This window comes from Procambarus clarkii, chromosome 14 (assembly GCF_040958095.1).
Source record: "Procambarus clarkii isolate CNS0578487 chromosome 14, FALCON_Pclarkii_2.0, whole genome shotgun sequence".
NCBI lineage: Eukaryota > Metazoa > Arthropoda > Malacostraca > Decapoda > Cambaridae > Procambarus > Procambarus clarkii.
This window is the reverse complement of record NC_091163.1, coordinates 5,452,180-5,557,839: the sequence shown is the minus strand read 5'-3', so window position 1 is coordinate 5,557,839 and position 105,660 is coordinate 5,452,180. Positions and strand designations below refer to the sequence as shown.

The window sequence follows — 105,660 nt, the reverse complement described above, 5'->3', positions numbered from 1 at the left end:
TATAAAAATTCGTAATTTGAAAATTGATATAAGTGCAGAGAGTCAGAATTCGGCTAAAAAATCACGGTCAGGAGTCAAATTTCCGACATTTCACATATTTTGAAAACTGCAGGGGGGTTTGGGCAAAATGTGACCCATCGCCGTTTTCAGTAATTGGCATATTTTCGGTGTAAAAAGTAGCAATTTGAAAATGAAAATAGGTGCAGAGAGTCAGAATTCGGCTCAAAAATCACGCTCAGGAGTCAATTTTCCGACATTTCAGATATTTTGAGAACTGCAGGGGGGTTTGGGCAAAATATGACCCATCGCCTTTTTTAGTAATTGGCATATTTTCTGTATAAAAAGTCGTAATTTGAAAATGAAAATAGGTGCAGAGAGTCAGAATTCGGCTCAAAAATCACGCTCCAGAGTCAAATTTCGGACATTTCAGATATTTTGAAAACTGTAGGGGGCGTTTGGGCAAAATATGATCCATCGCCGTTTTCAGTAATTGGCATATTTTCGGCGTAAAAAGTCGTAATATGAAAATGAAAATAGATGCAGAGAGTCAGAATTCGGCTAAAAAATCACGCTCAGGAGTCAAATTTCCGACATTTCAGATATTTTGAGAACTGCAGGGGGGTTTGGGCAAAATATGACCCATCGCCGTTTTCAGTAATTGGCATATTTTCGGTGTAAAAATTCGTAATTTGAAAATGAAAATAGGTGCAAAGATTCAGAATTTGGCTCAAAAATCATGCTCAGGAGTCAAATTTCCGACATTTCAGATATTTTGAAAACTGCAGGGGGGTTTGGGCAAAATATGACCCATCGCCGTTTTCAGTAATTGGCATCTAGCCCAAGTGGTTAGGCCTGAGAAAGGATGTATTTTATATCCAAAAAATTATTTTTTAATACCCTTAAACATAAATTGGGTCTTTCCTTCACCTTCATATATTTACATTGATATTATATATAAAATATTGATTTTAAAAGTTATAATAATAGTAACAATAAAAAATAATAATAATAAATAATAATAATAATAATAGTAACAATAATAAAAATAATAATAATAATAATAAAAATAATAATAATAATAATAATAATAATAATAATAGTAATAATAACACTAATAATAATAATAATAATAATAATAATAATAATAATAATAATAATAATAACAACAATAATAATAACAATAATAATAATAATAATAATAATAATAATAATAATAATAATAATAACAATAATAATATTTTATAATCAGGGTCCCTCTGCAGTAGTCACCTCCGTCCAAACGTTTTCAGAAATAACTCCGCTCCACCAATCACAACGCTGCTTTTTCTCAAGCTTCCCTTCTCATTGGCCGGAGCCAGCATGCGGCGTGTGGAGTCGTCGGCGGAGTCTCAGTGTTTGTGTTGTGGCGTGATGGTGAGCCAGTGGGCGACGGGACTTGAACCCTGTGAACACCTGACGATGAACAGGGCTCGGCGGGGGTTTGAGGCGCCCTCGGGAGCTGAGTGGAGTATCTGAGTGTCACCCTTGGGAGGCCAGTGTCACCCTTGGGAGGCCAGTGTCACCCTGGGAGCCGGGTGTCACCCTCTCCACACACACACACACACTTGTCACGCTGCCCCCTCGCCTCTATCACTAACTATACGAACTCGACGTAAGAGCCGAGTGTCACCTGGGATTTAGATGTCGCCTGGGAGCCGAGTGTCACCTGGGAACTAAGTGTCTCCTGGGGAGGCTAAGTGTCGGGTGCTGCGGTAGCCGTCGTCAGCGCTACACAAGCTGACTCTTGAAGGTGTTGGGTACCACCTCCTCCCTGCTGACCTCGCGATGCTGACCTCGCGATGCTGACCTCGCGATGCTGACCTCGCGATGCTGACCCTCTCCTAACACTTGCCCAACCCATATCGGTAAGTTATTTTGGCTTGGTAAAGTCGCCATTATCTGGCAACCGGCGCCAGTGCAGGCCGATGGCAATGGCTCCTGTCCGGGACCTCGAATATGGTTTCTTCTGTTATTTAAGGAAGAGGAAGCCTCTTTAAAGCTTATGAACACCCTTCCCCCTCAGGCTAATGCCTGACCTTCTCCAGGATGTAACCCACAACAGTTTCCTAATTGTTGTGAACAGAATCTTCAGGGCAAAAGGAAGCATGTTAAAACGTTTCTGTCCTGCTACAGGACTCTTAACCGAGGAGCTTTTGGTCGTGAACTGATTGTACTGATCGCTGTGCTACACGACTGGTTGATACCTGGTTGATGGGGTTCTGGGAGGTCTTCTACTCCCCAAGTCTGGCCCGAGGCCAGGCTTGACTTGTGAGAGTTTGGTCCACTAGGCTGTTGCTTGGAGCGGCCCGCAGGCCCACATACCCACCACAGCCTGGTTGATCCGGCACTCCTTGAAGGAAACTGGTTGTTCCTGTAATATTTCTGATGCTCGCTGGGAGGACGTTGAACAACCGTGGACCTCCGATGTTCATACAGTGTTCTCTGATTGTGCCTATGGCACCTCTGCTCTTTACTGGTTCAGTCTTGCATTTTCTTCCATGTCGTTCACTCCAGTACGTTGTTATTTTACTGTGCAGATTTAGGACCTGTTCCTCCAGTATTTTCCAGACTCTTAAATTAATACTGGTATCGTGGTAAGCGTTATTGATATCTAAAGTAAAACTTATTAAAGAAATATATCATTTGTGTATTTTAGCTCTGTGCAAAGGGAGCCGGTGGCTGAGCGAACGGAATACTGTCCGCGCGATCCTGTGGTCCTGGGTTTGATCCCAGGCGCCGGCGAGAAACGATGGACAGTTTCTTTCACCCTGATGCCCCTGTTACCTAGCAGTAAATAGGTACCTGGGTGTTAGTCAGCTGTCACGGGCTGCTTCCTGAGGGTGGAGGCCTGGTCGAGGACCGGGCCGCGGGAACGCGAAAGCCCCGAAATCATCTCGAGATAACCTCAAGATGCTTCTTAAAAAAGAATTGTTTTTTTTTTATCAGTTTAATGGTTATATTCATTTTAATTTTATTTGTATTTTATTTTCACACAAATGCATAGTCCTTAAGTTGTGAGAGTATTCTGGTCGATGCCTAGAACGGTGCTTTGCGTTATGGATATTAAGTAATATGTTCAGTACAGTATATGTAGCCAGAGTAGCCAGATTACAGCACCACTGTTCATCAGTTTTGATTGGTTGCTAAGTGACATGTCTCTAAATCAATTTAAGATGTCACCAATGTATGCCAACCTTGCCTTGCTATGTTGCATATTCTCAGACCTTAACAGTTTCAAATGCATGGGGGTAGGAAGTTTGTTAATCAAATGTTATGAAAATACCACCCAAGAGTACTGACTCTCTTCTACCATGTCAAGGAATATCAGATCTTGATGTTCAGTGGTATCTAATAAATGAGCAACCAATCACTGGGGTACTTGGTGTATTCAGCAGTCGGGTAGATTATTATAGAAGTGTTGCGCGATCAATACTGACTTGTTGAGGCGACTAGGAAAATGCCTGCCTTTTGACGCTGTCAAGGGCAGGCATTGTGTATTTTCAAATGGTAATTTTTTAATGATCAAATTTTCTTTTTCCCCCTTGCCACTTCCTGGTCAGTAGGTCCCAGGAAAATACGTGTGTTTAATCCCCATTATTTTTGTGCTTACCCACCCAGCTACATGGTAGTGTTTAACTTGATTGAACAGGTGTTGTTAATGGATTAGGGGCAGCCACAGCACAGGGCTGTATGGTCTCCATCATTCCTGTGTTGGGAAAGAACTTGAAGCCTCAAGGTTGGTAGTCACTAGCTGGTGGAAAAACTACTGTACCTTACTGCAAATAAAAAGTGAATAAAATGCTTGATCATCTCATCTTGGCTTGGTCTCATCACATGAGACCAGGAGGCATGGCAGGATGTGCAGAATACCCCCGTTGAAAAGCAAAGGTGTAATAGGTACTCTGAGAGTACCTATTGTAATTATGACTTTCCTAAGTTTACTTAAATATTTTTCTCTTATCAACATCAGAGGCCCGAGACTGTTCAACATGCTTCCATTACACATAAGGGGCATAACTGGTCGACCCCCTCACAGTGTTAAAGAGAGAACTTGATAAACACCTCCAAAGGATACCTGATCAACCGGGCTATGATTCATACGTCAAGCTGTTAGCAGTTGTGTCCAACAGCCTGGTTGACCAGTCCAGCAACCAGGAGGCCTGATTGGAAATTGGACTGCGGGGATGTTGTGCCCCGAAATCATCGCAAGGTAGCTGCAAGGTGAACCATTGCATTTCCCAAAAGCCAGACCCTAGGCAGATATGTGAATGAAAATGGTTTGGTCTCAGAAGGATTTACATGGGTCAGAAACCTAGGCTTACTGCAGTGTTGTTATGTTTTAAGCTTTTCTCTGTCTATTGTCGTCTTGTGTAACTAAGCTATTATCTTGTGTGTTACTCGAGTCGTGTATTACTTTTATTTCTGTAGTAATTATGACTTATCTAAGTTAAATTGAATATTGTTTTCTTTCAGTAAAGGATTAAGTGGCTAACGATGTCTGCCTTTGAGAATTTTGGTGGAGAAAAGAACCCTGAAGATATTCAAAGGGAAGGAATTGCCTCTGATAATCAAGATTGCAACAACTGTAAAATACTCAATAAGGTTAGACTGTGTGCTGTTGATCTGTATAAAATATTTGATTATGGTATCTGTTTTTTTGGGGGAGCCCCTTATAGCTCCTTAAAGCCATCTCGCCGAGATGGCTCCCAATTACTAGGTCACATCAGCCACGGAGTTCCGTTTGGTCTACCGGGGACCAGAACCAAAACTGTGCCTCCCATCATTAAGGCACAGAGCTGCTGACATTCCGCCACCCCTCCGGAAATGCATCCAGTAAGTCTGCAAATCAATACAGGCTACTGCTGGGTTCAAAGAAGCTGAAGACTCGAAACTGGCAAATGAATTTTCCCCAAACAATGTAAACAAATGATTGAATATCTTGAAACTAGAGTGAGCTCTTTAGCACTAACCCATCCTTCTGCCGGTTGGGGGGTGCCCTAGAGCTGTAGATCTTCCCTGGCCTCCCATGCCGGTTCTGTCACAGAAGTGAACACAATTTGTAGTCTATTGTAGGGCTCCAGGGTCCTCTACAGGCTAGGTGGGTCCTGCTGCGTTTAAACTAAGTGCCAGCCATCCTTAGATCCAGCCATCCTGCTAGGGACCATTTACTTTATATATTTTAGTTAAAATCATGTGCATGTTTTATGTGCGGCTTGTGTTGTGTGTACTTGGTTCATAGAGCACTTGGAGCTGCATGTGCTCAGGGCAACCTTCTGTGTTCTCCCTAGTGCTGCCCCTGCACTGACAGTTTCCTTCTCTGGTGTGTTTAGGGGTTCACTCTTTGGAAAATTTAGAGGCCAGACCCCCTGGGTAGGGGCTTTACCTTGGGTGTGCCAGGGATCTTTTGCCCCTTTGTTGAATGTTTTGGCTGGTTGGGGTGCACTGTAGGTTCGTGCGCTTGGGTTACATACCACAAGATGATCAGCCTTTCACAGCCACATTGATTAGGCTGTGTCGGCATACTACTCTTTGGGCCTATACAGAGGCTGAACTTTGCGTGTGTGGTTTTCCTGCTAAGCAATTTGTGGCTTCAGGGGCTGTTCTGGTTTCTCTGGATCTATCCCATACGCCATTGCTGTAACCCTTGGGTTTGGGCCCCTGATAGTCTTTTGTCGACTGCTACCTTGCCGGGTTCCTCCTTGGGCTTTTTGGGGTTTGGTTCCTTTACTGTTGTTTGATGTTGTCATGCCAACTTTGGGCACCCCCTAACAGGTTCTTGGCTGACCAGTATTTAGTTAATGTCCCCAGCCCCATGATGCCTGTAATGCCTTGGATTATCTCTTGACTAGTCAACTTTTATTTGTCTTGAATGCCTATCATATTTCCTCCTCCCTGGTGAGTCCTCTTTTTCTTTTTCTGTGGGTAGTTAGCTTCAAGGAGCCACAAGAGGCTCCTCCAGAAAACCAGTGTTCAATGTTTTTTAGCCCCAGTAGCTCCCCGATTCCCTCCCCCTCCCTTCCTTCCAGGATTGTTGGTGGGTGTCTCTTCACATCTGCTCCAGAACTGGCTTGAATGGCTGGGTGGAGACCTAAAGCTTTAGGCTTCCCCCCCCCCCCCCCCATCCCAATTGGTTGGGCAGGGGAGCGGTAGTCCTAAGGAGCTTGTGTTAGTTTTGAGAGAGTTGATCGATTGTTTACATTGGGAGAGTTCATTTGTTAGGTTCAAGACTTTGGTCTATTTGAATCTACCAAGGGTCTGTATTGGTTTGCTGACTTTCTGGATGCTTTCCTGTTGAGGCAATAGAATGTCACCTGCTCTGTTACTCTGTGAGGGGACCAGGAACTGGCTTTGATCCCCATTGGGTTAAACAGAACTCTGCAGCTAATGAAACTTAGTAGTTTGGGAGTCATCTAAGTGAGACTACTTCAGGGAGCCAATGAGGTTCATCCAGAAAGGGGTACAGGTATTTCATTACATTCAATGCTGCTGTTTTTTTTTTTTTTTTTTTTTTTTTAATTGTTATAGCTTAATATTTGTTAATGAAAACATTATATTTAATAATAATTTTTAGCCCTCGTATGTTGAGGAATTGGAAACTGCACAGAAACATCTCTACAGATTTTAACAAAACTTGAAAGGTGATTTATTTACGTGTGTGTAAACTACTTTGTGTGTGTGTACTGTATTGTATAATAATGAATTTTCATTGGCTTGCAGAAGCTCAGTGCGAGCCGGGATTGGAACAAGTTCTATCAGCAAAAACTTGAAAATACAGAGTAAGTATCATCTTGATAAATCGAATTGTATACAAGGGGAATTGCTAACAGGGCTAAACTATTGTTTGGAAAATATTTATTTTATAAAATATCTGGCAATCCATTAAAATTGTGTAGATAGAGTACAAAAAATAATACATTGTGGAAGGGTACTTGCCCAGGGTCAAGATTTGGCTGTACATGTGATTAAGAAGAATGATGTTAAGGTGAGTATGACAGAATTAAATTGGGAAGAGGTATTTTAGGGACATTATGACTTGAGCAGACAAGTTGAGATGAGATGCTGAGGCATCTAGGGATGCTTGGAAGAGAAACACAAGAGTGTTCAATGCTAGGTCTGTTGGCAACCCTTTGCAAAAACACGCCTTGAATATAATGGTTTCATGCTTGTTGTGGCTCGCAAGAAAAGGACATTTCATTACATTTAATGTTTGATTTTTGGTCAAAATTTGCTTAATATTGTTGGGCAAATACAGTAAAGAATGAATATGTCTAGGAAGGATGTGGATCGAAAATATTGGTAAACTGCAAGATTATGAAGTGTGCAGTTAGATGGGTTGGTCATATTAACTCTTGGACGGTGGCTGTGGAAAATGGTCATATCCTTCTATGTGCAAAAAAAAAAAAAATCATTCGATATAAAAATAATTTGTAAGCAAAATATATGAAAAATATTAAAATAAGTCAATATTTGGGGAAAGGTGCTTTGAAAAGTTGCATGGTGGCTGTGTCTGGCACCTGTCAATGCCACATGCTTGACTTGGCTGACACTTCCTGTGTTATCTTCTCAGGTTTCACTGATTGTTTATCACTTGTTTCTCTTTATTTACAAGAGTGTGTGTTGAATAACTTGATAAATCGCATAACTCGCATAACACATGTTTCAGTTGATGATTGGTTTACCTGGTAATCTCCTTTACAACCAGTATAAGAGTAGTGAATATTATGAACATAATATTCAATGGTGTTGAGCTCTGCACAATGACATAAGGCCTAATTGGCACCATATGGGCGAGAGTATAGATTGAAACATAGGTGTACCAATTTGGCACCCACAGATGATAGTCATATGACAATAATTGCATTCACCTAGTACATCAACATTAGACCTATTTTATCCTTATTTACATCATGCATGTAAAATCCAGACAATAATTTAGATTGTCATATGACGATAACTGCATTAACCTGGGAATCAACATATGACGGTGCCCACTGTCTAAAGGTTAAATAAATGTATATCTGGTGAAGTGTGTGTGAGTAAGTGAATTTAAGGATAAAAAGGAGTAAATCAGGCCCCAAAAAAATGGGTAGATGTTTTGTGTAGGTAAGGATGGAGTGCAGGTGTATAACATATAGGATGTGGTAAAAGAATAAGGCCAGGTGACAGCAGTTTTGATGGGAATAAGCACATTATTTTTTTTGTTTATATACTGTGTAAGAAATTTAGATCAATTAGTGCACCTAATCTCGTGAAGCGATTGGGTGCTAGCATGGGTGATTTGTTGGAATGATGGTGCTTGTTCGCTGATAGGCAGTGTGTGGAATATGGGTAAGTAACTTGTTAATTGTAATATATAAACCTGCTTTTCTTGTATTGCTGCTCTTTTTTCATTGTCTGGTCTTTCTATACTATGAAAGTAGGAAGTGGGTTAGGCTGATCATCAGAAAGTTCTAATATTAAATGTAGTTAAAGTATAACTTTCTAGTATGATTAGTATATTTTTAGTTTTTTCTGTGGGAAGCCCCTGTTGGCTCCCTGAAGCCACCACACTGATTAACTGCCATACTACTAGGTGTCATCAGTCGCAGAGTTCTATTGGCCTACTGAGGAGGCCAGAATCTGGCCTCCTCAGAGAGACACAGGGAGCGATGGCCTATGAATACTTCAAATGTAAAGTTTATCATCTTAGCCACCATCCAAGGAAAGTCACCCAGTAAGATTGACAACTCAAAACAGATTACTGCATGGTTAAAATGAAACTGCAGTGTCATAATTACCAAAAGCACTCCCACACAATGAAAACAAAATTTTGTGACTAGTTTGCCCCCACCTCCTTCCCCACGCCAGGGGAGGAGGGAGCCAGCCTGGGTCAGCCGGGCTGTTCACAGTTCAGTTTTATAATGTCATTTATCTGTTTCCCCTGGTCCGGCTGTTACTCGGTGCTAGCGGGGCTCGAGTCTTGCAAGGGAAGAGCGATTCTTCTGGCTCCTTGGTGGCCAGCCCAGCTTTGATTTCAGGCCCTGCTTTGTCGGGCGTCTTTCCGCAGCTCCGCCTCTTTCAAGAGGTTGGGCGGGTGATGTACCATACTTGTTTGACCTTCTCTTTTGCTTTGTGCATCTGCACTTTTTTTATGCGTGTTTATTGCCATTTGTATGATGATCAGGTGGGTGGTTTGGTGGTGTCCCGCCTACGGTCTTCTTGGCGACAGTATGAAGTTTCTTGGTCTTTTGACAATTTTCTTTCCTTTGTCATTGTTCTTCCATCTCGAACCGGGTTGTTTTATCCTTTCTTTCCTGCCTGTTCCTCGATCAGCGTCTTGTGCTAAATACTGTAGTGTCGCTTCTTATCATGTGCCGTTGGTGGAGCTGCTTTAGCTTGTGTTCAGAGTTGACATTTCTTCCGCCTCGATTTGTAAGCTTTCTTGTGCTTTTTCACCTCCAGCCTGTTTGTGCCACCTGAGCCTGCCTGGTCTTTGGCCCAGGTTCTTTATTTTCTCTCCAGCTCGTTTTACGGTGGCCCCATCGGTCCAGGATTGTTATTTGGAAGGCAGTATTTTTGCTTGCCTTGGCCTCAGGTTATCAGGTGGGCGAGCTTCATGCTGTCCTCTGGTGCCTGGGTGTTTTGTTCTTATGGTGGTCATTTTGTTAGGTTGCAGCTGGCTCATTTTTTTTTCTGGCTAAGAATGTGTCGGCAGGCTTCAGGAGGGGTCCTTTAGTTGTGGATTCTCAGTTGGTTTGGCTGCGGGTGCAACATGTGCTTTGTCCAGTAGCAACTTAACATCGCTAACTTCGGCCACCGGATCTGTTTCGGTGAACTCGTTGTGGGTTGATCCAGTTTCCTCTTTCAGGGCTTGTATTTCTCAGGTTGTCCGCAGTGTTATTAAAGCTAGCCAGCCTGCAGTCTACCCTTGTGCTCATGATGTCTGTAAGTATGCTGCTCTGTCGGCCGTGTAATGTTTTGGCCCAAAATTCGGGCGTGCAGGTTTTGGAGGTCTGTTTTGGCTGCCAGGTATCTTGTTAATATCACTGGTCCTCTGCGGCCATGTGTTGCATTGGTTCGTGTGTTGCAGAGATCGGTCACTTCTTTGCCTCGATACCTATGGTGCTGCCATCTCCCTGGTGAATGACCCTTTTTGTTCTTCTCTGTAGGTAGTTAGCTTCAGGGAGCTGATGGGCCCCATAGAAAATCAGTGTTGATTGTAATGAAATTACAGTTACTGGGTGAGCCCCGAAGGCTCCCTGATGCCCTCCCTTCCCCCAGATCATCAGCCGATTTTATCATTATAGAACTGGACTGTGAGCGGCCCGGATGACCCAGGCCGGCTTCCTCCTCCTGCAATTTTGAGGCTGGGGTTTCATTTTAATCATGCAGTAGTCAGTTTTGATGCTCCTATATCCGACCTTGAAAAAATGGTGGCGAGGATGATAAACTTTAAATGTAATTTGGAGGTCTAACAGTTTATAGGCCATCGCTGCGTGTACTTCTGAGGGTGGGGGGGTGGGGGCCCAGGTTCTGGCTCATGGTCCCCAGTAGGCCAATAGAACTCTACAACTGATGACGCCTAGTAGTATGGTACTGTGTGATAGCTTCAGAGAACCTCTGGGGTTCATCCAGAAAGTGGCGTTTCATTATTCAACTTTTTTTTTTTTTTTTTATATATACCATACTGTACATGTTTTGCCTATATATGACTCATTGCTCTAATGTTAACCACACATTATTTCACCAATATATATATATATATATATATATATCCTCATGTAAATTGTAAGCTTGATGTTATTCAATTTATGCCCAAAAAATGTATGATTTTTGACTGGTGTACACCTGTTTAGTCCACCCACTAGTTGAGTGACTGGACTCAAGACTCTAGAAATGAAGTTTCTTGTTTGATTTCAAATAATAAGGTTACATGACGAGAGAGAGAGTTCTAGTTAACGATGATTTTTTGTTACCAGCAAATTTCTACATATTGTTGCTGACTATGAAAGAGAAAGGCAGCATAATGTGGAACTACAGCTGGCATATGATCAGCGGAGTCGGGAGACTTCCTACCTTCGAGATTCGATGGCTAACTTGCTACTTGAAGTGGAGCCACTTAGGTAAGCTATCTACCAGTTACTGTGTCCGCTACGGGTCTCCTAAGTTCACAGTGATGTTAGTTTGATAAACTATAACGATACTGTTGATTTATTTATGTTATGTAACTAGGTTACCAGTGCTGTAAATTGCCTAGCTAAACAAATATTATGCCTCTATAACCTTTTCTACTACTGCTCACAGGAGGGGGTATAGGGTGCATAATAAAGTATACTAAACTGCTACTAGAGCAAGTATATAGCAGACCATAGTATAAGAACACTGCAGTAGGCTTACAGGGGCAGCTCATACTCAACACATTGGGATAAAAAGTTTCTGCACCCTCCAACCCTGTCTCGGTGATCCTTGCACTGTACTCTGTTCTGCTTCCAGTGTTGTCACACATTAATCACAGACCTTCAAGTGGCCACTGTTGCTGATGGTGGCGTAGTGGTGATACACTTGTCACATGTACCTCACAAGTGATTTGGTCTGGGTTCAAATCCTGACCTGGGAATATTGACTTGGCACCAATCTGTATCTGTTAGCTTCTGCTCACCCAGCTGTAATTGGGTACTGGGTTTGTAACCGATTGGTGGGTCGTGTTCCAGAGAAAATTAGGAGGGCAAGGCTTACTGTGGGAAGAGGAAAGCTCTCTGCCTGCTTCCAGGGGTCAGAAGTCGTGTGCTGCTGTAACGGACCTGTGTATTCTTCACTATGTCAAATACCTCCTATGTTGCTATTGCATTCTGTTACATTGTTACTCAAAACAACTAGTGACTCTTGGTCACTTTACAAACTCAATTACTTAAAGAGCAATAGTAAGGGCTGTTTATGTCGAGACTAATTCCAATCCCACTGCTCTTTTTACTTGCAGTGGATGACAGGCAACAACACACACATGGTGTTTGTCATTATATTTGTTTTATTTAGTAATAAGATTGAGCCTGAAGAACATTGAACAAGATCATTGCCATAATATAGATTTTAGTTAGTCTAATTGGTCCCAAGGTCATTAGCAAATTATTGCTAATGGTTTGCAATTTTTTCCTGAAGGACTTTTCATATAAACTTTACCAAGAGTCAAGTTATTAAAATGCAGGATTTTACCATAGATATGTCCTGTAATATAGTTTTTCTTATCTTGAACACTACTTTTCTTGGGGGAGCCCCAGTGGCTTCCTGAAGCTTTGACGGCTCCCAACTACTAGGTCACATCATCCCTGGAGTTCTGTTTGGCCTACCGAGAACCATTGCCAGAATCTGGCCTCCTCCCCTCAGAGGCGCAGAGAGCAAGTGACACTTTGCTACCACACTTGGAAAGCTATAGAAAGTCGGTGAATCAATACAGATCAGTGTTGGGTTCCAAAAGACCGAAGTCTCTCGACTGCCAAATGAACCCCCCAACAATGTAAACAAACGATTAAATTTCTCTAAAGAAGTGCATGCTCGGTAGGACTACCCCCATACTGCATGGGGGAAAGGGGGCTAGAGCCACCAGTGCCCACTGGACTACGAGGTCAGTTCTGTTGCTGATGCAAATAGTAGTAGACATCGCTGTAGGGTTCCTGGGTCATCAGCAAGCTGTGGCGGGTCCTACTGCTTCTCCGGTTAAGTGCTAACCATCCTTAGACTTAGACCTGCAGGGGACTATTTGCTTCATATTGTTTTAATTTTAGTTTTGCTTCTCGAGCATGTTTTTATCTGGTTTTGTGTTACATGGATGTGACTTATTGTGTGCTTGAGGCTGCATGTGCACAGGGTTCCATTCTGTGTTCTTTCTAATGCTGCCCCTGCATTGACTGTTTTCTGTTGTGTTCGCTCGCTCTTTTACTGGTCTCTCCAGTAGGGTAGGGCCTTGTCTTGAGTGAGTCAAGGGTCTTATTGCCCCCTCTGTCTATGCCCTGGGTTGGCAGCAAGCATTGACAGGATGCGGTGCACTGATGGTTTGTGCATGTGCCCACACAGCATGCCAAGGTCATCCTTCGCTGCTGCGTAGCCCAGGCTGTGTCGACTATATTTTATACTGGGTAAGTGTCCCTAGTGCCAGGATACTGTGCTTGGTTTGTCCTTCAGGCCCTCAGAATCTCATACAGGTACATTGTGGCCTATGGATATCCCCTTCGAACCAGGTCTTGTATGAATTTGAGGGCTATTCATTGTCCATGCCAAGAAATGATTATTGGGTCTGTGACTCCTATGACTCTGACCCTTGTGGAGTTTACTCTCCTCATGTGCTCTTCTATCAGACCCATCTGATTAATTATAAGCTTATCAGGCAGCTTCCACTTTATTTCCATTTATTGGAGGCAGGGTTCTGGATGATTTTCCAGGACCTCCAGGATGATTATTGGTATGTCCCTATCTATTCAGGGTTCACGGTTCTTTTTTTGGTCTTTTTTTTGACTGGCATCTTGTGCTGATTACTGATGCCTCTTATCATTTGGTGCTGGTGGAGCTGGTGCTGCTTGCATTCAGCATAAATACTTCCTTAGTGCTGTTTTGGAAGCAATTGTTTCACCTTTGGCCTGTTTATGCATGGCCTAAACCTGCTTAGTCCTTGGACTAAGCAGGTTTAGGCCACGCAGGACTAAGGGTGTTCTACCCTTCTCAGTTCTTCTCAGTTTATGGTGTCAGAGCCGGTTGGCTGAGCGGACAGCACACTGGACTTGTGATCCTGTGGTCCCGGGTTTGATTCCAGGCGCCGGCGAGAAACAATGGGCAGAGTTTCTTTCACCCTATGCCCCTGTTACCTAGCAGTAAAATAGGTACCTGGGTGTTAGTCAGCTGTCACAGGCGGCTTCCTGGGGGTGGAGGCCTGGTCAAGGACCGGGCCGCGGGGTCACTAAAGCCCCGAAATCATCTCAAGATAACCTCCCCCTTCAAGGGGCCACAAGGGGCTTCCTCCAGAAACCCACCATTGAGTAACGAATTGTTTTTGGGTGGCTCCCTGATTCTCCCTGCCCTTACAGGTTGTCGGTTGGGGTGGTTTTATATGCACATCTGCTCCAGAACTGGCTTCGTATCCCAGTGGGTACATAGATATTCGATCATTTGCTTACATTGTTGGGGAGTTTGTTTGGCAGTTTTGAGGTTTTGGTCTCTTGGAATTCAGCAGTGGTCTGTATTGGTTCCCTGGCTTTCTGAATGCTCTCCCAGTGGGGTGGCATAGTGTCACTTGCTCTCTGCTTCTCTGAGGGGACCAGATTCTGGCTCAGGTTTTAGTCCCCAGTAGATTAAACAAAACTCTGCGACTGATGTGACCTAGTAGTTGGGAGCTACTATCTCTGCTTCAGGAAACCACCAGAGCTCGTCCAGAAAGTTGCATTTCATTACATTTGATGCTGGGTTTTCACAATTATGTTTGGATTAGGATGGCATATAAGAGTACAGTAATTTGATTTCAAGATACCACATCCTGAAAACTAAAGTGGTTAAAAACTCCTTGAGGAAATCACTACAGTTCAGAATATATATTGTGGACATATGGTGACATAACTTAGTTAAGGGTGCCATTTAGCAGTGCAGAACAGAGTTGTAATTATGCCTTGTTTCCAGAGTGAATCTAGGAAACAAAGTGGTCTTTTATTATTAGCACTTGGGATTTTAATAAGGACATTTGCATTTAATATTTAATTAAATGTCAAGTTGAGTATTATGGAAGGCGTAACTACAGTATACAAAATCTTAGGATTAACTCGGTAGTGCTGTTGACTTCCATCCTCGTTGACTGGGTTGACAACTGGAAGGGACAGTTGTGGACCACACCACAGGGGTGGTGGAGCATTGGACATCCTTCTTGGTGAAATTATATGATTTGTCTCGAGGGCTGGCAAGGTGGTGACTTTGCTATTGTCTGTGGTATACAGGGTTGCTATTCTACAAGGTTTTGGAAGATATCTGACCTTTAAATTTACCTAGTGTCTCAACAAGTGTATCATTCAGACTGTTCTTATCCTGTTATCAATAGAGAGAAATTGCGCAAAATGGAGAAACAACTGGTGGATGAGAAGCAAAAAAGGGAGAATGCCGAGAATCACGAACACAATCTATCCTTCACCATTGAGCAGCAGAAGCATCAGATCTCATCCCTGAAGGAGAAGGTTGATACCAATCTCATTGAAATTCTTGAGAAGAAACTGGCTACAGCACGTAGCGAGATTAAGAGGTTGAAAAATTCTGTTGATGACAAGGCATGTAAGTAAGGAGAAAAGTAATTTTATACACATGTACTGTAATCACTAAAGCACATGATCTTCGATTATGCATAATAACTAGTGGAAATTATTAGTTTTGGTTCCAAGTATTTTGTTAGAAGGCAGCATTATCGGGGAGTAAAGTTGCAACGTAGCAAATGTTCTCGGGTTTGTTATTACGGATTCCTAGTAGAGATACCATATGCTTCTCTAAAAGTTTTTTTTTAATATGTATTATCCTTGTGATATCTTGAGAATGCCATCGTATATCGGCTTAGAATTAGAATATGTTCTAATAAGAATTAGAATATGAATTAGAATTAGAATGTTCCAATCTGCAATATTACAAGATTCATTTAGGAGTTAATGTCGTTAAGCACCGGTATGCCAAATTTATAAACACAATTGAGGGATGTTGGAGTAATGTGAGTTGAGAACAGATCAATGTGGACTAGGGCCAACACTGTGCAGTAATTTGAACCACATTCTCGGGAGTATGCTGGGCTTTTATCAGCATTGCATTTTAAAGCCTTTTTGAGTTGAGTATATATCACTGCACATCCCAAGCATTTTGGACTTAATTATGCTCTGAATTTGTGGGTGGTAAGTGGGGCAGCATTAAATATTAATGTTAAAATAACTTTCGAGTAAAGAGTACAGTAGTCTAAACAAACTGTCAGGCTGGACAGGCTGTCAGGCTGGACAGGCTATGGAGGGACCGGGTGGTGTATGGTCAGTGAAATGTATAAAGGGAAAAACTGGAATGAGTGATGCAGATATGAAAACTTTTGAGGCGAGCAGGAGATGAGTTGATGTTATAATGAAAGGGGACTCCCCTTCCAAAAACTACCACCACATCACCTCCCCTCCCTCCTCACCGTCTTTAATACGCCAACAAGAGTCCTCAGTAAAGGTAAAGTGAAGTTAAATGTGCATTTATTTTATTTGTTTATATTTATTCCTGATTGGTTTGTGTAGGGAAATGTATGGGTAATATTCTGTATAAAATGTATTTTAAACTTAATATTTTTGGGGGTGTGGAATGGATCAATTCAATTTACATTACTTTTCATGGGAAAATTTGATTCGGTGTACAAATATTCGGGTTAAGATACATTTTTTGGAACAGATTAGATTCGACACTGAGGTTCCACTGTATATGTTCCATTATTTACAATTAGTAACTAGCCCTCCAGGGTAAAATTAGAAAATATTTGATTAAGCAACACCTGCACCTCCTCTAACTCTGTCTCCTACTCATGACCAATGCGCCCCCGACCCGTCCCAGGCTAGGGTTAACGTGTGCCAGTCCTGTTCATCTCTTGGTTCACCAAGGACCTGTAAGACCTGCCACTTTTCCAACAACACGACTCTCCCACACTCCCTACATGGCTATGCCCACACACTAACGTCAAAATGCAGGCACTCGCATGTCGATACCCACATGACAACACCCACATCCACTCCAGACACCCATGGCATACATTCCTCTCTTTTTTTCTGCCCATCCTTCTCTTCTTGTCCCTTCATAGTGATAGAGGCAGTGAGGGAGAGAGTAAATACTAGAAAAAAGTTAAACCAAGTGGATAGAACACCTGGAGAGTAATGACATAATAAGACTATATTTTTGAACAGGAAGGTCCTGTGTAATAAATCTTCTTAGTTTTTATGATAGCCAGAGATTCTACAGGAAAGAGATGGTTGGATTGACTGTGTCTATCTGGACCTAAAAATGTTTTTGATAGTCCCATATGAGAGGTTGTTTTGGAAACTGGAACATGCTGGAGGGGTGACAGGGAGACTGGTGACAAATTTTCTGACAGAAAGATGAGGTCGGTAAAAAGAGGCAGTGTATCTGACAGGAGTGTTACTAGCAGAGTACCACAGGGTTCAGTTCTTGCACCAGTAATGTTTGTCTAATAAACAATATCAGAAGGAATACTGAACTATATGAACATGTTTGCTAATGATACTAAGCTACTAGGGAAGATAGGAGACACAGATGATTGTAATGCCTTCAAATTGGCCTAGATAAAAGTTCTTGGAGCACATATGGCAAATGGAATTCAATGTGAATAAATGCCATGTTATGGAATAGGTGAAAATAGATCACACACAACTTAGATTATGTGGAAAGGAATTAAAGAACTCTAACAAAGAAAGAGATCTAAGGGTGGTTTTGGATAGTAGACTGTCACCAGAGGAATAGTCGTGGAAGAATTCTAAAGAAACCATTTGTGACTTTTGTGAGATCAAAATTGAAATATTCAGCAGTCGTATGGTGCCTATATCTCGAAAAACACATCTATAAACTAGAAAAGGTGCAAAGGCATTCTACTAAATGGCTTCCAAAACTGAAAAACAAGAGTTACGAAGTGAGGCTAGGGGTGTTAAACATGCCAAAATTAGAAAATAGTAGAAAGAGGTGATATGATCACCACTTACAAAATAACAAGACTTGATCAAATTGACAAAGAGGAATTCCTGAAGCCAGCAACTTCATGAACAAGAGGACACAGATTCAAGCTGAGGAAACAATACATGATAATAACTGCTCTTCAAGGTTTATGAGGAATGCTTTCCCCAGGTCCAGCTGGTCTATAGTGCTGCTGGTATGGGATGTCATATGCAACTCATGGATTGTAAAATAAAGTTCTCCCACTACATGTACTGTAATTATATATATACTGTATATATAAATGTTTGTGTGTGTGCTAATGTATGTACAAATGTGGGGTTTAGCAGAGTAAGGTGAGTTTGTTATATTTTCTTAAATTTTATTAGTGTATTTATTTTGTTAACAGTATTATGGCACCTTTTAGCATATTCCTGTTCTGATAATACAGTATGTGAATGTCAGGGAGTCTGTACCCCATAGCTTAGATACCCCTAATCTATGTATGTTTACTGCGAGGTACCCCTCGGTAGCCTTCTGAACTTACCTCTGGTACCACCAAGCCTTGGCTAATCACACCAGGCTTCTGTGACTCGTCTATCACTGGCTGGCAGCCAGGACCAGAATTTGGCTATCTTATGAGGTAAAGAGCAGCTTGAGTTTTAGATGGACCCAAAACCGAGGAAACCCACACAAGAGCATTGGCACAACAACAAAGTGACTGCATGAAGGATGTTGGGCACTCCTAGGTAAAACAGAGCCAATGATTGATGCTGCAAGGCAAATATCTTAAACGTGGTGTGTCCAATCACAGTCAGATGGAAATGCCAGGTCAGCTGGAGTGTCAGCTAGTCTATCCCCCTCTCACTCCTGCCTGGTGTCACTAGCTCAACATCGGCGTTCCTATCAGTGACTACAGGGGAGTGAAATCTAGGTCTTTATGCCACGTCTCCTAGCCGTTTATACTCGACATGCTTATTACCCCTCTCAACATTGTTTTCATAAATTTTTTTTTTAGTTGTGGATGGAATTAGCTTAAACAACCTCTTCAGTGCATTCCACTTGTTGACCACTCATACAAAGTATGAGAAATTCTTTGTCATCAGCTTCAACTAATGTTCCCCATGTTATACTTCCTATTAATTTAAATAGGCTTCCTTTGTCCACTTTATCTATTCCACTCAGAATTTTATATGTAGTGATTCCTATCACCCATGTTTCTTCTGTTAAGGTTGTGAAGGTGAGTTCCCTTAACTTGCCCTCATTATTGAGCCCTTTTATTTATAGTGCTAATCTAGCTGCAAACCTCTGTACTACATATTGTACTTCACAATGTACGGGTTCCATGCAGGTGCTGCATACTAGAGTACATTAATGGTGTCGCATAGGCAGTGTACATGGACTTCAAATTGAAAGCCTTCTTGTTCAGATTCATAGATGATCTTATGTTTGCTATTTTCCCATCAGCTGATGATGATATCCTATTCACACGTGCTCATTGGTGTTAGTGTTGGGATTATGTCTACTTTTTTTTGCACTTTTGACGACCAAAGGATTTGGCAAGCTGGAGGGGGATGGGGAAAGATGCATGAGGATAAGGTTGAAATCTCTGGAAATAGGATGAGGGCGACATGATGATGGAAGAAAAGTTCAGTGGCCGTTCCACTTTGGATTTGTGAGTCATTGATACTGTAATCTTCATTTCTTCATCTCTGAAGAGGCTGCTTGGTGGTCATAATGGCCTGAAGACTAACTAGCTTCGGGCAAGTAGTGACGGCTTGGTCTTATAGGTGATAACTTGGTGAAGTTTCTTATGTTATCTTCGTACCTTCGAGGTGGATATTGTTATCTTTAGTTGACGTCTTGTAGTGATGCTTCTAAGTGTCTTTGTGGTTGTACAGACAGTAGTAATCTGGATATATGGATCACTCCATAAACGTCTTGAGGTTGTAGTATCTGAGGACTGACTCGGCTGGGATATAAGAAGGAAGGAGATTCGTCTCTATTCAGTGATGGTTGATTTTATTGAAGGTTTGGCATCTCCTGGTTTCTGGTGTTAATGCAAAGTCGAGTTGTATTTCCTCCAGTCAAATCAAGAAAAGGGAGCTTTTTGCCTGCGTCTTCGACTTCGTGGGCAGGCTTGGTGTCGGTGTATCTTTGGTTTGGCAGGCGAGTCGGTGCTGACAAGAGTAATGTCAGAGTTGTTAGAAGAGTAGGAAGTCTCCCGAGTGAGAGGAACTGGAGCCGAAGTAGAGTGGGCCTCCGTAGCCAGTGCCTCAGCTGGAACGGTGACTGTTGAGGCTGGAGTCTTTGTGATTGGCGAGCCTTCTATAGGTGTGGCTGGCACGGCTGCAGGTGACACTCTTGGAATGTTGATGGTGGAAGCTGGAGTCTTCTTCGAAGTAGCAGTGAACACATTGCCAGACCATTTGCAGCTTAGAAAGTGTTGATTGTGAAACAAACGATCAATGATCAGTCCCAGCAATTCGGTCCTCAAGATGTAACTCTGGATTCACGCCGGCACTTGCATCCAGTGAGGTGGATTTCAGAGGTGACAGTGGCAGAGTCCCCTGATTGGGTGGTGCTCCCCGAATGGGATGGCATAGTGGTCAGAGACGCTGCGCTTCCTCTCGTCAGGGCTGGGAAGGCATCTTATTGGCTGGTGGAAAAAGCTGTGGAGGTGCAGGGGCCGGTCGTGGTGGTGGATGTGGAGACTGGTCAGGGGTGCAGACAATTTCTTGACTTCGAGGGCAGAGATGTGAAATTGCAGAGTGGTTGCCATCACAGATGAGACATCGTTGGAAGTCAGCAGTATATTGCTTGTAACTGTGGTCCTGGGTGCAGAGGCTGCATTTAGCTGCTTGCTTGGTATGGGCACTTCCGGGTGATGTAAGAGTACTGGTAGTACAGGAAGCACTGCTGGAGTTTGATATGCATGACGTTTGACGTGAAGAAGGCATGCTGTCTTCATTTGTGAGGAACTGTTATCAAAAGTTTTTTGGCAGTCTAGAAAGATGCAGTCTTCCAATCCTTTTTTTCTTGTCTTATTTTAGTGACCTTGTCATAGAATTCAGTGAAGTCTATTCCATACGATTTACCCCTCTGAAGCTTTGTTGTGCCCCCTCTTATTAAATTTCCTCTCCCCAAATGTTCTTCAATCCTTTTTTTTTTTCCTTTGATGCTTTGTATAGAATCTTGCACATAGTGCATGTTAATGATACTAATCTATAGTTTAGTACTTCATATCTGTTCTTGAATATTGGAACTACATTTGCCTTTTTCCAGGTTTTTGGAATATTCTCAGTTTGGGTTAGTCCCATTCCAGAAGGTGGTATTTGTAAGTGTCGTTCTCGCTCTCGCATTTCCCTGGTCTCTCTTCCTCGCCAGTGTGATTAGGCCCACTTTTATGATGTGCTCGATTATCCTCCTGCCCTGATCTCGCTTCTTGTTCCCCCAATCTTTCTATCATTCTTCCTGTCCCTCTTTCCATTTTCCTTCAATTTTCCTCTTGGCTTTCTGTTTTTCATCCTTACTCGTGTCGTGGTCAACAAACACCTGTTTGTTTCACCGGGCAGTTCATCTCGGTGTCTTGTTTTTTGTTATGATTTGTTTACATTACCTTGCTCTTTGTATCGTCTTGTTCACCTTTCTGGTAGAGTTATGTTGCTGTTAGGGATCTAATATTCTTTGCCCTTCATAGTTCTACGGAGGTGGCCAGGTTTTACCCTCTGGTCCCTGATACGCTTAGTCACTCTCATGAGCCTGGCATCGATTGATTTGGGTGAAGCTATCCAGAGAGCTAGCATAAGGGAGCAACCTTAAAAGCAACCTTAAAAGCAACCTTAGGAGCAACCTTAGGAGCTCCTCCCAGAAAAGGTAATCAAGGACTCTCACTGAGAAAATCCACACATCACACAGGCCTTGTAATGGTGTTCACAGTACTTTTCCAAGGTCTAGGCCTGAGACTTGAGTTCCATAAGGGGCTGCTGCCTTAGGATTGACCATGTCCACTTGCACCAGTTGTCATAGACAAAGAGACCTCTAGGGCTCTTGGTACTGGAGTAACCAGTGCTGCTGTTGATGGGAGCCCAGAAACAAAGCTGTCTTGTAAGAAAGGAATAGCCAGACAATAGTGGTAACCATGCCATGACATGGGGCGAACAAAGCAATCAATAAACACCTCTCGTAGAGACTAAGTCTGAAAGGAGGGCCAGAAAACTCGACTGGAAACTGGACTTGTGTACCAACAGGCAAAATGTGATATTACCCGGCAGTTCCAGAAGTATTGTGTAGCTATTACTGCCGTGTGGTAGTGGTCAGGATGTAACTCAGTAGAGGTAGTTTGCATAGTGATAATTGGCTGTCCATGTGCCTTTTAATTATCATTTGGAGGGAACAAATAATGTATGTTTCTTCTCATTTGTTTAACAGCAAGTGGCTACTTTGGGAATATTTAGAGTTCTCTCTCCCGTCTATCCTCTCCAAATACATTGCCACAATGGTTTGAAAGGATAACATAGTGGGTCAAAGGTCACAGAGGGTCCTTGCACCTGGGTCATCCGGGGATGTTGACATGGAGAGCCACTGAAATGGCTTGTTCAGAAATTATTATGTCCACATAACATATTGTCTGTCACATTGAAACAGTGCATTGTGAATTTTCCTGGTAGCACATCAGTAACTTAATAATGTACAAGAATCACCAAACATTCAATTTGTACATACTGTATTATATACAAAAAAACAAAACAAAATTGTACATATTTATATTAGTATATAATAAGTCACTTGCATTTCAGTAATTTAATGTGATAAATACAAAAATAAATAAGTTTTACAGTTTTAAACAATGTGTATTGCATTTGGAAGTTAAAAGTATTGCTGTCTTTATGTAGACTTGTTTATATTGTCGATCAACAATCCTAGCTGTTCACCGAGGCCAGAAGAGTGGAGACTCGGAAATATGTGCATTGAACGCATATATTTCTGGTTCACCCTTTTTTTTTTTTTTTTTTTTTTTTTTTTTTTTTTTTTTTTTTTTTTTTTTTTTTTTTTTTTTTTTCTTAAAACTCGACATACCCAGGTTGGGGTGGGTTAGGTTTATTTAATCAACACATAAAAAAAAAAGCAAGTTTAAATGTAAATAGAAATAAGTGAGTTGGCCCATATTGAAAGGAAAATATATTTTAAACCCATTCAGGTCTTTTAAATTAAAAAACCCAGCCTGGGCAGGTGAGTGGGGTGGGTACCATGCCAACCCACTTTCGTAATGTTATAATAAATTAAAATATCTGTACACGTTTTTTTTTTTTTAGAATATATTATGTTATTCTGCAAACTATAAATTTGTATTATAATTGTTGTGATGATTGAATAACATGCTAAAATACTGTAAGAGCTCCATAATTCAGATTCTGGTAAATTTGGGTACTGTATTTGACTTTTCAACTAAATAGAAATTCAGGTTACTGAGATTTCTGTAACAAAAACCCAATTAAATTTGAATTTATTTTTTAACTGTCTTGGTAAAAAATTTGGGCAGCTCTTAAGTCTGGGTAACTTGAAATATAGGAGTGGGTCTATATACTGTATTTAGAATTACCGAGCAGTACTAAGAATTTGATAAATTTCATGAGTGTTTTATATATGCAAAATTCTTGTGAACTCTTGAAATTAGCTATCATGTGCAGAGTGGCAATTCATCATTGCAAAATCTTTATTTGGAATTCTGGTATGTATGAGCACATTTTTTAGTTGGTAAATGCATTTTATTTTGAATATCAAGCTTTTACAAATCAATTGTACATGGATATATTTGGCTAATCCAATCCTGTGTGTGTGTGGGGGGGGGGGGCAGGTTTTGAAAATCCGATATGCAATTTGTAATCCGATTTGTAATTCCACCTGTAGAACATGTGACATTAAATTATTTAATCCTTGGTATACGGAAAAAATACGAAAAGCACAGAACTCTGCAACATGATTATGAATCTTGTTTACGTAGTTGATAATGCTTCAATTGTAATATTAGTCTTGTTCATCAAAGTTGCTATCAAAACTGTCAGTATCCTGGTCATCAATTAATGGCATGTGGAGTACCGTCGATGGCCTGATCTCCTTAATCTGATCTTCGACTGTAATGTAATCATCATGGTGGCGTTGAAATAAAAAGCAGTTGACTGCGAGCACAAGGAGCAGGAGGCCTATGGTGACGGATCCTGCTATTGCCAGGTCAAGTGCATAGTTGGACATCCAGACTGTGATGTGCAGGATACGTTCTTGGTTCATAATGTGTTCATTACTGCTTAGACAGCAAGTTAATTCCACCTGTAGAACGACACAATATGTATTATTATATGACTAGCTTTGTATCTTGGAAATAGAAAAATATACTAGTCAATGGGCAGTATAAGAAAGATGTCATGGTGCCAAGACTGTTGACCATGATTACACTCCTAATATTAAAAACCTGTAGTGCATATATATATAGAGAGTACTGTATTTATATTATATAGGTATGTATAGTATTTATCTACCCATTTTGTGATGCCTTGTTTCTTTTGAGGGTTTTTCTTGCCTCAAGTGGAGGCCTCGTGTACTGTGGTGTGCATGTGTTTCATTACAAATTTCTTCAAGAATTTTGAACTTTGGTGAACATTATTGAAATGTGCAGAATTTGACTTTTTTTTTTTTTTTAATATTGGTAATTATGTGAGAGAAGCAGCCATTACTAGTTTATTTAAAGTGGTGTGAGGGAAGACTTGTTTATTTAATGGTCAATATAAGGGAAGCACTATAATGTGATTCGAGTGGTACTTAAGTAGACAGTAATAGGAGTCAAGTAGGACTGCAGTGTGAAGTGGTTTTCCAGTGAGTATAGGCAAAGTCAAGTTCATTACAGTAGGAAAATGGGGGGGGGGCATTTTACTTTTGTTATGGTATGCCTTCCATGTTTTTCCAGTAGCCAAGTGAAGTGTCACATCTCTCTTATGGGTGACGTGTATATTGGCAAAATATGACTTTAGATACGTATCTTTGACCTTGAAATAGGGTGGATCATGTGCTGTGTAAATTAGAATTAGAAAAAAAAATGGTTTTATAATTAATTGTGCAATAGAAATCATTTTACATATGTAGTAGATTTATATTGTGTTTTCTACCTTTACTTTTTGTTTGTATTGCTGACAATATTTTGGGGAAAATTTACTGGTAAATTTTACATTATTTTATATGGGTCAAAACCCAGCGTTGAATGTAATGATGTTCGGTTTGGCCTACCGGGGACCAGAGGCAGAACCTGCTCCCACCCCCTCACACAGGCAGTGGGTGACAATCCATCACCCCACCAGACAAATCCTCCATAAAGTCACCAAAGCATTACAGACAACTGGAGGGGCCACCGAAAACAAAGCCTCGAAACGGGCAAAGAACTCCATAAGTGATTCACACGGGATAAGGGGTTCACTCAAACTAGATCAAAACTCGCTAGTACAGTAATGATTATCCCCACCAGGCGGCCTGGCCCCATTCCGTGGTTGAATCACCACCTCGGTTCTGGAGCTGACTAGCAACCCTTGGCAAATTGACAAACCTGAAGGGGAGAGGAGGAATCGGAGTAACCAGGGCTCCTCCAGAAAGAGGCATTTTATTATACTCAATGCTGGGGTTCTCTAGAGAGGGCCCCCAGTGGCTCTCTTTAGCGAACTAACCACAGAGAACATAAATGGGAATTACTAGGAAGGAGAAAAGGCAGTGGACACTGTGGGAAAAATAAAAATAAATCAGGCTGGGAGACATGGCCTACAGCAACACACAACCAGGAACATTGACTAGCTACTGGGCTGCCAAAACCATGTTAGGAATCAAAAGCTTCCCCGGCTGCCCCCCCACACGGTACCATGTCGTGGCATACTTGTCTAGAGCGTGTGCCTGGGAACACCCAATGCATAGGTTTGAACCCCCATCATGGCTCCTACAGATTTTCTCATTGATACATCATGATAGTGTGATTACTCTGTGTTACACTTTATCTAGTGTGGTTTGCTCTCCAGTGAGGCTCAGAACATAAACATTAATGCTACTGGAGTATTGGGGGGGAGCTCATTCACCACTTTATTTTATTTTTGTTAATATTCCAGCATTTTGTTTTGCTTAATTGGCTTCTACTTTGGTGATTCTACTTCTTAACTTCAATTACTGTACTGTATTGAAGCATAGACTATTTATATGCTGTGTTGTTTCACAGGATAAGCAAGAATTAGATGCAATTGCATATGTTATGTTCGAACTAAGACACACCTGACACATGTATTGTCCCGTATGGTTGGTCTGGAGGTTACTCAGTGTGATGGTTTCTCTGAGGAAGGTATCGTTGCGATCGTCGGTGTTCGTGATAGACTGGAACCCATGACAAGAGGGAATGTACTCTTGCGTAGTGAGAGAACATTGGCCTTGAGGGCTGTTGTATGGGTGGAAGAGCCAGATGAGATTATCTGTGTAGATTGTTGTATTAAGCGGAAGCTCGCACGTCAGTGTCAAGTCTGATCCTTGGCTGAGTACTAAGTTGCCGTTGGAATATAATTTTGTTGCGCTTAGTGCTGCAAGACATGATTCGTGACAAGGAAGTGCTGTAGAAGCTGTCGAGATTGAATCGGGTAATGCCTGGGTGGGTTTTGTCGTGGTTGGTGGCACGGAGGGAATTTTTGTTGTTTGTGTGGTTTCTGTAGTTGTGGTTTTGGTGGTGGTTGGGAAGGAAGTGATGATTTCTGTCAACTCAAGGTTAGCCTCTACACCACGGCCTACTCTTTGGTCTTTGCTATAAACATCGCTGTTCTCTGTTGCTATGCCTGAATTTACTCGAGGCAGATATTCTGGCAAGTTATTAACAATGTTTGGTAAGGAACTTCCTTCTTCTATAATATCATTTCCATTTGCATGTTTATTCTCTGTTTTATTTAAATGTCCTTGAATTAAAGCTTCAGGGATGGGCAGCATGCTTTTGTCTATAGAGATGGTTGTACCATGATGTTCATGGTCGTGCTTAAAGGGTTGTACCAATATGGGACGACTTGTTCTGCCATTTGCTAGCTTGACAAAAACCCTCTTTGGGTGGCTGATTGTACCCCCTACCAGAAGCAGTAAAATGTATGCAGAATACATTTGTTTGATTTTGAAATGATTCTTATCTTCCAATGTTTACTTATGATTTCTAGGCTCCTGCTCCACCAGTGTTTAGTTAAGATTTCCAGCTGAATTTTGCATGCCAGCAGAGTTATAACATGTATGGATTGTGTACTTCAGTGCATCTGTAATCACTTGCCGAGAAATTACTGGAGATTTTCAGAGAAAGATGCTTAATGTCTAGTCTTTCTTTAAAACACGGAGGAATCAGGTCAAGTGTTCACAGTATTTCTTCTGGATTTCACTTAACAAATGATGTTCTCTTGTGATTTGAAAATATCCCATTTAATATCAAGCACCAAAAGTATTGACTACTAGGACCAGGTTTACTAATATGCCGGAGAGCGCACAAGGTGGTGCATGTGCTCCTACTGATAAAGTGGATAACTTGATAAGATTAGGTAATCTTATGTTAGGCTTGAAGACTTTATCCTCCTTGTTCTTTTTTATAGGCTGTATATGACGCTTACATTTTACCTGAAGATTGCCTGTTGAGGATTTCAATAGTTGTATCAAGGAAAGGAAGGCTGGCCTGTGGCCAGCCTTCCTTGATGAGTGTATGGTTTGAGAGTCTGTGTTTGTACTCTGCAGGGTTATATAGCCATCACAGCCAGGCTGATTCTGGTAACTCCAACAAAAACTTGTCAAGTTTTCTCTTAAAAGCTGCTTCTGTTCTAGCTATATTTGTCTTGTTAGCAATAATAAAAGTATGGAACATCTCATTTAGCTACTGAATTGAATTTTGCTAATCATGTTATACATTACATGACTACTTCAAGCACTGTTTATACAAAAATAGTTTCCCCTAATGCACAACGAAATGATAACATGATGTATCAAGAAAATGTTGAGGGAATACAATGGGATTGAACTTGCGTTCTTGGACTCGACAGACAGACAGATAGACAATAATTTTTGGGTGTTTAGAAAAGGAAATTTCATCTAGGATAGAGTAACAGCAGAAGAGGAAAATATAGAGAAAATAGTAGATTTAGAAGAAGCCGTCACGATAAAGGAAGTTGTCAGTGACTGTAGGATTAACAAATAGGAGAAAGACCAGAATCGCCCATTAAGGGGTGACATTTAATGGAGTGAAACAAATGACAGAAGTGCTTAGGAAGGCCAGGAAACTGCATAACGGTGAGGATGGGAAACTTTGGTCATTTAAGAAGCGTCCTCTCGAAGGAAGACAACGATAAAAGTAAACCTCAACGAAGCGAAACGTCTAAATAGAAATAGAAATGGAGATTTTTTTTTTTCTACTAGGTGACAGGAACTGGGAAAACCTGTTAAATGATACATAAAAACAAACCTCTAGTAGGCTTCCTACTAGAGAAGTAGGAAGCCTAGATGATTGTCATGTCCTTCAAATTCACCTAGATAAAATAAGTGCTTGGAGTGTTGTGTCAAATGGAATTCAATGTGAATAAATGCCATGTTATAGAATGTGGAATGGGAGAAAATACTTACACTTTACACTTCCAATCACACTTCCTTGATTGTCTCTCTCTCTTTTTCAACTTGCACACGTCTCTTTAATTTCCTCTTTTTACTTTTCCAATTCTTTATTAACCTCCTCTATGCGAGTTGTCAATGAAGTTTATCCATTCATATCTTTGTCTAGCTCTGTTGGCCTTTAGGGTTTCTTGAAGTTGTTCACCATAGGAGTATTTTGTTAATTTTGTCAAATTCACCACTCTTCACTTTCCATACCTCATTTTCTTTCATTAGTTCCTTGATTTGGACTTCCTGAAACATTACCTTGTCCATTAAGGCAACAATTTTCTTGAACTTGCAGAAGAATACTTTTTTTAAAGTGCAAAAGTCACTCCTGAAAGCTCCATTTTCTTCTAATTCAAATACTTTTTCTTCATATTTCTTTAGCATATCCTCAATTATCTCTAACCTGCCAAGAAAACCTCTTTTCAGTATATCTTGTGGCAAGAATCCTTTGAAACAATCATCTGTTGGTGTGTTAACCTTCCCCCGTGGTGGCGGCCATCTTTGTTATTGACTAACGTTTGTTGTGGAATGTAAACTTTTCCAACACAGAATTTTCACTCGCTTATTTCTTGTATCTTACTTACTTTTAAACTTCTCTATACCTTTATGTAACTTGAGACACCACTTACAGCCCTCAACTTGTTCCCAATACTCTACTTAGGAAATTTGTAGTATGTGTGTGTGTTTGAGGAGTCTGGGGAAGCGAGTTATATCCCATCGTATTGCACCAATATTTTCTCATAGATTACTTTGTTTTAGAATTATTCAAATCCACTAAGAATTTTCAATTACGTGCTTTGACAACTAACACCAAGCAGCACAGTTACTGTAATGTGTTACACCAGCAAGCATCGGTGACAGTCACTTGTAACGTGCTACCACAACTAACACCAGGGACAGTCACTTGTAACGTGCTACCACAACTAACACCAGGGACAGTCACTTGTAACGTGCTACCACAACTAACACCAGAGACAGTCACTTGTAACATGCTACCACAACTAACACCAGGGACAGTCACTTGTAACGTGCTACCACAACTAACACCAGGGACAGTCACTTGTAACATGCTACAGCCACTAACAAGAGGACAGTCACTTGTAACGTGCTACAGCCACTAACACGAGGACAGTCACTTGTTACATACTACAACAACTACAGATTTTTAAGCAAAAAATTCTTGCACTTACTAAATTGAAAGTTACAAGGAAAGGTAATTTTCCATACTGTCTTTTCAATTTAATGATTAATTTCTACCCAAACAATGATGACATGTTCACTGCAGGTGAAATAAGTGAGCTGAAGGAATTCATCAGTGACCGACGGCAGCACTTTGAGCGCAACAGCAAGAAGGTCCTATGGAGTCTGAAGTTGGCAGAAACATATGGACTACTGCTAGATGAAAGAGGTCAGCTTAAAATGTGTTAAAAAAAAACCTACCTTGTCTAAAGCCTCTTATAATTTGTTTCTTAAATTTTTTCAATGTAGAATTATTTACATATTCTGGGCTGTTAATTTTGCATTAAAACTACCTGGTGCTTAGACTGTGGGGCTGTCAGTATTACATATTCAAAGTGCATTTACTGCAGGGAGCACAATATGTAATGCTTTCACATGGTAGCCAGCAAAGCAGCCTGTTATGAAATACTGTACTTACTGTTGGAAAAAAATAAGTCCAATCTCTTTGGATTATTTTAGCTTATGGATTACTATACAGTATTAAATCACACAAATGTCAACTTTGTCAATGTGTAAACTAAACAATGTTAGTGTTTCATAAGTGGTAAGGAAATGTAGTAGTATCTAGTATCATATAAATGTGTAGTATCTACTAATATTTGGGAAACGCCTAGGTTTATAATGCATGTTAATTCCTGTGCATTAGTAGGTATAAATAGTGTAAGTGTACATTCAGTCACACTCTTGGCCACATGTGGATGATGGTGACAATATTGACCTCTTAGCATGACTTTGTGTCTCGTGAACCAGACCAGTACTATGGCAACGAGAATTTTTGTCCTACTGTATTTTTCAGTCTACCTTATAATTTTCTATAATACACGAAGAAAAAATATTTATATTGTTTGGGGTCACTGGTGAATATCTTGCTAAAAATATTGCAGCAGTGCCGGGGTTAACAATTATATAGTACTGTGGTCTTCTTTACAATATATTTTAGAATTAGAAGTGCATAGGCTCTCTCATAGTATAGATGGTTTTGTTCTTGACTCTCACTTGTTTGACTTCCAAGCAGAACAGAAATAGTTGGGCATGTTTTCCCCTCGCATAATGCCTCTGTTCACCCAGCAGTAAATGTGTACCTGGGAGTTAGGCAACTGTTATGGGGTTGCATCCTCTAGAGAGTCAGTAGTTTGACCTTGGAGGGACCTTGATACAAACCTAAAATATAAATAAATATACATTCATACATACACACAAGTTTGTTATCCCTGTGAAAACAATTATAAAATCGACTACAGTATTTATCATTGAAGCAAGAGTCATATGGGTTACTTGAGTGTGTGGTGCAGGTAATATGACGTTAATAGATGTAATGAGGCATGTCTAGCTTGCAGGCTCTTCTCTTGCCCACGCCTACTTGCTAGGTGCTTTGTGAGAGCAGAGGCATCAGGTGCAGGTGAGGAGTCACAATAACATGGCTGAAATATGTTGACCAGACTACACACTAGAAAATGAAGGGACGGCGACATTTCGGTCCGTCCTGGACCATTCTAAAGTCAATTGTCTCTCTCACAATTCTCACAATCGGCTTGAGAATGGTACAGGACGGACCGAAACGTCGTCGTCCCTTCATTTTCTAGTGTGTGGTCTGGTCAACAGAAGCATCAGGTATCAGTACATAGATATATTCTTTACAATCTTCTTGGGCCAAGATTCATCAAACATTTATGCAACCACTTACAGAACTTGTTCATCTTTTCCTCAATCATGGTGACTTTGTTTACATTTATTAAATATTTTGAGAGCTGAAGTAATGTTGTTATTGTTCATAACAATAATATCCTTAGGTTGTGAAGTTTCGAAGTTCATTTCCTGTCTGCTAAATACAGTATAAACAAAACCATCGTGATTGAAAAAAGATGTACGGGTATCATAAGTGGCTGCATAAATGCTCAATGAATTCTGGCCCTGTCCTCTGTCGCACTTACTTGTTCGTGTGACATGCTGTCTTATGTTTGAGGTGTATGTATTATGAATGTTGTGTCTAAAAGTTCTAACTTTCACAACAGATTGGTTACCAGGAGGCACAACATCTGTTGAATGGAATCGACTAACGTCACTTTTGGAAGTGAGTGAAAGTGTTCTCTGCTCTCAATACGAAGAATTTCGCAAGAAGGAAGAGAAAAGGTTAAGGAAAAATCTGGTTGAAATTGCTTCTTTACCTTCCTTAGAAAGTTGGCTAGATGATTTTGATGCTGGCCTAAATGAATTGTATGAAGATTATGACATGAAATCTTTTTCCAAAAGTGTTTTGGCCAAGGAAGCTTTACAGCTTGATAAATTGATACAAGACAATGATGAGGACAAGGAGATTAATAAAGAAATAGGAGACCTGCAGAAAGATCTGGCAAATTCAGAAGGTGTCATCACAAGGAAGATGGCTGCTGTTAAAGGGCCAGAAAAGAAGGTTGCTGTTAAAGCGCCATTGGAGGTTAAAATACCTGCACTTCCAGAAGAGAGAACCAAAGCAAAGCCTCGTGTGCAAATTCAGGGAAAAAACAAAAATGAAGAAATGATAAAGAGATTACCATCAATTATGGATTCTGAGGATGATGACGATGACGACGACATAAGTTATAATAAAGCTGTCGTACAAAAGAGTGGGAATGTATTGAACTCAAAAACTCCTGAAAAGAAGTCTTTTTCAGTCTCATCAAAACGCCATGACACCACTTGCCTTAATAAAACAAAAAATAGCTCATCTAAAATGAACACTTTACATAAAGTTAAAAAAATTAAATCTGATACTGATGACAGCGTGCCTGAGACTAAACAAATTTTGTCAGTCAGTCCAACCCAAAGTTCTCCTCAGGCCCATGGTGTAGAACGAACATTGGAGAACAAGAAGCATAACCACGACGTTTCATGTGTGACTCAAGACGGTGACTACGTAATTAACCAGATTTTAGCCGACATGAAACCACTTGCCAAGTTGGATTGTTTGGAAAGTTCGTTTGTTTTGCAAGACTCGGACAGATCATTGCATTCCGAAGAAAGCAAAAATCAACCGACAGGAAATATAAATAAAAAACATAACACAAAGGTTGATATATTGAATGATGATGATATATTTGGCCCCATTAGTGATTCTGATGACGAGTGTGAGCCACCGCCCAAAAAAATAGTATCGCGGGTATCTGAAGGATTTTCAGTTACTGCCATAACTCGGGAGGGAGCAGACAGTATGCTAGACGATTTGGGAATTTCAGATTCTGACGAATCCAACGAAGAAGAAACATTGGAAATTAATAAGAGCACTCATTTACTTCAAAGATTTCGAGGTTCACAAAGCTTTTCCATTGATAATGAAGATGGTCAAGACTGGCACAGCAGCACTACAGATGATCGTGATGACGGTAAAGACAAGAAATTAGATTTGGTGGAACCTTTGACTAAGAGTCTGAAAAAGTCTTCCAGGGACCCGTTGGTTGTCCCAGCTGGGAAGGATTTTTCAAGTGCTCAGTCTGAGGTCTTTTCTGACAGCAATAAAAAGATTGCTGAATCAGAAAGCACTTGTATGAACACACTCTCCAGTAAGGACCAATGTGCAGCGCACTCTAGTGGTGGTGGTGGTGGTGGTGGTGGTGGTGGTGATGGTGGTGGTGATCTCATATCACACACTAGTAGTGATGATCATCACACAACACAAACTAGTCAAGATCAAAGTATAACACATTCTAGTGACAACCAAAGTTTAGCACTCACTAGTAATTACCTAAGTACAACACATTCTGGCAATGATGAAAGTATATCTCTCAGCGCTAATGACCAAAGTACGTCACACACTACTAATGACACAAGTATGTCGGACAATATTGATGATCAAAGTTCATCTTGCTCTAGTAATACTCAAAGAATAACACACACTAGAAGTAACCAGAGTAGATCGCAGAAGCTCGGTCATTCTGAAAATAGTCACCCGAAAACCAACGAGTGTAATCTTCAAGACTTAGGCCATGTGTACAATGCTGTGAATGACACAAGTGACGTTGTTGATGCAGCCGAAACACCTATTAAGGAAACTAAAGTTATAGTTGAGGAACACGATCAACACTTGAACTCTTTCAATTCTGCCGATGAAGTTTCGACACTAAAAGAGAAATCTGTTGATAATTTAGAGACTGATCAGAAATTAGTGTGTGAAAATGGTGGCAGTTCATACCGTAGCATTGAGGACATTAAATTGGCCTATAAACAACTGCTTGATCAAAATAGACAAGTAATGAGTAAAACAGAAACTCGGGAAGAAATGAGTGACCTGAGAAATAACCTGGGAGGTCGTGATCTAACCGGCAGTAAAAATAATGTAATGAATACATCTGAGGATCAAGTTAGTGTGACCAGTACAGACATTGTTCCATCAAATACACAAGTTGAAAAAATTTATGAAAATGGTATAGCACCTTTATCTAGCACAGGAGACAATGATAGCCGGGAAGGTGTATACACAGGTGATGAAGAACATGGAAGACCTGCTAATAATAAATTTAATACAAAAAACAAAGATTTTGGCAATGGCCAACACACAAGCGAAAAAGTAAGTTGTATTAAGGGTTTGGACACAATTATGGTGAAGCAAGACAAAATTAAATCGGAAGATATTGTGTTAAATACCAATGGCAAAAACAGTAAGCATTCTATTCAAGACACAGATACTGTTAATAAAAATAAGTGGAGCCGTAAGGAAAAAGTGGCATTTGTCAAGAAAAGCCCTATCAATATTCCCGTTCCTTACTCGGATAGTCGTGGTCACCAGGTGAATGGTAAACGTGCAGAGGTGAACAGTCAAGGAGAGGATACAAACAGATTGTGTGTAGATGTAAACAACCAGAATGTAAATATTCTTAAGCAACTGATTTCACCTTTATCACCTGTCTCGCCGTCAAAGCGACCTAAATCTTGGCTTCCGTCACTACCTGCAAAAGCAGGTAAATTGCCTCGTAAATCTTTGTTTTCTGAAGATGCAGTCAATTGTGATGTAAATAGAGTAGATTCCAGCGATCAGGTGAAGATGGATTGTGATGCCAGCAATCTGTTGAAGATGGAGCATGAGGTAAGAGATCAGATGAGGATTAATCATAACAATAGAGATGAAGCCAGGCTGGATCTTCCGACTTTAGTTGAAGACCCATCTATACCCCCAGCCACTCGAGTGGACAGTGTATCCAATACCCAAAAAGATGGAACAAATGTCATACATAGCGGTGGTGTTAGACCTAGTGCAAAGGAAAAACAAAAGTCAGAGCAAAATAAACCCCAAAATGTATCTGGCAATGAAGAAACCTTGGATGTTTTGCATAAAGCTTGCATCTTTGAAGCAGGTATAAGTAGACATGAAAAAGAAGAAAGGGACAGTGTAAATAAAGAAAAGACCACTGAAGACACAAAATTGAATGGCATGAAAACTAGCAACACTATAGTGAAGGACAAAGGTAACCCAGAGGTTAACTGTACTGTCAACCTCTGTAATGATGATAACACAACAGAAAATGACTGCAATAATGAGGCAACAAAAAATGACCACACTAACGAGGCAACAGAAAAGGACTGCACTAACAAGGCAACAGAAAATGATAGCACTAACGAGACAACAGAAAATGATAGCACTAACAAGGCAACAGAAAATGATAGCACTAACGAGACAACAGAAAATGATAGCACTAACAAGACAACAGAAAATGATAGCACTAACAAGGCAACAGAAAATGATAGCACTAACAAGGCAACAGAAAATGATAGCACTAACGAGGCAACAGAAAAGGACTGCACTAACGAGGCAACAGAAAATGACTGCACTAACAAGGCAACAGAAAATGACTGCACTAACAAGGCAACAGAAAATGACTGCACTAACAAGGCAACAGAAGATGACAGCAAAAACAAGGCAACAGAAGATGACTGCGCTAACAAGCCAACAGAAAATGATAGCACTAACAAGCCAACAGAAAATGATAGCACTAACAAGGCAACAGAAAATGACTGCACTAACACGGCAACAGAAGATGACTGCACTAACAAGGCAACAGAAGATGACTGCACTAACACGGCAACAGAAGATGACTGCACTAACAAGGCAACAGAAGATGACTGCACTAACACGGCAACAGAAGATGACTGCACTAACACGGCAACAGAAGATTACTGCACTAACAAGGCAACAGAAGATGACTGCACTAACACGGCAACAGAAGATGACTGCACTAACACGGCAACAGAAGATGACTGCACTAACAAGGCAACAGAAGATGACTGCACTAACAAGGCAACAGAAGATGACTGCACTAACAAGGCAACAGAAGATGACTGCACCAACAAGGCAACAGAAAATGATAGTACTAACAAGGCAACAGAAAATGATAGCACTAACAAGGCAACAGAGAATGATAACACTAACAAGGCAACAGAAGATGACTGCACAAATGCGGCAACAGAAAATGACAGCAAAAACAGGTCAACAAACGAGGTAAACTTACAGAATGGTATACCCGACACAGGGCCTGGAAGTGACAAGAAAAGTTCCATTTGTTTGGCAAGGAAAACGATTAATTATAACTCGAATGATACTGCTAATGGTCATGAGGAGATTAAGGATGGTTCTGCAGCTGAATTGACATGTGTGTCTAGTGACCTAAGTATAGATAAGAAAAGGAAACGTCTAAGATCTAAGTCTTTGAGTCTCGTTTCCGAGAGAAAATATGGTCTCAGAAGTTGTGCTAGTGCTGACAGAGAAAATAAATCTTCCTCTCCCATAAAGAACAAATCTTCCTCTCTCATAAAGCCCAAATCTTCCTCTCCCATAAAGAACAAATCTTCCTCTCCCATAAAGCCCAAATCGTCGACTCCCATAAAGCCCAAATCTTCCTCTCCCATAAAGAACAAGTTAAAACGGGAGCTCTTGGCCAGTGATACAAATGACTGTAGCAACAAGAAAATGCCAAGTAAGTCGACAAATGTGGCAAAGAAATCTAAAACATTTGAGACTGAACATGATGAATCATTTTCTGGGAGTGTTGAAGCCATTACCGAGAATGAGAGTGAAGTGGATGACGCGGCAGAAAGGCGGCGGCGCCAAAGGAGCAGCTGCAGAATTGCAGAATTGGAGAAGAAGAAGTTAATTAATCAAGAAAAGATGAATGAAATATTCCAAACTGGTAAAAGGAAGAGTGGAAAATTCTGTGTAAATCATAATATTGTTGAATCTTCTGCACCAAGTACTGAAAATGGTTATGAAGCCATGTCCCTTTGTGATGAAGATCAGCTTGTTCAAGACAATTCTCAACCTAAGCCGAATAATACTGAAGAAATGTCGCTGGCAATAGACTTGGCCAAGACCGAAGATCAGACACTTGAGGAACCTTCACAGACAACCACTATTCAGTCAAAGAAGGTAACGTTTTGTTGGGGACCAAAATTACAAGCTCCTGCTATAGTTCCTGTAAGGAAAAAAGTTAGATTCTTTTTGAAAAAGAAACTCAGAAATTTTATTCCTGATTTGTATGGCAGCCATACTCTTGCTGTGTTTTCGCTAGAAAATAGAATTTGGAAACAGAAAAGAATAAAGTATTCAGAGGTGGAAAATGAAGAGGCAGAGAAGACAGATGATAAAGTATCAGGGGACTCCTTTGTAGATGATTGCAGTGGCACAAAAACAGAACTCGGTAATTGTAGAAGCATAAAGAGAGAAGTTGATGATAGACTCGTGGAAAGACCGTGTAATAATTTTGAAGCCATGAGTAACGAAGTTGTTGATAGAATAATTAAAGGACTGCATAATAATTCTGAAGCCATTAGTAGAGAAGTTGATGATAGAATCATGAAAAGACCGTGTAATAATTCTGAAGCCATGAGTAGAGAAGTTGATGATAGACTCGTGAAAAGACTGTGTAATAATTCTGAAGCCTTGAGTAGAAAAGTTGATGATAGACTCATGAAAAGACCATGTAATAATTCTGAAGCCATGAGGAGAGAAGATAAAGAAATGAGTTGTTCTGTTACAGATAAAAACAGTCAACCTATGTTAAGCAAAACGTCAGTAAAAAAAATTGTAGACAAAGAGTTGATACTTACTTCCAATGATGAATCACATAAGAGAACTACAAGGAGTAATAAAATTCCAGATTTATTTAAATCAAAAAAAGGGCTCTCGCGAACATCCTTATTTGGAAGTGACAGTAGTTGTGGCTCAAGTTCTAGTAGTTGTCCGGAAGAGTCGTCGCCAGTTGAAAAACGAAAATGCAAGAGAAGAAAAAGAGTAAATGCAACCTCAAGCATGAAAGTGAAAAATAATCAGATGTCAGATGAATCCAGTAAAAGGAAAAATGATAGCCAGTCAGAAATAAGCTCTCTAGAAATGTTTTCCAGTGACTCGGACACCTGCAAAAAAGTAAAGAATTTACAACCCAAAAGTAGTAACCAGTCAGTTGTTAAGAAGTCTAACATTAATAGACGAAAAAGATGTGAAATCGCCAAGAACATTGCTTCTAAGTTGGTTCCAAGTGCTTCTGAAGAGGATACCGATGATGAAAAATTAACACCAGAGGAATGGAAGTATCATTTAGGGATTTCTGATAATGATTCATTCTCATCTTTTGAAGGTTTTAATAAAACACAAGTTAAACATGTGGCAAGTGACTCTGATGATTCAGAAATAGAGTCATCTCGTGTTTTCTCCAAAAGGAGAAAATTGACTGCTTTAAAGAAGACTGAACCCCATAGAATTTCAAATAATATAACGCCTAAAACTGGACAAAGCAAAAACACGGGAATAAAGGTGTGTTCTAAAGAATTAAGTAATGTTCATTCAAAACAAAACAATCACGTAGGGACAATGTCCCTAAGGCGCAAGCGCCCGTCGAGTTCTGGTGATGGTTTAGACACTGCTCCCGAGTCCAATATTTCTGTAGGAAGTGGAGAAGGAAGCAATGGTGACACTACAGAAAAGATTGTAAAGTACCGTAGAACATGTGACAGGAGTTCTGTTCAAATTAACAATAATAGTACTCAGGGTCTTCCTGCTCATTCAAAAGAAAGTGCATTTCAAATTGCATCAAGGTTAAAGGCAGCTCATATGAGGACACAGGTAAAGAAACGTACAACAATCCTTCTAAATGAATTTCCAGAAAGCTCGGAAAAACAACAAAGAAAGAAGAGTTTGACAAATGTGTCAAAACTACCTGAAAAACACAAGTGGGCTCATGATGCTTCTCCTGAGAAACACGAAGAGGAAGTAATGGCAACGTCTGAGGAGCATGAATGGGGTCACAATGCAATTTTGGAGGAACGTGGAAGTCGCGTTTCAATTTCTGAGGAATGTAATGATCAGGTTTCAACTCCCAAGGAACATGGAGATCACATTTCATCTCCTGAGGAACATGAACACACAGCATTACCTGGGAAGCATGAAGTAGATAACGAAACGTCTCGGAAACGGGTGGACCAAGGAGAAGCACTTGAAAGACCTGCTTATTCTTTAGAGAAGAAACACAGGGACAGTGTGTTGCCTAAGCTACTTACTAGTGATAGTGATGACAGTGAAGGGACACTACAGATCGATGACCCCAATGATAAATGTTTTTCTAATAATGAGAGTATGCAACATAAAAATAAGTTGAGGTGGAGTTCCCAGGATAGAAACAAAGTTGTTGAGGAAGGCACTACTCTTATTAAGAAGGAAACAGTAAATGCATCACACCCTGGTATATTGGGTTCTCTTGCGAGACTGGGAACTCTGGATAGACCAAGAGTTGTACCAAAGCCCAAACCAGTACCGACATCTCAACCCCCACCCTCCTGTAAACCCATACCAGCATCTTCTGGGTTTGTTGATGGCCTTTTCTCAAAGAAAAGCGATTGTTTTAAATTGGATGTCTCAAATGATAATATACCCAAAGAAGGTAACAAAAGTGATAATGTTAGGACATCAAACTATCAAAATAAGCCCATACTTAATACTTTTAATTGTTCAACAAGAGCAGTCAGTTATGCAGAAAGAAAAGAATACCCTAGGCAGTCTGATTCCAAAACATTTCAGACCTCGTTAAGTGGACCATCTTGTAGTTGGTATACAAACAGAGCAGGTAGTGTAGATGTTCAGCCACCAAGTTTCTATAGCAGTTCAAATGCTTTGAAAAGTGAACCTTCTAGCACACTTGGCAGTCAAAAATGCTTGCCAAACTGTCAAGTTGAAGAGCAGTCGACACCCTTACCACAGCAAGCATCATTTTCAACTGGCAAGTTTGAAGAAATAGAGAGTGCAGCTGAACAGCAAGAGCAGTGTGCACGCATTGAATCGACCACAGCTGTGCCGGTACCACCGCTGCTTGAAGAACAAGGTTAGCACACAGCAGAGTTGTGTATTTTTGGTAAAGCTTTCAATTTATGAATCTCTCATTATGTTTCCCGGCACATAAAAATAATACGAATTATAAATTAGAGAAGCCTTGGTGTTAAACTTACAAGTTGTGTGATATTGTTGTCCTGTGCATATAGTAATTCTAGTTATTAGTTATAAATATTAGCAGTTTTACAAAACCAGATTTTGTTCTTTTGGTGTTAAAGAAGAGGAGGTAGTAGAGCCTTGTAAAAATTTTAAATAGTTTATATATTCTCATGTTTACATATCAATCAGTTGCATAAATGTAAATTTAATTATGTACATTAGTTCAATACCATGAATGTGCGCACAAGCCTATGCACACAAAGATGGATACATGAGCATATACACATGCTCTAAAAACAAATCTGACTTCTAATTACACATAGCTGCGAGCACACATGGATTGTTACACAATCATGCATATGTAATGATCTGAATAATTTTCCTTTTGCCTTTCAGATGGCAACTATTTGGAAGATCTTAAAGACCTGATTTCTTGCAATATTCATAGTAAACCGTGGCGTACACAAATGAATAATCTTTGTCAATCACTCCAAGCTACTCAACTTGTGGCTTTACTAAGGTAAGTCTAAAATGTCATGACATTTATCACGGTATTGATGTGTGTTGTGATGTAGATGTATGGTTTCCTATTGTCAGGAAGCCAGTGAGATGCACCAAGATGCCCCAGGCAGCAGCAAGTCTCTCAGTCACCATTTGTAGCACAATAGTGAGACCAGACAATAGGCACTTGCACTGTATAGTACTTGGATAGCTCTATAAACAGTAAGTCAGATTATTAGTGATTGAATGATAAATTTACGTGATGGTATGCCATGAGATAACTAGTTCCAGAGCTGCAAGGAATGAGTTATGAGAACAGGTTACCAGAATTAAACTTTACATTGCTGGAAAACAAGTTAAAGGGAGACATGATTAGCACATCAAATTCTCATGGAAATTGATAGGTAAATAAGGACATAATTTAACATGGATGGACTCGTCTAAGAGGACACAGGTGGAAACTTAATACCCAGTGAGCCACAGAGATATTGGAAAGAATTTTTTTCAGTGTCAGAGTAGTTAACAAATGGAATGCATTAGGAAGTGATGTGGTTGAGGCAGACTCCGTACGCAATTTCAAATATATAGATACAGTATGATGAGAGCCCAATAGGCTCAGGAACCTGTACACCAGGTTCATGAGACTGGTGATTTTCCACAGTTTATGTGGAAAATCTTTAAAGACTTCTGATAAAGATCTAGGGGTGGTTATAGACAAAGCTATCATTTGAGGACCACATAAAGAATGTTGTGCAAGGAGCCTATGCCACGCTTTCTAACTTCAGAATTGCTTTTAAGTACATGGATGGCGAAATACTAAAGAAACTGTTCACGACTTTTGTTAGGCCAAAGCTCGAATATGAAACGATTGTATGGTGCCCATATCTTAAGAAGCACATCGACAAACTAGAAAAGTTGCAAAGACATGCCACTAAGTGTCTCCTAGAACTGAAGGGCAAGAGCTACGAAGAGAGGTTAGAGGCATTAAATATGCCAAAACTAGAAGATAGAAGAAAAAGCGGATATATGATCACTACGTACAAAATAATAACAGGAATTGATAAAATTGATAGGGAAGATTTCCTGAGACCTGGAACCTCAAGAACAAGAGGTCATAGATTTAAACTAACTAAACAAAGATGCCGAAGAAATATAAGAAAATTCACTTTTACAAACAGAGTGGTAGACGGTTGGAACAAGTTAGGTGAGAGGGTGGTGGAGGCCAAAACAGTCAGTAGTTTCAAAGCATTATGACAGAGTGCTGGGAAGACGTGACACCACGAACGTAGCTCTCATCCTGTAACTACACTTAGGTAATTGACAGTTGAGAGGGTCAGACCAAAGAGCCAAGACTCAACATCCACAATTGCAATTAGGCGAGTACAATTGGGTGAGTATGCACCGTCATCTAGTGAAATGTAATTATCATGTTATCAATGTTGCCCATACGGTTTCTATAGCTCTATGGCGGCTCCAAGCAGACTTGCGACACCAAAAAATAATTAAAGAGTCAGACGTGCTTCAGCTTCTGGTCTTCCACTACATGATGACATCTACCTAGGTCATCATTTAAGGTCTTTATTCTATAAGATAATTTTGGTATTCTCTTTTTTTCTATTACAAACTGATTCCTTACTTTCAAATATATTTCAAAGTTTAAAATTTGGTCCTGGTTTCCATAACAAAAAGTGATGCCGACCAAATCCAGAATAAATGTTGCCCACTGCCCAGGCCAAAGTTTAATTTTGTTGCAGATTTACCATTTCATTAGAAAAATATAAAATATATGTATATATTTTGGCTCGGGTTTGTAATTTTGATGATGGGAGGGGGTTTAACCCTTAAGCACTTGGGGGGGGGGGGGGGGTTTAAGGAAAATCTGAATAAAATGACTCTAGAGAGTTTAAGTTTTTCAAATATAACCACACTCATATATTTTCAGGAATGTAGTAGAGTGTATCCTTGAAGGTGATCCAGAGGAGTACACTGACAGACCAATGGGCCTTCCCCCAACACTCTTCAAGTTGTTTCAAGTAGTGTGTATTCTGGAACTGCGGCTGGAGCTTCCCCAGTTCTATCTTAGGCAAATGATTAAGAGGATCATTCACAACCTTATTAGTAAACCATCTGTTGATCTCCAGGTAAGTTTGGCTAATGTAGAGCTTTCACCTACATACCAGTATATCTTAAGTGAAATTCAAAATAAATTAAAAAAAAAATGGTAAATTATTAAGATACTTTACAAAATGAAAATAAGTTGAATAGTAGTTAAATCTAGGTTGGATAGTGTTTTAAGTAATTCTTTTAATAAATTTATTCATTATTATGATCCGTTTGAATTCACTTGATCCAGTAAAATTGAACACACATTTCCCCATTTTGCTTTTTATTAACCAATTGAGCTTTTGTAACTGATCAGTAGTATATACTGTATGAATTGTATAGCCGAACTTCAATTATGGGCAGCTGTCGGACAGAGAGGCTTCACGTTATTGTACAGGTATTAAGAAATTTGCGGTAGATCTAATATTCATCTTTGAGGCTGGATATTCGCACTAACATTCGGACAGTAGACTAAGTTATATGTGGTTCAAGGTCTGCATCTGTAGTGTTGTGGTGGCTCTTTACCGAGCCTGGCCTGAGGCAGGGCTCGAGGAGTAGAAGAACTTCCGAAACTCTCTCCAGGTATGCACCATCTTGTTTTCTGGAGGGGCCAAATGGTGGCTTCATGAAACTAGCCTCGCAGGTAGCTTTTTCCCCTTTGAGTCACGTCAGCCTACCCAGGGACCAGAGGCCAAAATGTGACCCTTTCACAGAGGCTCAGGGAGCAGGGGATTCATGATCACCCTCACCAAAAAAAAACCTCCCAGAAAAGAAGTATTTGTACATTGTCTTGTACATTGGAGGTACTGTAGTTCAATATCAAAATGCAATGTATTATTCAAGACGACAGGTTGCTGGTAACTGGTAGGCTTTTATGACCAGCAATGAGCTGGTATGTGTAGAACCATCAAAGTGCCCTCCAGAAAGAGCAGTTTCATATTCCATGATAGCTTTTTAAAATAAATTTTAATTTTTTCATGGTATGCATCACTGTACAGTATATAGAAAGCACTCGCTTTATAAATGCAATAAAATAATGACAATAAATATTTGCAATTCTAATTTATTGCATTTTTAATATTATTTGTCTTTGAAACACTTACATCTGGTACAAAGTTACTTGAAATATATTGGTTTTTGAAATTGTCTCCTATATACAATTATATACAGTACCTCAATAGAGGTACATGGTATCAAGACACCAAAACATTTTCAAGTTATGTAGTAAATAGAATAGGTGGTCAAATGGGATTATTATTATTATTAAATATGCTGCCAAGGTTTGGATGGTAGCTACCTATTAACAATTAAACTAATACTAATTAAATTAACATTTAGCCCTATTAATAATTAAAACAAAAAATCAAACATTTACTAGTATCTTGCTTTGTTTATATGGTGTTTATTCATGCCACATGATTATTTACTCATTTAAATATACATTCATGGAACATTAATCAAAATTAGATGAGCCAATGAGATATGATTATTAAGGCTGCGAACTTTGTTGTATGTACAAAATGAGGTGAAGAGGGATATGAGGCTATGGGTGCACAACAGGTTCCACCATGCATTGAACTTGCTGTTGTGGTATTACAACATGGCGGTTATAATTTGCATTTAAAGGGCACACACTTAGATTTATTTCTTACATTTAAGGGCTCAATATAAAAGTGACACATGAACAAAATGTACAAATTCCAAAGAAGCTTAGAAATCTAGAAATAGCTGAGATGTGCAGCAATGTATCCAAGTTTGTGTCTCGCCCACCCGCGGCCTGGTCGACAACCGGGCCGCGGGGTCGCCGAGCCCCAAAATCACCTCAAGGTAACCCTGTTCTGCGGTGCTAGTCTGTTGGTGGAAAACAGTGTCTGCGATAAACACAGGTGCACTCTTCTTGCGTTATTTTGATTTTGCTGGTACCCCACCAAGTCATGATTTGTAAAAGGTAGCAAAGTTAGGGCAAGCAGTTATTAAATGACATCCGACTAAAATATAAATGTAGGTGTTTTATGAATTGAAGGTAACTCCTTGTTTACATGTTTATACGTTATTAGTACATGTTGGTAAGCATCCTTATTATTCCCTTACCCTATCCCTAGGGTAAGCATCCCTATTGCCCGAAACGCTACGAGTGCTAGTGGCTGTACATGAATGTAAGAACTCTTGTATATACATAAAAAAAATATAGTTCTCCATCTTCCAATATTTTTTTAATGCGATGCTTGTTGTCCCCAACAGCCACGGAGCTTAGCATGTTTGTCTGCGTGGTTTGCAGCAACTGTGACAGTACCAGATAGCAGAGGCGTTCAGCAGTGGGAGTTGGTTCGCACGTTTTTGTTAGATCTGCTCTTCCACCACCCTGGGAAAGTCCATCTTGCTCTTCTGTCAGCAGCTCACATCAGCCGAAAATTGTTTTATTATGGGATCAAGCACAGAGGTAAGACTCATTATGTCATTGTTAAATGATTTGTGAAACAACTAATTAGAGGAATTAAGACCTAATTGAATTATGTATTCTTTTTATTGTAGTCCTCCTGCACGTGATACTACCTGCCAGGCTGCATTTTCCCTCTGACAAACTCTTAAAAATAAATTATTAGTTATATTGTCTGCATAATGGCTAAATTAATTTTTAGTCCCGTTTTCTTTACTGTGCGTGATATTGGCAGGGTAATTAATTCCTCAGTCATGTAATCTCTTAAGCATAACAGCAGCTCTTATACACAAGAATGTGTAGTAATGATGACCAAATCACACACACCATAAGATGAGGAGACGACGACGTTTCGGTCCATCCGGGACCATTATCAAGTAGGTTGTGATAATCAACTTGATAATGGTCCAGGACGGACCAAAATGTCATCGTCTCCTCATCTTTTGGCCGAGTATTTTGTTCATCATGTCTTCAACCATGTTATTGTGACTCATCGTCGGCAACATGTAGTAACGTAAGACTACAGTTTCACCAGGCCTTAGATTCACTACATGCATAATACCCAGTAGGTTCTTGAATTTAATATATACTTCCCATCATATGGCTTCAGTATTTTCCCCAAAATATATCATGCTAATGTGATTTCATAGTACAGGCTATAAATAACCTTGAAGCAATAAATGTTATAATGTAAAATGATGCAAGATGATTGTCAATAGATCATGCCTAAATGTAACCAAATGTTCACTGGTATAATAAACCATGTTAGGGTAGACTAATATGGGTTAATATGTCAGTCTGTCACTTACTACAATGTATCCCTAACTTAAGAGTTACCCTATATGTGTGCAAGTCAATAGGTGAAGGTAATTGTCTAAACACTTACCAGCATATCCTTCTGGGCCAGAGACTTCTGAGGTCTCGGCTCCATCCAAAACCCAGGTTTTTGGGTTATATCTTTACGTACAATGTCAGCCATACTATATATATATCCACTACACACAGTCTTTGGCCCTTCCCCAAATGAACTACAAAGATCTTCACTACATATGACTCTATCTTAAACAAATCTACAAGGGCCGTGACGAGGATTCGAACCTACGTCTGGGAGCATCCCAGACGCTGCCTTAATCGACTGAGCTACGACATTCAATTCAGTCGATTAAGGCAGTGTCTGGAATGCTCCCGGACGTAGGTTCGAATCCTCGTCACGGCCCTTGTGGATTTGTTCATTTGATGCATCACGCCATTGTGATTTCTGTGTGTATTACTGTATCTTTACTGCACATGCTCTTCTCCCAGGTATAGCCCAGGTGAAGATCGACATAGCTATAGAACTTGGTGATACCGTTTATCAAAAACTAATGCAGTATTTAGAATAGAGTATAAAGTATATAGGCTGCTTATTAGTACATTTTTTCCTGTGGCTATCTGGTTTTTCTTTTGTCATACTTCAGATCACAAAGTTAACAGTACTGCATCTGAAAAAACTGGGTATTTGAAAAATTATTTTCTTTACGTTCCATCAGATTATACTGGTATAGAGAAAGTTATCTTGTGGGTGTCCTATCATGGGGAGTGGATTGGTTGCGATAATGTCCGGCGGAAGCTTATCGAATGGTTGGAACAGCACTGTAGTATTCGAAAACATCCGCCGAAACAACCTTCACGTTTGGCTCATGAACTACTGACACAACTAGCAGGTACGTATTTGTTTAACTTTAATTGGTGACTGCCTGGTGATTCTTGCCTGGTGATGTGTATATCAGCCGTGTGTGGTGGTGATCACATGGTGGTTGACCAGACCACACACTAGAAGGTAAAGGGACGACGACGCTTCGGTCCGTCCCGGACCATTCTCAAGTAGATTGTGTGAATGGTCCAGGACGGACCGAAACGTCGTCGTCCCTTCACCTTCTAGTGTGTGGTCTGGTCAACATAATTTAGCCACGTTATTGTGACTCATCGCCTTCACATGGTGGTGTATTAGTTACATGTGTGATTATATTTCTTTGATTTTAAATGGCAGTTGTGTTTGTGTGGTGGTGTTTGTCTGGTGGAGTGTATATCAATACAGTACTGTATATCATTAGGTGGGGATGTTATTACACGACTAGCAGGTACAATATGTGTATGTATGTATATATGTATGTGTGTGTATACACACACATACAGTATTTTACACTTGAATGTGTATCTTTTTGTCATGGCAGCCATATGAGCTTCCTGATGCTCTTTTCATCATGTCTCTTATGTCTATTCCTGTGGTTGTTTATTCTTGTCTTGATTGTTTATAGGTAGGCATTGTATGCCTATTACTGTTGCTTCTTGTCACTTGGTTTTTGTGGAGCCACTTTTGTTATCCTTTGGCATTGGTTTTTCCTTGGTGCCATTTTGCATGTTGTCTTGAACTTTCTTGTGCCTCGGGCTGGCTCGTGTTCCTCCTCGGTTGTTTTGGTCTCTCAGGAGGGTGTTGGTGTCTTGTTCCTTCCTCGCTTTAGTGCTTGCCTTCTGTTGTCAGGCTGGGGATCTTCATGCTCTTCTAGAAGTGTGGGTTCTATTCCTTTGGCCCAGGTGAATGGTTTCTTCATTTGCAGCCTTCTTCTTATCTGGGAGCATTTTCTGCGCATTGAACTAAAGTCGTAATGCCAGCCTTTGTGGTGTTGGTCATGTCTGGAGTTCCTTATGGCAGGGGTTCTTAGCCTAGGGTCCATAGACCCCCCCATGGGGCCCATGCATGAGCTTCCGGGGGGCCTTGAACGTCAAGTGAAACTGTGTGATGTAATCAATTTTGTATAAAATAAAGTATATTCATTGCATGCTAAGTTGTGCCTATGTATTTTCTAGGAAAGGTCTATAGCTTTCACCAGATTTTCAAAGGGGGGCCCATGACTCACAAAAGGGTAAGAACCACTGTCTAGGATTACCAGGACTATCTTCATTTCCCTCTTAAAGACAGGCTTTAGCTCTGCTTGCTTCATTTTTTCGCTTTTCCTTGAGAAGTGTCACTTCTCTGAAGATTGTGAACAGATTTCTTCACTTGTGTGTTACATGCTTGGGGATCAGTATGTGACACCCCTTTTGGCTTTGAGAATTCTCCTTTGGATATTCCTCTGGAAGTGTTATGATCTGGAGGCCTCCAGATCCCAGATCTCTGGTAAACCCTTCCCTACACAGAGGCAGTGTGACGGGGACAATTGGAGAGCACCAACGATTGTATTTGTTTTGCTGTCAAATTTGACCTTGACAGCAAAACTTGATGACTCCTTTTTATTAATTTTATAGATTATTAAAATTATTTCATATGTACCAACTGTTTCCTTTAAAAAAAAAAATGGGTTTAAGTACAAATGACATCATTACTTATTACTGTACTTGCCTGGCTACATGTATAAAACTTGATTACTGTACTTATTGTATTTTAAGAGCAATATGTTAATAGTTTGATGATGACTGCAGACACTAGTGACAAGGCTCTGATGATGAACTCGGTGACCAGCATTGTTGTGCTGGCCAGGTGGCTCGGGAGGGTGGACACACGCAAGTTTGTCCTGACTCCTCTCAAGAAAATTATATCTAACAAAACCCAACATGACAAAAAATCTGTCAATCAAGACGACGACGAATACATGAGGGCAGACACTGAAGATTCTGAAAGTCTAACGCAAGAAATCATCCAAGAAATTGCTCTCTTGTTCAGTAAGTGTTCTTCTTCCTTTTGTTTATAAATATATTTTATGATAAAATATATATTAGAAGTTGGTATATGTATAGGAAGTTGAAATGTACAAAGTTAGAATCATGTACGCAACAGATTCTGTACTTCCATGGCTTTGTGGTGTAAAAAACACCACCACAAAGTGTAGCTCCACAAGGGATAGCTCATTGTTCCCAGTACACACAGAACAACAAAAAGTTTGTATGCTTATCCAGGTCTTCTAAGACCAGCAACAAACCTTACCCAGAATGAAACCACGTGCAGTTGACTAAGTCTCGGCTACCTATTTACTGAATGGATTAGTGTGTTCTCCCTCTCCAAGAGGACCGGATAACCCGTTCAAACCCTTTCGTGATACTGTAGGCTAAAGTAGGCTCCATATTTCATGTGATTTATTCCTGAGGATAATGTTCAAAATGATATTGCATAGATTATTGTTAGGGCTCACATGGATAAAGTAGAATGCATTCTGAATTTAAAATTTAACATTTTAAATGTTGTAGAAAACGTTGTATGGACTGTAAAAATAAAACTTTTATTGATGCAGTAAGGCAAATACGCAGTGAACATAACTGCTTGAACTTGCCTTTAAAATTAAACAAAATTAAAATATTCCTGTAACAAATAAAATGTTTTCTGAGCTGGTTAGTATGTACATGGAGGTGGGAAAATGACTTGAAGGTAGCAAACAAGACTGCAATCGTGACAGTAGTCATCAACTGAATGTGATGCAAATTGGAAAGTTTCTATACCGAATGTGTTAGTTATGAAACGTTGAGTCAGAGTTGGAGAATGTTGATTTATTTTAATGCTTCGGTTGTGACCCCTGGAGTCGGTGGATATACATCAGGTTTTGCACACCAGTGCTTGGCCTTGGGTCTGTATTTGATCCTGTAATCAAACCCTAAGGTTACGCAGTGGTTAAATATTATTCTAAACATAATCTTCTTAAATAACTCATATTTATCAATCATTTATTGAGCCATATCCTTCATATTAATTATAACATTAAACAACCAAATACAGCAAATAATGATAAGTGACAAAATGGGACATGATGTAATTTGTTTAAACAAGATTTTGCCAAGCAGTAAAAGTCTCTTTCTTGGGTGTGAAGTTATCTATTCATGCATTAAATGTGGGTACATGTTTTACAAATAATTTGGAGATCAATATGAAGTTAAGTAAGGTATAACTCTTAAAGACTTGAGTGAAGTATGCTACATTATAACTATTTAAATAAACGTAACCCCCAATCCAACCTAACCTAATGAAAATAGATAAAATGTTTTATTTTGTATATGATGTGCACTAGGTGTACGAGGTCATAATTTTCATGCTGGTACAGGTTTTGGATCCTACTGATGAAGAAAGACTTGACTCGACGACTTAATCGTATACCAAAGTGATTACATATGCAATAATTTTGCACTTATTTCAGGTCATCTGGGTAAGGCTTTGAAGACTGAATGTGAAGTAGAGCCAGGTGCTAAAGGCCAAGACAGTCAACAAGGTTAGTACAGTTTACTTTTATTTGCATTGGTGCGAGATTGCCACTGGCAATGTACTGTAGCCGTGTTCATTGTATTATTATTTGGAATAATATCCCTGAATATTCATTGTATATTCAGGGATATTATTATAGCAATGTACGGTAGCTGTGTTCATTGTATTATTATTTATACCTTGTTGGGATAGATTGTGGTTCATTGTTTTTGAAATTTACATGTTATTTGTTACCTTAAAGAAGGTTCTGCTGGTCCCATGGACAGTGTCATTTAATCAGGGCAGTCACCACTCTGAACTAGGGCAATGAGGATTTTTGTCAAAGTCCTTATTCGTGTATACTTGTGCACGGGATGTAATGTTTTGTGGAATAGTTTATCCAGTCAGGAATAACCTCTAGAAGGCTCTTTCACGTGGTTTTCAAGCCTTTACAAGTTTTGGCATTACAGAGTTTGTAAACCTACTAATTGCTAGTTGGTTTACCCAACTGCTGTCTCCAAGAACTACTAGATTGTACCGGCTACTAGTAAACAACAGTCACCGACTTTCTACCTGTCATTTCTCTGATCACGCACACATGCCATTCAGGCTGGCGGAGGCCATTACATCTGTTAACTCCTTTGGCTGCTCTTGGCAATAATGAAAGATGCAAAGAAATCACTCTTACGACATACTAAGCAATAATTGTCCATTTGCCTAAAAAATCTCTAAATCGTGTAATGTTTCATGTCCTCTGTGACTACTCTGAACAGGCCCCTGAACATGTAGATGCTGCCATCATTTGGCAACAGAAACGCATCCCATCTACCTAGGGTTCAGGGATTGGCTGGAGGTTCATAGAGGGGCAACTCTTACTGTTTGGGCGCTGGGCGCCATTTTGTTTGACCCCTGGCACTAACTAGTATTGTCCTTTTTAAATATTCCTCTTTTGGGGATGATGAGTTGTGGTTTACCTCAACAGCTGGCTGGTTCTAACCCCAGACTTTTGGTTTGTCTGGTGGTCACAGAGCTGGTTTTGCATTTATGTGGACATATGGTCTTAAAACTGTAGAATGACATGGTAGGCACCTAGGAAAGTGCCTGTATGTCTAAATAATGCAATACAATACAATACAATACAATTTTATACAATACAATTTTATTTAGGTAAGGTACATACATACAATAAATATTTACAAGGATTGTTTAACTTATAGGTATAGCTAGTACATACAATGCCTAAAGCCACTATTACGCAAAGCGTTTCGGGCATAATGTTATGCCCAATAATGTTACCAAAATGGTACCAAAATGGGCCTTGTTTCACATCTCCAGGACATCAAACCCCAATACAGTACTGTATCTCTTGAGTCAGTTTTAAAATGCCACCTAGGCATGTCAAACACACACCATGTTACCTTAACGGACCTCAGTGATGATTGGTTCCCTTAGATTCTGTCATGGTTGAGTGGCCTTTATATAACTGCTTTTATTTGGTAATTATTAGCTTCATTTTGTTCATTCTAAATTGCCTTTATAAGCCTCAGTTTTGCACTGCTTTTTTATATTTTGTCAAATATTCATGTAATTTGTGCAACGGTATGAAATGATTTCTTCTCATTATTCATAAATGTTTCTCTTTACTATTTCTGAATATTCATAAAGTGTCAGTTTACTTAACTCTTCCTTATTTTTCTAAAGCTCCTACATTGTGTGTATTGCTGTATATAACACTAAAGACTTGAGGAAAGTGCAGAAGGCCCCTTGGCCCATATGTATGTTCCTTGTTGGTATCATTGTCTTCATTAAAAGATCTAAATATTCATAATTTACCTCAACATTATTTTCCCACTACTGACCTGAATGGATTATCAGGTTTACGGCTTTTCCTTAAGCGACCATACGAGTCATAAATACTTTTCCTCTCGTAGTGCACACCCTGATCACTATCTTCTGGTAATTTATACATTACCACATGGCCTCCATCATCAAATCAACCACCATCTAATTTGTCTAATATTCTCTTTGCACTTATAATATGAGCTTCAACAACCCAAAACAATAGAAGTAAGTTAGGCTCAAGGTGGAGAGATCAGCAACACAGCCATCATCCATTATAGCCGAATACAATAGCTTCCTTCGTCGGAAGAGTATGGGTACAGGACTTCCAGAGTCAGCTAAAGTTACAGTTCTAAAGGACTTGAATAAGCAAGTTAGATGAGAGTTAGCTCTTTAAACTACAGTATTTCACTTGCCCAAATTTCACAATTTGATCATACTTGGGACATTATAACTGCCAAAATAAAACAATAATATTCTCAAGATAACAAAATCAGGAAGTAGATGCACTTGCTGCTATGCAAATGTAATCCAATTTAACTCTCAAACATTTCATCAGTGTACACTCAATTCCAACTCATAATAACAATAACACATTGCTCTATCATCTTTCCTTAAACAGCACTCAGTTTAGCATAAATAAAACCATGTTTCATGGCTGTGTTGTACAATGTGTATATTTGTGAGAGCATTCTCCCAGGACATGGTAGCATGGTAACCTAACCCCCCCACCCCCCCTCCCTCCTTCATTGACAAGAGACTATATCCTCCACTATGGCCCATTATGGGTTAATTACAAATCATTTGATATCCTGCCAACACAACATTGGTATTCGGTTATAACTCCAAGTACCCTACTGCCAGGGTTATGTACCTAGATGGGTTTCTGGGAGTTTTTCTACTCTCCAAGCCTGGCCTGAGGCCAGGCTGGACTTGAGAGCTTGATCCAACAGGTTGTTGCTTCAAGTGGCCTGCAGGCTCACATATCCACCACAGCCCGGTTGGTCTGGCACTCCTTGCAGAAAACTATCTGCCGGTAGTTTTCTCTTGAAGATGTCCACGTTTGTTCCAGCAATATTTCTTATGCTTGCTGGGAGGATGTTGAACAACCGCGGACCTCTGATGTTTATACAGTGTTCTCTGATTGTGCCTATGGCACCCCAGCTCATCATTGGTTCTGTTCTGCATTTTCTTCCATATCATTTTCTCCAGTATGTTGTTATTTTACCGAGTAGATTTTGGACCTGGCCCTCAGGACCTGGGTATTTTCCACGTGTATATTATTTGGTATCTCTCTCCTCTCCTTTCTAGGGAGTACATTTGGGGAACTTTGAGACAATCCCAATAATTTAGGTGCTTGATGTACCTGGGGTGCATCGACATGGTATATGACAGATGACTGTGCTGGGTTTACATATGAGAGCAGCTTGCTCATACACTCACTAAACAAGATTTCCTACACACATACTAACCACCACAGCCTTCTACCACCAACACTGTTGTGGTTACCACCACCACCACCCTCCACTACCAACCTGATGGTGACAGTCCTTTTGATAATGGTCACTTAATTGATTAAAAAACATTAATAAGGATGAGTGAACAGTTTGAATAGATACAGAGGATAACCCATAAGATCTAACTGCAGTCATTCAATATACTGTATATATGTAATGATGTATTGTTGTCCTTTGCCAGGTGACGTTGTTATGGCGTTGAACGAAGGTTTGTTGCAGCTGCTGCGAGTCACCTATAAGCCTTCACCCACTATACCCTAAATGTTTGCTTAAGGGTGCATTTTCTAGTTCATTAAATTAAGAAGAGATTGCCTTCTTTGTAGCAATCATAGTAGATGCCAAATTGTTTCATACAACACTTTTGTGTGTGTGTTATGTATGGTAATACAGTACCTTTTTTATTCTTACAAAAGTTGTGTAAATAGAGTAATGAGAGAGAAGTCCCTAGTGGTTAAAATCCTGCTGTGATACACCACCTTTAACATTTGCAGTAATAGTAATATTTTCCTAGTGGTAAGAAGTGCAATGGAAAAAAACCACATGCTCCATTTTTTTAATACATGTGTGTAAATGAGTGAAAGCCAGTAATACCTCTACTGCCTTCAGGTGGTCATTTTTATCCCATCGTTGCCATTTTTTATATGAAGAAATGCCATAGAGCATGTTCCATGGGCTGCTGGCAAGTCTTGACTCAAGAATTGCCATATGATAGAATGTGCACGTGGTGTGTGTGTGTACACGTCAGTCTAAGTTTACAGTGTATGCTATTCAGAAAAATGCCAAGGATGTACAAATCTGTTAGGTATGACCTCGGGTTCTCCTTGATTTAATCACTTAAATTGCACTTTTTGACTTATCTGTGATATTTTAAACTTAAGAATATTTTACTTATATTTTAATTATAGTACTACAGTACAGTACTGTAATAAAATTCTATGATCAAGTCATTTATACAATGATCAGACTATGTTAATACCTTGTCTTTTATTTAATTTTTTTTTTTTTTTTTAATATTTTAATTAATGTAACTAATAAAACTGTACATTTAGAGATGCCAGGGTCCTTTCTGTGAGTATTGCATGTCTGCCATTTCCATGTCAGTGACAGATGACACATCAATGCCCCATCAGTTCTCAAAATTGTCATTTGTCAGTCGTATGGGGAATTAAAGATAGTGAAGATGTATAGGCCTAAGATGAGGACAAGGATTGCCTTCAACAGGTATGCAGACAATTACCATTTTCAATTTTTTAAAGTAGCTGAAATAAAAAAAAAAAGGCAAATTGAGGTAATTTATACATTTTATTGTAAAAGCTTCACCATTTACCTATTTTATAGTGAACACTAGTTGTGTGTCAGTGCTGACCTTCTGTACTTGATGGTAGAGTGCTGACAGTTCAGCATTGATGGTATTCAGGGAGTACAGTGGGAAATTATAAGTAAAAATTTAGTTTGGAAATTCTTGGAGCAATAGTATTGGAAATTCAGGTAGCAATATGTCGGCACCGGTGTGTTAAGCTAGTGCAAGTTCTACCTCATGGCAAAATGCGAGTTTTGTTGGCGATACGGTGCAAAAAAATTGAATGATTTTGTTGTGGGGAAATTCAAATAGTTTGAATCTATTTGATATGGTGCCCTCTGCTAGCCCCAAATGATTAAGTTTTCCAACTTTTATGCTCTACATAAATGTTCCCCCTTATGTTAGCTTCTCGGAGTATTTTACATTATGGTTTTTCTACATCTCGAAATAAATTCCCACCAAGATGGCCACTTTATGCGCCTAACATTTTGCATAAGTGATTAACTATTTAATTCGCTTTAGTTTTCCCGGACAATTTTTGCTCAAATATGGGTAACAAGGGGGACGAATAACCCATCACTACTGCAACATACTCATACACGTTACAGTTTGGTTAGCGTGGTGCATCTGCATTTGTTTTTGTTTTATAATATCTTCTTTATACATGAATGTTTGCATTTTGGTTGCACACAAGCATTTGTATGCCTGTTAAGTCATTGTTCCTGTTCCAATATCTTGTATAGTATCTTGTCCAGTATAACAGATAAGTGAGGATCCTCATTTTACTGTATGTCCACAATAGTTGAGTTTTATAATTAAATTCCCCTTGGCAGGTAAGACTTGAGAATTTACCCTTTCAGTACAATTAATGGAGCAAGCTTATGTGAAGGAATATTTGTAAATACTGTACCTATATATGTGTATATATTTTTATGAATGTAGGAATGAAGTGTTGATGCTGGTGAGAATGTAATCCTTGTTACCTATGGCCTTAATGGAGTCTACTACTTCTTGCCTTCACTCTATTGAATAGCAAGAAAACTACCAAATAGGATACTGTATGTATTAGATATGTACTAAATTTTATAGTTTTATTCAACAAATTTCAATACAGTATAGGCCCCCAGCTTCAGTTGTCATTACAGTGCTATGTGGTTAATTATTTTTCTCTTTTTGATTTTATAATAAAGATTTGATGTTCTGAAAGGTATTTTGATTTGAAAATTGACCATCTAGTGTTTAAGACAATTAGGAAGGAAGGTATCTATGTTTTTTATTAGAGAAATAAATTATCTTTTTGTATGTCTAATGTTTCTTTAGCATGGGAGCAGATAAGGTAAGTCCCCAGACTTCTATGCAGCTATGTTGACATGTTGGCTCCATCCTGCACACGCTTCGACCAACTCGACAACTTGGGCTGGACGGTAGAGTGATGGTCTCGCTTTATTCAGGTCGGCATTCAATCCCCGTCCTTCCAGGTGGTTGTGAACCTTTCCTGTTTCCCTGTCTCATCCCAAATACTTATCCTGATCTCTTCCATGTGCTATATAGTTTTAATGGCTTAGCATTTTCTCCTGATAGTTCTTTCCCTTACCTTCTAACAATTCTGTCTTGCTCATGGAATTTGGCCCTCCATATGGAAGAAGGCAGATCTTCCAGTACACAACAAGAGCCACTCAGTGGTTGGTAGCTACAAAACAGTGTTACTGCTTTCAATTAACTGGTAACATACTTTAAATAATGATCTCTCGGCAAATGACAATTTTTATATATATATATATATATATATATATATATATATATATATATATATATATATATATATATATATATATATATGCCACCAGCCACTATGGGGTTGTATTACTACCACATTATTAATATAATTATTCGTAGATTTATAACCACATTAATCACAAGGTTAAGTTGAGCTTGATAAAAGGGGTCACACACATGCACACTGGGATTGCAAAATCTTGTATGAACCACAAGTTATGTGAACCATCTTGAGTATATGGTGGTTCATATACTTGTATGAACCATCTTGAGTATACACTGCTCTACTGGATTGCCTGCCCTCCATTATTTATTGGAATTTTGGACATGGTGGAGAACCATATGAGAAAGCTCATCTCTAGTCTTGACAAAGTCTGGTTGGACTGGTCTGAACATCAGAGCCTCTTAACACTGTTGAGATGTTGGGGGACTTACTGTTATGTACAAGGCCAGCATTCTCAAAACTCCGCACCTGGCCCAACTCCATGGACAGCCAATAGTTTGCACCCATAACACAAGGCTCACGGACATCAACACCCTCATGCTGGAAATTCCTCTCTCAAGCATCACTCCATCAGCGATTATTCGTTTGTAGACTGACTCCCATCTTGAACTTTTTCACTCAACAGGAAATAAAGTCCTGGAAGGACTTTAAAGTACCAGTATGTCCTGAAAAGAAAAAATCACATGAAGGCTATGGGCTCATACTGTTCCTTATAAAAGTTACTTAAACATTAAACCTAGTTTATACATAATGGATACAAGTAATAATCTAATGAAATGAGCCTGGGGGCAGGCAGGAGGCTATCCGCACTTGTCCTGTTTCTTGCAAAAGCATTCCTTTTTCCAACTTTTACCTAATCACTCATTCCTCAATCTATGCCCATTGCCAAGGTCACTGGTCTTCTGTTACTCGTAGCAAACTGTGCTCTTTAGGGTAGCGTGTCCCCAGTGTGTAACAGCTCTGGCGAGGTTACTTATTGGCCATACATGTTTAACTCACAGGCACTTAATGGAGCGCCACTCTGCTCCTTAGAGTCTGAACTGCATTCTCTCTCTTACGGTGGTGCATATCCTTGTTGAATGTCCAGATTTTCCAGGACATGGGCGTGTCTTGTTTCTCAACTGTCTCGATAGAATCCTTGGTGAATCGGATACCTTTGATGTCGTTTGCCTTGTGCACTTTTCTTCTCGTATTGACATCCTTAGTGATATTTAACGCCTTTTGAATATCCTACACCTTTGATGGTGCTACATAGTCTCCCAGGCTTGGTGCTTTCTTTCGATAATTACTTACTTGTAGTTTCACTAGGCACCTCGATGACGTACCTAACATATCTTGGTTAAAGCTTCTTACCTAAAAAAGAACCTATGCAAGGCCTGGAGCCAAGAGCAGAGAGCTTGAGCGAGGCTTGAAGGAGGGAGCCGAGCGGACAGCACACTGGACTTGCAATCCTGTGGTCCCGGGTTCTATCCCGAGTGCCGGCGAGAAACAATGGGCAGAGTTTCTTTCACCCTATGCCCCTGTTACCTAGCAGTAAAAATAGGTACCTGGGTGTTAGTCAGCTGTCACGGGCTGCTTCCTGGGGGTGGAGGCCTGGTCGAGGACCGGGCCGCGGGGACACTAAAAGCCCCGAAATCATCTCAAGATAACCTCAAGATAGGGCAAGAGTGGAGAGATTGAACGAGGTCAGGAGTGGAGAGCTCGAATGTGGCTGATAAATACTGTCAGCTCGAGAGCTGACAGTATGTATCATAAGGGCTTATGTTGAAATACTGTATTTGGTATGGTATGAATGCCAAGGACCTTCACTCGGTGAAGATTCAGCACTTGGCAGTGAAAACTGAATTTGCTAAGCACCTGTATAGTAATTTGAGTGTTAGTTGAAATTGATTAAGCTGCTAATTACATGAATATTTCTTGTATCTTCATGTAAATTATACAGAATAGTATTCAAAATCTTTCCGTTCAAATGTATACAGTACTATGTTTACTATGTTTCTGCTTTTATGCTGAAGCAGGAGTTTTATCTCTTCATGATGGTGTGACCAGTATTGTCTTTGGTACATTTTGAAGCTCCATCATTTACATTTACACTCGTGTACATTCATACAAATGTCTGGCCAATATCAATATTTTCGACTTGTATCCCTGTCAGTCTCCGAAATACATTACCTGTCATTTGTGGATTACACAGCAAAAATTTCCAACAACCTTCTCTAATTGTTTTAACATTAAAGTATGTGATGTTTGAGACTGGCCTTCGTGTCATCAGAACTGATAATGGTAATCTTTATTAGCATGCTTGAATATTAGCCATACTGTACTCTGGAAATCTTGAGGTAATCTTGAGATTTCGGGGCTTTTTAGTGTCCCTGCGGCCCGGTCCTCGACCAGGCCTCTACCCCCAGGAAGCAGCCCGTGACAGCTGACTAACACCCAGGTACCTATTTTACTGCTAGGTAACAGGGGCATAGGGTGAAAGAAACTCTGCCCATTGTTTCTCGCTGGCGCCCGGGATCGAACCCGGGATTACAGAATCACAAGTACAGCGTGCTGTCTGCTCGGCCCACCGGCTCCCGACCGGAAAGGAACTCATATTTTCTTATTGCCCAAATTGCCTCGTTAAATGACCAGATGATCATTAATTTTGTTACGCGTCAATCCCCTTAGTTTATACTGTACATCATTACACCCAATCCTAATACAGTATATTTAATCTGGTCTCTCTGATGTATGAATTCCCATTGTCATGGTCAGGAAGCTGTATTTAGGTTTATTGATACCCCCCTAACAGACCTTCCCATAATGGAACTCTCACAATTCATCTAGCTCCCGGGTACCTGTTTACTACTAAGTGACTAGAGGCATCAGGTAAAAGGAAACGTGCCAAACTGTTTCTACCCCTGCCTGGCATCGAACCCAGTATCCCCGATTGTGAATCAAGAAGGCAGAAGTGTAATACAGGACCTTATGGTTATATCTTTCTACTCTGGTGACGGCATCGTGAGTAACAAACACATACCTTGATTTTACCTACAATTTGAATGGTGTTATATAGTCATGCTGGCATCTGATAATTACTTATTAATGCTAAGCCTTCAGTTTGTGCATCAAATTTTGAATGTCAGACTAAAGACTACAAGAATGAGTGGCTTTAATTCCTTGCCACATAAATGTTCAGTGTTCACTTATATCTATCTATATAATGACAGGGAGGAGTCACGTCTAGTTGCCGGAAGTGTGCTGCAAGACCAGCGCTCAAGGTCGAGCCTTCACCCGCTACACGCCCACAAACACCCCACGACTGACAATGTTCACAGTTTTACTGTATTACGCCCAGAAAGCTGTGCGTAATTGTATATAGTGACTTTTTTGTAAGAAACAATTACTTATTATGTAACCACTGTAATTTGTCCAATGTATTCTCTGTTGTATACAACATATTAATAATAGTAATTTAATAATAAAGTAATAAAATTGATTGGAAATAAAGAAGTCATGTGAGTGTAATGCTCAGTAGACCATGAATTGTGACTGTGCACAGTGTTAAGAATTTGTTATAAGATAGTTGATAAAAATTATACCTGACCAGGTGATGCTTGTATAGGTTGGGTGGGTGCCCTGAGGGGTCTCCCTCCCTCCCTCCCTCCCCTTTTCTCTTTTCCCTTTCCTTTCCTTCTTTCCTTGTCTCCCTCATCCACTGCTTCCCTCCCTTCCTGTTCTCCCTACCTTCCTCCCCCTTAGTGCCCTCCAGGAGTCACAGAATCACATTCCTAAGAATGAACTAGTACAGAAAAACAAAACTACCGACACTGGTTTATAAGATTACTAACAACCTCAAATCAACACACACACAATTTGTACTCTAGTTGATTGACAGTTGAGAGGCGGGACCAAAGAACCAAAAGATGAGAAGGAAAGAATAAGCAGCCTTCATGGCAAACCTAGTGTTAAGGTAGGAGATAGAAAGTCTCGGAATCCTACTCGTTACCAGATACTCCCCCCCCCAAGAAGCTGGAAATAAAACATTAGAAGGGAATTCAACAATGGAAGTCACATGCAGAACTGCTAAGAGCCCAGAAGCAATGTCCACAGTGAAGGCAGTTGCCGTGAAAGCAACCACTTCACAGGAAGCAGCAAGATGCGCTAGTCAGCAGTTGGAAAGGGAATGAGCTGCAGTTGTAGCAAAAATTAAGGAACAGAAAGGAAGTTAGGAAAAGTGGAAAGTTAAGGACAAGATCTGCAGTGACAGATCCTGAAGGGAGTCCAGATGGAGGAGGCTGAATGAAGAATAGATATTTTCAGGCTAGGCTGGTACAACAAGGACAGATTGATTCAATATTCACGAATAAATGGAAATTCTAGTAAACGACTATTAAATGTGATGGGTGCAAAAGGATATTCCTTCAGAGGAACAAGAGACATAGCAGACACAAGAGAGGCACAGGGAGAAAGAAGAACTGGGGGAACACGGCCTGCAACCCAACATTTCCAGAGGAGTGTGTCGAACAGTTCAGCAGCCCCAGAGAGGAGTGCAACACACACACATTCCACCCCATAGAGACCTGCCTCACTCCAAGTCCTCCCTGGCTCCCTTTCAATGCCCACCTTGCCACCTTCCCTTGGCCTCCCTCCTCCCTATGTTAGCCTAGGAAAGACCCAAACCTTCCACCCCCACTGCAGTACCCTCCAAACCCCTGTTAACTACCTCGCAGAACAAATAGCCCCATCTACAGAACCACTTCATACACCAGTGAAATGGCTGTCGAGGTGAATGGAGAATGAACAGGAAAGCGAGCTTCTTGGTAATGTACTCGTAGATGGATTACAAATTAACCTAGTGAACTTTGAACTTTGGGGAATCACAAGAAACATCCAGATGAAATAGCACTCGCAGAAACAAAAATTTCTGGCAACATGATACATGTAGTTACCGCAGGACTACCAGACAGTAAGAAGGGAAGGGAAGGAGGAGGGATGACTGTGATAAGGAAGGACTGGAGTTTAGAAGAGATGGTAATCCCAGACTGTGAAGGATTCAGGGACTACATCTACATTACAGACACTATGACAATGAGAGTAGCAAAGGTAACAGTAGTAGTAAGATATATAGCCCTCCACTAAATGACACAAGATTCCTGACAGGCGTATGACAAAAACAACATAGGGGGGGGGCCATTGATATAAGAGAGCAGCTTCTCTCGCCTGCAGAGATTGATCCAAAGACTTCGGCCATGGAAAGATAGACTAGAAGAACAGAGAACCACATGGATGTAGAGATACAGGTAGAACTAAGCTATTGGATATGGCAACGAGAAACTACGTCAACATGTCAAGAGGCCCATTCTGAACAAAGACAATGTAAGTCAATTTAGAAGCACTCCATGGAATTAGTGACCATAGTGTACTGTCATTTGAATATTTGGTGGAAGTAGGAATAACCTACCCAAGGAAGGCACCAGGAAGAAAATGGCTGACATACCGAAGGGGAACTATAATGAGAGGAGAAAATTTCTAAGAGAAATACCATGGGGAAAGAAAACATTCTGTACAAGACATGATAGACTACGTCATCCAGAAGTATAAGTATGCAGTAGACAAGTTCATCTCGGCCCAAAAGGGGGAAAAAATTAAAAGTATAAGAGGAATCTGATTTAATCGGGCACATAAGGAAGGAAAGTAATTAAGTAAAAGGATATAGAGACGCTACAGATATTCAATACCAGAGAGCTGAGGGTGATACTACAGGCCCAGAAATGAGTACATCAGTGTGAGAAGAGAAGCAGAAAGCATAAACATGTAGTTAACAGATGGAATGCATTTGGAAGTGATGTGGTGGAGGCTGACTCCATACACAGTTTCAAGTGTAGATATGATAGAGCCCAGTAGGCTCAGGAACCTGTACACTAGTTGATTGACAGTTGAGAGGCGGGACCAAAGAGCCAGAGCTCGACTCCCGCATGTACGACTAAGTGAGTACACTTCTCAGGAGACTTGAAGGTTACCTCAAGTAGTGATCCAGCGGGCGGTCCAGCGGTGCTGCTCTTGTGTCACAGATTGTTCTCCTGCCTCGCTTCTTCATGTTGTGGAATGTTGGTGGTGTTGCTTGTGGTGTGTGTGTGTGTGTTGTTGCTTGTGGTGTGTGTGTGTTGTTGCTTGTGGTGTGTGTGTGTGTGTGTGTGTGTGTGTGTGTGTTGTTGCTTGTGGTGTGTGTGTGTGTTGTTGCTTGTGGTGTGTGTGTGTGTTGTTGCTTGTGGTGTGTGTGTGTGTGTGTGTGTGTGTGTGTGTGTGTGTGTGTGTGTGTGTGTGTGTGTGTGTGTGTGTGTGTTGTTGCTTGTGGTGTGTGTGTGTTGTTGCTTGTGGTGTGTGTGTGTGTTGTTGCTTGTGGTGTGTGTGTGTGTGTGTGTGTGTGTGTGTGTGTTGTTGCTTGTGGTGTGTGTGTGTTGTTGCTTGTGGTGTGTGTGTGTGTTGTTGCTTGTGGTGTGTGTGTGTGTTGTTGCTTGTGGTGTGTGTGTGTGTGTGTGTGTGTGTGTGTTGTTGCTTGTGGTGTGTGTGTGTGTGTGTGTGTGTGTGTGTGTTGTTGCTTGTGGTGTGTGTGTGTGTGTGTGTGTGTGTGTGTGTGTGTGTGTGTGTGTGTGTGTGTGTGTGTGTGTGTGTGTGTTGTTGCTTGTGGTGTGTGTGTGTGTGTTGTTGCTTGTGGTGTGTGTGTGTGTGTTGTTGCTTGTGGTGTGTGTGTGTTGTTGCTTGTGGTGTGTGTGTGTGTGTTTGTTGCTTGTGGTGTCACAGATGTGGCCGTACAGTTACACAGGTGTAACCAGCATACATACACCACCTGCTGGCCTCTGTGACCAGAGTTAGAGGTCTGTTAGATAACATAAAGTGCAGCTAGTTATTGAGCAGTAACCCGCATGTTGTGGTGATGCTAAAGTTAATGGTGGTGGTGGTGATCCACCACACCTGCGCACACACTACACACATCGACACACAACACCAAAATCAACTGTGCCAGACGTAATATCACCAAGACTACTGAAGAAGGCCTGAGAGGTGGCGTCACCCGCTAACTAATGTTTTCAATAAAACACTTTAAACGTCTCCCAGAGTTCTGGCAGCGGGTAAATATAGTCCCAGTACCCAAGGGATCATCAGACAGGAGGCACTCAGTTATAGACCAGTGTCACTGAGTATTCCGTGCGAAGTGCTGGGGAGAGTAATCGGTCGAGAATTGGGTTTGTCCTGGAGAGGACAAACTTTGTAACAGATGGTCAGCATAATTTTAGAAAAGGGAAATCGTGCCTGATAAAATTCTATGATAACATTACTAAAATACGACAGGAAAAAGTTAGCTGGTAGATTGCACATTCCTGGACTGTCACAAGATATTTGATACTGTTCCTCACGATGATTGGTGTACAAGATAGAGAAGCAAGCTGGGATCCTTGAGAAGACACTAAACTGGGTAAGGGAGTACCTGAAGGACAAGATAGAGAGTCACAGAGACGAAATCTCCAGCTGTTGGAATGTAACAAGTGGGGTTCCCCCAAGGATCAGTCCTAGGACCACTACAGTTCCTAATTTATGTTAATGATCTACTTGAGGGCGTGAGCTCGTACATGTCGATGTTCGCAGACGAGGAATGATAAGGAGTGTAAAAATTGAGGACAGAATGAAACTAGACCTTGACAAACTCCAGCAGTGTAAAAAAAAATGGTTGCTGGAGTTCAATCCTCAAAATTGCAAGGTAATAAATGTGGAGAATGTAGAAAGAAGAACAGGAAGTGATTACACCATAAATGGAAGCAACTAAAGGAATTGGAGAAAGAACGAGATCTTGGAGGAAGAGGGAGTTCCAACACCAGAGACACACACATGGGCAGGTAAACACCGCCCAGCACATGACACACAAGTCCACTACGGGCTCACCATAGCCCGTGCTATTTGCAACTTTTTGTTCCGAGTAGCCGAATCTTGAACAACAACATGACAACCATTAGGACATCGTTTAGAAACCTATACCAGGAGGCTTTCAAGGCGTCACTTTCTCTACACACTTTCTAGGAGACCAGTGCTGGAATATGCAGCTCCGGCCTGGACTCCGCACCTTGTGAACACGAAACTATAATTGAAAAAGTGAAGAGGTTTGCGATTAGATTAGTCTCAGCAAAGAGGGTTAGGCTATGAGGATAAGTTGAAGGAACTGGACTTCACAACAGTGGAGGGTAGAACATAACAGATGAGATATATTCACAAGATACAAAGAGAGAATAGACAACGTGGACAACAACAGCCTCTTTAAATTAAGAAAAAGGCAGGACCAGAGAACACAAGTGGAAACTAGAAACAAATGAGTAAGGAATGTAAGGAAATACTCGCACCCCGTAACGAGCGGTCAACAAGCACTGAGAGAAGTTGTGGAAGCCACCTCCAGCCACAACTTTAAGGTCACATTAGACAAAGAATGTGGGCGTCACAGGAGCTAAGCTGTCACGCAACAGATACAACACAGCTGATATAGGGCGAGGCATAAAGAAATAGACCTCACGCCCCCCCACCCCCCAGGTAGTCACTGATACGTAAGTACATACCAGTACGTCAGACTGGTACTGTCTGAAGTCTGAAGTACATAGGTAAGTACATACCAGTACTTACTGCTTACGATTTTTTTTATTTACTTCATCAAATGAGAATGCAAGCAGTGTTGCCAACAGGGGCGACCACAGGGGAGAGGGCGTGTGAAGGGCGACTTACGGTGTGCGGTCAGCTGAAGGTTTGGCAATACTGGGAACCTTTTGTTTGTTTCTCTCTCTCTTCAGAACCAAGTTGTGTGTACTCACCTATTTGTGCTTGCGGGGGTTGAGTTTCGGCTCTTTGGTTCCGCTTGCAACCGTCTATCAACTGATGTACAGGTTCCGTAGCCTATTGGGGTGTATAATATCTCAGCCCGTCCTCCAAAAATGGGGAGGTAAATGTATCAGCCCCATAAGTGCAATTATGTACTATGTAGGTTAGTCAGGAATTGTACTTATTTTCATTTAGTATTACACCGTACTGTCAAATATATTGTAAATATTTGAGTTTACCTGAAAAGCTGAATAGAAAACCACGACCTAACCTAACCGTCTTAGTTTCTACAGATAAGTATTTTATTGCTTCTTAATTACAATTAGTACTTAACCTATAGCTATATTGATATTACAGTTTTATAAAAGAAATAAAACAAAATTAAAATATTTCAATAAATAGTAAAGTAACTCAGGATATTTTCATATTTTGCATAAAATCTCTATTGTTTAATGAAACCGAAAAAGAAATTCCTAATATTTAAAACTTGAAGCAGTGAAATAGACTTTAACATTTTATCCTAAAATTCTGGGTGTCTTAATAGAAAACGAGGAGAATAAGTGCAATAATTTACTATGTATGGCAGTAAGAAAATGTACTTAGTATTAAACCGTACTGTTAATTCGGAGGATGGGTTCCGGCATCTATATTTGAAACTGTATGGAGTCAGCCTCCACCACATCACTGCCTAATTCATTCCATTTGTTAACTACTTTGACACTGAACAAAGTTCCTTCTAATATCTCTGTGGCTCATTTGAGTACTCAGTTTCCACCTGTGTTCCCTTGTGCGTGTACCCGTGTTCAATAAACTGTCTTTATCTATCCTATCAATTCCTGAGAATCTTGTATGTGGTGATCATGTCTCCCTTAACTCTAGTTTAGTTCCCGTAGTCTCTCCTCGTAGTTCACACCCTTCAGGTCGGGTACTAGTCTGGTGGCAAACCTTTGAACCTTCTCCAATTTTGTCTTGTGCTTAACTTGATGCAGGCTGCATACTCCAGAATTGGTTTGACATATGTGATATACAAGGTTCTGAATGCCTTACACAAGTTTCTACAGGCAGTTCTTATGTTGGCTACCCTAGCATATGCCGCTGATGATATCCTTTTGGTGTGGGCTTCAGGAGACAGGTCAACCTTCAGGTCTTTCTCCCTGTTTCTTGAAAGATTTCATCTGCCAAATGGTAACTTGTATCTGGCCTCCTGTTCCCTACACCTTTATTCATTAAGATTTCATTTGCTTGGGTTAAACTCTAACAACCATTTGTTCGACCATTCCTTCAGTTTGTCCAGGTCTTCTTGAAGCCTCAAGCTGTCCTCCTCTGTCTTAATCCTTCTCAAAATTTTGTCATCGTCAGCAAACATTGAGAGGAATGAGTCTATACCCTCTGGGAGATCATTTACGTATATCAGAAACAAGATAGGACCGTGTACAGAGCCCTGTGGGACTCCACTGGTGACTTCACGCCAGTCTGAGGTCTCACCCCTTACCGTAACTCTCTGCTTCCTATTGCTTAGGTACTCCCTTATCCACTGGAGCACCCTACCAGTTACTCTTGCCTGTTTCTCCAGCTTATGCACCAGCCGTTTATGGGGTACTGTGTCGAAGGCTTTCTGACAGTCCAAGAAAATGCAATCTGCTCACCTTTCTCTTGCTTAATCATTGTCACCTGATCGTAGAATTCTATTATACCTGTGAGGCAAAATTTGTCAACCTGCTGGTGGGGGCTTCACGAACTCCCTTCTCTCGAGATGTGCTACTAGGTTTTTCCATAGTTCTACCAGAATATAGGAGTCCCACTAAGGGGAAAAATACCAGAATTATTTCATAAGAAAGTAGATATCTTTAGGTGCGGGGCCTTCCTACAGTATTCACAGTGCAGGATATCAACAGCTGTATGATGTGCCTTCATTGTCGTCGGGATGTAGGATATCCAGACTAGTGCTCCTGAAGAAAACGTACTTGTATGAATAACTTATTTAAATAAAAATAAATAAATAAATAAATAAATACAGCGGCTCTATATGATACATCACACAGCTAGCCCGTCATTTTTCTGCAAAAATGTACTTTAATTTTTTGCAAACAAATTACCTTATTTTTTTATATATCTAGAAAATAGTCAATGACTAAATCAAGAAATAAAAATGGGATCAAAAGATAAAAACCATCATGGAGCCTCGGGACATGAGGGCCACACAGCTCAGCCCTCAGGGAAGTGAGTAAGTAATTACCAAAAGATGGCGCCAAGCCCAGCCGCCGGGCAAGAATCCCCACCTCGGCGAAATCGTCATTTTTCACAAAACTCAAAATCAAAACCAGCCATAGAATCGTTTTGAAAATATTACCATTAGATTTACCGCAACTATTGTCTTTTCTTTCTGTTAACTCTTTCTTTGCTAATTTGCAATATCAAGGCTTTTACACACATATTTACCGAGATACAGCCAATTCAAATATCAAATATATCATCAGGTTTTCTCAACATATTATTAACAAAAATGAGTTGATGAGCAAGTAATAATAATTATAATGATCCTCTTAATAAATGGATATTAAAAATTTACACATTTCTTTGTTCATTATTTATGTAGATATTTTTTTTAATTCTTCAAGCCTATCACAGCCTCCTATCACTGTGTAGAAAACTTCTCTGTCTGCAATGTTATCAGGATGTTGGATATCCTATGGAGAGAGTCCTGCAAGAATCAGGATGTTGGATATCCACTAGGTAGATTCCTGCCTGAATCAGGATGTTGAATATCCACTCGGGAGAGTCCTGTTTGAATCAGGATGTTGGATATCCACTGCAAAGAGTGCTGCCAGAATCAGGATGTTGGATATCCACTGGAGAGAGTCCTGCCAGAATCAGGATGCTGGATATCCACTGGAGAGGGTCCTGCGCGAATCAGGATGTTGGATATCCACTGGAGAGAGTCCTGCCCGAATCAGGATGTTGGATATCCACTGGGGAGAGTGCTGCCAGAACCAGGATGTTGGATATCCACTGCAAAGAGTGCTGCCAGAATCAGGATGTTGGATATCCACTGGAGAGAGTCCTGCCTGAATCAGGATGCTGGATATCCACTGGAGAGGGTCCTGTGCGAATCAGGATGTTGGATATCCACTGGAGAGAGTCCTGGCCGAATCAGGATGTTGGATATCCATTGGGGAGAGTGCTGCCAGAACCAGGATGTTGGATATCCACTAGAGAGAGTCCTGCTTGAATCAGGATGTTGGATATTCACTGGAGAGAGTCCTGCCTGAATCAGGATGTTGGATATCCACTGGAGAGAGTCCTGCCCGAATCAGGATGTTGGATATCCACTGGGGAGAGTGCTGCCAGAATCAGGATATTGGATGTCCACTAGAAAGAGTCCTGCCAAATCAGGATGTTGGATATCCATTGGGGAGAGTGCTGCCAGAACCAGGATGTTGGATATCCACTAGAGAGAGTCCTGCTTGAATCAGGATGTTGGATATTCACTGGAGAGAGTCCTGCCTGAATCAGGATGTTGGATATCCACTGGAGAGAGTGCTGCCAGAATCCGGATGTTGGATATCCACTGGAGAGAGTCCTGCCTGAATCAGGATGTTGGATATCCACTGGAGAGAGTGCTGCCAGAATCAGGATGTTGGATATCCACTGGAGAGAGTTCTGCCTGAATCAGGATGTTGGATATCCACTGGAGAGAGTCCTGCCAGAATCAGGATGCTAGATATCTACTAGAGAGAGTTCTTCCAGCATCAGGATGTTCGATATCCACTGGAGACAGTCCTTCCTCAATCAGGATGTTGGATATCCACTGGAGAGTGTGCTGCCAGAATCATGATGTTGGATATCAACTGGAGAGAGTTCTGCCTGAATCAGGATGTTGGATATCCACTGGAGAGAGTCCTGCCTGAATCAGGATGTTGGATATCCACTGGAGAGAGTGCTGCCAGAATCAGGATGTTGGATATCCACTGGAGACAGTGCTGCCAGAATCAGGATGTTGGATGTCCACTGAAAAAAGTAGATATCCTTACGTGCGAGACCTTCCTACAGTATTCACAGTGCAGGATATCAACAGCTCTACGATATGCCTCCATTGTCGTCAGGATGTAGGATATCCAGACTAATGATCCTGTAGAAAAAAATAATTGTGTGAATAACTCTTGCTTAAATAAATAAATAAATAAATATAGCGGCTCTATATGATGCATCACACAGCTAGTCCGTCATTTTTGTGCAAAAACGTATTTTAATTTTTTGCAAACAAATTACCTTATTTTTTATAGATATAGAAATTAGTCAATGATTAAATCAAGTAATAAAAATGGGATCAAAAGATAATAACCATCATGGAGCCTCGGGACATGAGGGCCACACAGCTCAGCCCTCAGGGAAGTGAGTAAGTAATTACCAAAAGATGGCGCCAAGCCCAGCCGCTGGGCAAGAATCCCCGCCTCGGCGAAATCGTCATTTTTCACAAAACTCAAAATCAAAACCAGCCATAGAATCGTTTTGAAAATGTTACCATTAGATTTACCGCAACTATTGTCTTTTCTTCCTGTTAACTCTTTCTTTGCTAATTTGCAATATCAAGGCTTTTACACACATATTTACCGAGATACAGCCAATTCAAATATCAAATATATCATCAGGTTTTCTCAACATATTATTAACAAAAATGAGTTGATGAGCAAGTAATAATAATTATAATGATCCTCTTAATAAATGGATATTAAAAATTTACACATTTCTTTGTTCATTATTTATGTAGATATTTTTTTTAATTCTTCAAGCCTATCACAGCCTCCTATCACTGTGTAGAAAACTTCTCTGTCTGCAATGTCATTAGGATGTTGGATATCCTATGGAGAGAGTCCTGCAAGAATCAGGATGTTGGATATCCACTGGAGAGAGTCCTGCCCGAAACAGGATGTTGGATATCCACTGGGGAGAGTGCTGCCAGAATCAGGATATTGGATGTCCACTAGAAAGAGTCCTGCCAAATCAGGATGTTGGATATCCATTGGGGAGAGTGCTGCCAGAACCAGGATGTTGGATATCCACTAGAGAGAGTCCTGCTTGAATCAGGATGTTGGATATTCACTGGAGAGAGTCCTGCCTGAATCAGGATGTTGGATATCCACTGGAGAGAGTGCTGCCAGAATCCGGATGTTGGATATCCACTGGAGAGAGTCCTGCCTGAATCAGGATGTTGGATATCCACTGGAGAGAGTGCTGCCAGAATCAGGATGTTGGATATCCACTAGAGAGAGTCCTGCCAGAATCGGGATGTTGAATATCCATTGGAGAGAGTCCTGCCTGAATCAGGATGTTGGATATCCACTGGAGAGAGTGCTGCCAGAATCCGGATGTTGGATATCCACTGGAGAGAGTCCTGCCTGAATCAGGATGTTGGATATCCACTGGAGAGAGTGCTGCCAGAATCAGGATGTTGGATATCCACTGGAGAGAGTTCTGCCTGAATCAGGATGTTGGATATCCACTGGAGAGAGTCCTGTCAGAATCAGGATGCTAGATATCTACTAGAGAGAGTTCTTCCAGCATCAGGATGTTCGATATCCACTGGAGACAGTCCTTCCTCAATCAGGATGTTGGATATCCACTGGAGAGTGTGCTGCCAGAATCATGATGTTGGATATCCACTGGAGAGAGTTCTGCCTGAATCAGGATGTTGGATATCCACTGGAGAGAGTCCTGCCTGAATCAGGATGTTGGATATCCACTGGACAGAGTGCTGCCAGAATCAGGATGTTGGATATCCGCTGGAGAGAGTGCTGCCAGAATCAGGATGTTGGATGTCCACTGAAAAAAGTAGATATCCTTACGTGCGAGACCTTCCTACAGTATTCACAGTGTAGGATATCAACAGCTCTACGATATGCCTCCATTGTCGTCAGGATGTAGGATATCCAGACTAATGATCCTGAAGAAAAAAATAATTGTGTGAATAACTCTTGTTTAAATAAATAAATAAATACAGCGGCTCTATATGATACATCACACAGCTAGTCCGTCATTTTTCTGCAAAAACGTATTTTAATTTTTTGCAAACAAATTACCTTATTTTTTATAGATATATAAAATAGTCAATGACTAAATCAAGTAATAAAAATGGGATCAAAAGATAAAAACCATCATGGAGCCTCGGGACATGAGGGCCACACAGCTCAGCCCTCAGGGAAGTGAGTTAGTAATTACCAAAAGATGGCGCCAAGCCCAGCCACCAGGCAAGAATCCCCGCCTCGGCGAAATCGTCATTTTTCACAAAACTCAAAATCAAAACCAGCCATAGAATCGTTTTGAAAATATTACCATTAGATTTACCGCAACTATTGTCTTTTCTTTCTGTTAACTCTTTCTTTGCTAATTTGCAATATCAAGGCTTTTACACACATATTTACCGAGATACAGCCAATTCAAATATCAAATATATCATCAGGTTTTCTCAACATATTATTAACAAAAATGAGTTGATGAGCAAGTAATAATAATTATAATGATCCTCTTTATAAATGGATATTAAAAATTTACACATTTCTTTGTTCATTATTTATGTAGATATTTTTTTTAATTCTTCAAGCCTATCACAGCCTCCTATCACTGTGTAGAAAACTTCTCTGTCTGCAATGTTATCAGGATGTTGGATATCCTATGGAGAGAGTCCTGCAAGAATCAGGATGTTGGATATCCACTAGGTAGAGTCCTGCCTGAATCAGGATGTTGAATATCCACTCGGGAGAGTCCTGTTTGAATCAGGATGTTGGATATCCACTGCAAAGAGTGCTGCCAGAATCAGGATGTTGGATATCCACTGGAGAGAGTCCTGCCAGAATCAGGATGCTGGATATCCACTGGAGAGGGTCCTGCGCGAATCAGGATGTTGGATATCCACTGGAGAGAGTCCTGCCCGAATCAGGATGTTGGATATCCACTGGGGAGAGTGCTGCCAGAACCAGGATGTTGGATATCCACTGCAAAGAGTGCTGCCAGAATCAGGATGTTGGATATCCCCTGGAGAGAGTCCTGCCTGAATCAGGATGCTGGATATCCACTGGAGAGGGTCGTGTGCGAATCAGGATGTTGGATATCCACTGGCAGAGAGTCCTGCCCGAATCAGGATGTTGGATATCCATTGGGGAGAGTGCTGCCAGAACCAGGATGTTGGATATCCACTAGAGAGAGTCCTGCTTGAATCAGGATGTTGGATATTCACTGGAGAGAGTCCTGCCTGAATCAGGATGTTGGATATCCACTGGAGAGAGTCCTGCCCGAATCAGGATGTTGGATATCCACTGGGGAGAGTGCTGCCAGAATCAGGATATTGGATGTCCACTAGAAAGAGTCCTGCCAAATCAGGATGTTGGATATTCATTGGGGAGAGTGCTGCCAGAACCAGGATGTTGGATATCCACTAGAGAGAGTCCTGCTTGAATCAGGATGTTGGATATTCACTGGAGAGAGTCCTGCCTGAATCAGGATGTTGGATATCCACTGGAGAGAGTGCTGCCAGAATCCGGATGTTGGATATCCACTGGAGAGAGTCCTGCCTGAATCAGGATGTTGGATATCCACTGGAGAGAGTGCTGCCAGAATCAGGATGTTGGATATCCACTGGAGAGAGTTCTGCCTGAATCAGGATGTTGGATATCCACTGGAGAGAGTCCTGCCAGAATCAGGATGCTAGATATCTACTAGAGAGAGTTCTTCCAGCATCAGGATGTTCGATATCCACTGGAGACAGTCATTCCTCAATCAGGATGTTGGATATCCACTGGAGAGTGTGCTGCCAGAATCATGATGTTGGATATCCACTGGAGAGAGTTCTGCCTGAATCAGGATGTTGGATATCCACTGGAGAGAGTCCTGCCTGAATCAGGATGTTGGATATCCACTGGACAGAGTGCTGCCAGAATCAGGATGTTGGATATCCGCTGGAGAGAGTGCTGCCAGAATCAGGATGTTGGATGTCCACTGAAAAAAGTAGATATCCTTACGTGCGAGACCTTCCTACAGTATTCACAGTGCAGGATATCAACAGCTCTACGATATGCCTCCATTGTCGTCAGGATGTAGGATATCCAGACTAATGATCCTGAAGAAAAAAATAATTGTGTGAATAACTCTTGTTTAAATAAATAAATAAATACAGCGGCTCTATATGATACATCACACAGCTAGTCCGTCATTTTTCTGCAAAAACGTATTTTATTTTTTTGCAAACAAATTACCTTATTTTTTATAGATATATAAAATAGTCAATGACTAAATCAAGTAATAAAAATGGGATCAAAAGATAAAAACCATCATGGAGCCTCGGGACATGAGGGCCACACAGCTCAGCCCTCAGGGAAGTGAGTAAGTAATTACCAAAAGATGGCGCCAAGCCCAGCCGCCAGGCAAGAATCCCCGCCTCGGCGAAATCGTCATTTTTCACAAAACTCAAAATCAAAACCAGCCATAGAATCGTTTTGAAAATATTACCATTAGATTTACCGCAACTATTGTCTTTTCTTTCTGTTAACTCTTTCTTTGCTAATTTGCAATATCAAGGCTTTTACACACATATTTACCGAGATACAGCCAATTCAAATATCAAATATATCATCAGGTTTTCTCAACATATTATTAACAAAAATGAGTTGATGAGCAAGTAATAATAATTATAATGATCCTCTTTATAAATGGATATTAAAAATTTACACATTTCTTTGTTCATTATTTATGTAGATATTTTTTTTAATTCTTCAAGCCTATCACAGCCTCCTATCACTGTGTAGAAAACTTCTCTGTCTGCAATGTCATTAGGATGTTGGATATCCTATGGAGAGAGTCCTGCAAGAATCAGGATGTTGGATATCCACTGGAGAGAGTCCTGCCCGAAACAGGATGTTGGATATCCACTGGGGAGAGTGCTGCCAGAATCAGGATATTGGATGTCCACTAGAAAGAGTCCTGCCAAATCAGGATGTTGGATATCCATTGGGGAGAGTGCTGCCAGAACCAGGATGTTGGATATCCACTAGAGAGAGTCCTGCTTGAATCAGGATGTTGGATATTCACTGGAGAGAGTCCTGCCTGAATCAGGATGTTGGATATCCACTGGAGAGAGTGCTGCCAGAATCCGGATGTTGGATATCCACTGGAGAGAGTCCTGCCTGAATCAGGATGTTGGATATCCACTGGAGAGAGTGCTGCCAGAATCAGGATGTTGGATATCCACTAGAGAGAGTCCTGCCAGAATCAGGATGTTGAATATCCATTGGAGACAGTCCTGCCTGAATCAGGATGTTGGATATCCACTGGAGAGAGTGCTGCCAGAATCCGGATGTTGGATATCCACTGGAGAGAGTCCTGCCTGAATCAGGATGTTGGATATCCACTGGAGAGAGTGCTGCCAGAATCAGGATGTTGGATATCCACTGGAGAGAGTTCTGCCTGAATCAGGATGTTGGATATCCACTGGAGAGAGTCCTGCCAGAATCAGGATGCTAAATATCTACTAGAGAGAGTTCTTCCAGCATCAGGATGTTCGATATCCACTGGAGACAGTCCTTCCTCAATCAGGATGTTGGATATCCACTGGAGAGTGTGCTGCCAGAATCATGATGTTGGATATCCACTGGAGAGAGTTCTGCCTGAATCAGGATGTTGGATATCCACTGGAGAGAGTCCTGCCTGAATCAGGATGTTGGATATCCACTGGACAGAGTGCTGCCAGAATCAGGATGTTGGATATCCGCTGGAGAGAGTGCTGCCAGAATCAGGATGTTGGATGTCCACTGAAAAAAGTAGATATCCTTACGTGCGAGACCTTCCTACAGTATTCACAGTGTAGGATATCAACAGCTCTACGATATGCCTCCATTGTCGTCAGGATGTAGGATATCCAGACTAATGATCCTGAAGAAAAAAATAATTGTGTGAATAACTCTTGTTTAAATAAATAAATAAATACAGCGGCTCTATATGATACATCACACAGCTAGTCCGTCATTTTTCTGCAAAAACGTATTTTAATTTTTTGCAAACAAATTACCTTATTTTTTATAGATATATAAAATAGTCAATGACTAAATCAAGTAATAAAAATGGGATCAAAAGATAAAAACCATCATGGAGCCTCGGGACATGAGGGCCACACAGCTCAGCCCTCAGGGAAGTGAGTTAGTAATTACCAAAAGATGGCGCCAAGCCCAGCCGCCAGGCAAGAATCCCCGCCTCGGCGAAATCGTCATTTTTCACAAAACTCAAAATCAAAACCAGCCATAGAATCGTTTTGAAAATATTACCATTAGATTTACCGCAACTATTGTCTTTTCTTTCTGTTAACTCTTTCTTTGCTAATTTGCAATATCAAGGCTTTTACACACATATTTACCGAGATACAGCCAATTCAAATATCAAATATATCATCAGGTTTTCTCAACATATTATTAACAAAAATGAGTTGATGAGCAAGTAATAATAATTATAATGATCCTCTTTATAAATGGATATTAAAAATTTACACATTTCTTTGTTCATTATTTATGTAGATATTTTTTTTAATTCTTCAAGCCTATCACAGCCTCCTATCACTGTGTAGAAAACTTCTCTGTCTGCAATGTTATCAGGATGTTGGATATCCTATGGAGAGAGTCCTGCAAGAATCAGGATGTTGGATATCCACTAGGTAGAGTCCTGCCTGAATCAGGATGTTGAATATCCACTCGGGAGAGTCCTGTTTGAATCAGGATGTTGGATATCCACTGCAAAGAGTGCTGCCAGAATCAGGATGTTGGATATCCACTGGAGAGAGTCCTGCCAGAATCAGGATGCTGGATATCCACTGGAGAGGGTCCTGCGCGAATCAGGATGTTGGATATCCACTGGAGAGAGTCCTGCCCGAATCAGGATGTTGGATATCCACTGGGGAGAGTGCTGCCAGAACCAGGATGTTGGATATCCACTGCAAAGAGTGCTGCCAGAATCAGGATGTTGGATATCCCCTGGAGAGAGTCCTGCCTGAATCAGGATGCTGGATATCCACTGGAGAGGGTCGTGTGCGAATCAGGATGTTGGATATCCACTGGCAGAGAGTCCTGCCCGAATCAGGATGTTGGATATCCATTGGGGAGAGTGCTGCCAGAACCAGGATGTTGGATATCCACTAGAGAGAGTCCTGCTTGAATCAGGATGTTGGATATTCACTGGAGAGAGTCCTGCCTGAATCAGGATGTTGGATATCCACTGGAGAGAGTCCTGCCCGAATCAGGATGTTGGATATCCACTGGGGAGAGTGCTGCCAGAATCAGGATATTGGATGTCCACTAGAAAGAGTCCTGCCAAATCAGGATGTTGGATATTCATTGGGGAGAGTGCTGCCAGAACCAGGATGTTGGATATCCACTAGAGAGAGTCCTGCTTGAATCAGGATGTTGGATATTCACTGGAGAGAGTCCTGCCTGAATCAGGATGTTGGATATCCACTGGAGAGAGTGCTGCCAGAATCCGGATGTTGGATATCCACTGGAGAGAGTCCTGCCTGAATCAGGATGTTGGATATCCACTGGAGAGAGTGCTGCCAGAATCAGGATGTTGGATATCCACTGGAGAGAGTTCTGCCTGAATCAGGATGTTGGATATCCACTGGAGAGAGTCCTGCCAGAATCAGGATGCTAGATATCTACTAGAGAGAGTTCTTCCAGCATCAGGATGTTCGATATCCACTGGAGACAGTCATTCCTCAATCAGGATGTTGGATATCCACTGGAGAGTGTGCTGCCAGAATCATGATGTTGGATATCCACTGGAGAGAGTTCTGCCTGAATCAGGATGTTGGATATCCACTGGAGAGAGTCCTGCCTGAATCAGGATGTTGGATATCCACTGGACAGAGTGCTGCCAGAATCAGGATGTTGGATATCCGCTGGAGAGAGTGCTGCCAGAATCAGGATGTTGGATGTCCACTGAAAAAAGTAGATATCCTTACGTGCGAGACCTTCCTACAGTATTCACAGTGCAGGATATCAACAGCTCTACGATATGCCTCCATTGTCGTCAGGATGTAGGATATCCAGACTAATGATCCTGAAGAAAAAAATAATTGTGTGAATAACTCTTGTTTAAATAAATAAATAAATACAGCGGCTCTATATGATACATCACACAGCTAGTCCGTCATTTTTCTGCAAAAACGTATTTTATTTTTTTGCAAACAAATTACCTTATTTTTTATAGATATATAAAATAGTCAATGACTAAATCAAGTAATAAAAATGGGATCAAAAGATAAAAACCATCATGGAGCCTCGGGACATGAGGGCCACACAGCTCAGCCCTCAGGGAAGTGAGTAAGTAATTACCAAAAGATGGCGCCAAGCCCAGCCGCCAGGCAAGAATCCCCGCCTCGGCGAAATCGTCATTTTTCACAAAACTCAAAATCAAAACCAGCCATAGAATCGTTTTGAAAATATTACCATTAGATTTACCGCAACTATTGTCTTTTCTTTCTGTTAACTCTTTCTTTGCTAATTTGCAATATCAAGGCTTTTACACACATATTTACCGAGATACAGCCAATTCAAATATCAAATATATCATCAGGTTTTCTCAACATATTATTAACAAAAATGAGTTGATGAGCAAGTAATAATAATTATAATGATCCTCTTTATAAATGGATATTAAAAATTTACACATTTCTTTGTTCATTATTTATGTAGATATTTTTTTTAATTCTTCAAGCCTATCACAGCCTCCTATCACTGTGTAGAAAACTTCTCTGTCTGCAATGTCATTAGGATGTTGGATATCCTATGGAGAGAGTCCTGCAAGAATCAGGATGTTGGATATCCACTGGAGAGAGTCCTGCCCGAAACAGGATGTTGGATATCCACTGGGGAGAGTGCTGCCAGAATCAGGATATTGGATGTCCACTAGAAAGAGTCCTGCCAAATCAGGATGTTGGATATCCATTGGGGAGAGTGCTGCCAGAACCAGGATGTTGGATATCCACTAGAGAGAGTCCTGCTTGAATCAGGATGTTGGATATTCACTGGAGAGAGTCCTGCCTGAATCAGGATGTTGGATATCCACTGGAGAGAGTGCTGCCAGAATCCGGATGTTGGATATCCACTGGAGAGAGTCCTGCCTGAATCAGGATGTTGGATATCCACTGGAGAGAGTGCTGCCAGAATCAGGATGTTGGATATCCACTAGAGAGAGTCCTGCCAGAATCAGGATGTTGAATATCCATTGGAGACAGTCCTGCCTGAATCAGGATGTTGGATATCCACTGGAGAGAGTGCTGCCAGAATCCGGATGTTGGATATCCACTGGAGAGAGTCCTGCCTGAATCAGGATGTTGGATATCCACTGGAGAGAGTGCTGCCAGAATCAGGATGTTGGATATCCACTGGAGAGAGTTCTGCCTGAATCAGGATGTTGGATATCCACTGGAGAGAGTCCTGCCAGAATCAGGATGCTAAATATCTACTAGAGAGAGTTCTTCCAGCATCAGGATGTTCGATATCCACTGGAGACAGTCCTTCCTCAATCAGGATGTTGGATATCCACTGGAGAGTGTGCTGCCAGAATCATGATGTTGGATATCCACTGGAGAGAGTTCTGCCTGAATCAGGATGTTGGATATCCACTGGAGAGAGTCCTGCCTGAATCAGGATGTTGGATATCCACTGGACAGAGTGCTGCCAGAATCAGGATGTTGGATATCCGCTGGAGAGAGTGCTGCCAGAATCAGGATGTTGGATGTCCACTGAAAAAAGTAGATATCCTTACGTGCGAGACCTTCCTACAGTATTCACAGTGCAGGATATCAACAGCTCTACGATATGCCTCCATTGTCGTCAGGATGTAGGATATCCAGACTAATGATCCTGAAGAAAAAAATAATTGTGTGAATAACTCTTGTTTAAATAAATAAATAAATACAGCGGCTCTATATGATACATCACACAGCTAGTCCGTCATTTTTCTGCAAAAACGTATTTTATTTTTTTGCAAACAAATTACCTTATTTTTTATAGATATATAAAATAGTCAATGACTAAATCAAGTAATAAAAATGGGATCAAAAGATAAAAACCATCATGGAGCCTCGGGACATGAGGGCCACACAGCTCAGCCCTCAGGGAAGTGAGTAAGTAATTACCAAAAGATGGCGCCAAGCCCAGCCGCCAGGCAAGAATCCCCGCCTCGGCGAAATCGTCATTTTTCACAAAACTCAAAATCAAAACCAGCCATAGAATCGTTTTGAAAATATTACCATTAGATTTACTGCAACTATTGTCTTTTCTTTCTGTTAACTCTTTCTTTGCTAATTTGCAATATCAAGGCTTTTACACACATATTTACCGAGATACAGCCAGTTCAAATATCAAATATATCATCAGGTTTTCTCAACATATTATTAACAAAAATGAGTTGATGAGCAAGTAATAATAATTATAATGATCCTCTTAATAAATGGATATTAAAAATTTACACATTTCTTTGTTCATTATTTATGTAGATATTTTTTTTAATTCTTCAAGCCTATCACAGCCTCCTATCACTGTGTAGAAAACTTCTCTGTCTGCAATGTTATCAGGATGTTGGATATCCTATGGAGAGAGTCCTGCAAGAATCAGGATGTTGGATATCCACTGGAGAGAGTCCTGCCCGAAACAGGATGTTGGATATCCACTGGGGAGAGTGCTGCCAGAATCAGGATATTGGATGTCCACTAGAAAGAGTCCTGCCAAATCAGGATGTTGGATATCCATTGGGGAGAGTGCTGCCAGAACCAGGATGTTGGATATCCACTTGAGAGAGTCCTGCTTGAATCAGGATGTTGGATATTCACTGGAGAGAGTCCTGCCTGAATCAGGATGTTGGATATCCACTGGAGAGAGTGCTGCCGGAATCCGGATGTTGGATATCCACTGGAGAGAGTCCTGCCTGAATCAGGATGTTGGATATCCACTGGAGAGAGTGCTGCCAGAATCAGGATGTTGGATATCCACTAGAGAGAGTCCTGCCAGAATCAGGATGTTGAATATCCATTGGAGAGAGTCCTGCCTGAATCAGGATGTTGGATATCCACTGGAGAGAGTGCTGCCAGAATCCGGATGTTGGATATCCACTGGAGAGAGTCCTGCCTGAATCAGGATGTTGGATATCCACTGGAGAGAGTGCTGCCAGAATCAGGGTGTTGGATATCCACTGGAGAGAGTTCTGCCTGAATCAGGATGTTGGATATCCACTGGAGAGAGTCCTGCCAGAATCAGGATGCTAGATATCTACTAGAGAGAGTTCTTCCAGCATCAGGATGTTCGATATCCACTGGAGACAGTCCTTCCTCAATCAGGATGTTGGATATCCACTGAAGAGTGTGCTGCCAGAATCATGATGTTGGATATCCACTGGAGAGAGTTCTGCCTGAATCAGGATGTTGGATATCCACTGGAGAGAGTCCTGCCTGAATCAGGATGTTGGATATCCACTGGACAGAGTGCTGCCAGAATCAGGATGTTGGATATCCACTGGAGAGAGTGCTGCCAGAATCAGGATGTTGGATGTCCACTAAAAAAAGTAGATATCCTTACGTGCGAGACCTTCCTACAGTATTCACAGTGCAGGATATCAACAGCTCTACGATATGCCTCCATTGTCGTCAGGATGTAGGATATCCAGACTAATGATCCTGAAGAAAAAAATAATTGTGTGAATAACTCTTCTTTAAATAAATAAATAAACATGGCGGCTCTATATGATACATCACACAGCTAGCCCGTCATTTTTCTGCAAAAACGTATTTTAATTTTTTGCAAACAAATTACCTTATTTTTTATAGATATAGAAAATAGTCAATGACTAAATCAAGTAATAAAAATGGGATCAAAAGATAAAAACCATCATGGAGCCTCGGGACATGAGGGCCACACAGCTCAGCCCTCAGGGAAGTGAGTAAGTAATTACCAAAAGATGGCGCCAAGCCCAGCCGCCAGGCAAGAATCCCCGCCTAGGCGAAATCGTCATTTTTCACAAAACTCAAAATCAAAACCAGCCATAGAATCGTTTTGAAAATATTACCATTGGATTTACCGCAACTATTGTCTTTTCTTTCTATTAACTCTTTCTTTGCTAATTTGCAATATCATGGCTTTTACACACATATTTACCGAGATACAGCCAATTCAAATATCAAATATATCATCAGGTTTTCTCAACATATTATTAACAAAAATGAGTTGATGAGCAAGTAATAATAATTATAATGATCCTCTTAATAAATGGATATTAAAAATTTACACATTTCTTTGTTCTTTATTTATGTAGATAATTTTTTTTATTTCTTCAAGCCTATCACAGCCTCCTATCACTGTGTAGAAAACTTCTCTGTCTGCAATGTTATCAGGATGTTGGATATCCACCGGAGAGAGTCCTGCCTGATTCAGGATGTTGGATATCCAATGGAGAGAGTCCTGCCTGAATCAGGATGTTGGATATCCACTGGAGAGAGTCCTGCCTGATTCAGGATGTTGGATATCCAATGGAGAGAGTCCTGCCTGAATCAGGATGTTGGATATCCAATGGAGAGAGTCCTGCCTGAATCAGGATGTTGGATATCCAATGGAGAGAGTCCTGCCTGAATCAGGATGCTGGATATCCACTGGAGAGGGTCCTGCGCGAATCAGGATGTTGGATATCCACTGGAGAGAGTCCTGCCTGAATCAGGATGTTGGATATTCACTGGAGAGAGACCTGCCAGAGTCAGGATGTTGGATATCCACTAGAGAGAGTCCTGTCTGAATCAGGATATTGGATGTCCACTAGAAAGAGTCCTGCCAAATCAGGATGTTGGATATTCACTAGAGAGAGTCCTGCCTGAATCAGGATGTTGGATGTCCACTAGAGAGAGTCCTGCCTGAATCAGGATGTTAGATATTCACTAGAGAGAGTCCTGCCTGAATCAGGATGTTGGATATCCACTGGAGAGAGTCTTGCCTGAGTCAGGATGTTGGATATCCACTGGAGAGAGTCCTGCCAAATCAGGATGTTGGATATCCACTAGAGAGAGTCCTGCCTGAATCAGGATGTTGGATATTCACTAGAGAGAGTCCTGCCTGAATCAGGATGTTGGATATCCACTAGAGAGAGTCCTGCCTGAATCAGGATGTTAGATATTCACTAGAGAGAGTCCTGCCTGAATCAGGATGTTGGATATCCACTGGAGAGAGTCTTGCCTGAGTCAGGATGTTGGATATCCAGTGGAAAGAGTGCTGCCAGAATCATGATGTTGGATATCCACTGGAGAGAGTCCTGCCTGAATCAGGATATTGGATATCCAATGGAGAGAGTCCTGCCTGAATCAGGATGCTGGATAACCACTGGAGAGGGTCCTGCCTGAATCAGAATGTTGGATATCCACTGGGGAGAGTGCTGCCAGAACCAGGATGTTGGATATCCACTGCAAAGAGTGCTGCCAGAATCAGGATATTGGATGTCCACTGAAAAAAGTAGATATCCTTACGTGCGAGACGAGACCTTCCTACAGTATTCACAGTGCAGGATATCAACAGCTCTACGATATGCCTCCATAGTCGTCAGGATGTAGGATATCCAGACTAGTGCTCTTGAAGAAAAAATAATTGTGTGAATAACTCTTCTTTAAATAAATAAATAAACATGGCGGCTCTATATGATGCATCACACAGCTAACCCGTCATTTTTCTGCAAAAACGTATTTTAATTTTTTGCAAACAAATTACCTTATTTTTTATAGATATAGAAAATAGTCAATGACTAAATCAAGTAATAAAAATGGGATCAAAAGATAAAAACCATCATGGAGCCTCGGGACATGAGGGCCACACAGCTCAGCCCTCAGGGAAGTGAGTAAGTAATTACCAAAAGATGGCGCCAAGCCCAGCCGCCGGGCAAGAATCCCCGCCTCGGCGAAATCGTCATTTTTCACAAAACTCAAAATCAAAACCAGCCATAGAATCGTTTTGAAAATATTACCATTAGATTTACCGCAACTATTGTCTTTTCTTTCTGTTAACTCTTTCTTTGCTAATTTGCAATATCAAGGCTTTTACACACATATTTACCGAGATACAGCCAGTTCAAATATCAAATATATCATCAGGTTTTCTCAACATATTATTAACAAAAATGAGTTGATGAGCAAGTAATAATAATTATAATGATCCTCTTAATAAATGGATATTAAAAATTTACACATTTCTTTGTTCTTTATTTATGTAGATAATTTTTTTTATTTCTTCAAGCCTATCACAGCCTCCTATCACTGTGTAGAAAACTTCTCTGTCTGCAATGTTATCAGGATGTTGGATATCCACTGGGGAGAATGCTGCCAGAATCAGGATGTTGGATATCTAATGGAGGGAATCCTGCTTGAATCAGGATGTTAGATATCCACTGGAGAGTCCGACTTGAATCAGGATGTTGGATATCCACAGGAGAGAGTCCTGCTTGAATCAGAATGTTGGATATTCATTAAAGAGAGTCCTGCCAGAATCAGGATGTTGGATATCCACTGATGAGAAACTTGTCCTCATTATCAGAAACATAATTGATATGTAAGGATGAGGGGCATCCTGCATCCTACCTCATCCTCAGGATGTAGAATACCCGCAGGTTGTAACAGGATATAGAGTTCCACTGAGGGGAATGGTGCTAGAACCATCAGACTATGGTGCTAGAACCATCTATGGAATCACTTATGGTGCTAGAACCATCTATGGAATCTCTAATGGTGCTAGAACCATCTATGGAATCACTTATAGTGCTAGAACCATCAGACTATGGAATCTCTTATGGTGCTAGAACCATCTATGGAATCTCTTATGGTGCTAGAACCATCTATGGAATCTCTTATGGTGCTAGAACCATCTATGGAATCCCTTATAGTGCTAGAACCATCAGACTATGGAATCTCTTATGGTGCTAGAACCATCTATGGATTCTCTTATGGTGCTAGAACCATCTATGGAATCTCTTATGGTGCTAGAACCATCTATGGAATCTCTAATGGTGCTAGAACCATCTATGGAATCACTTATGGTGCTAGAACCATCTATGGAATCACTTATGGTGCTAGAACCATCTATGGAATCACTTATGGTGCTAGAACCATCTATGGAATCACTTATGGTGCTAGAACCATCTATGGAATCTCTTATGGTGCTAGAACCATCTATGGAATCCCTTATAGTGCTAGAACCATCAGACTATGGAATCTCTTATGGTGCTAGAACCATCAATGGAACCACTTATGGTGCTAGAACCATCAATGGAACCACTTATGGTGCTAGAACCAACAGACAGATTACACAAGGGGTATTACCTCGTGCCCTCAGGAAATACGATGTACTCGGCTGCTGCAAACAGTGTAGACAGTGTAATTGGTCTGCTCTCTGGAAAGTACAGAAAATAGAAGTCGAAATTATGCCCCTCTAGATGAAAAAGATTAAGCATAAACCGGTAGAATTACGGTGTGTGTATGGAAGCATGGTATCTGGGATGAACAACCCAGCGGGTTTTCTTCCTATTGGGGAGTGTTGTACATGCTGCTATGGCGGTGTGTCCGCTCACAAGATGAGTGGCGCTGCCCAATACTGTCACTATGGCGGTGTGTCCGCTCACAAGATGAGTGGCGCTGCCCAATACTGTCACTATGGCGGTGTGTCCGCTCACAAGATGAGTGGCGCTGCCCAATACTGTCACTATGACGGTGTGTCCACTCACAAGATGAGTGGCGCTGCCCAATACTGTCACTATGACGGTGTGTCCACTCACAAGATGAGTGGCGCTGCCCAATACTGTCACTATGGCGGTGTGTCCGCTCACAAGATGAGTGGCGCTGCCCAATACTGTCACTATGGCGGTGTGTCCGCTCACAAGATGAGTGGCGCTGCCCAATACTGTCACTATGGCGGTGTGTCCACTCACAAGATGAGTGGCGCTGCCCAATACTGTCACTATGGCGGTGTGTCCACTCACAAGATGAGTGGCGCTGCCCAATACTGTCACTATGACGGTGTGTCCACTCACAGGATGAGTGGCGCTGCCCAATAAACTCGCCCCTCGGGGCAAAATTTAAAAAAAAAAAAAATCTGGGTTACCAAGAGGTAATAGTTTACATGTACGGTTTCCTAATAAAGGTTTGGAACTGTGGACAGGAAAATTGTACTTATACTTAGTAATTATATATGATCTACACTAGCTGAACTGCCGGCCATTCTGGCTGGTTTGGAGGAAGTCAAGACTAAAAAACCTCCCAGTGCCTCATCTTTTTTTTTTTTTTTTTTTTTTTTTTTGAGATATATACAAGAGTTGTTACATTCTTGTACAGCCACTAGTACGCGTAGCGTTTCGGGCAAGTCCTTAATCCTATGGTCCCTGGAATACGATCCCCTGCCGCGAAGAATCGTTTTTTCATCCAAGTACACATTTTACTGTTGCGTTAAACAGAGGCTACAGTTAAGGAATTGCGCCCAGTAAATCCTCCCCGGCCAGGATACGAACCCATGACATAGCGCTCGCGGAACGCCAGGCGAGTGTCTTACCACTACACCACGGAGACTGCATCTCCAAGTTGCCAAAGTTCCCTGTCGTCATCACACCAGACCAGCTCTTCCGTACACTCCCTCGGGAGTCGACAGGTCACCCTCTTCGTTCGCACACGTTAGGTGCTGGAATTTGACCCCTCTGGAGGCCTGTAACTCTTCCAGGCTGGTAATCTCTCGGTCACACTTCCGCTCAGGCTGACACCTGGTAGCCAGCGAGCTCAGATCCTCCGCTTCCTTGCAGGGGCGCCTGACGTCATGCTACGTCACGTCCGGGACACGACGCCATTGGTCAACCCGGTCAAGCCCCCGCCGCCGACCAATCACGCCACGGCTGGCACCATACCCAGAATGCACTGGGGCTCTCGCCTTCCCCTCGGCTCGCTCCGCCATATTTGACGACTGCTATATAGCCTCATCCCAAAGTAAATTTTTTAAATTTAAATTCGATATTTCTTCTAATGGCATCACCATGCTTCCTCTCAAGTGTCACAAAATCAACCAAAACTTTTAGTTATTTACAGATGGGGGATTATGACTCTTATATGCAGGAATAGCGGAATATTTATTTATTTATTTATTTATTTATTTATTTATTTATATACAAGAAGGTACATTGGGTTTGAGAGAATACATAACATAGTATTTGCAATCTTGTAAAGCCACTAGTACGCGCAGCGTTTCGAGCAGATCCTTTGTTAATCTAACAGATAATTTTAAGTAGGTAAATTCTAGCTGAACTGAGCACAGGGCTGAACTCATTAACACCCAATACGTCATCAATATTCTACAAATATACCTAACTTAACTCATCCTTTCCTAACCTAGCTTAACCTCGCCTAACTTAACCTACCCTAATCTTATAAAAAAACATGAGATAAAATTCAATATAAAAAATTATGACTTTTATACATTGTACGAGGTGTGTGACGTCACTATGACGTCATAATATTGATGCGCGCGCAGGTTTCAGACCCTACTGGCCAGCTGTGTTTACAAAACAATGCACCACGTGGCTCAAGCAAAACTTAAAATGAATGTTTTTATTATTATTTTGTCTGAATAAGTCTGTTTTGTTTACATTTTTCGAATATATTGGGCTGTGGCGTGTGCAGAACCTCCCCCCCCCCCACCCTAATCCCACTCGCCTCCCCCCACCCTAAGCCCACTCCCCCCACTGTAACCTCACCCACACCAACATCACCCATATCTACATTAACTAATTCTCACAGCTATGTATGATATCGATAGATACATGTTATAAATATATATCACATATATCAATCCATCACATATACCTATGTGCATCCATAACTACAGAACCGAGAAAACAAAGTGGCCGATACAGTAAATTTCAAAATGTAATTGAAACAAAATAATACTAAATACCACAAGGCTATACAATAATTGTAAAGACGTGTGTAGGATTAACAAAAAAATAAAACACTCAGATGTATAAATAAATACCAAAATTGTGTATTATTGATGTATAACGGCTGTATAAGGTGTTGCAGGAATAATGTATTCATGACTGCCTCGTGCGTATATAAATAACAGATACTAACAAGGTTAGGTAAGGTCGGTGTTTTCTATGAATCTTTTTAAGGGTATCTATTATGTTAAGTATGTCACCTATGCACATATTTAATAAGTCAATATTGACTTATTAAATTTGCGAGAACGGGTTGCAACAACGGGTACAAAATATAAGGAGGAAACCAAAAAAAACGGAAAATCAGTGACCGCAAACTAAGCTAAAACCACGAGACACACACACACAAAATAAAAATCCACCCTCAAAATAACACACAAAATCTTTGAACAAACTTGTAAATATTGCAGTTTGGTAAAGAATTCCAGTTTACATTAGAGGAAGAAGGAGAAGTCAGCAGGCGTCGAGGAACGGGACCCCGCGTCGAGGCCACAGCCACTGCGCCAGCACCCAGTAAACACTACACACCTTCTCATGATTAATAGAGAAATTCTTTCACGTAAACAGAGGAAAAAACAGCAAGACTGTTAACCGTGTATTATGCGCAGCCTTCAGGATAGATTCTATCAACAAAATCTTACAATACGTCTCAGACCGGTCACCGTTAGATTAGGTTATCTTCAGATGATTTCGGGGCTTTTTAGTGTCCCCGCGGCCCGGTCCTCGACCAGGCCTCCACTCCCCAGGAAGCAGCCCGTGACAGCTGACTAACACCCTGGTACCTATTTTACTGCTTATTAAAAGGATGATAAAAATTCCTAATTAAAAGGAATTAGGTTTAATTAGAGTCTATTGAAATATTAACAGAAAAAAAGGATATTCACAAGTATAATCGATATTTCTTCGGGTGTACAAAAAGCGTCATTCGCCCTTGTGAAGAACAATGTTCTAGAGACAAGAACAATGTGTCGACAAGAACGCCCATGTGTACAGACAATGTTCACTGACGGAACTGCAAACAAATTGCATTGTCCCTTGGGGGGGGGGGGTATAGCATCAGCAGAGGTCACAGTCACTGCAAGACGCCAACCGGTTACTGCAATAAGAAGCGGGATACATCTTAGCTAGTGATGGTAGTGAAGATGGCGAGGAGGAGGAGAGGTGACTTACCTGCCCCCTGGAGGCTGAAGCGACAGATAGAAGTCGCCAGGAGGGATGTCCGTCTTTACGGGCTCGCCATAGCCCGTGCTACTGGAACTTATTGTTCTGAGTAGTTGAATCTAAAACAACAACAACGATGTCCGTCGATCTTGGACACACGGGAGACATCTCCCGTCACGCAGGGTGCAGTCGCACCTCCACAGATCTCCAGTATCAGCTCTTGATACTGGTTATGGCTCATAAGGGCCATCACTTACGGGCTATTCATGCCCGTGCCACTTTTTGGGTGGCTTAATCTTCATCATCGTCCGTCGAGCTATTGAGAACTCGGTCGTGGCGGGGACCGGGGACGAGGCTCGGCCATTGGGATTCACAGCTGGAGTGAGACTTGCGTCAGAACATGATTGGGACGAGTCTAAAACTGAAGCTCTCAGACAAAAGAGGGCAGCTCTCTAGGTGCGTTACATTCACACCTTGTCTGAGGGCTTCTAGATGAAGCCTGTGAACTACAGCGCGAGGAGAGAACTGGGGACTCAGAGGATATTAAGCCAGAGGAGGATAAATTAGGGTCCGGAAACGGACTCTTAAGACACCCCTGGGGCAAGGGCGGCATGCCACCTTAGGCACGCGTACCCAAGGTCACGTGCGGATTGTTTCTGTTGGCATGCGGCGTGCAGTGTCTCTTGACTCTTTATAAACCATCCATAATACATATATAGTTAACTATTACTACCAAATGAAGTTACTGCTGGTTTCGAACCATCATTGTTCAACAAGAAAAGATCCCTACACAGTGTACATCTACACTGATGTACGCTAAACAAAATTGTTGACGGTTTTCCCAAAAATGGAAAATGACAATAGAAGATTAGACCTGTGCGAAGTACTACTCATCAATGTCACTCACCAAGAGCACCTCACACTTTAACATTCGTCCCTCCTCGGCACCAGGGCGGGGCACCGAGCCGACGGCACCAGGGCGGGGCACCGAGCCGACGGCACCAGGGCGGGGCACCGAGCCGACGACACCAGGGCGGGGCACCGAGCCGACGGCACCAGGGCGGGGCACCGAGCCGACGACACCAGGGCGGGGCACCGAGCCGACGGCACCAGGGCGGGGCACCGAGCCGACGGCACCAGGGCGGGGCACCGAGCCGACGACACCAGGGCGGGGCACCGAGCCGACGGCACCAGGGCGGGGCACCGAGCCGACGGCACCAGGGCGGGGCACCGAGCCGACGACACCAGGGCGGGGCACCGAGCCGACGGCACCAGGGCGGGGCACCGAGCCGACGACACCAGGGCGGGGCACCGAGCCGACGGCACCAGGGCGGGGCACCGAGCCGACGGCACCAGGGCGGGGCACCGAGCCGACGACACCAGGGCGGGGCACCGAGCCGACGGCACCAGGCGTAGCCTAGTATGGGCCAACACGCCTTCAACAGTTTCCTTAATTCATATGGATCCATCACCAACTTGGTAACACTTCACCTCATCCTTCTTGGTTATATATTATGTAGTCCCAGCAGTCCCATCAGAAACCACGGGCTCACCATAGCCCGTGCTACTTGCCCCACTCCTGTGCCAGATAAGTTCCGTGCTACATAGAACTTGTTCCGAGTAGCTGAATCTATAACAACAACAGCAACAGTCCCATCATCACAGCCCCCGCTCCTGTGCCGGGTAAGTCCACTACGGGCTCACCATAGCCCGTGCTACTTTGGAACTTTTCTTCTAAGTAGCTGAATCTAAAACAACAACAGTAGTCCCATCATTCCTTCCTCACTATCCCATCCCTAATCCTTACCCTGAACTCTTCCAAGTGCTATACAGTCGTAATAGCTTCGCACATTCCCTTGATAATTCCCTCCTTCCTTCTTAGCATCAGGCCATGTAAAATTGTCAAATGAACTTCGGAGAGTTAATTTTTCAACTTCCTTCCCAAGTGAAGAATATATGAAATATACAGAAAATTTGTGCTGCAGTGACTGAACTAGATTCAAACCCTGTCTGTTATATTCAGTAATATATATGTCTAAAAGGAAGACTTACCAAAATATAGAGATATAAATGAGCACAGATATTAACACTTCATCTATACTATACAATGATACTTTACAGCAATAAAATGATAATTTACAGCAATAAAATGATAATTTACAGCAATAAAATGATAATTTACATCAATAAAATGATAATTTACATCAATAAAATGATAATTTACACCAATAAAATGATAATTTACATCAATAAAATGATAATTTACACCAATAAAATGATAATTTACATCAATAAAATGATAATTTACAGCAATAAAATGATAATTTACATCAATAAAATGATAATTTACATCAATAAAATGATAATTTACACCAATAAAATGATAATTTACACCAATAAAATGATAATTTACATCAATAAAATGATAATTTACATCAATAAAATGAAAATTTACAGCAATAAAATGATAATTTACATCAATAAAATGATAATTTACACCAATAAAATGATAATTTACAGCAATAAAATGAAAATTTACAGCAATAAAATGAAAATTTACAGCAATAAAATGAAAATTTACAGCAATAAAATGATAATTTACATCAATAAAATGATAATTTACAGCAATAAAATGATAATTTGCATCAATAAAATGATAATTTACAGCAATAAAATGATAATTTACATCAATAAAATGATAATTTACAGCAATAAAATGATAATTTACAACAATAAAATGATAATTTACAGCAATAAAATGATAATTTACATCAATAAAATGATAATTTACAGCAATAAAATGATAATTTACAACAATAAAATGATAATTTACAGCAATAAAATGATAATTTGCATCAATAAAATGATAATTTACAGCAATAAAATGATAATTTACAGCAATATACGAAGTCTCACCTCGGCCGTCATTACGCAATAGTTAACAAGTTCTTACGATCTTGAATTTGAGGTCTGACTCACACACACACACACACACACACACACACACACACACACACACACACACACACACACACACACACACACACACACACAAGTGTGTGTGTGTGTACATAAGTAGCATATATGTGACTTATACTTCGTGAAGTATAAGTAATGGTGGACAGATATCAGTGAAATATAAAAGTGGAATTAATAAATGCTTCCAAGAAATGCTGCTGCCTTTGAAGGAGTGTCTGAGTGTGAGTGTGTGTGTGTGTGTGTGTGTGTGTGTGTCTGAGTGTGTGTGTGTGTGTGTGTGTGTGTGTGTGTGTGTGTGTGTGTGTGTGTGTGTGTGTGTGTCTTGAGTGAACTATAATGTGTCAGTGACATTTTCAATATTTTGACGAGACACCGCGAGTTGTTGCGTCAGAGCGCGACCATCTGCTGCCGCAAAGATGTGTCAAGCGGTTAGCATCTCCAACTGGCCTTGCTGAAGCATTAATGTATCTTGCACTGTCTCAAACGTTTCTGAGAGTAGATTACGTGCAAGTGTGTGTGTGTGTGTGTGTGTGTGTGTGTGTGTGTGTGTGTGTGTGTGTGTGTGTGTGTGTGTGTGTGTGTGTGTGTGTGTGTGTGTGTGTGTGTGTGTGTGTGTGTGTGTGTGTGTGCCCGCACGCAGTTGCCAACATCAAAGAAGATGTTGGACGCCCCATGACAGCCCAAATGCACAACCAGCCTCATATCCAGAGCAAATTGCTAGCTTCTTGCTGATAAAGACATACAAGTTTCACCTCTTGTCTCAACAGGTTCTCCAAGAGACACAAGACCTTTTCCTATCACAAACACATACATGTAACGATACATATGATATATATGTGATCTGCTAGACCATGACAACGGCCACAACATACGTGACTTGCCATGCCTAGTGATAAGAGCTCCAATCTGACTGAATAACACATATGTAACAATAACACATATGTAACAATAACACACATGTAACACTAACTCGTCACAGGGGAACTGAGTGATCCTGATTTTGCTTTTGTCTAAGTATTTGACCCCTGCTGTCCTATCTTGAGTTGATTTCGGGGCTTTAGTGTCCCCGCGGCCCGGTCCTTGACCAGGCCTCCACCCCCAGGAAGCAGCCCGTGACAGCTGACTAACACCCAGGTACCTATTTACTGCTAGGTAACAAGGGCATTCAGGGTGAAAGAAACTTTGCCCATTTGTTTCTGCCTCGTGCGGGAATCGAACCCGCGCCACAGAATTACGAGTCCTGCGCGCTATCCACCAGGCTACGAGGCCCCCGAGGTCCTCTCCTGGTGACTTTCACAGGACCTCCTTCCGTGACTCGCTAGGGACGAGGCGGTCACACACGCTCTCTCTCACTTTGCTTTCTCTCTCACGTGTTGAAAACTTAATTTCATTGCTATCATACACTGTGGATTCACTTGTGAACCTTTTACCGCTTCACAATTTCAGCTTCAGCTCCTGTAGCACAAGGTTCTACATGGGGTGTCGTTCACCACACAGGGTTCTACATGGGGTGTCGTTCACCACACAGGGTTCTACAAGGGCTGCCGTTCACCACACAGGGTACTACAAGGCCTGTCGTTCACCACACAGGGTTCTACAAGGGCTGCCGTTCACCACACAGGGTTCTACAAGAGCTGCCGTTCACCACACAGGGTTCTACAAGGGCTGCCGTTCACCACACAGGGCTCTACAAGGGCTGCCGTTCACCACACAGGGCTCTACAAGGGCTGCCGTTCACCACACAGGGCTCTACAAGGGCTGCCGTTCACCACACAGGGCTCTACAAGGGCTGCCGTTCACCACACAGGGTTCTACAAGGGCTGCCGTTCACCACACAGGGCTCTACAAGGGCTGCCGTTCACCACACAGGGCTCTACAAGGGCTGCCGTTCACCACACAGGGCTCTACAAGGGCTGCCGTTCACCACACAGGGCTCTACAAGGGCTGCCGTTCACCACACAGGGCTCTACAAGGGCTACCGTTCACCGCGTGGCTCTAAATGCGTGTGAAAATTCACACGAGTTAAAGTAAAATTTTCTGAACTGAAAATTGCCTTAGAAATAATAAGCATAATATAGCACACTGATCTATTGTAGCAGGGGGCACACTGATCTATTGTTGTAGGGGACACACTGATCTATTGTTGTAGGGGACACACTGATCTATTGTTGTAGGGGACACACTGATCTATTGTTGTAGGGGACACACTGATCTATTGTTGTAGGGGACACACTGATCTATTGTTGCAGGGGCACACTGATCTATTGTTGTAGGGGGCACACTGATCTATTGTTGTAGGGGACACACTGATCTATTGCTGCAGGGGCACACTGATCTATTGTAGCAGGGGGCACTCTGATCTATTGTTGTAGGGGACACACTGATCTATTGTTGTAGGGGACACACTGATCTATTGTTGTAGGGGACACACTGATCTATTGTTGTAGCAGGGGCACACTGATCTATTGTAGCAGGGGGCACACTGATCTATTGTAGCAGGGGACACACTGATCTATTGTTGCAAGGGCACACTGATCTATTGTTGCAAGGGCACACTGATCTATTGTTGCAAGGGCACACTGATCTATTGTAGCAGGGGGCACACTGATCTATTGTAGCAGGGGGCACACTGATCTATTGTAGCAATTAAAAAAAACAGGCACACAGGACAGGTCCCTGGTGGTACACTGTTTACACATTTGCCCGCGCCTCGCTATTAATTTTGTCTGGGTTCGAGTCCTGGCCAGGGAAGATTGACTAGGCACCAATCCTTGAATCATCCTAGATTGTGTCGCCGCCTGTACGGACAAATTGGGCCAATAGCCCCGGTTGGGCCGTGCCGTTGAACGAGGTATATGATTGATTGATAAAGATTAAACTACCCAAGAGGTGGCACGGGCATGAATACCCCGTAAAAAGGGGGGTATGGGTTCGCCCCTGTTCACCCAGCAGTAATTGGGCGCCTGGGGCCAGATTTACGAAAGCACTTACGAACCTGTACATCTTTTCTCAATCTTTGGCGGCTTTGTTTACAACTATTAAACAGTTAATGAGCTCCGAAGCACCAAGAGGCTGTTTATAACAATAACAACAGTTGATTGGCAAGTTTTAAACTGTTTAATAAATGTAACCAAAGCCGTCAAAGATTGAGGAAAGATGTACACGTTCGTAAGAACTTTCGTGAATCTGGCCCCCAGGTTGTTAAACGAATCATGGTAGGCTGTGTTAGGCTCAATTGGGTTATGTTAGATTGTGTTAGGTTAGATTGGGTTAATTTAGGTTAGACAGGATTAAGTTAGGTAGATTAGGCTGGGGTTTGGGTAGATTGGGTTGGGTTAGATTAGCTTAGGTTATTAGTAAATAAATATGATTTGAATGGGAAAATAAATCCGTTACTCTCCATCACTCGTCAGTGTTGCCAACCCGTGATCTCCCCGCACTGCGATATTGCCAATCTCTATCTCTCTCATTACACCTTTGTTTTATGTATTATTTGTAATTTTAACAAACTATTACTACTACTACTACTACTAATAATAATAATAATAATAATAATAATAATAATAATAATAGCTGCAAGCAGTGGTCTTGGCGCCATTGTTCGCGAGATATTAAGGGAATTCCTTGATTTTCAAACTCTGCGCAAGTTTTAACTTAGCGCACGTTCCACCATGTGGGGGGGGGGTTGATCACAACTTAGCGCAACAGCCAGCGCTGCACAGAGCTGGCGGAGAAATGATTGTAGGTTGATTGTTGTTGTTATAGATTCAGCTACTCGGAACAAGTTCCAAGTAGCACGGGCTATGGTGAGCCCGTAGCTTACCTGGCACAGGAGCGGGGCAAGTAGCACGGGCTATGGTGAGCCCGTAGTGGACTTACCTGGCACAGGAGCGGGGCAAGTAGCACGGGCTATGGTGAGGCCGTAGTGGACTTACCTGGCACAGGAGCGGGGCAAGTAGCACAGGCTATGGTGAGCCCGTAGTGGACTTACCTGGCACAGGAGCGGGGCAAGTAGCACGGGCTATGGTGAGCCCGTAGTGGACTTACCTGGCACAGGAGCGGGGCAAGTAGCACGGGCTATGGTGAGCCCGTAGTGGACTTACCTGGCACAGGAGCGGGGCAAGTAGCACGGGCTATGGTGAGCCCGTAGTGGACTTACCTGGCACAGGAGCGGGGCAAGTAGCACGGGCTATGGTGAGCCCGTAATGGACTTACCTGGCACAGGAGCGGGGCAAGTAGCACGAGCTATGGTGAGCCCGTAGTGGACTTACCTGGCACAGGAGCGGGACAAGTAGCACGGGCTATGGTGAGCCCGTAGTGGACTTACCTGGCACAGGAGCGGGGCAAGTAGCACGGGCTATGGTGAGCCCGTAGTGGACTTACCTGGCACAGGAGCGGGGCAAGTAGCACGGGCTTTGGTGAGCCCGTAGTGGACTTACCTGGCACAGGAGCGGGGCAAGTAGCACGGGCTTTGGTGAGCCCGTAGTGGACTTACCCGGCACAGGAGCGGTGCAAGTAGCACGGGCTATGGTGAGCCCGTAGTGGACTTACCTGGCACAGGAGCGGTGCAAGTAGCACGGGCTATGGTGAGCCCGTAGTAGACTTACCTGGCACAGAAGCGGAGCAAGTAGCACGGGCTATGGTGAGCCCGTAGTGGACTTACCCGGCACAGGAGCGGGGCAAGTAGCACGGGCTATGGTGAGCCCGTAGTGGACTTACCCGGCACAGGAGCGGGGCAAGTAGCACGGGCTATGGTGAGCCCGTAGTGGACTTACCTGGCACAGGAGCGGTGCAAGTAGCACGGGCTATGGTGAGCCCGTAGTGGACTTACCTGGCACAGGAGCGGTGCAAGTAGCACGGGCTATGGTGAGCCCGTAGTGGACTTACCTGGCACAGGAGCGGGGCAAGTAGCACGGGCTATGGTGAGCCCGTAGTGGACTTACCTGGCACAGGAGCGGTGCAAGTAGCACGGGCTATGGTGAGCCCGTAGTGGACTTACCTGGCACAGGAGCGGGGCAAGTAGCACGGGCTATGGTGAGCCCGTAGTGGACTTACCCGGCACAGGAGCGGGGCAAGTAGCACGGGCTATGGTGAGCCCGTAGTGGACTTACCCGGCACAGGAGCGGGGCAAGTAGCACGGGCTATGGTGAGCCCGTAGTGGACTTACCTGGCACAGGAGCGGGGCAAGTAGCACGGGCTATGGTGAGCCCGTAGTGGACTTACCTGGCACAGGAGCAGTGCTGTGGATTGTAGGTCACAAGCTGTCTATACATATATATACGACGAGTCACGCGTCAATTGTACCGATTGTTTCCAAGATAATAGGCCAACATTCATGACCATTCCAACGTGGCCGCCACACTAGTTAGCCAATTTCTCTTGAATGGGGATAACAAAGGAGGATATTAATAGGGTATTCTAATAGGGAAACCTGTCAGGATATTCAACTAACTACCCAGTTAGTCGAATTAACTAACACAATTCAAAGGATACAACTCACAACAGGCGGGTCCAAAGAGCCAGAGCTCAACCCCACGGTAAGCACAACTAGGTGAGCACAACCTAGCTCCCGGATGCCTATTTACCAGCTAGGTGAACAGATGCATCAGCAGACAGGAAACGGCGCCCAGCCCCCCTACACCAAAAGACTGTATAAACATCAGAGGTCAGCGGTTGTTCAACGTCCTCCCAGCGAGCATAAGAAACATTGCCGGAACAACCGTGGACATCTTCAAGAGAAAACTAGATAGTTTTCTTGCAAGGAGTGCCGGACCAACCGGGCTGTGGTGGGTATGTGGGGCTTCGGGCCGCTCCAAGCAACACCCCGTTGGACCAAGCTTTCCTGGCCTCGGGTCGGGCTTGGGGAGTAGAAGAACTCCCAGAACCCCATCAAGCAGGTATGAAGCAGGTTACAATGGATCACCGAGGGGCTCCAGCGCAAGAGAAACGAGGCCACCGCTGCACGAACCTGTCTAAATTGCGCGGGAAAGAGAGAGAGAGAGAGAGAAGCAGTAGCGAGAGTAAAAGAGAGAGAGAGAGAGGCACGAAGTGTAACAGTGTGAAGCCAAGTCATGGCGGTAATGGTGGAGGGTCGGAGTGTGAGTGTGGCGCCACAAGGTCACACCCAACACGCCCGGCCACACCCCGCGGCTCTCTTGTCTCCCATCATGGCGGCGGCGGCGGGGTCCTCAGCGGACTACGACGCTAAAATATTATCTTCACACATTTCACGTTTTTGCCTTCTGCATTGTTCCAATTTATTGTTTTATTTCTATCAAAGACTTATTATTTCCTGTATGTCAGTTGCACATCTATAATGCCACAGTTATTCTGTTTTTTCAACACTTTTCATGGCTAAAGATATTTTAATTCATAATAATAATAATAATAATAATAATAATAATAGTAATAATAATAATAATAATAATAATAATAATAATAATAATAGTAATAATAATAATAATAATAATAATAATAATAGTAATAATAATAATAATAATAAAATAATATTTTCTATCTTTAAACAACCTGTCATTAAAAAAATGATAGTAGTGATAGTTACTATGAAAGTTACATGTTGTCAGTGAGAAATGCCTCTGGAGGTAACGGATTAAAAACCACTAAGTAATTAATGCCATTATCTATTCTCTATCCACCGGTTAGGTTAAGGTTTAACTAGATTCGGTTTCAGTACGGCTGGTTACGTTAATACAGTGTATTATTGACAAAAAATTGAAATATGGAATTAGAAAACCGAGTGTACCTGAGAACTTCGTTTACAGAAAACCATATTCTTCACGCCGATTCAAAGAAAACGTGTTCAGCATATACTATTTATATTTTAAACCAACGCTATATTATAAACCAAAGATTTACAATACAATAAAATTAAAACTTGAGAATATTGTACATTTAGGACAAAGGTTTCCTTGGTAGTTTACATATAGACTATTACTGGAACCGTAATATGCTTTCAGACCACCACAAATATCCAGGTATCCATCCAGGTGGTTTGAGACGGGGTTTGGTGACTCAGGGTAATGGATTTGTTCTAAGAACGGGCTAGGATAGCAATATACAATGACAGACTACGTCCTCGCGGCCCAGTCCTCGACCAGGCTAGGTATGAGTCCATTTAATACCTCGTAGAACGGTTAGTCATACAGGGAATCAGGAGAGAACATGAAATGCAGGCGATGAGTCACAATAACGTGGCTAAAGTGTGTTGACCAGACCACACACTAGAAGGTGAAGGGACGACGACGATTCGGTCCGTCCTGGACTATTCTCAAGTCGATTGAGACTGGTCCACAATCGACTTGAGAATGGTCCAGGACGGACCGAAACGTTGTCGTCCCTTCACCTTCTAGTGTGTGGTCTGGTCAACATACTTCAGCCACGTTATTGTGACTCATCGCCTGCATCCCATGCTCATTCTGGCCATAACATTTCACCTGTCAAGTGGATATTTTGTGTTGTCTGTACATATTCAGTTGTAAATGGAAAGGCGAAGAGTTAGGGGTGACATGATAGAGGTTTATAAGTGGATGAATGGACATAACAAAGAGTAATATTAAATAGGGTATTAAAAGTATCAACACAAGACACAACACGAAACAATGGGTATAAACTGGATAAGTTTAGATTTAGGAAAGACTTGGGTAAATACTGGTTCGGTAACAGGGTTGTTAATTTGTGGAACCAATTACCGCGTAACGTGGTGGAGGTGGCGTCCCTCGATTGTTTCAAGCGTGGGTTAGACATGTATATGAGTGTTGTTGTTGTTGTTTAAGATTCAGCTACTCGGAACAAAAAGTTTCAAGTAGCACGGGCTATGGTGAGCCCGTCTATATGAGTGGGAGGGGGTGGTTATAAATAGGAGCTGCCTCGTATGGGCCAATAGGCCTTCTGCAGTTACCTTTGTTCTTATGTTCTTAAACCAGTAACGCTTTGTAATCGCTATTTCTGCTCTCTGAGTGTCAGTGACTGCTCTTCTCACATCCCCAATTTCCTGAACTGGTGTGATCTTTACAGCAGTTCAATTTGAAGCTAATCTCATCCAGTTTTAGCTGCCATGTCCGTATCATCATCATCATCATGCTGGACAATACGGGTGTGTGTGATGGTATCCGTACAAATGAGGAACTCTTGACCTGAGTATTAATGTTGCATATAATTGGATGTTACAACATTCCTGGTATCTTCTACATGTTGGGGTTTCAAGTGCTTCATTTTGAATTACATAAAATTTACTCCTTCAGTGTGTTTTTAGTGCATTTAGTGACAAGTTGTGGCCACAGTTGCTACGGTATGGAGCACAAAAGTTCACGTTTTGTACTATTAATTGCACGGGAAGCTGGCTGGAGGACACACACACACACACACACACACACACACACACACACACACACACACACACACACACACACGACACACACACACACACGACACACACACACAAAAGAACTGTTTTAGTGTCAGAGTGGTTGACAAATGGAATGCATTAGGGGGTGATGTGGTGGAGGCTGACTCCATACACAGTTTCAAGTGTAGATATGATAGAGCCCAATAGGCTCAGGAACCTGTACACCAGTTGATTGACGGTTGAGAGGCGGGACCAAAAAGCCAGAGCTCAACCCCCGCAAACACAATTAGGTGAGTACGACAGGTTTCCGACCATATGCCGCCATGAGTGGTGAACCCCCGCTGGCAACGCTCACATCTAAGGTTGCTTGTCGTATATATAAACATATGACTGCACTTGTTGTCATTTAGAGGAATGTGGACCAGAAGACCCCAGCTAATGTAATGCATTCTTAGTCTGTTATTTATACCTGGCTGCATATATATACGAACGTATATATATTATATGCTGGGAGGCTACCCGGTGCTGCTCGGATGTCTGTCTCCCAATCATCTATCCATGCTGTTGTTGCTGTTGTTGTTTTAGATTTAGTTACTCAGACGAAATGTCTGAGTAGCATAGGCTACGGTGAACCCGTTATTGACTTCGGTTCACGATAACCTTACGACCATCCATGTTGTTATTGTTTAAGAGTCTGCTACTGGGAACAAAAAGTTTCCAAGTAGCACGGGCTATGGCGAGCCCGTAGTGGACTTACCTGGTACTGGAGCGGGGCTGTGACGACGACCATCCATGTATTTAGTCATTATATATTCATCTATCCCTCCCCCACCCATACCCACCTCTCCCACTCCTGTCAGAAAATATATTAAGAACCACTGAATCAACGGTATAGGTCTAAGAAATGTTATAACAAATCCAAATGACATATTTCACACTCTCCTCCTTCAAAGACAATATGGAAATGGCCCTCCCTAGAGAGGGGGTGTTTATGCTCATACAGTATTTCTTAATTAAAGCAATTAACTTAGGTCTATTCTGATCGACCTATGCCTGTCCCAGACCCCAGATCATACCACCCCCATCCTTACAAATTTGGGTGTGGCTAACCGTAAGCAATTATGGGAACAATTATCCCTTTTATCAAGATTACAAAATAATCATTATTGGTAAATTGCCTCAAGAATGTAATGGGGATAAAATCTCATAAAGAACAATTGTGTGGAGGGAAGGTCACCAGTCAACTCACACTATAATATAGTATGTCATGTTTTGTGTTTCTCAAAACAGTTACTTCCTCCTTGACCACTCTAGACTGGTCCTGATCACTCACGGCTCCATGTCACGCTTGCATTAGTAATGTTGTAAAGGGAGGTTAGGAATACGGGTACAGTGAAACAGTATATATACAAGACGGTTTCACAAGGCCAGGCGGGTCTGTCTGAGCCGTACATTAGGCTAGGCTAGGCTAGGTGAGGCTAGGCTTGGTCAGGTTAGGTTAGGCTAGGCTAGATCCCACGGGTTCTCAAGCAAGCGAGAAGCTCTTGGACCAAATATCTAAAGACCAAATAAAGATTGAATATGAAATTCTTAAACAAAACTTTTTACGGGAAAATCGTCAAGGGAGACTAGAATTACTGATATATGGAGCAAGTACGACAACATTTGGAGAATATAATATGCGGTTCCGGTTGGAATCAAGAACTTCCTCTTAATCTTAATGTATTTTTCTTATATGGAAATTAACACTAAAACTTTTGTATTTATGGATAATTCGATATCAAATAACTAGAGAGGGAGGAATGGGGGAGCATTTCACAGCCTATATATTAAACTAGTACAATATCATTCAGCAAGTTTGCATAATAGATAAAATTATACGTGTATAATTTGACCTCTATTGAACAAGAGAGAGTAATACACTTGTATAATCTGTCTTCTACTGTCCAAGAGGTAGGGGGGGAGGGAGAAGATACAATTAGCAAATTCTCAGTAAAAATGTCATATCTCCTCAGGCAAAACAAGTCTATAATTATTGCTGCTGTGGAAAGCAACTTTTTGCTTCTTCTGTCTTTTGTCATTTAACACAATATATGTCATGTGAATTGTATTATTTTTTTTGCACTGTATGCACTGTATGACCAGTTTTTTGCACTGGTCGAATTAGGTAAGGTAAAACTCATTTTTTACGAAACGATCTCATATTTTTGTCTGTGTGTCTCGCAGATTAACGTTGAGGAAGAGCTGTAATGACGACTATGTGAGGCTTTGGTCTGACTTGTATAACAGCCAACGATGGCTTGCAACACCGAGCGTTGTCTTGTTAGTGTTGCGTTGTCTTGTTAGTGTTGCGTTGTCTTGTTAGTGTTGCGTTGTCTTGTTAGTGTTGCGTTGTCTTGTTAGTGTTGCGTTGTCTTGTTAGTGTTGCGTTGTCTTGTTAGTGTTGCGTTGTCTTGTTAGTGTTGCGTTGTCTTGTTAGTGCTGCGTTGTCTTGTTAGTGTTGCGTTGTCTTGTTAGTGTTGCGTTGTCTTGTTAGTGTTGCGTTGTCTTGTTAGTGTTGCGTTGTCTTGTTAGTGCTGCGTTGTCTTGTTAGTGTTGCGTTGTCTTGTTAGTGTTGCGTTGTCTTGTTAGTGTTGCGTTGTCTTGTTAGTGCTGCGTTGTCTTGTTAGTGTTGCGTTGTCTTGTTAGTGTTGCGTTGTCTTGTTAGTGTTGCGTTGTCTTGTTAGTGTTGCGTTGTCTTGTTAGTGTTGCGTTGTCTTGTTAGTGTTGCGTTGTCTTGTTAGTGTTGCGTTGTCTTGTTAGTGTTGCGTTGTCTTGTTAGTGCTGCGTTGTCTTGTTAGTGTTGCGTTGTCTTGTTAGTGTTGCGTTGTCTTGTTAGTGTTGCGTTGTCTTGTTAGTGTTGCGTTGTCTTGTTAGTGCTGCGTTGTCTTGTTAGTGTTGCGTTGTCTTGTTAGTGTTGCGTTGTCTTGTTAGTGTTGCGTTGTCTTGTTAGTGTTGCGTTGTCTTGTTAGTGTTGCGTCGTCAAACTCGCGCACTCTAGCAAGCATGACGGAATTGATGCTGAAGGACACGATGTTCGCTCTTTGAAAAACCACAACTGCTCGTTCTGGTTGGACGAACTCTTCTAAAGTTCCTCTTTAGAAGAGGGTTTTCGTGTGTGTTGGAAACCCCACTGCTTGAGGCTTCATACCAAGGCACATGTAAAGTGCACCAACTGCAAGAAGCCCTAAACAGTTGCAGAGGATATCATCGAGCCGAGTGCACTGGGAATAGCAACAATTACACTGGGTATATCTCGCCGGCGCCTGGAATCGAACCCAGGACCACAGGATCACAAGTCCAGCGTGCTGTCCGCTCGGCCGACCGGCTCCCTGATATATGGGAGGGGTAGGGAACAAACTTGGGGGTTCTATCAAATAGCATCATTCACAAACGAATCAGTATTTTTCAGTAAAGATATTTTGTACCATTTCAGATATCGGATCTAGTCTCCTAAAAATCTGTAACAGTATTCAGTTGGATGAGTGAAGCGGTGTCTCCAGTTGTGGTTAACTCATCACTCTGAGGTCTGTGAATGACGGAGCTGTGACTCAAGATTTCCTGTATTTTGAAGATCTGAGAACAAGCTCAAAACTGTCAAGAATGTTGTAAAGAATGCAGCTGGTGGAATGAAGCCTAGTCTCTGTGAGACATGATTACCACAGTAACTAGTCCACTTAAAACTGGCGGAATACCTCCAAATGCTTGGGAATAACTCTGACTTTTCTGCATTGATGACAAAATCTGTGATTCCAGCCTCGCAAGGTATTGGTTTGGCATGATAAACATTGCCTCCAAATTCGAAAAAAAAGGTCCTTGTGTGAAGATCATCAATTGGGTTAGCGGACGTGCTTTGAACCATTGGATAATCGAATCATTTTGTCAAGATCTGTAAGGTGAATATTCCAGCCCGTCCTCCAAACAAAGATCCAAAAGTGATTCCATGCACCCGCCAAACCCCCTGTTTATGAATGAAAAGCGGTTTACACACGACTCACAACTGCTGACGTTCGAATATATCCGGAACAAGTGTTTCACTGACGAATTTTGTTCGAATCACAACGCTATAAATGCTTCACCCACGTACTACAAATACAAATAATCGCCAACAGAACTTAAACACCTAACCTATCCTATGCCTATATATACACAATATGCTAATATATTATAATATTAATTTATACTTGCGAAAATTCCCGTTTTGAATGAACAGCATGTTAAAATTTATGAATGCGTCTGTGGGGTTGACCGCTGGATGTAATGGACTTGAGTCGAGGACGGGTTGGGATATTCTGTTTTCCTTTCGCGCAAAAGTTAATGGGTTGTCAAGTAGCTTTGACCCGCTACTTGAACGCCGGGAAGAAATTAAAGTTTTTGTAAAATATATTGTGTACGAAGATTCACAAGATTGTTACATGCTGAGCTAAATGAATTGTGGAGTTCCAATTATGTGTGTCTGTCAACCTTCCAACATCACCCATGGAATGGGTTTTTTTTTCTACCACAGACGTGGCCAGATATTTACAATGCTAACCAGCATATATACATTTTCTTCTGTCCTCCATGGACAGGGTGAGAGATCTGTTAAACATATAGTTCAGGGATTTATTGAACAATCAACCACAGGTGATTGTAGATAGTGCTTTTAAAATGTTAGGCTAAGCTACATACGTAAATACATTGATACACAGAGTTACGTATGCCCTACATAAAGTGTTAGATGTGTCTTTTACACAGTGTCATTAATTTACAAAGGTGAAATGTAATTCTGATCAGATTCCACATATTCTTTATACACATACATACATATACAAGCACACACACATATATATATACATATACACACATATATACAAACATAAACATATATATACACATATATATACATACATATATACACACACATATACATTTTTCTCTTTTATTCTGACAGGGTGAGAAGGTAGCTGATAGAGAAACTAGTGTGCAATTAAGCACTTAACCATTGAAGGTGATGAAGGTGCTTTTACAAGCTCAGGATATATAGTTACATCATATTCATACATTGTATAATTGATACATTACATGGTTAATCTTGGGTACAAGTCCAATATATTATCAAGTGTTCCAGTACTCATATAGTAATTACACAGTTCAGCATACCTTAGCCCAGGAGGGCGAAAGTCAGTCAGTATGGGACATTCTACAATATAATGTTCAAGAGAGTGCATGTTTTCTCTTTCACAAAGTTGACACATTGTGTACTCGACATTTGGGTTTTGAGAAAGCTGCCAGATACGTCTATATCCCAGGCGTATTCTGGCCACTATAACATCACATTGCCGGGTTCTTGTTCTATTAGTACCATATGTGAATGTCTCCTCACGATATCTATCATAATATTTAATGCTACAACTTTCAGGTCTTTGAGAATTTGTTAGGTCAATGAGATCTTCATTAGATATTTGTTTAAGTATTCTCTTTGTCACTGCTAATGAAACACCCATATCAATTTCTA

The 105,660-nt window shown here is 41.4% G+C and overlaps 3 protein-coding genes across 4 annotated transcripts; 1 reads left to right on the top strand and 2 right to left on the bottom strand.

The window, feature by feature from the left end:
* The first annotated feature begins 1,366 nt into the window (after positions 1-1,366).
* LOC123772437 (serine-rich adhesin for platelets) lies at positions 1,367-56,178 on the top strand. Of its 2 annotated transcripts, XM_045765584.2 has the most exons (14): positions 1,408-1,904; positions 4,513-4,641; positions 6,757-6,815; positions 10,998-11,141; positions 15,089-15,315; positions 29,678-29,800; positions 31,644-39,965; positions 40,469-40,592; positions 42,516-42,714; positions 44,918-45,116; positions 46,643-46,816; positions 48,573-48,812; positions 50,273-50,344; positions 53,854-56,178. In XM_045765584.2, the coding sequence occupies exons 2-14, from the start codon at positions 4,534-4,536 to the stop codon at positions 53,931-53,933; spliced, it is 10,071 nt and encodes a 3,356-aa protein (XP_045621540.2). In that variant the 5' UTR covers positions 1,408-1,904; positions 4,513-4,533; the 3' UTR covers positions 53,934-56,178. The 2 variants fall into 2 exon arrangements, with proteins under 2 accessions (XP_069180368.1, XP_045621540.2); XM_069324267.1 differs by lacking the exons at positions 10,998-11,141; positions 15,089-15,315 and having other exon boundaries at positions 1,367-1,904.
* Positions 23,584-27,021, bottom strand: LOC123772445 (uncharacterized). The gene is made up of 2 exons (XM_045765618.2): positions 26,008-27,021; positions 23,584-24,036 (listed from the first exon to the last, which is right to left on the bottom strand). The coding sequence occupies exons 1-2, from the start codon at positions 26,866-26,868 to the stop codon at positions 23,737-23,739; spliced, it is 1,161 nt and encodes a 386-aa protein (XP_045621574.2). The 5' UTR covers positions 26,869-27,021; the 3' UTR covers positions 23,584-23,736.
* Positions 56,179-89,666: 33,488 nt separating the features above from the next.
* LOC138364665 (collagen alpha-1(I) chain-like) lies at positions 89,667-91,708 on the bottom strand. The gene is made up of 2 exons (XM_069324641.1): positions 91,697-91,708; positions 89,667-90,197 (listed from the first exon to the last, which is right to left on the bottom strand). The coding sequence occupies exons 1-2, from the start codon at positions 91,706-91,708 to the stop codon at positions 89,667-89,669; spliced, it is 543 nt and encodes a 180-aa protein (XP_069180742.1).
* Between the last annotated feature and the right edge of the window lie 13,952 nt (positions 91,709-105,660).

What these genes read in the sequence shown, in the direction of transcription:
- LOC123772437 (XM_045765584.2), top strand. Translation starts at nt 4,534, where the DNA reads ATGTCTGCCTTTGAGAATTTTGGTGGAGAAAAGAACCCTGAAGATATT. An exon ending in CAAAAACTTGAAAATACAGA is followed by an intron (nt 6,816 to 10,997) that starts GTAAGTATCATC and finishes TTTTGTTACCAG; the next exon opens with CAAATTTCTACATATTGTTG. An exon ending in ACTACTGACACAACTAGCAG is followed by an intron (nt 46,817 to 48,572) that starts GTACGTATTTGT and finishes TGATGACTGCAG; the next exon opens with ACACTAGTGACAAGGCTCTG.
- LOC123772445 (XM_045765618.2), bottom strand. Translation starts at nt 26,868, where the DNA reads ATGTATTCTGCATACATTTTACTGCTTCTGGTAGGGGGTACAATCAGC. An exon ending in CGGGACAATACATGTGTCAG is followed by an intron (nt 24,037 to 26,007) that starts GTGTGTCTTAGT and finishes GTCGTTCTACAG; the next exon opens with GTGGAATTAACTTGCTGTCT.